Genomic DNA, 144,179 nt, shown 5'->3' on the forward strand with positions numbered 1-144,179 from the left:
TAACTAAGCTACTTTAAAGATCTAAAAGTGGTTTTGAAAGTGGTTTGGTGGTTTCTCTCAAGAACTTCAAGAAAACAAGAACTTTTGAACTAAGAACTCTTGGAATTTCTAGAGAGAAGTGAGAGCAATGGTTGAAGGTGTGAGTTCAAAGCTTGGAGTGAGCTTCTATATATAGGCAAGCTCTCCCTCCCTCTCTCTCTTGGCCGGCCCTCTCTCTCTCTCTCTAAGTCTCATTTTTTTATTCCAAAATCCAAGCTAGCTTCTAGGAAGATCAAAGGCTAAAATGCTAGGTTTGCATGGCTAGGGTTGTCCTTAGATTTGATTCCTGGAAGGTTTTCTGGTAGAAAAGAGGTTTGTACAAGATTCTTGTGTTAAACAATTTGATACTTGTACAAAAGAGGACAATGGTGGTTATACTTGGCTAGGAAGAGTAAACAACCAAGGATTTGGTAGTACATTGGAAGATCAAAGATCAAGGTACACATCAAATCCCCTCTCTCTCTCTCTCTCTCCCTCTCTCTCCTCTCTCAGCTCACTCTCTCCTCTCTCTCTCTCTCTCTCGGTCTCTCTCTCCTCCCTCTCTCTCTCTCTCTAGCATGGTACATACACACACACACACACACACATATATATATATATACTACTAGTGTAAGAACACAAAATAAAATAATGGGTACTTTTGGTACGAAAGATCAAAGTAGTCAATCTTTAAAGATTAAGATTTTCTCCATAAACTAATAAATTGGCACATGTGTACTAAGGCAGTATTTAAATCATCCAAGTACTTATATAATATATACATGGGTACTAATGTACTCTAGTTAGTTCAACTCCCCATTAAACTAATCCAATTGGGTACAAAATCTCAATATAAAATAATAAAATAGTACTTTAAGAATCTTAGGTCTATTAAGTCTAATAAGTACTTTTATAATAAAATATATGTACTACAACACATGGGAATTAAGAAAAAGACTAGATTATTCAATCCTTTGTACTAGATGAAAGACTAACCCTTTTACCCATTGGGTAATAAATCCCCTAACTTTTATTGTCCAATGGACAATAGTTACTAGGGAACTTTTATAGTAAAATAATCAAAAAGTAATTTAAAGCAATTATGAAAGTCTATTTTTTAAGTACTTTGCTCAAATCTTTCATTGTATCCTTTTAATATAAAGAATTGGGTTTCTATTATCCAATGGATAATAGTTTCCCTAACCTTTATCGTCCAACGGATAAAGAATAAAACCAAAATAATAAAAGAAAATAAATAAACAATTTTTTAGTCTAGGGTTGAAAAGGTTCATAAGGTTTAAGATGGGCAAAAAGGTCCATTTATGGTTAGGGAAATGTAACTAGGTGGCTTCCTAGTTCGGTTCCTCCAACAAGCCGGTTAGAAGCTAACTAGGCTTGCTAGGTAGGGCTTTAATGCTAAGAAACGAATCTTGAGGGGCTAAAGTGTAATTATGACAAACTACAAGAAAATAAAAGATAATTAAAGCAAACCAAGCAATTTAAATAATAACTTGAATAATAAATAAATTTTTTATTTATTAAAATTTCAGAGTTATTACAGGCCTACGGCAATGACAATCAAAGCAACAGGGCTGAGGGTAACAAAACCACCACCAAACTCATCAGAGCCCTAACAACCCCAGCGGCATCTCGATCTCCACCAGAGAAAGCAGCAACCTAGAAACATTGAGAAGCCAACCCCGCGCCCGAATGAGAACTCGAAATGGCCGCCGGCCAGACTTCGGCACACAAAGATGACTTGAGCAACCTATCCATGGGGGCCACATCCAACTCACCACCACTGGACTGAAACCAACTCCGATCTAAACCGAATCTTCACCGATCGTTTTTTAATAGACCTGCAAAAAGATGTTAGAAAATAAACTACAGTACACCACCCCCTCCATTAACCACCCATCCCACAGCCACACCAACAATCCAGATCACCGCCACCCACCAACACCGGCCCGCAACCACCGAACCGCCCAACACCGTTAGGCTCCCGGAGGAACCAAGGAAACCTCCAACCGAAGGCAGAGAAACGGAGCTCCACCGCCACACCCTCCCCTAAAGGGGAGGACGGCGATCCAACAGCGAACAGAGAAGGGGAGAAGATGCGATCAGGATTGCAAGGGAAAGGGAGGGAGAGGGAGGAAAAGAGGGGCCCGGGGGGAGGAAGGAAGGAGGAGAGCCTCCCCCCCCCAGGCGGCGCGGCAGATAAAGAGCCCTAGAAAGAAGATGCCCAAATCGCCAGAGAAGAGCTTTTGGTTTTCCTGTCAGTCCCTTAGGAAAGACAAATCAATGGCGCGTATTTTAGAGTTTGCTGGTTTTTGTTTGTTGGAGTGCCTCCACATCCTAATTGTCGTATGCTTCATATCTCATGCCTTAGCATGGTTGCCATATGTTTTGTGCCTTAGCACATCACCTCATGCCTTAACATGATTGTCATATGCTTTATACCTTAGCACATCATCTTATGCCTTAGCATGATGTTTATTTGCATTATCTGTCTTGGCTTATTTTGCTTTTGAGTGGCCTATTACTTTGAATGTCTTAGCATTATTTCTGGCCTGATGACTATTGGGGTGTGCTGAAGTGTACTTCCTGCATATCTATCTCCAGTACTTAGCTTATTTGCCTATTCTGCTTTGGTTTTTCTTCTATTCCTACTCCCCCAAGTGTCAAGTTGATTTGTCATCTTGACACTTGTGTTTGGGAGCTTGTCACTCGAGCTTGGTATCCCTTATGACTTAGCGAAGCTTTTTCCAGCTTGTTTATTTCTTAGCTTGTACCCCTTTAGGATTCTCAAATATTGGTCTCTTAGGACCTTTATGTTTTTGGGCCTTGTGCTGAGTTATGACCTCATTTGTTTTTAGCTTTTGTCCCCCAGGATCACTTGATGCTTTAGTATCCGAGCTAACTTGTGGCAGCCTAGGCTGACCTCTAGCCTTAACGCTTTTTCTTAACTTCCATTCCATGGGGTTGGATCACTAATCTTGAGAAAATTTCTTCATTCATCTAGAAAAATTTCTTGGACTTACTGAGCTCACAACTAAGCTCCAATTTTTGTGTCCGGCTGCCCTAGCTGGCCGATGGTCCTTAGTCTTGCCGAGTCAATAATTGAGCTTGGATTGACGTATTTGTTGCTTGTGTCTTGTGTCTTCTTGTATGTTGGGTTGTCGTATGTTTGGCTTATTGTGCTTAGCTGGCCCAGTGTCCTTTAGAATTACTGAGTCAATAATTGAGCTCGGGTTTTTGCGTGTTGGGCTACCTTAGCTTGGTCTTTGGTCCTTAGACGTACCGAGCCAGCAATTGAACTCGGGTTTGTTAGACTGCCTTAGCTAGCCTTTGGTCCTTAGACGTACCGAGGTTTCATCTTCACTTGGATTTGTTAATCCAGAGCTCTTTAGACTCCAATCCTTGGACTAGGCCAGGTGGGCTTGTAGGCCTCTTTCTTGAGCTTTTAGTCTAGGCTCCTTAAGCTCTGACTCTACAGTGCCCATTTTGGGACAGGACCAAGTAGGCTTGTAGGCCCGTACATGGAATTATATGTCAATCTGAGCTCCTTGAGCTTTGACTCTTTAGTGCTTCTTTCGTTCGTGACTAGTTTGTCTAAGTATGTTGCTTCGTTTGACTGAGCTCAGTTTATTTTTCTAAAGCTCGTATAAAAATAACTCCATGGAAGAATAAAATTGAAGTCAATACCTGTACTTATCATACTTTTTGGGAAGCTCTACACTCCAAGAATTTGACATCTCTTTTCCTCGTAAGGTGGCTAGCATGTAAGCCACATCTTTTGAATGCTGAAGTGCTTGGTCTTGCCCGTCTTAGTTTAGTCCAGGTTTTCCTCATTTGTCTCCCTGCAAGGTTAACTAGTTTGAGGAAGGGACCTTCTGTTGAGAGGGTTCATAGTTTGGCCAAGGCATCATGATGTTTGGCCGTTACTTTCCCCATCGGGCTTTAGGACTCTTAATCCTGTTAGGAGCATATCCCGAAGGATTTTTCTTGGAAGCCACTAGTTAAGTCCTTAAATACGTATACCAGGCTAGCTCTTTTGGGACCGAGCTGGTTTAATGTGCTGAGCTGCACCTTGGTGCTTGCCTTGCTTATCCTTTGGGATGAGTTGGGGGCTGGTTTAAACTTATCAACTTCCATTATTCCCATGCTTCCTTAGACCTGGTCAGGTCAGGAAAATTGGAACACTTTGAGAAAGCGATTACTTTTCTTGCTTTTACTTGGCGCATCAAATGCAAGTAATAGGGGTCATTTCTTGGGCATGTGGCCTCCTTGCAAACATTGGTTGTAACCTTGGGCAGCCATGTCCCTTAGGACTGTCTTTACTTGAGCTTTTGAAAAAAATAGAATTAACTACTTGGCGGAACCAAGCTGTGCTTAGGGCAATCTCGTCCCTTGGGACGTTTAGTTGAACTTTTCTGTCATGCGCTATGTGTTGGTTGAGCTAATCTCCTAAGATGAATTGGCCTTAACTTTTTATCCATTGGGATATTTTTGCCGAGTAGTTATTTATTGACTAGCAGGGCTTTGATGTTTGATTGGAGTACTTGTCTTCGAGGTACTCCCCTGGGTTATCCCTTAGGATAATCTGTGTTTATCTCATCCTATAGAAGGTGTTTCAGCCACCTTAGACCCCTTAGACAATTAAGGTACTTTTGGAATATCTTGGTTGCCCGTGTAACTGGGCTGATGATAACACCATGTCAATCCTTGATGGGGATGATCAGGTGATGTTATCTCTCATGCTCAACCTTCTAAATAAGCCTTAGATCATATCTGTGGGTTTTCTCTTAGAAATTTTCATGTTTCTGTAGAGGAAATCATGTGCCTTAGCAACTATGTTCTTTACTACGTTCTTCTGAGCAGACCTTGGTTGCTCAATCTGTCTTATTTGCTTGAGCTGTGATCGAGCAGGCTTGCTAGTCATGGTTAAAATTCATAACACTTATGTTACATTTGTTTCTAAGACTCAGCTTGGAATTTTAGGTCGATCCCTTGGGACTAAAATCTACCCATTGGTTGTCAAAGCTCTGTAAATTTTTGGCCGGGTAGGCTCAGGCTTATGACCACTTCCAAAGCACTTTCCCTTAGAAATTTTCATGTTTCTGTAGAGGAAAGCATGTGCCTTAGCAACTATGTTCTTTACTACGTTCTTCTGAGCAGACCTTGGTTGCTCAATCTGTCTTATTTGCTTGAGCTATGATCGAGCAGGCTTGCTAGTCATGCTTAAAATTCTTAACACTTATGTTACATTTGTTTCTAAGACTCAACTTGGAATTTTAGGTCCCTTGGGACTAAGATCTACCCCATTGGCTGTCAAAGCTCTGTAAATTTTTGGCCGAGTAGGCTGGTCGGTCGAGCTCAGGCTGATGACCACTTATAAAGCACTTTGAGCTTTGGCCGAGCAAACTTGTATGTTCATACTTCCCTACTTCCCCAAGTGCTAAGGTGTTGAGAAAACATCTTGACACTTATAGATTGTGTAATCGCTTTATGGGGGTCATTGGACCTATGACTCATTGCCTCTTGGGACATGATTGCTTTGCTCTCTTGATCAGTCTTGCAATATTTGACTTTGTAATACTTTTTGTTGGGGAACTGGGCCGGAGCCTTGCTAATAGCGTATTGTCCTATTGGAGACTTTCGTTGGAGGAGCAGAGTCAATAACCCGAGCAGTTTTGCTAGTCGGATTTCATAATTTTCTATAGGAGCTAGCCAATCTCGTTGGCATGTGTAGACGCTTTGAACCGCAAAAGTAGCGTAGGTGGCAATCTCTACTCTTCCTAATTCTTTGTCAAGAAGGATGCCCATTGGGCCCTTGAGTTTTGCAAATTGCAATTTGATCCGTACTCGGGCTAATGTTGATGGAGCATTTTTGCCCTGAAATGCTAATAACCTTGGGTCTCATTTTAATGGATTGGAAAACGTAGTTGCTAGTACTAAGAAATTTTAGTAAGACATTAACATATTAAAGCTTGGAAGTGAGGCATTTTTAATGCATATGGCCTTGCTTACAAGGCCCGAGTAGCCGCTCACCTTATGCTGCATATTTTTATGCTTATAGCTTGTAGTTTAATCTTATAGCTTGTAGTGTTGCATGATCAAGAAAAGTGCAATGTATAATGCAAAAGTCTAGAAAAAGACTTCCCTGCCACATTGTGGTCTTAACCTTTGGCAAAACTCATAGTTGGAGTATTGTGGAGCAAGTGTGCTTGCGGAGCCGTGGTAATACGTGTACCTAAAATTTAATCTGACCGAGGATGAGTAGTCGTACCCAACTCGTCTTGCGCCCCTTTGGGATTCTATGGCTCTTAGGCTACACGACTTTCATTAGCCGAGCGCGACAAGCCCATGCTTTATCGTTTCACATCCCCTTTAGGATTCTGCCTATCTTGAAGTAAGGAGCGTAATACAAAGGATCTAGAATGAGAAACCTTTGTATAGAATATTAATTTTATGTAATGTCATAGATGCATGACTTTGAAATAAAGAGGTGAACTGCAATCTGAGTGCTTGTGGCAACATAAATAAATAAAGTGGGAAGACTTATGTTATTGTTGAGTTTGTCATAGTATTTTAGGATTTCGTCTCCATAGTCAGTATCTTCATCCATTATCTTGTTGAAAATCCTTTGCCGCAAATCAGGTTGCAGGTGCGACCTCCAATCTCCATTCGGCTAATCGAACAAAGCAGCAACGGCGACATCCGTTAATCTGATCAATAATTGGAGGCATGCTCCTGGTGCTTTTCTAAACGTTGCTTCACAAAGCTGGAGGTCAAGAGATCAACAGATTCCTTAAAATATGGCAATTCGATGGAGATAAATAAATAAAGCATGGGAGGACTTGTCTTATGGTTGGTGTAAGGATCAAATTCTGGAGTCTTTGTGTATTGGCAATTCCGTATGACAAAACATATATTTTTTATCGAGTTGTAATTTTATTATTTTTAATAGGCTGGGGAGTCTGTATAGGATTAAAGTGGAAGGAATCTTTATTTGTAATTCCGAGTGAGCGTGTTGGATAAAAAAGGAGGTCGACTACAACAAAACGAATTTTGCCGAAGACGGATCAATCGGATTATCAATCTGCTCCTTCTGTCATTTAAATGAACATGAAAAAGATAAGGGTTGGACTTGTTATTTTCCTCCTAGGGTTTCACTACAACTATAAAAAGAAAAGGGGCAGTCATTGAAAGTCTATGCAGCCACATACACAAACGTGTATTGAGATTAAACAAAGAAGGCATATTGCTGCAGAAAGAGGAAAAAATAGTGGCGGCTATTTTTCTGAGAGCTATTCGTAAGGGATTTCTGTTAGGTCTATTGGAGGGCTTGTGGACTCAAGGCCGTTGGCGATCAAGATCACTAGGTGCAGTGTACGTGTAACTCGGCACGTAATACTTAGAACGTTGTGAGGATTTACACCGTTTGGATATGTATATCTGTAACTGCAAAATGGTTATAGTGATTTGATTCCTTCCCGTGGTTTTTACCCATTCTGGGGTTTTCCACGTATATCTCTGCGTTGTGCGATCGATTGCTTTGCGTAGTTTTTTCTGATAATTTTACTTAGTGATTCCATTTCATACTGTTAGGATTTTTTACGGATTATTAGGGAACCCTGATTTTTCAGTTGGATTACCAAATCCAACGCGAAAGACGATTTTCAATAAAGGGACGCCCATGTTCGGGCTCTGAATTGCCGTGGCAATATGTGCACCTTATTTGAATCGTTTCTGTATGAGCCCGTGGTGGTTGACGGCCAATGATAGCGCTCGCTAAGGTCCGATTAATTTCCTTTATATGTTGTAGCGGCGTTCTTCATTGATTCGTGGCTCATGAATAATCGTCTTTAATTCCTTTGCTGTTGTACTCACCTGCAGTTGGGGCGTTAATTTTTGCATTGAAACCTTGGTTCGGAAGGGGTCGGGTTCAATTTTTCCCTGCAATAACCATGACCCTTCATGTAGATCTATTTAGGGACAAAATCCAAATCCTTTTTCGGTTTGTATAAAAATATGAGATGCAAATTCATAAGTACTGGAGTAATAGAGGTCACTTATTAGTCATTTTTTGGGAAAGACTCTCTGCTGACTTGGGGACTTCCAATAACCAGATTGATGTAGTTGAATTTTATCTAACAAACTGTATATGAAACTTATCTCATGAGCAAGATTGATGTAGTTGAATTTTCCACGAAGCGAGATCACCCTCGATTGATGGATTTTCGCTAGAGTGAAGTTACACACGTCTCCCTTTATTACCAAATATGCACTAGAGAGTTCTTTGCAATTGAGGCGCTCGTAGCCATAGCCCCGTGAATCGTCGAGCGTCTTCATCATTCGTGAGATCTGTGTTCATCTCATCTTAAACTCTTTAATATTTTTGGAGAACTTACCGTTTCCATAGACGGTGCCAACTGATGAATCAGTTTGAGGTCCTCCGGAGATGGGGCTCCTCAATCGTCCATTTGATCTTTTTGATGGTTGCAAGCGAGATCGACCACCTGCAAAACAGTCGAAAACTATGGGCACCGGGGTGGCTGTTGCCAACACCCCTCCGATGCCTAAGTCAGTCGATTTGCCTTAGTTTAGAGAAAGAGATGAATGGAATTAATTGGGCATAAATTGCGTACCTTTGTGTTGTGGAGTTGGGATCTTTATATAGGCATCTCTTAGGAGTCCCTTTAGGGCTGGGACCCTTGGGTCTAATCCATTTGTAATGGGTTTGTATAAGTGTTGTTGTTTCCTCCTCATCTTAGGACTTCCTTGACCCTTATCAAGTTTAGGAGTCCTCTTTGTGCATGAGTCTTTCATAGCTATACCTTGAGATCCGCAGCCTCATCCCTTAGGATGAGATAAGGCCTTGGCCGTCACGCCCCGCTTTATAATAATTCGGCAACATGATTTTTACCTCAATAAATAAATAATTTTGTCCAATAATTAAAAACAACTTTCTTTTCACTCCATCATGCAATGAATTATAAGTCTTAACCAAATTAAAAGAAGCAAGACAAGCTATCCACTTCCAAACATTTCAATTTTTTTTGATTAGCCACCAAGGCACCCAAAACACCACTTAAACCATACAACTCCAATTACAAAAGGAGGTACAAGTTTTCCTTCTTCCTTGCCTAAAAGACATAACAAGCATTTCTAGAGCAGAAATTTAACATTTATCATTACATTCTCAACGTCAAAAACATATACATATAGTCCAAAGATAGCTTTTAAGACCCAACAAAAATCTTGCAGATCGACTCGCCAAAGCACAAAAGATATCTCCATCACCGTGTCCATCAAAGCGTATCCTTGCCTTTCGAACCTGTAAGGTAGGGGTGAGCATGACCGCCCACACATAATCTACTAGAAACTAAAAGATGCAAGTGACATGTTTGAAAATATGAATACTCATGATAGCTAGACACAACTCTTAATGAATATAATAAGCTCGAAAGGATGAAACCAAAATTCTTCAAACAAAAAAAAATAAGTCAACACATTAAACTAAGTACAAGAAAGTAAGAGCACATAAAATCAAGGTCCAAGTTATCACAGTTGTGTACCAATCCTAGGCGACTGACCTAGTCCCTAATCATCCAAATTTATGGGCTACTAACCCAACGGCCTATGGGGCACCTTATCCCGCGTGGGTTTACGGACTATACACCGACGGATAACTCATTATCCATATGCTTCCGGCTACACAACGAGCATAAAATGGCCAAGTCAATCGCCAATACATGGCTCACTAGCCCAAATGACAAGTATCAATCTCAAATCAATTCCAATAAGTAAATACAACTTGTATCAACACAAATCTTAATCTTTACTTTCAAATCCACGAAGCACTAAACATAGATATACAAATGTCTATACTTTTTCAACTCCACTCTCAAAAAATTCATCAATTATGTCAACAAGAGGTAATCCATATCAAATACAAAAAAATTAATGTGCTCTTCACCAAATGCAAACAATTAATCCAAGTACCCTAAACTAGCATATCCATTATCAATCCAAATAAACATAAGCCAATATTTAGACACCACAAATTTCCTAGGCATAATATTTTCTCCTCACCCAATCAAACACTAAATCCATCAATTTCAATATACAAATATACAACTAAAAATATGAAATTTACATAACCATTCAAATTAGGGCTTTTCTTCCATAAATCAATTACTACTTAAATACATGAAAATAATCAATCCTCAAACACAATACTTGCATTTTTAAGATATCTAGTAGAAAAACCCTACCTCAAATGATAGCACACAAGAGAGATGAGTGAGATGGTGATGGAGGAAAGCCTACAAGCTTAAATCCCTAGATCTCTCCAAGTTCTTGATGTAGATACAAAATGCCCAAGCAAAAGAAGGTGTAAGATGATATTGTTGTGTGTGGGTGTGTTTGAGAGAGAGAGAGAGCGAGCACGGCTCTGGGAATGAAAAAAGGAAAAAAGAAAACTGAGAACACGAGATGTTCTCTGGCCAAATGAACTTAAGGTGTAAAAATTACACCCTTCCCCCCTCAAGTCTCTAAAGTATCACATAATACTTGCATGCTATAACTTCTTGCACTAGAGCCCCTCAACTAACACTTAAACAAATAATTAGCTCTAAAAATTTCTAATATTAATTACACAACACATAGGAGTCTCCCAACACACTCAATCAAAGGACCAATGAATTCGAACACAGTCAAGAAAATGCCTACACATGCACCTGCACAAATATATTCAAAAATAATAATTTTTTTTTGGCTCATAAAATTCAAAATATTTAAAATACACACTTTTCACATTAAAGAAATATTAAATAACTAAACTTAGACACGGTTCTCTACATTGGCCATTACAAAAGTCTCTTAGATTGTATGAACTCTTTCCGTAGTGTATCTCGTAGTGGTTGGTTCCTGTCTATTAATTTATCACTTCATTTGCTTGCCCAACTCTTTTAGCTGAGCTGGGTGTCACATCTGCCAAGCTCACCTCATGGGCTGAGCTTGATGTTCTTATGAGCTGCGCTCATGAGCTGACCTCGCCCTTGGGCGGGTTAGTCCTTTTAGGTTTAGTTGGGTTTTATCCTTATGGGCTAGATTTCATGTTTATTGGGCCCTCCAACTTGAGCCCTTCGGGCTATGCCGAGCTCCTTGTGTTGAGCTGACCTTAGGAGGTCATTCTATTCCTATCAAGGACCTCTTGACATTGGAATTGGGAGGTAGATTCCAGTAATCCAAATTAATCAACCAATAAATGAAGGGATACACTAATTTCCCTGTTCAACTTTTAGTTTTGATTGGTTTTGTTATCTTAATCAGAGATTAGATTACAAGAATCAACTACACAATAAATGAGCCAATTAATCTCATGGTTTTGTTAAGTGGTCCTAACTCCTAAGGTACCATCAGTAAATAGCTTAATAACTTGCCTCATTTTGTAACAATGGGCTACTTTTTTTTAAGACGAAACAAATGCTCTGCGACAATGAGTATACGTTTGAAATGAAAAATGTGCTTTGCATTGTCGGTAAAATATAGAGTTGATAATACACGTACCTTAGTCCATTGATTGAAATCATGGAATGTTTAGAGTGCTTTTACGAATCTGAATTTCATTACGTCAATAGTGACGTGGTTGTAGTAGTGATCCGACTAGCTGAGTTTCAATAACAGAAGAGGAAACTTACGTACGAAAAGCCTGAGATATAACAACACACTTTCATTGTAGCAGATTCTATAGTTGATTGCAGCTAATTTGTTTCCACAAGAGACAACAGGGATTTGGAAACCCTCAAGACCCTAAACCTAACTTTGTGGAGTAGTCGTTACAAGATTAACACAAAAGGTCAACAACATTATTCTTTACGGTCATTTTGTTGACCCCACCAGCAAGGACAATACGCGTAGTCCTTATGCCTACAACAACGTAGCCTACATCGACAACAATGATTACGTGAATCCCAAAATCAATGCCAACTCAAACCCCAATGCAATACGGAGTATCAACTAGGATAAGCAACTCATACGAGCGATTATCGCCACGACAACACCTACACTCCAACCTCAAGTTCCGTACATCCCTCGTCCCTAAAGATGGATAGATCATAGTAGGAGTCTTAGGCCTACATTTGGCTTGTGTTTCTTAGGTCACAAAAACAATTGAAATCGACGTCAAGGGTCGGCTAATAGCCCATCGCACTATTATTGAAAGTGATAAGAGAAGTGAAGCAAGTGAGGTTTTACTCATTTAAGGGGGGGTAGGCAAGACCCTTCTGCACCTAATGCGCACAAAACGAGGTGGCATAATGAGCTCTTTGGATGGTTAGCGAGCCTCAAGTTAGAAGAAACAGATCGTATGGAGTTGGATCTTCCTCACAATGTCTGTGAGTACAAGGACGTGTTTCCTGAGGAATTGCTAGGATTACCACCACCAAGACAAAATCGATTTCACCATCAAGCTACAGCATTAGACATTTTCAACTAACAAATGCTCCCAAAAACAAAATGATCAATTTTGAAAATTGAATTCAAAGCATTGTTAACATCCGACATCCAACGAATCGAGAATTGGAGATACCGAAAATAAATAATTTACAGGTTTCGACATTTTGATATTGTCTTCAAGCAGAGACAAAAGGTCTTCCACCGCTTGTTAGGGTGCTATTTCGCTGCAATCAATAGTATAAGCTGCGGTCATGACCGCTACGTACCCTTTTACATATTTCCCCATGCCCTTTTGCCCTTCTAATTAGGGCAAGAATTGACAGTGAATGTTGATGTGGATGTTAGGAAACAATTTTCTTGTTGAATAGTAGTAACTAGGAACAAGTGCCCACACTAGAGTCTTCAATCTTTTGCATTTTTGTTTTCGAGAAACGTATCCTTATTAAGGTACACTTCTTAACAAGGATACGTTGAGAAAAAATGCTAAACCAAAACGTAACCTTGTTAGGTTGCACACATTAATCTGAAGCAGCATTCGTAAAGAAAAAATACTAAACCAAAACAGGGGTATGACCTATGTTTCTTGTGCCAGACATGAATCCTCGTCTTGAATTTGAATAAATTTTGATTTTGCTTTCTTGTTTGGCATTGTCCGATTTTGGTGCTGTTCATTTTTCGCTTAAAGAAGGGCACCAGCCACTACTTTCTGCAACTGTTATAACAGACATTCAAATCAAGATTTCTTATGTGATGCTTCCTCGGTTCCTCATTGATACAAAATGTGGGACTAATCGCGGGTCTATTTGACGATTCAAACAGTTCATTTTGTAAGTTACGGTGCATTTGAGGTCAATGCGAAAAAGTAATTTCATTGGACTTTGGTATCCGATGAACAAATCATATTTGTCACAAAGACAAATAGGACTAAGATTCTTCAGCATATATTTCTCTTCACACAAATATGATATGACCGAGCTTTTACCAAACTTTGGTGAACTTGTTTTTTACATAAATGTTACACATCAAAACCTATGAGATGAAGGGTTCAAATCATGAAATAAGACCGTGACTAGAGGTGTCAAACGGGCCGGGTTGGCACAGGCACAACACGAGCACGACAAGTTTGAAGACGGCACAACATGCCACAGGCACGATTTAATCCTGGCACGGCACGATTTAATCCTAGCACGGCACGGTCTTAGTGGGCACGCAGCATGGCACAGGCACAAAAGTGAGCGGGAACGACATAGGCATGGCACAGAAGTTGGCCTAGCACGACATGGCATGACACGGTCTTAGATGGGCACGGCACAGAAGTGAGATGGGGCACGAGTCATGAAACAGCACGACACGGTTCTAGCAAGGCACGGCACAGGCATGGGCACGAGCACGAGCATGGAAGTAGGGCGGGCATGACACGACACAATACGGTTCTAATCGGGCACGACATGGCATGGGCACGACATGGCATGGGCACGACACAACACGGTTTTCGTCGGGCACGGCACGGCACGGCACAAGGCAGGAAAAAACCAGAAAAAAATGTTATTAAATAAACAAGGAATTTCATATTATACTTTACTTTATTTCTATGTATTTTTTGATAATTCAATAATTTATTAATCTTTTCCTTTTATTTAACTAAAATAAGCTTTTAACATATTTTATATGATTAAGAAAATTTGAATCAAAATTCAAACATGATAATATACCAATTACCACACATATACATTGCGTTTTATCTAATAAAGATTTTTAAAAAAATTTCAAATTTTTTTGGTGTAAATGAATTATTTTTTGTTTGTGTTAGTGAATTATATCAAGTTAAAAAAATTATCAAAATAATGGGAGAAAAAGTTTCAAAATAAAATGATTATAAAAATATCAATTTTAAAAGATCAATTTAAAAATATATATATAAAGTCATGAACAAAAATAACGTTTGTGTGTGTGTGTGTGAGGGAGAGAAATACGAAGATTCCTGTAACATGCAAATTTCCTTGTTGGATTGTCAACCTTTGAATGAAAGTAAGAGTTATAGATGCCAGTTTAAGGTTTTGGCCGTAATCAGGATGGCCAAAAAAAATTGGGCCAATCATTTACATCGAAAGCTTAGATGATGAGAACCAGCTTAACATTGCAATTGGCCTTCTGTCCTAAAACAATTTCCCTTGGGTGTTGGATTTGAGATTAAAAGCTTACACTTCCTGCAGTTATCTAACAACTAGTGCCAAAGATCATTACATCTCAGCACCTCAATCAAACTTGATCACATCTTGAAAACCTACAATTTTACACTCCTTTAAATGACAGTACAGTAAGGGAACTGAACTATAAATTCGAATAGCCATAAATGTCGTAGTAAAACCACTAGAATCACGCCGATCAAAAAAAAAAAAAACCCACTAGAATCACAACCTGCCAACATTATAGGGGTGTCAAACGGGCCGGGTCGGCACGGGCATGGCACAACACACGATTAAGTAAATGGGCCGGTACGGCACAATTCAAAAAAGCACGACATGACATGACACGATAAAAAAGACATGGCACGACACGACACGACAAAAAAGTCACAGGACGACACGTCACGATTAATTAATCGGGCACGGCACTACACGACATGATTTAAAAAAGGCATGTGACATGATACAATAAAGTAAAATGGCCCAGCAAGGCATGCTTAAAGCATGGCACGCCATGGCACGATGGAGTAAACGGGCACAGCACAACACAATACGAAGCATGGTTGGCACGGAAGTTGAATAGCACGATAGGCATGTTTGACACCTCTAACAGTGACGAATCCCATTTCGCGTCATACGAGGAATTACCACATGAGGTGAAGTCGTAGTACTAAAACCATAGGAGGCAGCTTGTACGACTCTATTCAACACAAGAGTTATAAAAAAATGAAGAAAAAAAAAAACAACTTTGCCTCTTATTTTGTCCTTATTCAAATATTCTGCGCATTTGTTAGTTTTGCATCAAGTTTTTATAGATTATTAGTTCTTCTCGATGAGAGAAATCAAAAAATAAAAAATTATTATTTTTACCTAATTTTTGTTGCAAATATCCAAGAAAAAATATTTTCTTGGATTCTTACAAAAAAAAAAAAGTGGTAAAAGTATAACTTTTATTTGTCTGATTCATATTTCTTTGCTCGAGACGAATCAATAATTCACAAAAAAATTGACGTAAAATTAACAAACACAAACAAATTTTGGAAAATGACAACAAAAAGCCGAGTGGCTTTTTTTGGAAACTCACCCTCAAATTTAGTAACTATAGAACACTTTTTCGCAACCAAGAAGGTGATTTTGTCCCGGGATAAATTTGTGTTCATTGATTTAGCATATTGTTGAGTTTAAACTGCTGACTTAGAGCCAAACTGGAAGGTAAGACATAGATTTCAATACCAGCTGCTATGAAACGTATCGAAAGCGGTTCTTCGGCTTTTCGAAACCATTATACAGTCGCTTAGTATCCGCCTTTCTGTCATATCCAATTTTTCCAGCATCGTAGTAGCTATGGCCGATGCGAGACCACTGGGATGCTTCAAGTACTCTGGAAACATTTTTCCAGCATTGTAGCAGCTATGGCCTATGCGAGAGCACTAGGATGCTTCAAGTACTCTGGCAACAAAAATATTTCCGAAAAATCCACAGCCGCTACACCTAATTCTCGCTACATGTCATTCAATACTTCTTATGCGGTCTGGTACCGTTATGGTTGTGCAATCTGCCACTGGCATTTAGAACCTTGGGTAAGAGGCCAACTCTTGTGTGGGATGAGAACATAATGAAAATAATAACAAATTTGGGAGTTTGGTAGAGCAAAACTGACACTACTGAAGAACAATATAATTTCTGCAAAAGTTTCTTCACAAGGTTTTAGGACAACAATCCCATCTATCTACCATGAAGTGCTGACATTGTTACTTCATTTGAAGCGAGAAGATATATACCAGTTGACGAAGAATCCGTCTCGGGAGTAAACCTTTCTGTGTAAAACCCAGGTTGTTTAGGAGGTGGAAGGATTGCGTTTTCACTATCTAACATTAACAAAACAGCTGACATCGGCGGCCTGTCTTCAGGACGATTTTGCACACACAAAAGGGCCATTTGGATACATTTTACCACTTCTGGTGTGGGAATCGGACTCTCCATCAAAGAATCTGCTAGATTCATGGGTTTTCCTTCATTCCATAGTTTCCATGCCTAACGAAAATAGCAATTCATAAAATTATTCTCAAACATAATGAAAATTGCTCTCATAGGAAAAGAAGAATTGTACTCACATGTCCCAAAAGGTTGAGGTCATGATCGGGATGGTAAAATCCTCTGTTCTTCTTTCCACTCACAATCTCCAAAACCAGTACACCGAAGCTAAAAACATCAGATTTCACAGAGAAGAGCCCGTCTATGGCATATTCTGGAGACATATATCCACTTCATACAACAAAATAAAATGGAATTGCAATATCAAATGAAATGAGCTATGGATAAGAATAATGAAGGGAAGAGATGAACGTGAGATACTTACTAAGTTCCAAGAACCCTATTTGTATTTTCTTCAGACTGATCATCTCCAAACATTCTCGCCAATCCAAAGTCTGAAATTTTAGGATTCATGTCGTTGTCCAGCAAAATATTGCTAGCTTTCAGATCCCTGTGAATTATTCTCAATCTTGAATCCCGATGAAGATAGAGAAGTCCTCGAGCAATCCCCACTATAATGTCAAAGCGTTTTTGCCAATCCAGTGATCTACAACTTGTTTGATCTGAGGTAGTTTAGAGTAAGTTAGCAACTTCACCATACAAGGTCGACATTGAGTTTCTGAAGGCCTAAAGCGATAATAAAAAATGAGACCTTTTACGAATTTCTAAGAAAAGTATAAAATAAACAAATCACATTTCCCAAAACAAAAGATCTAGTACTGATCAATATGAAAAAATCCCAACCGCATTCGGGACAATTGATCTACACTTGGTGTATTGGCACCGTTCATGCACAAATTTTTAATGGCTTCCAACTTGAAAGCTCTTGTGCTACGACTAGGAGAAATAATATTTTTTTTGTTGAGCACTCCTACTACATGTGTGCGCCTAAAAAAAGAGAAGGGATTTAGATTCCAATGCAGTGAGATTAAGGTATTTGGTTGGGGTAACCACTGAAACAAATCCTCTTTCTTTAAAACCTTTTTCTATATATGTTAGTGAATGCATTCTTTCTGAACCATATTAATCAATCAAGTCAGTCAAGAAAGTGTGTCGCCAATCACTACGTGGGTGTGGTTGGTGTGTTGTTTTGAAAAACGTGGCACGGGCATGGCAAGAGCACGGAAAAGGCACGGGCACGGAAAAAGTACAGGCACGAAACGACATGAGTAAATATAATGGGACAAGCTGTTATATTTATTTTCTACTAATATTTTGTGTAAATTACTTTCAACAATCAATAATTCCGTTTTGCCAAGCAAACCAAAAACCTCCTTGTCAATGATCTATACTATGGAAAACTTAATTCCAATTAGTAAGATGAATTTTTCTAATAGAAGTGGACCCTTTAGTTCTCTAGTTTGCAAGTATGCCTCCGATTATTTTTGGGCCTTGCTTTGATTGGATGCATGTTGGACCTTTTTATTTTATCTTTGGACAGGTTTTTTTTTAAGGTATATACTACTTAGGACTACTACATCCCAGACTTTACCTCATCTCTATCCAAAAGGAAGCTCTGGTCTTAGAATGCTTCCCATCTTCTGCCTCTGATAAGTGGCCTCTTACATTTACAAGAAGGCTCCATCCTTGGGAGTAAAACCAACTTGATTCTTTTTCAATTAAAGTTGAACAGGTTTCCCTTTGATCCCTTTAGAGAAGGTTGCCCTCGTTGTAAATGTAGCTCTTTTGGCCTCAACTCTGTATGTTCAACTTACTTAACATGGGAGAATCAAGTTTTCCAAGTTAATGACTGCCTCAATTTTGTTTGGAAAAACCTTGGACCTGCTAGGATTGATGCTTTCGTTTGGCTAGCTATTCAGGAAAGGATTGCTACTAGATCTGTTTTGGTAAGAAGAAACATTATACCTTTGAATGCTAGTTCCTGCCTAATTTGTACTCTATCTCTTGAGACCCCTCTTCACCTCTTTCTCCAGTGTTCACTTGCCTTGCATATTTGGTCTACCATTCTCTCGCGGTGGCAGGTAACTTGGGTTTGCCTTTCTACACTTCCTGGTTTGATTGATTTTTGGTTCTCCAATTCTTTCCATAATCTTGAGAAAATCTGTTGGAACACCACCCTATATGTTGTACTTTGGACAATCTGGAATACTAGAAATGATCTAGTTTTTAAAGAGAAACAACCTAATGTCAATGAAGCTGTGGACTTAATCAAGCTCAGGGTGGCTTTTTGGGTTAAAGGAAAATACAACCTGAATTCTTATTCGATTGAAGACTTTAGAAGCCACTTGGATGGAATTAGGCGGCACAATATTTGACAACCTGGATTTATTGAAGTGAATAGTTTTATTTTGGTTCATTTTTCATTTCTTTTGTACCAACTCTTGGTTGGTCTTCTCTTCTCCCCCCAGGAATGTGGCTTGCACATGATTGTTCTATGATGATGTGGTGCAGCGCTTTCTTCAGTTGAATCCTCTTGAATGGTGGCTAGGTTGGTGTATCTTGAGCTTTGTTGAGACCTACACACTTAGCACCCGCGTTAATGCCAAACCCGGATCATGAGGAGTCCGGGATAGGCACTCCAACGGTCAATTAAGAAAGGGGGAAGATAAGCTTTTTAGGGTGTGTTTAAGGTTTCAGAGAGAGGATCAATTACCTTATTCTAAAGGTGGAATACTCCTTTTATAGGCAACAGTAACTTGGAGCCCAACCCACGCGTATACACCACGCGCTCAGTGATTGGTTCCCATTTGGTTCACTAAATCAGGCCCACTATCAAAGGACTGTCACAAGCTCCACACTCCGTTTGTTCAACAGGGGAAATGGTGTCACGCAACCTGCAACACCTACTCGACTCTACCTTACTTTTTCTCCAAGTCAGGGAGGGATGGCTCGGTGGTTAACGGTTCTGCCAATCGATATAGCCTGGCTGTGTTCGGTGTTCGGGCTTCTGTAGAGTTACCAATTGGTCAGGTGGGACGCCACCGAACAGAAAGATATAACCGACTAACCCTTACCTAGGTCCATGGTTCCTCCGCTGGTGAACGAACTTGGCCCGGCGAGACAAGTCTGGCAGAGGCATATTGAATACTATTCACCATCGGTCCATCCAACCTTTAAGTCCACGGGTCTGACTAATCATCAGCGTGACGCGGCCATCGTCCAGGTCGCTTCATCGATCCAAGCCCACCACAATAGCCCATCAACTTCTTCCACCCTTCGACAAAGATGGGAGGAGTTGACTAGTGGTCCCTCCCAGGCCATCTCGATAATGTCTTAGCCGAACCAATGCTTTCCTAAGGGTACACCCTGCGGTAGGTACACCGAGCGGTACCCGTCGGGCCTTCATGAGAAACGAATAGGCGTTTTGAATTCGAAGTAATGATGATATTCGCTGCAGAGAGGGCTGATGGGACTGCTTGGCTCAGAGATTGAATGGTTAGGCATGAATCTGAAGCAGCGTAGAGTGTCACGTGGCAGAAGGGGGGACGCCGTGAGTACAAATCAATACAGGCTTTCCACGTGGCCCTCTAAGAGTGGACATGGTCTCGTCGTTTCGGTTCTGATGCGCGACCCCTTGGTTTCCCTCCTCCCCCATTGTCCATTATATAAGGGAAGGGGGCAAGAGAGAAAACACTCTTTTTGCTCTCTCGCTCTCGCGCTTTGGAACTTCTACTCTCGCCTTCATTGTTCTCCAGAGTTCCCCGTCGCACCACAGCTCACCGTCGTTCGACTCTAGCACTTCCAGGTAACTCCGATCTCTTTGCTGCTTCATTTTCTGCTTGCCACAGAGCACACCATGCCTTATGGCTCATTTTTTGCACAAGACCCTAAACTTGAACAGTTCCACTTGAGTCCCTACGGTCGCTTTTGGCCTTGGTCCACCACTTGGACAATGGCGGTCCTCCTCCATAGCCCTACGGTGGATCTCACTGGATATCCCCTGGCAGAGTCCAGAGGTTCTCCTCCAGCGGAATCCAGAGGTTCTCCTCCGAAGGAACGCGCATAAGAGCGACCGTGCTGAAGTAGAATTTTGACTTTCTTCATTCTTCCCTTTTGTTTAGGTCTTCAGCATGGTGGACTCTCCCAGCTTCGGCTCGTCGAAGGTAAATGCCGACGCATACCCAGACCTCTAGGAAACTATCCGAAACCTCGACAGGGGTTACCGGATGGGCAACGTGAGCTTTAATGAAAGCTCAAGCAATTTCGCCTAGCAAACAGAGCTGCCTATCATCCATGGTGTCTACATTCCCCTTCAAGTGGGTGACAGGGCTTTCAGGGATATCCTCTACGGCCAGAGCAGTTCTTCAGATGAAGTCGCCAAGTCAAGCCCACACAGCTTCGAACAAGAAGAGGAGGAATAGACTGAGCGCACGGCAGCCGGAGACCAAGCCAACACATCTACAGCTGTGGGGCCACCGCCGAATGCGCCCGATGTAGGAGGGGTAGAGGCTCCTCCAAAACCACAAAAGAACATCAACCTCATTCTCCCATTGCCAACTAACCTTGGACCCATGCCGTACAACTACCTCTACGGTAATGGTCCAGGGGGCTTCAAAGACGAATTTCAGGTGAAGTACGAGATCCTGGATGACGTCCTTATGGAGAGGGTGACCAGTAGTAGAATCACCTTCGGAACTGACTTTATCATCCTCCCATTATACACCATTACCGAGGGGGTAAAGTTCCCAATGAGCCCCTTCCTGCGATACTTCCTAGAGTCGTACAACTTCGCACCGATCCAGGTCTCGGTGAACACTTGGCACATCCTCTGCTCAGCAATGAGGTTGGCCAAGCTAAACAACCAGCCCTTCACCCTGGGTGACTTGATGCTGGTGTACATGGTATCAAGGAACCCAACGTACGATAAGTACTATTGACAATGCGGTAGTGGTTGGACCATCTCATGGGTCGTCTCTACGACACGGAGAGGTAGAGGAATGTTCTAGTGAGGGTGTCCGGCAACTTCGAGTGAGGCCCAATAGACCCTCTACTGGACATTCCCTTTCCCATCAGGACTGGCACGACAGTAGAGAGGCCCTACAACATCTCCCGAAAGCGGGGGTTCCCCGGCCATGGGGAAGCCCCTGGTATTGCTTATTGTGTCTCTGTCTTTTCTTTACATTTGCTTCAATACATACAAATCTTGCATCATATTAACAGTTCTCTACGTGTAGATTGCTCCATGCCGAATAAGGGACTTCTCGTCACCAGTAGGTGGGCTACCTTGAATGCTCTCCTTCGGTGTGCCGACCGGGATACACCTATCTTGCTCGGCTATGAACTCACCTACCATAGCCTCGCTCATCGCAAAAACAAGAGCAAGATGGTAAGGAAACCAGTGGATCTTGCCAGTGTCGCCGGGGAGGCGCTTCGGGACCAGTTCATAGCCAAAGACCTCTCCACCTCTAATCTGCCCAACACTCAATAGTTGCAACCATCGAAGCAGCATCAGGAGTAGGTGGTTTAGCTCCCTGCCACTGTCACCACCCAGCCACCCCGCTCCAGCCACCGAAGACCGAGCAGCACGGCCGGTAAGGGGGCAGATCAAAGGGTTGAGAAGAGGGCCAGGACCGCCGAGGATGACGTGGAGATCATCGGGGCAAGCCATGCCACGAGTGATTTCACCGAGCCAAAAGGATCCTCAGCGCTCTTTGAGCTGGCCTTCGTATGCCTAGATGGGCACATGATAACCGTCATCAACAGCCTGACGAAGAATCCTCTTCTGCCATGACCCTACTAAAGGGGGTAACCCTCCCCAAAGATATGGAAAATCTGCTGAAAGGGAAGGCCCACAGCATGACTAAGCTATGCCTCCTCATAGCAAAGGTATATCTTCATCACTTCGTCACTCTATAATTTCTTTTTTCCAAATGCTGACCATTTCCTCTAATGCAGGCTAGGTAGTGCGCCAGCCGGGCCTACAGTGGCATGGACTCCCTCCTCGAGTCAAGGAGATCACTCAGGGGGGAGCTCAAAATCAAGAGGGAAAAGGCGAAGGCGGCTGCTGATGAAGTCATAAAGCTGGAAAGATCTGTCGCCGAAGCTGCGAAAGGGTTGGCGGAGAGGGATCAGCTGCTAACTAAGGTCCAAAACCTTAAGGAAAAGCGGGATCGGTTGCTGGAGGAGAAGAAATGCTTTGAGGAGGATCTGCCACAGATGTTTGAAGAGGCCGGTGACGCTGGATACAACGAGGCCAGGGAACATTACAAGAAGCAAGTGGAAGGCATGGTCAAAAAGCCTTTTAAGGAGGGGGAGATAAAAAGGGTTGAGGAGACTCACAACAACTCCTTCCTCCTTGGGTACCATGTTGGGCTCAATTACGCCGAGGTCCCCAAGGTCGATCACCAAAGGGAACATCCGGTGGTGCCCGTCGTGTAGCTGTCAAGCCACTTGCTTCACTCCGAGCAGCCGGATCCCAGTGCCAACAAAGACGGCACTAATGAAGCTTAGACCTTCTTCCATCTTTGTATTTTTTTCTTTGTTTCCTATTTTTTGTACTTAGGGCCGGCATAGAACAGTTTCCCATTGCCGAGCCCCGGTGATTATAAGTTTGTTTTGGATGGGGTGCTTTTAAAGGCCTCTTGGATGAAAAAAAGAAGTTTACTTTCGTTTCACTTGTTATATGTTTCTGCACTTTATGCACATGTTAGCCCATGTATTGCACTTCATGCACATGGTTGGTTCAATATTGTAATATCCCCAGCTTTTGCCATACCCAGCCCCTGCATCAGCAGATACCTACCAAAGCAGCGTACGATTCTGCCAAAGCAAAAGAATAAGCAAAAGTCGAGCATGCCCCCTTCAGGATATGGCATGACCCATTCCTCTGAACAGGCACTAAAAGAGCGTGCCCCGGTGCCCTTTAGGTCTTAACACGAGAACTTAAGTGAATGAGCACAAGAATCCCACCGACAGTAACAAACCAAAAATAAAAAATAAAAAATAGAAAATAGCCAAACAAGTAGAGAACTATATTGAAACGGAAGAGCAGCACAAGGCTTTACACAGGCAACTGAGAGCAGAAAAGAAAAAGTTCAAAAAAGTTAAGCATAAAACTTCCTAAGCCACTGCGCATTCTAGTGGTTAGGAACAGCTATGTCGTCCATCTCATAGAGTTCATAAGAACCATAGCCCATCTTCTTTACAACTCGAAATGAACTCTCCCACGTGGGCATAAATTTCTTCAAGTCTTTCTTCTGGACCACTTGCCGAAGGACAAGATCGTCCACGTTGAAAGGTTGGGTCCGCACAGTCTTGTTATAGCCCTGAGTAAACTGTTGCTGATAGGCAACGTACTTAACATGAGCATCGTCTCGGAGGTCATCAATGCGATTTGCCTCGGCAGCCAACATGGCATCATTCGTCGGGACGTCAAAAGTAGCATTTCGAGCTGTAGGGCGAGTAACCGCCACCGGGAGCATGGCCTCAACGTCGAACGCTATAGAATAAAGGATCCAGCCAGTGACATGCCATGGTGTGGTGTGATAGCCCGTAGCACATCGGGTAACTCAACTGCCCACTTGCCGTGTTTATTGGTAAGTTGGCTCTTCAGACTAGCAAAAATGGCCTCGTTGGCAGCTTCAGCATGCCCATTCCCTTGAGGATAAGAAATGAAGGCCGTCTTCATCTGAATATTGTGTTTCTTATAAAGGGCTTTGATGGCATCGGCCACAAATTGGGTGCCGTTGTCAGACGCGATGGCATACGGCATGCCGAACCGAGTGAAGATTTGATTCCAAAGAAAGTTCTCCACATCGATAGCCGTGATCGTAATGAGCGCCTTGGCATCCACCCACTTGGTATAGTAATCAATGGCGGTAAGGAGGTGTGTGAAACCACCGAGGGCTTTAGGTAACTTTCCAATGATGTCAACACCCCATTGGATAAAGGGCCAAGGACTGGAGATTGGCTGTAGGGGCAAGGTCAACTAGTGGAGAAGTGGAGAGTGTTTTTGGCACGACTCGCACCACTTGGCAAACTTGGTAGCAGAGTGCACCATCTTCTTACACCAGTAACCATGAGAAAGGGCACGGTCAGCCAAGGATCGGTCGCCGGTATGGCTGCCAGCACTCCCACCATGGAGTTCTTTAAGGATGCCTGGTACCTCCTGCTCATGAACCACACAAAGGTCGGGACTCGTGTAAGACCGGCGGTACGAGACGCCGGAAGGATTGAGGAAGTAGGAGGCAGGTTGGCAGCGAATCTTGTGACCTTCCTTGCGATCAGTAGGAAGGGTGGCATGCTTCAAGTAAGAGATAAGAGGATCCATCCAGCTCGGTGCCAAATGAATATCCATGACCTCCTATAGGCCTGGCTCAAAGCTCGGTGAAGGAACCTCGCCAAGGACAATCATTCAACTGCCATCATGCGTAGCATAGACGGCTCCAAGGCCAGTCAGAGCGTCAGCGTGCGAGTTAAGATCTCTGCAAATATGATTGAAAATCATGTTCTTAAAAGAACCGGTCAGAGCAATGACGTTGCTCATGTACTTGTTCATGCGCGCATCCTTGGCTTCATAATCGTCATTGAGTTGGTTCACTATAAGCTGAGAGTCGCTATAAACTTGGACCTCATCGACACCCATATGTTGGATGAGGCGAAGCCCGGCAATTAGGGCCTCGTACTTGGAAGCAGGAAAACCAATGCTAAGAGCATGTTCATACAAGGTCCCACTCGGTGAAACCAACACTATCCCAGCACCAGCCCCACGGATATTGGATGCACCGTCGACATGAACCCACCAAGCATGCCTAGTAAAAAGCTTCGCTCGGTGAGCGAGGATGGGATGCTTGGTAATAAACTCAGCATGCACTGAATGGCTCAACCAGGGTCCAGGAGCTAGCACGGCTGGTTCACTATGTGACGAGGGGTCACTGGAGTTCGTGCCCTCCACCTGGCTTAGTGTTAGCTCGAGGACGAAGTCAACCAGAACCTGTCCCTTGATGACCGTTCAAGGCTGGTATCGAATGTCAAAGTTAGCCAACTCTAAGGACCATTTGCATATTCAATTCGACAAATCTGCCTTGCGAAGGACGGCTTCCAATAGGTACTTGGTGATGACGATAATGGTATGGCTTTAAAAGTACGGTAAGAGCTTCCTCTTAGCCGTAACTAAAGCCAAGGCCAACTTCTCAATAGGCAAGTAACACGTCTCAACAGAGACCAGCATCTTGCTTATGTAGTAGATTGGCTGCTGCTCTGAGCCTTCCTACCGTACCAACACCAAACTCGTAGCATGCTCGGACATGGCTTGGTAGAGAAAATGGTCATCCCCGTCCTTTGGAACTACAAGTAAAGGGGCCTAAGATAGATAGACTTTTAGCTTGGTGAGAGAGCGATCACAGTCCGCCGTCCATTGAAAACTCCTCCGACTACCCTGAATTGATTGGAAAAATGGTCGGCAAACATTTGAGGATTTGCTATTGAACCGATTAAGAGCTGCAGCCATGCTAGTGAGCCGTTGAACTTCTTTCACCATGGACGGAGCACAGAGGTCTTGCATGGCCCTGATCTAGTTCGGATCGGCTTCGATCCCTTGGCGAGTGACAAGATGGCCGAGGAACTTGCCGGACTCAACACCAAAGGCGCACTTCTCTGCATTGAGCTTGAGGCTAAACTTCTTCAAGATCTTGAATATCTCACCGAGATGAAGTAGATTATCTGCCGCATCTTTACTCTTAGTGACCATATCATCTATGTAAGCCTCCATGATCCGAGCGATCTACCTCTTGAACAATATGGCCACCATATGCTGAAAAGTGGCCCCGACGTTCTTCAACCCAAATGGCATTACTCGATAACAGTAAGTCCCCCTGGAGGTGATGAAGGCCATCTTCTCCTGGTCCTTCTCATCCATGGCTATCTGGTGGTAGCCTCGGTAAGTGTCCGTGAAATTGAGCCGTGTATGCCTGGCTGTGGCGTCAACCAGCTGGTTGATCCAAGGACAGGGAAAGCAATCCTTGCCCATGCATCGTTCAAATCGGTGAAATCTATGCAAACCCACCACTTGCCATTCTTCTTCTTTACCACAACCGGATTGGCCAGCCTGGTTGGGTATTGAACTTCACATATTGCGCCGACCTCGATAAGGCACTCCACTTCATCATTCACGGCCTCGGCGTGGGTCGCTGAGGCGCGGCGAGGCTTCTGCACTATGGGTCGTCTTACCGTGTCCACGTGTAATGAATGCTTGATCACATCAGGGCTAATGCCCGGCATTTTGTATGGGGTCTAAGTAAACACCTCGATGTTGTCCTTGAGGAATTGGACCAACTGGTCACGCTCGGTGTCGCCAAGCTTTAAGCTGACTAGGAAGAACCAAGAACCAAGAACCGTCTTCGTTGGCTGGGACCTGGACTAAATCCTCGATAGATTTGTCAGTGGCGGGAATGCCAACCTCATTCAGTCCATGTATTGCTTCCTTCATGGCTTCACCGGGTACGCTGTCGTTCGGTAATTCAGGGACCTCAATCCATTGAACTTCTTTTGCCTTGCATTTTTCGTAGACGGAATTAACAAAGCACTCTTTGGAAGCCATTTGATCTCCCTTAATGGTTTCTACCTACCAGACTCGTCGATGAATTGAACACATTGGTGGAGTATGGATGCGACAGCCTTCATGCCATGCAACCAGTTACTGCCCAGGATGGCATTGTGGGGGCTTGGCAAATTTACCACAATAAACTCTATATCTAGCTGTACCAAACTGGAAAAAATCGGGAGTACTAGCTTGCCGACTGGGTAGACCAGAATCCCAGTAAAGCCAATTAGAAGGGCATCCACTGGAGAGAATTGATCCTTGGAAAAGCCAAAGGCCTTGAATGCTGAGTAGTACAGAATCTCCGCCGAGCTGCCTTGATCGACCAACACTCGCCAAATCACCTTCCACTGGATGGGTATTGAAAGGACTAAAGCGTCGTTGTAGGGAAAAAACACCCATTCCATGTCCTGCTTGGTGAACGTGACCTCCCACGTGTGACGAGCATCCATCTTGCGTTTCAGAGACAAATGTGTCACCATCACCTCGAAAAGAGAAGGCCGATATAGTTCACTATGGAGCTTATTGGCATGGTTTTGACCCATTGGACCATGTATACATTGTACAACGTCATCTAGGACCCGGGCCCACGCCAGACCTCTGCGTCCGATGACTTGGTCCTATCAATCCAACGGTTCATCCTCCTTTGTTGGACAAGCTCTTCGAGATAGAGTTTGTACAGCTAACATGTCATCGTATAATGGCCATGTTCATTATGGAATGAGCAGAACACTCACTGGTTCGACTCACACCTATCTGCGGTCCTTAATTTTTCCACTGCTCTTGTTGGCCACTAGAATCCAGGCAGCCGTCTACACTCACGGAGCATACGAAAAATGGGCTCTTTAAAATAGGTGGTAAAGGCAAGATGGTCCCGTCCATTGCTTGGTGGTCGGTCCCACGTCTTGTCACCTCCTCTATTGTCGCCACCGCCGATGCCTTCCTTTTTGGCAACGGTATTGACTTGCTTTTTTATTTCCTTCGCCGCCAGTTTAGTCAAGTCGGCTACCTCTGCAACACCGGAACCCCCATTATATTCCTCGAGCTCAATATAATGGGCAACGGTGTGCATTACGTCCGACATGTCGCCCGGCGGCCGGAGCATCAACTCCTTGAAGAGATCAAAAATTCGATCAAGACCGCACTTAAAAGATGTGGCGGCTGTCTTCTGGTCACAGCTTTCAACCAAGTTATAGACATTATAGAAGCGATTCGAGTAGTCCTTCAATGAATTGTCGACCTTCCACTTTAAGTCTGTCAAAACTTCAATAGTCTTCGGCCACTGATTGCTCCCGACAAACCAAGATGTGAACGAACGCTCCAACTCACCGAAGCTATTGATCGACCCGGATTTGAGCTGGGTGTACCACAGCATGCTGGCATCCGACAAGCTTAAGGAGAATGTTAGGCACATCATGGCCTCGCTAAGTCCACAGAGTGCAGACATCGACCTGTACAAGGGTCGAAGCATCTGACCTTGGATAGTAGGTATTGAACTTCAGGACCTTGAAGTTGGAAGGGGGGACCTCTTCCATTATGTCTATGGAGAAAGGTGACCCTGTCTTCTCGACTGTGGTTACAACCATGACCCGAGGGTTCGGCGCAATGATTGCCGAAGGTGCAACGTACATCTCAGGAATAGCATCCCTTGAACGCTTATCAGAGAGCGACATTCGGGGTCCTCGACCGCCGACACTCTGCTTAGGTGAGTGTTGTTTTTTGGACCCTGACTTTGCCTTTATATCTTTCTTCCTTGGTGGGGAGACCATGTGCTATTGTGCCACCCAGTAGGTGGTTCTCTCACCAATCCGCGTGTTCACCACAGTTAAGGCTCCACCGCCGCTACTGACTTCGCACCTTTCCTCAGGGAGCAGCTCTTGGCTATCCTCCTTGTGCGCCTGGGACAGTGCCGCAAAGTTCCTCGGCAAGTGTTGTCGGGAATGACGTGCGAAGTGCCCCAGTGAACGCTGTTGGGTATGAGTTCCCACTTCTTTCCTGCGGTTTCATTCTGTCGGTCCCTAGACCTAGCTGCGTAACGATCATCCTGGTGGTCATGAGACCTAGTGAGATGGTTGTCATGGGAATTTTCTACAACATTCCTCCTGTCGCCGATCCGACAAGCCACCTCGGTCGATGTTCGCCCATCCTCAGATCCCCTCGTCCAAGCGCTCAAGACCATGGTGCTTGTCTCAGGTAGTAGTGTTCGGCAAGTGCAGCCATCGCTGGATGGTTTGTTACGAGAAGCTGTTTAGTGTCTAGACTCCAGATGAATGCGTCCATTTGCGTCTAGGCGACAGTGGGCCGAGCCTTGTAAAGGCGGAGGCATTAGCAGTGTCGACCGTTTGGGACTGGTGGACCGCATTCCTCCTTTAGCGCCGCTCCCTAGACCTAGAGACAGGAAGGACCCTCTAGTGCACTCGGAGCTCTTGTACCTGCGTCCTTAATCACAGTAACTCCTCTGCCATACTCATCGGGAGCTCTAGCGGAGGAGGTGGAATAGGGTTAAAGCTGCCCACCATGCGGTTGATCCCATTAATGTGAAACAAAGACGCTCCTGCAATAAGGTTACTCGTCCCAGTGATAGTTGACCCTACCATAACGGAGCCATTGGGTCCCCCGGTAGGGGCGCCCATAAGCCCTAAATCCGCCCGTACTTGCTTGGTTGTTGGGGAGGCTTAGAGAGCTTGGGGGTTTAGAACGAAGTGCGCGAGATCGAAAAGTCGTCCATCCGCGCCAGTCATCTTTGAACAAGGAGATAAGGAGAAAGGGAGAAAGGGTGCGAGGAGAAAGGGTTCACCACAAGATCTGAGTTAGAAGTTTGTTCCCCAGCAGAGTCGCCAATTGTGGCCCAGTGCTTTCTCCAGTTCAACCCTCTTGAATGATAGCTAGGTTGGTGTATCTTGAGCATGGTTGAGACCTGCACACTTAGCACTCGCGTTAGTGCAAAACTCGGAACGTGGGGAGTTCGGGAAAGGCACTCCGACGGTCAAGTAAGAAAGAGGGAAGAGAAGCTTTTTAGGATGTGTTTAGGGTTTCAGAGAGAGGATCAATTACCTTATTCTGAAGGTGGAATACTTCTTTTATAGGCAAAGGTAAGTTGGAGCCCAACCCACGCGTATACACCTTGCGCTCGGTGATTGGTTCCCACTTGTTCCACTAAATCAGACCCGCAATCAAAGGTTTGTCACGAGCTTCAAACTTCGTTCGTTCAATAGGGAAAACGATGTCACGCCACCTGCCACACCTACCCGACTCTACCTGACTTCCTCTCCAAGTCAGGGAGTAGGGGTGGCTCGATGGTTAACGGTTCTGCCGATTGATATAGCCCGGCTGTAATCAACGTTTGGGCTTCTGTAGAGTTACCAATTGGTCTTGCAGGCAGAAAGATATAACCAACGAACCCGTACCCAGGTCCATGGTTCTTTCCTTGGAAAATGAATTGGCCCGACAAGACAGGTCCGGCAGAGGCATATTGAACACTGTGCACCGCCGGTCCATCCAACCCTTAAGTCCACAGGTTTAACTAGTCATCAACGTGACGCGGCCATCGCTCGGGTCGCTTCGCCGAGCCATGCCCACCACAGATGCTCTCCCTCTCCTTCTCGATGTACCCTTTATCGAGTCTCTAATAAAATTTTATATTGCCATTCAAAAAAACGATTAATAATTTCGTTTTGCTGAGCAAACCAAAAACCTCCTTGTCAATGATCTATACTATGGAAAACTTGATTCCAATTAGTAAGATGAATTTTTCTGATAAAAATGGACCCTTTAGTAGTTCTCTAGTTTACAAGTATGCCTCCGATTGTTTTTGGGCCTTGCTTTGATTGGTTGCATGTTGGGCCATTATTTTATCTTTGGACGGGTTTTTTTTTTAAGGTATATACTACTTAGAACTACTACATATTTTAGGGCCCTAAAAATCTGCCATTTTTGGGGGCCTAAAACCATGGCATCTTGATTGGGCTTTAGCCAAAGGCCGGCCCCAATAGCATAAATCAAGCAAACTATGAGAAAAGATTTCAAAGGTTGAGGGGCTAACTGAATATGTGTAACTCTAAACTTCTTTTTTGCATGTACTCATATATCAACATCCGTTCTTCTTCATGAATGCAACATCCCAACAGCCTGACCAGATTCCGATGTTGTAGCTTCGCAATGAAGATAAACTCATTCTTGAACTCTTTGACACCTTGCCTTGAAGTCTTGGCTAGTCTCTTCACCGCTACTTCTTGTCCACTTAAGAGTTGACCCTGTGCTTTATCATGAATTCTTACATTAGCCACAGAAGGATTCATACGAATATAGACACGACACGACACAACCTGGACATGCAAGAAGAACCTTTTTAAAACTAGGAAACAGACACGTTGCATACACGTGTTATAAATCCACGGAGAAAACAAAAAGAATGTTTCAACGAATAACATTACATCAACACTCACTAAATAAATGTTCAAAATGTACGTATGTAATTTTGACCCTACCCCAAATTAATATGAGCATTTTTAATGTCCTAACAAGTCCTTATTGTGTTCCTAGTTTGTTTGACTAGAGGAAATTATTTTACAAATCGGATAAGATTGTGTGAGGCCAGGCCGGGTTGACATTTTCGTACTTCTAAGCTAAAATGAATGACAACTGAGCATTCCCTTTATATGACTTTTGAAAACGTTTGCAATTACCTTATAAACGGGACCAAATCCACCTTCCCCGATCTTATTTTCATAGGAGAAATTATTAGTGGCTGTTGAAATGGTGGCCAAATCAAATAAAGGTAGTTCTAGGTCCTCCTCTGCAGTACTTCGGGTGTTTTCTTGGACCTGTTGGCTTGCAGTCTCCAGTCTCTGAGCTGAAATATTTCAAGCATATAAATAAGGGCAATAGCGACCCAAACAGGATATCCTCTGGTGAAGAACAAGATAAATAGATATATCAAAAGAGAATAGGAAAAGCTCCATCATTTAGGCTCTCTGTTTGTTTCAACTTACTTTCAAGGAAGTAAGAGTTATACTTGTAAAACTACTTCATGAATATTATTTTTCCATTGTTTGGCTGAACATCATATAGTAAAATCCGACAGATATTCAGAAAATTATGATGCAAAGATTGGCGTTATCACTATTGTAGTGATTTGGGACACCATATCAATCTTATTTGGTCAACCGAGTAAACTCCATTAATTTTCTCTAGTGATAAGGAAAATTCCTTGAAAAAAAACACTGAATTTTACTTATACAAATTGTTGAGCTATATGCTGTGCATGCCACTACTTCAGTGACTAGGAAAACACTTTTGGGATGGTTCATTTTTTAATAGAAAATAGATTAGAGTCTTAGAGAACACATAATATATCACCTCTCCTTTGAGCAGTAATTCGCCTCCGCTTCTTAATAATTACACACCAGCTGATTAAACCCAGTGCAAGAACCACTGAAATGACCGTTACTGATGGGATCAACGCCCTTGGTGTGGTCTTATTGGAGCCTTTTAAGTACCCAACACAACAAAAATGAAAAGCAAAGAGAAATATCAGCATCTACGGAAGTCACGAGGTTATAAAGTTATTTATTGAGAAAGATCAGAAGATATGCTGTGGATGCAGAGTGTTTTCTGTTTGGAATGCCTGTACATTTTCCCTTTGCTGATTTAGGCCCTTCCGTCGAAGGACAACTGATATGCCGAAGGGTGATCAAATACTTTGAATACTAACTTAGCAAAATCTATTTTGAGATGAAGTTGATTCTTAAATCAAGTTCCAAGCCTGTGGACTTCAATTCTGAAACAATGGCATTACTAGCTTTATTCAAAGGGATGATCAAATCTTTTGTAATGCTAAATTGTGAAGGAAAAATACTCAAAGACAACAGATGTATGTTCAAACACAATCAAGATGCATATGTGGCCTAAGTTTGGATACCAAGTGCATCGTGTGGGACCCACGTGCATCAAACAGATCTGGATAAATCTGTGTGTCGGAATTTGCGTTCAAACATCTGTGTCTGTAACACTGCTCATTGTGAAGAACTTACCGAGCTCAAAAGCAGCCAGCCGAACGTACAAATCCTGTCCGCCTTCATGATATTCTCTCATATCAAGCAACTCCCCAGACCAAACCACACACCCACTAATATCAGTTTGAGCAAAACCCAAACAAGAACAATTCTTCAAACAAGCCTCTTCGCAATCCACCCGACTTATCTCTGTCCTATTCCCCAAAAAGTAGGACGTGTCCGGCAATTTCAGCCTGGAAAACCTCCTAAACCCCGCGGCCACCGTACAATTCAACTCTGTCTTTGCCACACACCCACCTGACCAATCCAACCTATTCCACTCCACTGGAACTTTTGGTACAAACCCATCCATGCAATGACAAATTGGTATTTCGTTTATGTTGCAAATCGCATAAGGTCCACAAAGATCATACGTATCACATGAATCCGCTTGCAGTGTTGCTATATCTACCCACTCGCCGCTACCCTGGTTCCATGTGAGGTGCTCAATTAATCCTGTTTGGTTCACCACAAACCTTGAAATGATAGTATCATCAATGTTAACAAACGAGTAGTAGACAAAAGTTGTGTTGTATACGAAATTAGGACTGAAGACAGTGTTCTCTATCATTGGAGTTAGTGGAAGACTTCCACCGAAGCGAACCCCGTCCCATGGTCCACTTCGGTAAGCGATCGTTGATCCTTGGCGAAGTACTAGTTGGGGGAGACCCCGGGGGTCAACCCTGTACGTATAATCGCCCTTGGATGGATCTTGCAAACTATTCCACGACGTTAAGTACCACTCTTGGTTTTTGGAAATATCCCATCCCAGTTTCATGCCGGGTACTAACGTATCGCACGGGTGATCGAAGCTTTGCCATAAATAACTCCCTGTATTGCTATTGACCACAACAAGGTTTCCAATGTCTAGGAGTTGCAAAACAGGACTGGCTGATAACATTGTTGAGTTTGAGGACCAAATGAGATTTGTTTGGTTGGAAGTGATGATTATGTTGCCAGTGGGGCTTATTGTGAGGACACCAGACGTATCTGTTACTGGGTTGTCTTTGTTTGCTACCCAAATGGGCGTTTGTAGTGAGACTTGCTTGAACCATATTCCGACGTAACGGTTTCCAGAGTTGGGTGGAGAGAAGAAGCCTAACTCGAAGGATTCATCCGCGGAAACCAGCGCTCCGCCGGCAGCGTCCGCAAGTGTCTGGTGCGGAGATAGCACGTCGAGCGCGGCGGTGAATTCGGTGAAGAGGGAGAGAGAGGTGAAGAGGGAGAGTAGAATGAGGGGAAGGACCATGGTTCATATGATCTACTGATTAGCAGAAAATGTTTCATGTTTTTGCTTATTTAAATTAGTAAGACAAAAACGTGGTTTGGACTTTTAGACTTTGTACAGACTCTGGTTTGCAAAAATTTTGGACAAGTATTTTGAGTGCTATATATATGCCCCACCTCGCTTAAAAAAAGACTAATTATTTTGGACAAGTAGAGGAAGTTAATGTTTTCTATGCTCTGGTCTATTCAGTCAGACTAATTATTCAGTAGCTCGGGAGCACCTGATGCTCCGGATCACAATAGAATCAAACATTCGAAAGAAATCTATGACTAAGTGCATGGATTCCATGTTGCGGAACCCACGTCTAAATGTATGTATCGCATGTAGACATGTGTTTCTAGAGTGATCTCGAAGCAATACGTGGTTACTCAATAAGTCTAATTACTCTCATTAATCTAACATGACCTAATAGTGGGAAAAAGAGCATACACCAAGGAGAAAAATGAAATCTTCCCTTATTTTTTCATGCGGAAAAGCTATGGACACCGACCAAAGTGGGGCCGATTGTGCACGTACCGGCACACGGGGTCCATCGTGGGTTTCGCACGGATAATCCAAGTTGCTTAATAGTTTTCTATAAAAAATCCGAGGATCCTGTAAATCTAATGAAAAATTGGAAGATTGGTCAAGCACCTACACATATCAAATTGAGCTGATTTTTAACGGGCCCACTTAGATTTTCTTTACAAAATTATCGAATGACTTAAATTATCTGTGCAAAACCCGGAACAGGCCCTACGTGACGGTCAATGCACCATCGGTGCACCTTGGTCGGTGTCTGTGGCAAGATTGTTTTTCATGCGAACACAAAAATTAATCTCTATTATAAAACAGAAGGGTGTGGGGACAAGTTGTTAGAACGGCTTAGATTCATTTGATCCAAAGGCTGTAGTGCATCCTCCCACTTCCCGGTTAAGTGCCTAGGGTTTTCACCTAAATCACACAACTGCCATCCCCTTCCAACCGGGATGCGTAGTGCCGTAGGCACAGGCTAACACTAGTTTTCTATGTTTTGGAACGAAGGCAACCCGGGCTTTTCTACAACACATATATGTATGAACCAAGAAGTCTCACTTATGGGGCAATTGGATGTGCAAAGTTTTTTACCCTAGATTGCTTGGGAAGACTTGCTTTTAGGATTTGACGGCCAATATTTACTCATAGGAAGATCGAGTCCGTCTGGTCCAACCATTTGGTGTAAAAAAAAATTAGTTCAGTCGGATATATTAATGAAAATCTGATTCCTGCAATTTCAAAGATGAAAAATTCAACGAATTGATGAAACCCTTTACAATCTTCGAATAAGCTAATTTTTTTATAAAAAAAAAAAAAACCTTCAAAAAATATTTTGAAAGAAATTTGATAGCTTTGATTGTGGAACCTCGAGGTAGGTCTCACACAACCAAGTGTATATTTAGTATACATCGAATGATGTACCCATAGGTTCGATAATTGCAAGGGTTCTATGTAGGCTGTCAATAAGCTAAAGAAAATGACAAGAAAACACATCCTAATAAATTTTCACTTTCAACATATATTTTTACACACTTCTATACATTGTTTACACATTTCAATACAATTTATCAACCTGAACAATAACCCAATAGATGTTTTTACCATTTTCCTAATTGCAAATGGAGGAAAAAAAATTAGTAGTATAGATGAAGTAAACCAAACGAAAGCGACTCAAATAAAATCATGTCTGAACCAACTACGATATCGTGCAAGTAAAGAGGACCTCTTGACTTTGAAATTGGGAGGTAGCTAGATTCCAGTAATCCGAATTAATCAACCAATAAATGAAGGGACACACTAATATCCCGATTCAACTTTTGGTTTTGACTGGTTTTGTTATCTTAATCAGAGATTAGATTACAAGAATCAACTACACAATAATGAGCCAATTAATCTCATGGTTTTGTTAAGTGGTCCTAATGTACCATCAGTAAATAGCTTAATAACTTGCCTCATTTTGTCACAACGGGCTACTTCTTTAAAGACGAAACAAATACTCTGCGACAATGAGTATACGTTTGAAATGAAAAATGCGATATGCATTATCGGTAAAATGTAGAGTTGATAATACACGTACCTTAGCTCCTTGATTGAAATCATGGAATGTTTAGAGTGCTTTTACGGATCTGAATCTTTATACGTCAATGGTGAAGTGGTTTGTAGTAGTGATCCGACCAGCAGAGTTTCAATAACAATAGAGAAAACATATGTACAACAAAAAGATAGAAATATAACAACACACTTTCATTGTAGCAAATTCTATAGTTGATTGAAACTGATTTGTTTCCACAAGAAACAATAGGTATTTAGAAATCCTCAAGATCCTAAACCTAATTTTGTAGAGCAGTCGTTAAAAAATTGGCACAAAAGGTCAACGATGTCATTCTTTACGGTCATTTTGTTGACCCCACCAACAAGGACAATACGCGTAGCCCTGATGCCAACAACAACACAGCCTACGTCAACAACAATGATTATGTGAATCCCAAAATCAATGCCAACTCAAACCTTAACGCAATACGGAGTATCAACTAAGATGTGCAACTCATATGAGCGATTACCGCCACGACAACACCTACACTCCAACCTCAAGTTCCGTACACCCCTCGTCCCTAAAGATGGATAGATCATAGTAGAAGGAGTCTTAGGCCTACGTTTGACTTGTGATTCTTAGGTCTCAAAAACAATTGACCTTGACGTCAAAGGTCGGCTATTGGCCCATCGCACTATTATCGAAAGTGATCATTTTCTGCAAGTGAGATCTTACTCAATTAAGGGGGGTAGGCAAGACCCTTCTGCACCTAATGCGCTCAAAACGAGGAGGCATAATGAGCTCTTTGGATGGTTAGCGAGCCTCAAGTTGGAAGAAACAGATCGTATGGAGTTGGATCTTCCTCACATTGTCTACGAGGACGAGGACGTATTTCCTGAGGAATTGCTAGGATTACCGCCACCAAGAGAAATCGATTTCACCATCGAGCTACAGCATTAGACATTTTCAACCAACAAATGCTCCCAAAAACAAAATGATCAGTTTTGAAAATTGAATTCAAAGCATAATTAACATCCAAGATCCAACGAATAGAGAATTGGAGATACCGTAAATAAATAATTTACAGGTTTCGACATTTTGATATTGTCTTCAAGCAGAGACAAAAGGTCTTCCACCGCCTGTTAGGGTTCTATTTCGTAGTCAATAGTATAAGCTGCAGTCATGACTGCTACGTACCCTTTTACATATTTCCCCATGCCCTTTTGCCCTTCTAATTAGGGCAAGAATTGACGGTGAATGTTGATGTGGATGTTAGGAAACAATTTTCTTCTTGAATAGTAGTAACTAGGAACAAGTGCCCGCGCCAAAGTCTTCGATCTTTTGCATTTTTCGTTTTCGAGAAACGTATTCTTATTAAGGTACACTTCTTAACAAGGATATGCTGAGAAAAAATGCTAAACCAAAACGTATCCTTGTTAGGTTGCACACATTAATCCGGAGCAACATTCGTAAAGAAAAAATACTAAACCAAAACAGGGGTATGACCTGTGTTTCTTGTGCCAGACATGAGTCCTCGTCTTAAATTTGAATAAATTTTGATTTTGCTTTCTTGTTTGGCATTGTCCGATTTTGGTGCTGTTCATTTTTCGCATAAAGAAGGGCACCAGCCACTACTTTCTGCAAATGTTACAACGGACATTCAAATCAAGATTTCTTATGTGATGCTTCCTCGGTTCCTAATTTGATACAAAATGTGGGACTGATCGCGGGTCTATTTGATGATTCAAACGGTTCATTTTGTAAGTTTCGGTGCATTTAAGGTCGATGCGAAAAACTAATTTCATTGGACTCTGGTATTCGATGAACAAATTATATTTGTCACAAAGACAAATAGGACTAAGATTCTTCAGCGTTTATTTCTCTTCACACAAATATGATGTGACCGAGCTTTTACCAAACTTTGGTGAACTTGGTTTTTTACATAAATGTTAAACACATCAAAACCTATGAGATGAATGGTTCAAATCGTGAAATAAGACCGCGATGAATTCCATTTCGTGTCATACGAGGAATCACCACATGAGGTGAAGTCGTAGTACTACAATATTAAGACCATAGGAGGCAGCTTGTACAACTCTATTCAATGTAAGAGTTATATAAAAATAAATATATAAAAAAAACAACTTTGCCTCTTATTTTGTCCTTATTCAAGTATTCTGCACATTTGTTAGTTTTGCACCAAGTTTTTATGAATTATTAGTTCTTCTCGACGAGAGAAATCAAAAAATAAAAAATTATTACTTTTACCTAATTTTTTTTGCAAATATCCAAGAAAAAACATTTTCTTGGATTTTTACAAACAAAAAAAAAAAGTGGTAAGAGTCATAACTTTTATTTGTCTGATTCATATTCCTTTGCTCGAGAGGAATCACTAATTCACAAAAAAAATTGACGTAAAACTAGCAAAGAAAAACAAATTTTGGAAAAAGACAACAAAAAGAGCCCAAAAAGCCGAGTGGCTTTTTTTGGAAACTCACCCTCAAATTTTAGTAACTATAGAACACTTTTTCGCCCTCAAATAGATTTGTGTTCATTGATTTAGCATATCGTTGAGTTTAAGCTGCTGACTTAGAGCCAAACCGGAAGGTAAGACATAGATTTCAACACCAGCTGCTATGTAACGTATCGATAGTGGTTCTTTGGCTTTTCGATACCATTACACATTCGCCAACTGTTGTGTGGGATGAGAACATAATGAAAATAATAACAAATTTGGGAGTTTGGTAGAGCAAAACTGACACTACTGAAGAACAATATAATTTTTGTAAAAGTTTCTTTACAGGGTTTTAGGACAACAATCCCATCTATCTACCATGAAGTACTGACATTGTTACTTCATTTGAAGCGAGAGGACATATACCAGTTGACAAAAAATCCATCTCCAGAGTAAACCTTTCCGTGTAAAACCTAGGTTGTTTAGGAGGTGGAAGGATTGCATTTTCACTATCTAAGATTAGCAAAACAGCTGACATTGGCGGTCTGTCTTCAGGACGATCTTGCACACACAAAAGGGCCATTTGGATACATTTTACAACTTCTGGTGTGGGAATCGGACTCTCCATCAAAGCATCTACTAGATTCATGGGTTTTCCTTCGTTCCATAGTTTCCATGCCTAACGAAAATAGCAATTCATAAAATTATTCTCAAACATAATGAAAATTGTTCTCTCATAGGAAAAGAAGAATTGTACTCACATGTCCCAAAAGGTTGAGGTCATGATCGGGATGGTAAAATTCTCTGTTCTTCTTTCCACTCACAATCTCCAAAACCAATACACCGAAGCTAAAAACATCAGATTTCACAGAGAAGAGCCCGTTTATGGCATATTCTGGAGACATATATCCACTTCATACAACAAAATAAAAGCGATATCAAATGAAATGAACTATGGATAAGAATAATGAAGGGGAGAGATAAATGAGATATACTTACTAAGTTCCAAGAACCCTATTTGTATTTTCTTCAGACTGATCATCTCCAAACATTCTCGCCAATCCAAAGTCTGAAATTTTAGGATTCATGTCGTCGTCCAACAAAATGTTGCTAGCTTTCAGATCCCTATGAATTATTCTCAATCTTGAATCACGATGGAGATAGAGAAGTCCTCGAGCAATCCCAACTATAATGTCAAAGCGTTTTTGCCAATCCAGTGATCTACCTCTTGTTTGATCTGAGGTAGTTTAGAGTAAGTTAGCGACTTCACCATACAGGTCAACCCTGAGTTTTTGAAGGCCTAAAGCAATAATAAAAAATGATGGAGACCTTTTACGAATTTCTAAGACAAGTATAAAATAAACTAATCACTTTTCCCAAAACAAAAGATCTAGTACTGATCAATATGAAAAAACCCCAACCGCATTCGGGACAAATATTGATCTATCACTTGATGTATTGGCACCGTTCATGCACAAATTTTTAATGGCTTCCAACTTGAAAACTCTTGTGCTACGAAAGGGATAAATTATATTTTTTATGTTGAGCACTCCTACTACACGTGTACGCCTAAAAAAAGAGAGAAGGAAATTAGATTCCAATGAAGCGAGATTAAGGCATTTGGTTGGGGTAACTACTGAAACAAATCCTCTTTCTCTAAACCCTTTCTCTCTATATGTTGGTGAATGCATTCTTTCCAAACCATGTTAATCAATCAAGTCAGTCAAGAAAGTGTGTCGCCCATCAGTACGTGGGTGTGGGTTGTGTGTTGTTTTTAAACACATGGCACAAGCACAACAAGAGCACGGAAAAAGCGCAGGCACAAAAAAAGTACAGGCACAAAACGACATGAGTAAATATAATGGGACAAGCTGTTATACTTATTTTCTACTAATATTTTGTGTAAATTACTTTCAACGATTAATAATTTCGTTTTGCCGAGCAAACCAAAAACCTCCTTGTCAATGATCTATACTGTGGAAAACTTGATTCCAATTAGCAAGATGAATTTTTCTGATAAAAGTGGACACTTTAGTTCTCTAGTTTCCAAGTATGCCTCCGATTATTTTTGGGCCTTGCTTTGATTGGATGCATGTTGGACCTTTATTTTATCTTTGGAGGAGTTTTTTTTTTTTAAGTTATATACTACTTAGAACTACTACATCCCAGACTTTACCTCATCTCTATCCAAAAGGAAGCTTTGGTCTTAGAATGCTCCCCATCTTCTACCTCTAATAAATGGCCTCTTACATTTACAAGAAGGCTCCATCCTTGGGAGGAAAACCAACTTGATTCTTTGCAATCAAAATTGAATAGGTTTCCCATTGATCCCTCTAGAAAAGATTGCCCTCACTGGAAATGGAGCTCCTCTGGCCTCTACTCTGTATGTTCAGCTTACTCAACTTGGGAGAAACAAGTTTTCCAAGTTAATGACTGCCTCAATTCTGTTTGGAAAAACCTTGGACCTGCCAAGATTGATGCTTTTGTTTGGCTAGCTATTGAGGAAAGGATTGCTACTAGATCTGTTTTGGTAAGAAGAAACATTATACCTTTGAATGCTGGTTCCTGCTCAATTCGTACTCTATCTCTTGAGACCCCTCTTCACCTCTTTCTCCAATGTTCACTTGCCTTGCATATTTGGTCTGCCATTCTCTCTTGGTGGCAGGTAACTTGGGTTTGCCCTTCTATGCTTCCTGATTTGATTGATTTTGGTTCTCCAATTCTTTTCAAAATCTTGAGGAAATCTATTGGAACACCACCCTATATGTTGTACTTTAGACAATCTAGAATACTAGAAATGATCTAGTTTTCAAAGACAAACAACCTAATGTCAATGAAGTTGTGGACTTAATCAAGCTCAGGGTGGCTTTGTGGGTTAAAGGAAAATACAACCTGAATTCCTATTCAATTGAAGACTTTAGGAGCCACTTGGATGGAATTAGACGGCACAAGATTTGACAGCCTGGATTTATTGGAGTGAATAGTTTTATTTTGGTTCCTCTTTCTTTTGTTTTGTACCAACTCTTGGTTGGTCTTCTCTTCTCCCCCAGGATTGTGGCTTGCACATGATTGTTCTATGATGCTCTCCCTCTCCTTCTTGACGTACCATTTATCGAGTCTCTAATAAAATTTTATTTTGCCGATCAAAAAAATAATAATTAATAATTTTGTTTTTCCGAGCAAACCAAAAACCTCCTTGTCAATGATCTATACTATGGAAAACTTGATTCCAATTAGTAAGATGAATTTTTCTGATAAAAATGGACCCTTTAGTTCTCTGGTTTACAAGTATGCCTCCTATTATTTTGGGTCTTTCTCTAATTGGATGCATGTTGGGCCATTATTTTATCTTTGGACGGGTTTTTTTTAAGGTATATACTACTTAGGACTACTATATATTTTAGGGCCCTAAAAATCTACCATTTTTTGGGGCCTTAAACCATCACGCCTTGGGCGGGTGGCCCCATCAGCATACATCAAGCAAACTATGAGAAAAGATTTCAAAGGTTGAGGGGCTAACTGAATATGTGTAACTCTAAACTTCTTTTTTGCATGTACTCATATATCAACATCCGTTCTTCTTCATGAATGCAACATCCCAATAGCTTGACCAGATTCCGATGTTGTAGCTTCACAATGAAGATAACCTCATTCTTGAACTCTTTGATGCCTTGCCCCGAAGTCTTGGCGAGTCTCTTCACCGCTACTTGTTGTCCACTTGAGAGTTGACCCTGTGTTTTATCATGAACCCTTACATTAGCCTCAGAAGGATTCATACAAATATAGACACGACATGACCTCGACATGCAAGCAGAACCTTCTCAAAACTAGGAAACAGACACGTTGTGTACACGTGTTATAAATCCATGGAGAAAACAAAAATAATGTTTGAACGAATAACATTACATCAACACTCGATAAATAAATGTTCAAAATGTACGTATGTAATAATTTTGACCCTTCCCCAAATTAATAAGAGCATTTTTAATGTCTTAACATGTCCTTATTGTGTTCCTAGTTTGTTTTGACCAGAGGAAATCATTTACAAATCAGATAAGATTGTGTGAGGCCTGGCCGGGTTGACATTTTCGTACTTCTTAGCTAAACTGAATGACAACTGAGCATTCCCTTTATATGACTTTTAAAACATTTGCAATTACCTTATAAACGGGACCAAATCCACCTTCTCCAATCTTATTTTCATAGGAGAAATTATCAGTGGCTCTTGAAATGGTGGCCAAATCAAATAAAGGTAGTTCTAGGTCCTCCTCTGCAGTATTTCTGTTGTTTTCTTGGACCTGTTGGCTTCCAGTCTCCAGTCTCTGAGCTGAAATATTTCAAGCATATAAATAAGGGCAATAGCAACCCAAACAGGATATCCTCTGGTGAAGAACAAGATAAATAGATATATAAGAAGAGAATAAGAAAAGATCCATCATTTAGGCTCTCTGTTTGTTTCAACTTACTTTCAAGGAAGCAAGAGTTTTACTTGTAAAATTACTTCATGAATATTAGTTTTACTTGTAAAGTCCAACAGATATTCAGAGAATTTATGGTGCAAAGATTGGTGTTATCAGTAGCTAAGGTAGGCCAAAGACATCAATGACATACTACTTTCAAGGGCCTGAAAATCAATTTAACATAACTGAAGAATTTGTAGTGACTTGTGACTCCATATCAATCTTATTTGGTCAACTGAGTAAACTCCATTAATTTTCTCTATTGAAAAGGAAAATTACTTGAAAAAAAAACACCGAATTTTACTTATACAACTTGTTGAGCTATATGGTGTGCATCCCACTACTTTAGTGACTAGGAAAACACTTTTGGGATAGTTCATTTTTGAATAGAAAATAGATTAGAGTCTTAGAGAACACATAATATATCACCTCTCCTTTGAGCAGTAATTCGCCTCCGCTTCTTAATAATTACACACCAGCTGATTAAACCCAGTGCAAGAACCCCTGAAATGACCGTTACTGATGGGATCAACGCCCTTGGTGTGGTCTTATTGGAGCCTTTTAAGTACCCAACACAACAAAAATGAAAAGCAAGATCAGAAGATATGCCTGTACATAATATATGTGTCTTGAGTGTTTTCTGTTTGGAATGCCTGTACATTTTCCCTTTGCTGATTTAGGCCCTTCCATCGAAGGACAACTGATATGCCGAAGGGTGATCAAATACTTTGAATGCTAAGTTAGCAAATATATTCTGAGATAAAGTTGATTGTTAAATCATGTTCCATGCCTGTGGACTTCAATTCTGAAACAATGGCATTACTAGCTTTATTCAAAGAGATGATCAAATCTTTTGCAATGCTAAATTGTGAAGGAAAAATACTCAAGACACATATGTATGTTCAAACATAATCAAGATGCATATGTGGCCTAAGTTTGGTTACCAAGTGCATCGTGTGGGACCCACGTGCATCAAACAGATCTAGATAAATCTGTGTGTCGGAATTTGCGTTCAAACATCTGTGTCCGTAATACTGCTCATTGTGAAGAACTTACTGAGCTCAGAAGCAGCCAGCCGAACGTACAAATCCTGTCCGCCTTCATGATACTCTCTCATATCAAGCAACTCCCCAGACCAAACCACACACCCACTAATATCAGTTTGAGCAAATCCCAAACAAGAACAATTCTTCAAACAAGCCTCTTCGCAATCCACCCGACTTATCTCTGTCCTATTCACCAAAAAGTAGGACGTGTCCGGCAATTTCAGCCTGGAAAACCTCCTAAACCCCGCGGCCACCGTACAATTCAACTCTGTCTTTGCCACACACCCACCTGACCAATCCAACCTATTCCACTCCACTGGAACTTTTGGTACAAACCCATCCATGCAATGACAAATTCGTATTTCGTTTATGTTGCAAATCGCATAAGGTCCACAAAGATCATACGTATCACATGAATCCGCTTGCAGTGTTGCTATATCTACCCACTCGCCGCTCCCCTGTTTCCATGCGAGGTGCTCAAGTAATCCTGTTTGGTTCACCACAAACCTTGAAATGATAGTATCCTCAATGTTAACAAACGAGTAGTAGACAAAAGTTGTGTTGTATACGAAATTAGGACTGAAGACGGTGTTCTCTTTCATTGGAGTTAGTGGAGGACTTCCACCGAAGCGAACACCGTCCCATGGTCCACTTCGGTAAGAGATCGTTGATCCTCGGCGAAGTACTAGTTGGGGGAGGCCCCGAGGGTCCACCCTGTACGTATAATCGCCTGTGGATGGTTCTTGCAAACTATTCCCCGACGTTAAGTACCACTCTTGGTTTTTGGAAATATCCCATCCCAGTTTCATACCGGGTACTAACGTATCGCACGGGTGATCGAAGCTTTGCCATAAATAACTCCCTGTATTGCTATTGACCACAACAAGGTTTCCAATGTCTAGGAGTTGCAAAACAGGACTGGCTGATAACATTGTTGAGTTTGAGGACCAAATGAGATTTGTTTGGTTGGAAGTGATGATTATGTTGCCAGTGGGGCTTATTGTGAGGACACCAGACGTATCTGTTACTGGGTTGTCTTTGTTTGCTACCCAAATGGGCGTTTGTAGTGAGACTTGCTTGAACCATATTCCGACGTAACGGTTTCCAGAGTTGGGTGGAGAGAAGAAGCCTAACTCGAAGGATTCATCCGCGGAAACCAGCATTCCGCCGGCAGCGTCCGCAAGTGTCTGGTGCGGAGATAGCACGTCGAGCGCGGCGGTGAATTCGGTGAAGAGGGAGGGAGAGGTGAAGAAGGAGAGGAGAATGAGGGGAAGGACCATGGTTCATATGATCTACTGATTAGCAGAAAATGTTTCATGTTTTTGCTTATTTAAATTAGTAAGACAAAAACGTGGTTTGGCCTTTTAGACTTTGTACAGACTCTGGTTTGCCAAAATTTTGGACAAGTATTTTGAGTGCTATATATATGCCCCACCTCGCTTAAAAAAAAACTTGTGGTTGGTAGAGGAAGTTAATGTTTTCAATTCTCTGGTCTATTAAGTCAGACTAATTATTCAATAGCTCAGGAACATCTGATGCTCCGGATAACAAAAGAATCAAACATTCGAAAGGAATCCATGACTAAGTGCATGGATCCCATATTGCGGAACCCGCGTCTAGTGTATGTATCCCATTTAGACATGTGTTTCTGGAGTGATCACGAAGCAATACGTGGTTACTCAATAAGTCTAATTACTCTCACTATTCTAACATGGCCGTATCGCTCCATTTAGTAAGGGTGCCGCTATTCGCAGCCCTTTATTTTCTCCCGTAGCCCACTACATTTCGGTAAATGGTTGTTGAAAATCATAAATAACATTTTGGTAAATTGCTGTTGAAAACAAGATTATATTTCGGTAACTACATGTCGAAAATATGTTCAACTTTCGGTAAACAACTGCCGAACATGCATTTTCGGTAAACATCTGTTGAAAAAAATATTATATTTCGGTAATTGGATGCTGAAAATATATCTCAATTTCGGTAACTAACTGTCTAGTATAATTAGAAATTTTTAACGGGCTATAGGAGTAAATAGAGGGCTGCGAATTGCAGCGCCCTTTAGTAATGAACCCCACGTAATTCGCCAGTGAGATAGAATTGACGTATGTCTCCTAGATTTTTATTTTTGAGTAAACTTTAGTCTGTCCACTCAAAATTAAAACCTTTTCACTTTGGTCCTTTGGTTCAAAAAAGCAAATAAATAAATTTGGTCCTGAAACATAGTAAACAATTTTTTAATATCCCGCCACCTGAAAGACTGCTGTCAGTAAGTTGACGGTAATTGCCTAGTTAGAGCCACTTTGATCGCAAATGTTTCATTGTGCCCCCTTTTGCTATAATAATATTTATTAAAAATTCTTAAAATTGCACAACCTCGCAATATCCTAATTGTTCACAAAAGAAGTACTATATAATCAAATATTTACGGGTATTTAGAGCTAATCCATTGAATTTTCTAAGAACAAGTCTTGACCACATCATTTGAATGGTGCATGCCCTCTTGTGGCAAGTTCTATCCAGTGGCGAAATCAGGATTTTTATTCGATGGGGGTCGGAGTAATAGACATATTTTTTTTTATACTTATTATATCATAAAATTCTGAAGCTGGGTGACTAGTCTTAGAGTTGTCCCTCTTACTATTGCAGTGGTGGTGAAGCTCTTGGTGGTAGAATCGGTTTTCAAATACCCGAAGCTTAACATATTAAGGGGTCATTCGACCTAATAAGCCAAATGGTTTTCTTTTTTCTTATTCAAATTTTTTTCACATTTGTTAATTTTTCGTCAATTTTTTGTGGATTATTGCTTCATCATGACGAGATGTATCTAAAACATACAAAATTATGATTGAAACCTAAATTTTTTAAATAAAGACCAAAATAAGCCAACGCGGAAAAAAATTAAATTTTAATAAAAACAAAAAAATAAGACATTTGGCTTATTCCGAATGACTCCTAATTGTATTAGGGAATCGTAGGTCATCATTTGAAGAATCAATCCATTGACGTCTGGTTGGAGGCTTCTTTGTTGCTTGATATATTCCTTCTCGCTCTCCACCTTCGCCCTTTCCCCTCTTATCTCTTATATTTTTCATATTTTTCTATTTTCTTAATTTTCTCCCAAAAAAAAAGTATTGACAGTATACTTTTGGGTATCTGATGAGGTTCCTATGAAATATCGGTCGGGATTCAAGCGCGTCAACACGTGACGCCGACAATTGTCTTCAAATTAATGGCGGCCGTTGCCTGATGGTGGGGTATTGAAAACATTTACTAAGCTTTAGGGTCCAAGTGAAAATATTGTTAGTCCATGCATGGTGCAAAGTGGGAAAAAGAGCATACACCAAGGAGAAAAATGAAATCTCCCCTTATTTTCTCATGCGGAAAAGCTATGGACACCGACCAAAGTAGGACCGATTGTGCACGTACCGGCACACGGAGTCCATCGTGGGTTTCACACGATAATCCAAGTCGTTGAATAATTTTCTAAAAAAAATCCGAGGATCCTGTAAATCTAATGAAAAATTAGAAGAATGGTCAAGTACCTACACATATCAGAATGAGCTGATTTTTAACGGGACCACTTGGATTTTCTTTACAAAATTATCGAACGACTCAAATTATCCGTGCGAAACCCGGAACAGGCCCTGAATCACGGTCAATGCACCATCGGTGCACCTTGGTCGGAGTCTGTGGCAAGATTGTTTTTCATGCGAACACAAAAATTAATTTTCTATGTTTTGGAACGAAGACAACCCGGGCTTTTCTACAACACATATATGTATGAACCAAGAAGTCTCACTTATGGGGCAATTGGATGTGCAAAGTATTTTACCCTAGATTGCTTGGGAAGACTTGCTTTTAGGATTTGACTGCCAATATTTACTCACTTAAGGGGCAGTTGGATGTGCAAAGTATTTTACCCTAGATTGCTTGGGAAGACTTACTCATAGGAAGAGTCCGTCGGGTCCACCCATTTGGTGTAAAAAAAATTAGTTTAGTCGGATATATTAATGAAAATCTGATCCCTGCGATTTCAAAGATGAAAAATTCAACGAATTGATGAAACCCTTTACGATCTTCGAATAAGCTAATTTTTTTATAAAAAAAACCTTCAAAAAATATTTTGAAAGAAAGTTGATAGTTTTGATTGTGGAACCTCGAGGTAGGTCTCACACAACCAAGTGTATATTTAGTATACACCGAATGATGTACCCATAGTTTGTTTTTTTTAACGAACCAAATTACTGGGATGACATTGAGAAGATACAAGTTCGATAATTGCAAGGGTTCTATGTAGGCTGTCAATAAGCTAAAGAAAATGACAAGAAAACACATATCCTAATAAACTTTTTACACTTTCAACATACATTTTTACACACTTCTATACATTGTTCACACATTTCAAAACAATTTCTCAACCTTAACAATAACCCAGTAGATGTTTTTATCATTTTCCTAATTGCAAATGGGGGAAAAAAATTAGTAGTATAGATGAAGTAAACCAAACGAAAGCGAGTCAAATAAAATTACGTCTGAACCAACTACGATATCGTGCAAGAGGACCTCTTGACTTTGAAATTGGGAGGTAGCTAGATTCCAGTAATCCAAATTAATCAACCAATAAATGAAGGGACACACTAATTTCCCGATTCAACTTTTGGTTTTGATTGGTTTTGTTATCTTAATCAGAGATTAGATTACAAGAATCAACTACACAACAAATGAGCCAATTAATCTCATGGTTTTGTTAAGTGGTCTCCTAATGTACCATCAGTAAATAGCTTAATAACTTGCCTCATTTTGTCACAATGGGCTACTTTTTTAAAGACGAAACAAATGCTCTGCGACAATGAGTATACGTTTGAAATGAAAAATGCGCTTTGCATTGTCAGTAAAATGTAGAGTTGATAATACACGTACCTTAGCCCCTTGATTGAAATCATGGAATGTTTAGAGTACTTCTACAGATCTGAATCTCAGTACATCAATGGTGAAGTGGTTGTAGTAGTGATCCGACCAGCATAGTTTCAATAACAAAAGAGAAAACATATGTACGAGAAGCCAGAAATATAACAACACACTTTCATTGTAGCAAATTCTATAGTTGATTGCAGCTGATTTGTTTCCACAAGAGACAACAGGTATTTAGAAACCCTCAAGACCCTAAACCTAGCTTTGTGGAGCAGTCGTTAATTACAAGATTGGCACAAAAGGTCAATGATGTCATTCTCTACGGTCATTTTGTCGACCCCACCAACAAGGACAATACACGTAGCCCTGATGCCAATGACAACGTAGCCTACGTCGACAACAATGATTACGTGAATCCCAAAATCAATGCCAACTCAAACCCCAATGCAATACGGAGTATCAACTAGGATGTGCAACTCATATGAGCGATTACCGTCACGACAACACCTACACTCCAACCTCAAGTTCCGTACACCCCTCATCCCTAAAGATGGATAGATCATAGTAGAAGGAGTCTTAGGCCTTTGGCTTGAGATTCTTATGTCACAAAAACAATTGACCTTGACGTCAAGGGTCGGCTATTAGCCCATCGCACTATTATCGAAAGTGATAAGATCGAGAAGCGAAAAATCATTTCCGCAAGTGAGGTCTTACTCATTTAAGGGGGGTAGGCAAGACCCTTTTGCACCTAATCCGCACAAAACGAGCTGGCATAATGAGCTCTTTGGATGGTTAGCGAGCCTCAAGTTCGAAGAAACAGATTGTATGCTGTTGGGTCTTCCGCACATTGTCTGCGAGTACGAGGACGTGTTTCCTGAGGAATTTCTAGGATTACTGCCACCAAGAGAAATCGATTCCACTATTGAGCTACAGCATTAGACATTTTCAACCTACAAATGCTCCCAAAAACAAAAATGGTCAGTTTTGAAAATTGAATTCAAAGCATTGTTAAAATCGAAGAACCAACGAATCGAGAATTGGGGATACCGTAAATAAATAATTTACAGGTTTCGACATTTCGATATTGTCTTCAGGCAGAGACAGAAGGTCTTCCACCGCCTGTTAGGGTGCTATTTCGCTGCAGTCAATAGTATAAGCTGCGGTCATGACTGCTACGTACCCTTTTACATATTTCCCGATGCATGCCCTTTTGCCCTTCTAATTAGGGCAAGTGTAGAGACCCCAATCTGGGCTTCCAGATTAGTTTACTTACGGTTTTTGATTCCCCAATGATGAAATGGATCAAGAACACCCCGGGAATGATAGGGTGTTTGAGTTTTGAGTGTTTGCAAAGCCTTTGAACCTAACCTAGCCTAAGCCACTTCAAAAGAGCCAAAAACCCTTTTGGTACGCGTTGGTTGAGAGCCCGCGTGCGTAGATCAACTTGACAAGTGTTGGTCAATGGTCAATGCTTGATCGTTGACCAACGCGTGAGTAGGTGGTACACCCGCGCCAGGGCGCAACCATCTCGCACCAGGGCGCAACTATCCCGCGCCGGGGCGCACCATCGCGCGACGAACTGAAACCATCACGCGATGGTCAAACTGCCAGGTGGTGGTCAACAGTCAAAGCTTGACCGTTGACCATCGCGCGCCAAGGCGCACCATCGTGCACCAGACTGACTCCATCGCGCGATGGTCCAAGATATCCCCATCACCTTTATCAGCTGGTAAGCTTAACCACCAAGCAAACCTCAGCCAGTCTCGTGAACTGGCTGAGCTCCTCTCCTTGCACCAACCAGATTCACCTCCCTCTCTCCCTATAAATACCACATTTGTTCATCCATTTAAAGTGTTCAAGAATTTCAAAAGGTTACACCATCCCACCACCATTCTCACACCTCAACCAAGCAACAAGCTACCTTGTTCTTTGCATCAACCACTCAAATAAACACTTCAAATCCTATTTTCAACCTCCAAGCTCAAACATCATTCAAACTCAAAAATCAAAGGTATAGTTTACCTTTGTTCTGCTCTCTGTTCTGATCCCTGAGGGGGGCTGGCAGGGCCAAGGCTGGTAATCAATACCAGTCCTGGTCCTAAAGCTGGCAAGGTTTCAAAAACCGTAGAGGCAAGAACCAGCGCGCGACGGTCCCATATACGGGCGCGACACTCTCACTTTATCGCGCGATGGACCGCATGGGGATTGGTTTCTTGCTATTTTTGTGTATTTATTTATATATAGATCACTGTTAAGCATGTTAAAAACCAGTTTACCGCTTTCCTTTGTTAGAAACTGCTAGTTTGTTTGTAGTTAATTTGTGTTTCTGCTGTTTTGAAGTACCCCTTGGATCATTCTGGACATGTCCCAAACCCAGAAATATGTAAACCACACACTGGTTAAAAAGCTCAAACCATCGCGCGCTGGAGCGCACCATCGCGCGTCAGAGCGCATCCTCGCGCACCAGACTGTCTCCGACCAATGAGTGGCCTTGCACGGGTAGCTCGGCCTTAGGCCATTATTTTGTCCCCACACTGTTTATGGGGTGTTTTATTAATTTGTAGGTCTTTACAGCCTTTAAACTGTATATTATGTTGCTTATAACTGCGTGGTTTGTCCTGGGTGTACACTGGTCCTTCCAGAGCCCAGAGAGTTTGAGAATAAAAGCTGTGGGTTTGAGCTCACCGGCGTGCGCGTGTCTTGGAGTTGCACGCGCAGGAGTAAACAACATGCAGTGACTTGTTCAGTGCATGCTAGTTTCTTCATGCGCGCGTCATTTCAAAACAAGGGCCTCCCAGTTTGTTTAAACTCCCACAGGAGTCTGTTCTCATCCTATACAAACTGTCATCCATGCTATTCTATCACATCCTGCAAACATGTTACAGCTTTAAATCCCCTTTAATTGTTCCCCCGCCCTAATTGGCTAAAAAATTGATTAATCAAACAGAATCGCAAATATTTTTCGCAAATGCCTAAGTAAAGACCGATCTCCGGATTGGGCGAGAGGGGTGCCTTAAAACCCTTCCCCTCTCGTAACCTAGCTGCTCCCGAACCCAGATATGGTTATGACGGACTGGTGCCTTCACCTTTTTCAAATCAAACAACGTAGCGAGCGTTTCAAGTTTGGTTCCTTAGGTGTCGGACCTTCAAACCCAAGTGGCGACTCTGAATTGAGCGCTCGTTTGCCAAAAGAAAGCGCGCTCATCGATCCGCCCCTTTTTTTCTAGGCACGCTGCCCACAGTGGCAACTCTACTGGGGATCGAATCAATATTGGTCTATACTTAGATTTTAATACGCTTGAGAACAATCCCACAAAAGTTTTTCAAAATAGTGAGCTTCGCGCTGCTAAAGAAAGGATTGGTGATTTAACAGGACCTTGTGTTCGGCCATCCTGACTGGGGCTTTTTCGATTGTTCTCTTGTGTAGTTTCTTCTAAGTATTGGTTTATAAGGCACTCTTGGAACGCCTAACGGCTCAAGGCCACCTTGACTAGTACATCGATCGAGCCAAAACACCCATCCGTCAACCTACCAACAATCCAAACCCCAACGAGCCATGACCAACGATACATGTCATCCACGGCCCAGTGACCAAGGAGTCCGAAACCAACCTTCAAGCCGACCTCAATCGTGCCTCCACCTCAAAGCAGGTACTCACGGTAGTACCTGGTTCAAAGCAGCCACGCCTGCAGGATGTGCCAAAATGGACAATCACCTTTACCGAAAGTGACCTCGAAATGGTGCAAACCCCTCACTCTGACGCCCTTGTGGTTACCGTCCAAATTGGCATCCACGATGTCAAGTGCGTTCTCATCGATCAAGGAAGCTCGGCAGAGATCATGTACTATGACCTTTTCAAAAAGCTCGATCTACCAGAATCAACATTACAGCAAGCCGAAGTCCCCCTCATCAGATTTAATGGAGCTCCAGTCTGGCCGCTCTGCCAGATCTTCCTTCCAGACGTCGTTGGCTCGAAAATTTTGAGCATTGAGTTCATCGTTGTCAATGTGCCAAGCCCATATAACGCTATACTTGGCCGAACCTGGCTTCACGGCATACAGGCCGTCATTTCCATTTACCACCAGGTCGTCCACTTTATTGGGGCGAACGGAAGGCAAGAAGATTTACTTGGCAATCAAGTCGCTTCCAAAAAATGCTACGTCTCAGCTGTTCACAACTCCTCCAAAGCGAAGCAGGTACAATGGGTCGAAGTCCCAGACATGGCCGTCATAAAAGACATCGGTGAGAAGGCCGAAGATAAAGCAGTTGAAGACCTTATCTCAATGCCAATCAATGAGGATGGCTCTCGTTTCTTTTTACTTGGCTCTTCCCTCAATGACGCCGAGTGCAAAGAAATGTTCCAATTCCTCAAAGACAATATGGAAGTTTTTGCATGGACCCCTAATAAAATGCCAAGGGTCGATCCTTATTATCCTAATTTCATTTGTCATTCCTTCAACATCAAAAAGGATTCCAAACCAATCATCTAGAAGGCCCGACGCTCGACTCCCGGGCACGCCGAAGCCGTCGTAGATGAAGTCAACCGCCTGCTGGAGGCTAATGCAATACAAGAAGTATAATACCCAACGTGGTTGTCAAACATAGTTGTCGTCAAGAAGAAGAATAGCAAATGGTGAGTTTGCGTTGATTACACCAATCTTAACGATGCCTATCCGAAAGATTGGTTTCTGCTTCCCAAGATAGATCAACTGGTGGACGCGAAGGCAGGCCATGCTTGGCTAAGCCTCCTAGACGCTTACCGTGGCTGTCACCAGATAGCCATGGACCCAGAAGATATGGAAAAGATGGCCCTTATCACCCCATACGGCATCTTCTGTTATCGAGTGATGCCGTTCGGGCTCAAAAACTCAGGTGCCACTTTCAACCGTGCCATCTTCAAAATGCTCCACAAACAGATTGGCCACACCGTGGAAGCCTATATTGACAACCTCGTCGTCAAAAGCTAGAAAGAATACAACCACCTCCAAGAATTAGCGAAAGTTTTCAAAATTCTCAAACTCCACAAGCTCCGCATGAACCCAGAGAAGTGTGCATTCAGCGTTAGTGTTGGAAAATTTCTTGGGCATTTGGTCACAAGGCGCAGTATCGAAGCCGACCCCAACCAAATCAAGGCCGTTGCAGACTTGTGGCCACCAAGAACAATCAAAGAAGTACAAAGGCTTACAGGAATGGCAGCGCCTCTGAACCGCTTCATCAGCAAACCCTCAGACAAATGCCATGCCTTTTTCCATGCATTGAAGGGCAAAAGCCGTCGCAGCTTCAAATGGACCCCTGAGTGCGACACAGCGTTAGCTGAGCTAAAGGGCTACCTGAGCTCGGCTCCACTAATGGTGAAACCAAAGGAATTCAAAACTCTATACTTATACCTTGCAGTCTCGGCTCATGCCATTAGTTCAGGTCTTATTTGGCAAGAAGGCACCGACGACATGCCGATTTACTTTACCAGCAAGACGCTCCTACCCGAACAAACACGATACCTACCTCTCGAGAAGTTGGCACTTGCACTCGTCTCAGCTGCGAGGAAACTCTTGCCATATTTCTAGTCTCGTACAATCACTGTCTTAATGGAGCACCCTCTCAAGAGCCTTTTTCGGAAAGCGGACCTCTCCAATAGGGTCTCCAAATGGGTAGTTGAACTAGCAAATTTCAACATTCATTTTGAACCACGGACGGCAATTAAAGGGCAGATCCTCGCCGACTTCATCGCCGAGCTTACTCTAAAAGACACGGACATTCTCAACACTCCCATCCCACCCCAACCCATCGCCGAGCACAGAGTTTCACCGTAGCCTTGGCACCTTTTCCAAAGAGATATTTGGCGCCTACATGTTGATGGAACCACTAACAGCAATGGGGCAAGGGTCGTCCTGGTCTCCTCTTGCGAGACACTACATGAAAGTGCTATCAGCATCGACTTCCTTGCTACCAACAATGAAGCCGAATATGAGGCCCTTTTAGCTGGCTTGCGCTCAACGACCACACTGAAGGTGGAAGATCTAGCTATCTTCTGCGACTCCCAACTCATCATCAATCAGGTTCTAGGAGACTATGAAGCCCGAGATCCCAGAATGCTGAAATAGCAAGCAACAGCAGCCGAACTCATCCAACAGTTCAAGAATTTCAAGATTGAGCAGATCAACCGCGAGCACAACGCCCACGCAGATGCACTCGCTGGCCTAGCTTCGGCATCAAAGGCTTCAAAATTCAGGACCATCCACTTCGGAAACATTGACCACCCGTCCTCCGAAGCAACACCAGAAGTACTCAACGTTGAGCTCAGCCCAAGTTAGATGGACGAGATTGTTGCTTTCCTCCGCAACGACACTCTACCACCTGACAAGAAGGAAGCTTACCATATCAAAACCAAGGCCGCTTACTACTGGCTTTCCGAAAGTGCCCAACTCTACAGGAAATCCATCTTTGGACCGTACCTTCTCATAATCCACCAAACCCAACTTCCAGAAATTCTCGCCGAGCTTCACTCAGGTAGCTGCGGCTGCCACTCCGGCGGACGTTCCTTCGTCAACATGCGATAAGTCAAGGATATTTTTGGAAGAACATGAAAAAAGACTGTGAAGAAGTTGTTCGTAAATACCGATCGTGCCAGCTATTCTCCCCCATCCCCAAGCAACCCACCCAGAATCTCTCCCCAATCACCAACCTATGGCCATTTGCTCAGTGGGGGCTTGACATCGTTGGCAAGTTGCCAACTGCTCCAGGCGGCTTCAAATACCTCATCACAGCAACGAATTACTTCTCCAAATGGGTGGAGGCCGAACCCCTTGTCACAATCACTGAGGATGACATTCAGAGATTCGTCTGGAAGAACATTGTAACAAGGTTTGGCATTCCTTATGCCATCATCTCGGACAACGAGACCCAATTTGTCGACAAAGACCTCACCAGCCTTGCGCCAAATTTGGAATACGCTTCTTCAACTCCACCTCTGCATACCCTTAAGGAAATGGGCAAGCCAAAGTAATGAACAAGACAATCTGTGCTGGGATCAAGCATCGGCTAAATTCTAGGAGAAGCAAGTGGGTTGAAGAGCTACCACGCGTTCTATGGGCTTATCGTTCTACACCTCGACGATCCACAGGCCAGACACCCTTCTCAATGGCATTCAGCATGGAGGCCGTCATCCCACTAGAATCCCGATTCCCGACCCTGAGAACAGGAAACTTCGATCCAAAAACCAATGACGAAGCTATGGAACAAAAGCTTATTTTGGCAGAAGAAAAATGTGATGACGCTAGGCTAAAGCTCGCCGAATACCAACAGCAAGTGGCCAAAGGATATAACCGAAGTGTGAGGACCAAAACCTTCAAACCAGATGATTTGGTATGGAGAAAAGTTGTACAGGACAGCAAGAAGACGAAATTCAAGCCCAATTGGGAGGGGCCATTTCATGTAATCCAGATTGCTGGAGAAGGAGCTTACGTCTTGGAAGACACGAATGGGAAGGTGCTCACCAACCCGTGGAATGCTTAGAACCTAAAAAAGGCTTACATGTGATCTACCCTAACAGTATACCTTGTGTTCGGCCACTGCTTATCTTATTTTATATTTTTGCTTCTTTAGTTCAAATCGGCTTCGGCCATTATCCATGTTTTACTTCATGTTGTTAAATTGGCTTCGGCCCCAGTCCTCGTTTATTTCAAATTTGTGCTCGTTATTCCTAAAATACAAGTTCTTGCTCAACAATTGATGTCCCTCGCACTTTTTCATTTTCATTCATTTATGTTATACCCTTTAATTTAAACAGCCCTCGGCACTTGCTGCCAAACGTAAACGATGACTTTGGTCACACCCACAAACGGCGTCTCGCCATTGCTTCGACCACTATTGACGTCCAAAGAAGCAAAAATAGGACATATGGTCCACCGAGCCTAAGGCACACATCACGGCTAGAACTTATGCTACGGTTAAGCTTGGCAAGATATTAAGGCCAGCCACAGTTCGGTTACGCTCACGATTTGGTGAGCAAACCACCCACAAACATCAAACATCTAAGTCCTTCGTCCTTTGGCTAACGGATGAGCATTTTGGCCGAATCCCAATCAAAAGTAGGAAAACACCTATCAAACTTAAAGAACTATGGCTAGGAGCTGGGACTATGGCCGAACTCCAACCTGATAAAGAACCCATATTCAACTTCATAACAACAATTCTACTTTGGTCAAGGCTCGACAATTTTGCCGAACCAAAACCAAAGTGGGGGCTACGGACAATCATTACTCGAAACAAGCAAACTTTCCTAAGGAGTAAAGAAGAGTGAACAATGCAAACAAAAGCTTCAAACATCCATTCATCCAAAAACAAGAGTTGCAAATATCCTAAGTTGGGAGGTATGGCATGGTAAACCGTTTGATGCCGACCCCCCACAAACTATTACATCTAGTACAGCAAACTCCAACAATTGGAGCCGTCCAGTCCATCCACATAAATTTCAAAGTACTTTAAACAAAAACAAGTTTTAAGGAAATGAAAGGGTTGTCAACTACGGTGACTGACCACCCTAAAGTCGGCACCTACGGGGGTGTTATCATCAAACATTGTCAACATTTTCAGCCTCGGCGTTAGCTTCGGCGTCTTGATTTGAATTAACATCCTGTGCGACATCGCCAGCCTCTTTTCTGGCTCCGGGACCATCCTCGGCATCATCACCCAAAACTTCTTCAATTTCTTCATCACTTTCGGGATACTCCTCAGAAGGAAGGGGCGCGCACTCTTCTTCTTTGAAAGGCAAGTTGAATTCGGGTACAACAGGTGCTGGAATTTGTTTAGTTAGGTTCATGTCGGCTTCAAGCTGAAGCACTCCGGCTGCTGCAGCCACACCATCCTTGTACCCCTTCCTATAAGCAATAAGCACCCTTACCGCGACCTCCTCACTCACCATCTTCTTGGTCTCCCTCTGGTACTCGGCACCCGCTCGATCATATCCCACCTTGAAGGCCTTGCCGTCCACCTCCTTCATCTTTCTCTTCTCCCCTCTCTTCATCCTACCCAACTCGCACTCGGCATTCTTCGCCCTCGTAAGAACTACATCCCTCTCCTCCTCCACTTCCCCCTTCTTGGCCTCGGCCAGCTCCAGCTGCTGCTACAGAGACTTGACCTTATCGCATTCAGCTTTTAGGTCCTTACGATACCAAGACCTCTCAGCAACTGCAAGAATGGCTTTGTTCGAAGCCTAAATTAGAGCTTGCCCAGCCTATGCCAGAAAATATGATTAAGCTTGGGAAAACAAACAACACGAAATAAAAGTGGGTTTTGGGCTAACCTGGACCAAATAAGCACTTGCATGAACAAGACTCGGTTGCAGATCCTGAGGGACCTTCTCCATATCCTTCGGTAAAGCGAGCCCTTGGAGCATGGTGACTACCAAATCGGGATCGGCCTTAACGGTGTCCTTAATACTCACTAACCTTTCATCTATTGAAGCAAATGAGGGAGCAAATTCTTGAGGGACAACCTTCCCAGCCAAACCTACCGGTTTTTGGACCACCTTCGAGCCACCAGCAATTGACGCCTCGGTTCATTCTTTCTCCGAATGGGTACGGAGTCAGAGGCTTGGTCGGAAAGAAATCGTGAGTAACTTTTTGCCTCTTCTCTTGGGGCTCGGAAGGATCTGAACCACTCTGCCAAGCCAATGCATTGTCCCTCTGATTAACACGAACCACATTCCTTCTCGACATTCCCTCGGCGAATTCAAGCACAAGCGTCTGGAGAGGAACGTCAATACCTGGCAATACGATGCTCCGACTCTTTTGGAGCCAATAAGATGCCGGCTTGCTGAACATCAGGAATTTCACCCTCGGCTCATTGGCCTTCTTGCTTCCCCCCTTTTTCTGATCTCCCCTCTTCAACTGTTCTCCATTTTTCTTCTTCGAAGTCCCTGCTTTCTTACTTGGCCCACTCACTTCTTTTTCCTTCCGTTTGAGCTTACCCTTGTACGATGGGATATAATTTAGCAACGTCAGTGCATCTCGGCAAGCCTGAGACCTCAAAATTTCCACGTTCTTCTCGGTAGCTCAAGAATTCAGAGTTTTTGTGATGGCTCGGTGATCTGCAAAATAGGAAACAATCAACATAGGCAGGAACAACGAAACAAATGAGGGAAAAGCAAGCATGGCAAAAAGAAACCAACCACCTCTGAAATCCTTGATCTTCGGTACGTGGTGCCGACAATTGGTTTGGCCACCGAACTCGTATTTACCACTTACCTCCACGTAGAAATTCACCAATTTGTCAATATCAGCCAGCCCATCCACCAAAGGCTCTTTGCCTCTGCGGGTTGATAAATATATGCGCTCGGTACGACCGTGTCTAGACATGATATATGTTTCAAAAAGGTCGGCAACAAAAAACTCAAAGTCATGAAGCTCCTTCAGTGCAATCACGGTAATCACTATTCTAAAACTATTGATGGCAAAGCAAGGTGGGACGAGGCTAAACTGAGCCAAGAGTTCCCTCAGGAATGGGTGAAGAGGGAACCGAAGCCCGGCTTCACATATCGCCATAAGAGGGATTGTAATGTGCTCGGGCCTATGCTCTAGTCTATCCCTAATCTAGTCACTAGCAACATGGGCAATGACAACGTCCTTAGGCATATGGTACTCTCAGCAAAAGTTCTCGTATTCTTCCCGGTCCCCGCTGAAGAAGTGGGCATGGGGGCAGACTTGGCCACTTTCGTAAAGGTCGGCCACCTCTGCATCCACGTTCGGAACTTCGTGCCTTGACTACGCGGACGTCGACGCTTCGGCTCCAGAATTGAACCTCGAGTCAGCCTCAGGCCCTCTCTGGGTGTAACAACTCCGATTTTTCGTTCAATAAAAATCTCGTTGTTATTTGAAATTTCTTAATTTCTCTAAATTGCTCGTTGATTCTCTTATTTGATTTCCTTGTGGTTTGTATTTAAACAATCGATCGCCTTATCATCGTATTTCTCGACTAAAAACCCTAATTTCACTTTGGACCCTCAAGGATCGTTTCTTGACTTATATGCCCTACTTAGCAAGCCTAGTTAGCTTCTAATCGGCTCGATGGAGTAACCAAACTAGGAAGTCACCTAGTTACGTTTCCCTAACCGAAGATGGACCATTTTGCCCATCTTGAACCTTTTGAACCGTTTGAACCTTAGACTAGTAATTGTTTAATTATTTTCTTTTATTATTTTGGTTTTATTCTTTATCCATTGGACGATAAATGTTAGGGGAACTATTATCCATTGGATAAAAGAAACCCATTTCTTTATATTAAAAGGATTTTGAAAGATTTGAACAAGTACTTTGATCTTTTAAAGAAATGACATTTGAAAAGTACTTTTGTTTATTTTTCTTAATAAAAGTACCCAAGTAACTATGGACCATTGGATAATAACCATTAGGGTAATCTTTACCCATTGGACAAAAGCCTTTTCTTATTTTATTTGGTAAGTACATATATATGTATCACATGTGTATTTTCAAAAAAAGGACATGTAGTCTTTTCCAAAAACTTAGTTTAGTATTTAAAGTACCCGTACCTTATTATCCCTTGGGTAATAACCGTTAGGGATTCTATTAACCATTGGGTAATAGGCTCATCTTTCAAACAAAGTACTTAACCCATTAAACTAATGTTTGTTAAGATTCCCGGGAGTACAAAAGTACATTATTATATTAATTAAAGTACGGTACTTTTTGTATTGGTTTAAAGAGTGAATCTTGACCCTTAAAGACTAAATTGCCCTTTTGTACAAAAGTACCTATTATTTATTTGTATTCTTTCATGTTAGTACATACATATATATACATATATAGTTAGTACATGAGAGAGAGAGAGGGAGAGAGAGGAGAGAGAGGCCGAGAGAGAGGAGAGGAGAGAGAGGCCGAGAGAGAGAAAGAGGGAGAGGGAGAGAGAGAGAAGGAAAGAAGAAGGAAGGAGAAGAAGATGGATTTGATGTGTACCTTGACATTAGTCTTTCAAAGTACTTCAAATCTTTGGTGATTCCTTTCCTAGCCAAATCTTAACCCCATTAACCTCCATTGTACAAACTTTCAATTGTTTAAGCCATGAATCTTGTACCAATGTCTCCTCCATTGCAACATATCTTCCAAGAATCCCATCCAAGGACTAACCTAGCCATGCAAGCCTACCAATTTAGCTTCCAACCTTTCAATCAAACCTTGACATGTGAAATAAAGTGTGACATAGAGAGAGAGAGAGAGGGGCCGGCCAAGAGGGAGAGAGGGAGAGCCCTTGCCTATAAATAGAAGCTCATACCAAAGCTTAAACTCACACCTTCCACCATTGCTCTCACTTCTCTCTAGAAATTCCAAAAGTTCTTACTTTCAAAGTTCTAGTTTTCTAGTGTTCTTGAGTGTTCTTGAGAGAAACCACCAAACCACCTCCCAAAACCACCGTTAGATCTTTTAAAGTAGCTTAGTTAGTTAGAAAGTTGTTTCTAGGAAAAGAAAAGATCAACTCTCTTCCTTTCGAAGCAAACCGACGCCGTTACGCCGCCGAAATCCAAAACCGACGACCGAATCTTCTTAGCCGACTACTACCGCCAAGAAGCAAGGTAGAATATTCTTATCGTCCACCCCAAATATAGTGTAGGAACTTCTTATCTCTATTCCTAAGTATAAGTAGTTTTGTATCATAACTCAAAAATAAGTTCATTTGAAAGTAACTTTGTTCATTAAAGCTTATGTAGATAAGGTTATCTTTGTTTAAAAATGTATGGGATGCATGATGTTGTTGTTGTGATTCAAGCATGTTATGTGGTCAAGAGTTGGATAATATTGTTGTATTCGTTTTAATTTTATAAATGCTCGTTATGTGGAAAGTCCTACACCACGGAGTCTATGTATGTAACGTGACACGAAAACCAAGAGAATAGAGACATGGCACCTAGGGTGTGTTAACGAAGATAAAAATGTGTATCCTAAGGAGGAAGTATTTTTGGAAACTACATAATGACCGGTTTTGGGTGCATTATGTGAGTTGTGTGTGTGTATGCCAATGGGAACCCGGCGCGGCGGAACCATTGTGAGGATACTCGGGAGACCGGCGCGGCGGAACCGAGGTTGGGTGTGTACTTGGTTATCCGCGGTACGGAGCCAATGCGGTTGTGTGCCAATGGGAACCCGGCGCGGCGGAACCATTGTGAGGATACTCAGGAAACCGGCGCGGCGGAACCGAGGTTGGGTGAGTTAAAAAGGAGTTTTTGGGTAAAAAGAAGAGTGAAGTAAAAACATGGTCTACGATGAGTCTAAGTAATGAACACAACGTTAGTCAAGTAAGAAGGTGGATTTGAATACTTGTTGTACTAAATGCATGATCTAAGTGGAATTGTTGTTATTATGTTCTTACGTTCATAAGTTAAGGGTTAAAGGGTTTGGATAGTTCTATTGAGCTTTTTGGCTCACGGTGTTGCCTTTTTGGTGACACTGGCATATTATACCGGTGGCGACGCGGGTATAACATGTCAGATCTCATAGATGAGCAGGGCGAGCTTTACACCTTGGAAGCCTTCGGAGCCGAGGAGCTAGCTGTGATGGAAGAACAAGCGGAGCTGTAGTTAGGAGTCTTAGTTTCCTTCCGTTTGTAATAAAAGTACTCCTTTTCATGTTTTTGTTGTAATAAAAGAGCCAGACTCAGTTTTTATTTCAATAAAATGTTTTATTTAACGTACCCAAAATTCGGGGCGTTACACTGGGGCTTGGCATCATAATGAGTGGATTAAGTGAATGAGATCTCAAGCTCGGTAAGAAACTCGTCCCCACCATACTCGTAATCACGTTTGGCATTTGAATCTTGTGAATCGACTGACATGTTTGAAGCAATGGAAGAACTCTGCCTTCGGCTCCTAATTCTATTCAACAACTCTCAAATTAGCGAGTCTCGGGAATCGTCTCCCAAGCTTTCAGAGTCGGAAGAGATGACTATCACCGGGTGAGCCAGACCTAAACAAAACAACATGATATAATGAGAAACCTCATCGTCGACCAAAATACAAGGATCTCACTAAGCTCGGCTACCCTATTGGCTCACCCAGCTCACTACAGACACAGGCTCGGGAAATATTATAAGTCGAATCTTAAGGCTCAGCATCATCGAGTGTCTACCAAGGCCCACCAGCATTAGGGTTGGGGCTCGGAAGAATAAATCGAAGATAGAGATGAACACACTGTTCATCTCTTTTTTCATACTATTCATCTATTTCTTTGTATTGTTCATACAGAGCAAAAAACTCCAGAAAACCCAGAAAAAATGGTACGAAATGACACAAAAGCTGTAAAAGGGTGAAGAGCGACGAAGATCAAACATATACCTGAAGTTTTTTGGGAAATCTGACAATGGATCGACAAGAAATCGCGGCTGGAAGGCAAGGAAATGGAGAGAAGAGCTCTGAGAGATGGAGTTCTAGAGAGAGAATAAGATCGTAACCCTTCTCTCTCCTCCTACTGTCCTTTATATAGAGGAAGGGTTAGGGTTTTGAATTTCATGCCCATCATCACACCACCGAACCGACGGCCAACCAGCGTCTGACACGTGGCACATATGGGACAACCATGCAGAACCCTAAGCATGCCAACCTTCCCCTTATCTGTCGTACCCATACAGAAGATGGCACCTGGCATTTGTTCATTGGACTTGACTCTGGTGGTAACCCTTCCTTCGAAGTTGTAGGGAGGTATTCCCGAACAGGTGCAAAATGAGCCCGAGCACGGTCAACAAAGGGTCAACGCACTGTGGACCACTGATATAAGAAGTCAATGGTCCAGAGAGGTTGTACGATTCTCGGTACAATAACATGAGACGTTATTGGACCAGATACAAGGAAAATGACATGAGATGCCACTATTCATAGAAACTTGTTCGGCAAGAGAGAGCCGAACAAGTGGAGAGTTCCTTACAAAGGATATGGTTCAAATTGTTTCCTTAGGACCAGTAACACGTGAGGTAATTGGTCCAGGCCATCTGTTCGTCCATGAGATGGCCGAACAGAGAGAGAAGTACTATTTGAGGGAACATTCCGGAAGAGTCCAGAAACAGTGGTATTCCGTTAAGGAATAAGATCCCGAGAATATAGGGTCTGAGAAAGATACCCAATAAGAATGGGATGTTCGGTCAGTAATGGAAAAGAATCCTAAAAGGACTCTTTTCCATAAATTGATAAAGGAAACGAGAATCCTTGATATCCTGGGTTTCCTATACGAGTTGGGAATCCTATGGCAATAGGGATGCTTGGGCACCAAGCATCCGAATGTCTATATAAACAGAGCAAGCCTAGAGGTAAAAGGTACGCAATACACTGCAATCTTATTGCTTTCCTACTGATAATTAGGGTTTGATCATTAGTACGAAATACTAACAAAGGCATCGGAGGGCCTTTGCCACGAGAGGCAAAGGTGCGCTCACTCCTTGTCTGTTTTGCAGGATAAGGGTTTCTCTGACGAATTAGGGTTACGTTCAAGAGGCACGAGGAGCCGCTGCATTCCAGTGCTGTTCAAAGCACTACTTGAATTTATCCACCTACAATTGGCGCCATCTGTGGGAAACGAAAGAGTTCCCTTTGAAATACGACCATGGTGGAAGTAGAGCCAGTAACGCCACACGACCCGAAGGATGTGCTAATTGGAGGAGGGGATAAGTCTCCACCCGGGGCTCCGAGAAAGCCCGAAGGAGGACACAGAAGGACCACGAGTAAGGGCCACCCCCTTACTATCCATGGCAACTCCAGAAATAGTGATGGAGAGACGGCATCGAAGTCCACGAGAAGGACTAAATCCCATCGAGGGGATGAATCGATTGCACACTCCAGGAGTATATACCGTAGCGAAGACGTTCTTGATAAAAAGAGACAAGAAATCGAGGAGTATGCTCGTTTGATCAAAAAACGAGAACATGAGATCAGAGAATTAGAGAAAATCAGAGAACATCCGGAGGACTCTGGACTATCTCGAAGAAATTCTAGAGGTAGTGAATACGCTCTGGTGCAGTATCAAAAGGCTCCTTCGCGAGGAAGGAGGAGCAGAAGCAGAAGTCTGACCCCGAGGCGACATAAGACTTCTCCACGAAAAGGGAGGAGCAGGATCCGAACACCCGAGCGAAGGAGGATATCTCCAAGAAAGAGGAGAAGCAGAGGTCGGAGTTCTACCCCCGAAGAAGAAAGGAGTAGAAAACATCATAGGGACAGGTACGAGAGACCTGATTCCGATTGGGAACGAATTAGGTCCAAGAAAGGACTAGAGGATGAAGCCATGACTGCACGGGAAGCAGCACGGAAAGCACTGCAGAATATAGCATCTTCCCCTTTTGCAAGAAAGTTACAGGAGGCTAGATTGCCGACCAGGGTAAAGCACGGGACATTCATCCTCTACGAGACAGATGCTGATCCCGTGGCCCATATACAGCATTACCAGCAAGCGATGTTTATGCATGAAGGGGATGATGCAATCATGTGCAAGATGTTCCCGTCGAGTTTGGGGAAGGTTGCTCTGTCCTGGTTCCACAAACTGGGCTCGCGCTCCATCCGAACATGGGTGCAATTGGCCGAGGAATTCACTGCACGGTTCTTGACGAGCAGGAAAGCTCCCAAAACCTTTGAGAGTCTTTCTTTTATGAAACAAGGAGAGGACGAGCCGATCAGGACTTATGCAAAGAAGTACTGGGAAACCTTCAACGAAATTGAAGGATGTAGTGAAGAGTACGCAATAGCCACGTTGAAAACGGGTTTACCTGTTCGGGGGGAACTGCGTAAGTCTCTAAACATGAGTCCCGTGCAGACATTGGCAAAATTAATGGAGAGGATTGAGCAGCACGCCAGGAACGAGGATGACATCCTACGAGAGGATGGAAAGTTGGCCGCCGAGCAAGTAAAGGGGCCTATAAAGAAAGTTGACAAGCCAGAGCCCAAAACTTATCGTGAAAGGAAAGATTATGGGCAGGCGAAGAAAGAGCAGTACAAGGATAAACAAGCCCCGGATCCCAAGTCATTCTTTTCAATAAACACGGTTTGGAAAGAGCCCATTTACAGGATTCTTTATCGAATAAAGAATCAACCATACTTCAAATGGCCCCCAACTCTTGGTGGGAATAAAGATGCAAAACGTGCTACGAATCAGCACTGCAGTTACCATAAGGACTGGGGTCACATGACAGAGGACTGTGAGATGTTTAAACGACATCTTGATGATTTGGTCTCACGAGGTTACCTTAAAGAATTTATCCAAGAAGATTCCAAGGATAAAGACAAGGCAATGGAATTGGATTACGAACAGATTCCAAAAGGGGTAATCCATATGACACATGGATTAGCCGAACCTTATACGAGAAATGAGGTGAGATTGCTTCAGAGGCAAGTAAAACATGACCAACATGTAATGCAGTTGGGGAAGAAAAGAGGGCGCGACGAAAGGGCAAGTAACGAGGGCATAGTTTTTACAGATAAAGATCTGGGAGGAGTCCAGGTACCTCACAATGATGCTTTGGTCATAACCCTACGAGTTGGGGAATATGATATGGAAAGAATCCTGGTGGATTCAGGGAGTTGCACCGAAGTGCTGTACTATGATGCATTTAAGAAACTGGGGCTCACACAAGAAGATTTGGTACAATCAGTAACTCCATTGGTCGGATTTGCAGCAGGAGCAGTTTGGCCGTTAGGCAAGGTAACTCTGCCTGTTCGGGCTGGGACAGTGGTGCTACGAACCGACTTCTTAGTGGTGGATGTACCGTCTTCCTATAACGTGATTATAGGAAGGACATGGTTGCACAAGATGAGGGCAGTCTCTTCAACTTTCCATCAGATGGTAAAGTTCCCAGGGTTTAATGGGATTGAGCACATCAAAGGTAACCAAAAGATAGCTCAACAATGTTTGGTATCCATCATTAAAAGAGTCCATAATGCCCACCATATTAATACTGTGGAAACTCCGGATCTGCCGACCATTGAGGATATCAGAAAAGACCCAACCGAGAGGGTGGTTGAGGATTTGAAGAAAACACAGATCAACAAGACTGATCCAGATAGGTATTTTCTAATTGGGGAATCACTGCCAAAAGAGGAAGAAAATGAACTGATTAGTTTTTTGAAAACTTATGTCGATGTATTTGCTTGGACACCAGAGGAGATGCCTGGGGTAAATGCAGATGTTATTTGCCATCACTTGAATATAGATCCACAGCATAAACCGGTCATTCAAAAGAAACGAAGGGCAGCCGTACAGCACGTTGACGCTGTAATCGAAGAAGTGGATCACTTGTTGGAAGCCAAGGCAATAAGGGAAGTTTATTATCCAGAGTGGCTATCAAATACTGTTGTCGTCAAGAAAAAGGACGGAAAATGGCGCGTATGTGTTGACTTCACAGATTTAAACAAGGCGTGTCCTAAAGACAGTTTTCCTCTTCCAAGGATTGACCAGTTGGTTGATGCAACAGCGGGATATGGACGGATGAGTTTTCTCGATGCATATCGAGGATACCATCAAATTGCAATGTTTGGGCCAGATCAGGAGAAGACGTCTTTTATTACACCACGAGGGTTGTACTGTTATAATGTCATGCCTTTTGGATTGAAGAATGCAGGGGCAACGTATCAGAGACTGGCGACCATCATGTTTAGAAAATTGCTCGGCAAAACTATGGAGGTCTACATAGATGACATGGTGGTAAAGAGTAAATCTGGGCAAGGCCATATTGCAGATTTGAGAGAAGCTTTCGAGATTTTGAGGAAATACAAGTTGAAACTCAACGCCTCGAAGTGTGCGTTTGGAGTCGGCTCTAGAAAGTTTTTGGGCCATCTTGTAACTCTAAGGGGAATAGAGGCAAATCCCGACCAGATAAAAGCCTTACAGAATCTGGAAAGTCCTCGGACAACGAAAGAAGTCCAACGATTAACTGGGATGGCAGCAGCTCTTAATCGATTTATTAGCCGATCAAGTGACAAGTGCAGACCTTTCTTTCAGTTATTGAAGAAAAGGGAAGGGTTCGAATGGGGAGCAGAATGTGAACAAGCCTTTCAGGATCTAAAGGGATATTTGGCCTCTCCTCCCCTTCTTTCGACTCCAGAAACAGGTGAGTCTCTGATTTTATACTTAGCTGTTTCTGAGCATGCTGTAAGTGCAGTACTTTTAAGAGATAAGGGATCCGAGCAAATTCCAGTTTATTATGTGAGCAAAACTTTGTTAGATGCCGAAACAAGGTATTTGCCCCTCGAGAAATTGGTCCTAGCACTAAGGACAACAACTAGAAAATTGCCACATTATTTTCAGAGCCATAAAGTTGTGGTCTACACCGAGTTCCCATTAAAATCACTGCTCCGAAAGGCAGATTTCTCGGGAAGGATCTCAACTTGGTCCGTTGAGTTGAGCCAATATGACATCGACTATCAGCCGCGCACAGCAATCAAAGGCCAGGTGTTGGCAGATTTTGTGGCAGAGTTCTCACCTACGGTTGCACCTCTGCCTCCTACGAGAAAGGAGTGTGAAGCAAAGTCTCCTGTAACGAAGAAACAGGCGTTAGCCGAACAAGATCCCCTAGAATGGAAGCTGTTTGTTGATGGGTCAGCTTGCAACACCGGTTCGGGTATTGGAGTTGTGCTTTTACCCCCTGAAGGGTCAATGTTAGAATTATCTGTTCGGCTAGGGTTCAATGCATCAAATAATGTGGCAGAGTATGAGGCACTCTTAGCTGGTTTGAGAAGTGCAAAAACCCTAAAAGCTGAACAAGTTAGGGTGTATTCTGATTCACAGCTCGTGGTCCATCAACTGTCCGGGCAATATGAAACCCGGAGCGAGAAGATGGCGGCATATGTACAGGTGACCAGAGATCTACTTGATACCTTCGAAAGGGTGTATATTGAACAGATAAGTTCTGGGAAGAATGCTCATGCAGATTCATTGGCAAGGTTAGCCGCAGCTGTGCCATCTGAGTTTAAAAGAAAAATAGCCGTAGAGTATTTGGCTGAGCCGAGCATTGGCAGAAGTGTAGAGATGGTCTTGGACGTGAACCAAGGACCAAGTTGGATGGACCCAATAGTGGAGTTTTTACGAGATGAAGTACTCCCTTTGGACAAAAAGGAGGCACATAAAATCAGGACCAAATCTGCTCGGTTCTGGTTATCCCCAGAGGGAAAACTATATAGGAAGTCTTTTACAGGACCCTACTTGCTTTGTGTGCATCCTGAGATGGTGCAAAAGTTCCTCCACGAAATTCACGAGGGGACTTGTGGAAGCCATGCTGGTGGTCGGTCCATAGCCCACCGAGCAATCACCCAAGGGTATTGGTGGCCGTACATGCAAGAAGATGCTAAGGTGTACGTAAAAATTTGTGAGAAGTGTCAGAAATTTTCACCAATGATTCGAACACCAGCCGAGGACCTGGTGCCACTGACAAGTCCCTGGCCGTTTGCTCAATGGGGAATGGACATAGTGGGTCCACTACACAAAGCAACTGGGAATCGAAAATTCCTATTAGTTGCAACAGATTACTTCACTAAATGGATTGAGGCTGAGCCGTTGGCCAAGATTACTGAACCTATGATAGAAAGGTTTGTGTGGAAAAGCATCATAACTCGCTTTGGGGTACCCTATTCGTTGATTACAGACAATGGGTCGCAATTTCAGAAGAAATTCAAAACTTTCTGTGCCCAGTATGGGATAAGAAATTATTACTCGACTCCAGCCTACCCTCAAAGCAACGGACAAGCAGAGGCTTCGAATAAAACAATCCTTGATGGGATTAAGAAACGTTTGGATAAAGCAAAGGGGAAATGGCCCGATGAATTGCCATTGGTCCTATGTGCATACCGAACAACGCCTAGGAGGTCTACGGGAGAGACCCCCTATTCATTGGCATATGGAACGGAGGCTGTTATTCCATTGGAAATAGGTCTGCCGACCAACAGGACCACTTTGGTTGAAAGTGGAGGAAATGACAGAGCCTTGGAGATTGAGTTAGACTTTGCCGAGGAACGACGAGAACGGGCCTTGGTGCACTTGGCCTCATACCAAGAGCAGCTCATCAAAAGTTATAACAAGAATGTACACCCACGAGAGTTTGGTGTTGGAGACCTTGTGCTACGAAAAGTGCTCGGCAATACTAAAGTGGCTAATGAGGGAAAGCTAGGGGCAAATTGGGAAGGCCCATATCGAGTTACAGAAATCGCGGGCATTGGGGCTTATCGATTGGCGGACTTGGACGGGAACCCAGTGCCAAGACCTTGGAATGTCCATAATCTGAGAAAGTTTTTTATATGAATAAATTTTTATTTTTGCACATCGTGATTGTGTGAGAGTTACGAATAAAACTCTCTTATGTTCTATTTTTGTTATTTTAGCTACAAGGGGTACGAGTAACGCCCTCTTGAGTTTTACAGTTTATGAATGATCGTTACTTTCTTAGTATAAACTGCAGTTCTCGTGGTATTTGTTTTAAATACGAATTACGAAATTGGTTTCCCTCATTCGTATTGGGGAGCAGGGTATAGGATATCCATTTAAAGTACGTGACACTTGAACACAAGTTCGAAACACTTGTGTAAATTTCAAACATTTAAGTACGTGAAACTTAAAACAAAAGTTTAAGTACGTGAAACTTAAACTCAAGTTTAAGTACGTGAAACATTAATCACTGCTTATCAACTTTTAAGTACGAGACACTTGAACGCAAACGCAAGTACGAAACACTTGTGTGATGTTCTAAGTACGTGACACTTAGAGTGTGAGAACACTTGTTTGGAATTTAAGCCATGAAATATCCAAGTACGAGAAACTTAACATTGCATACGAATACATGCATACAAACATACGAATATATGCACAAACAGTCCACAGCATACGAAAATATGCACAAACTTGGAAAGCATACGAATATATGCATAAAATACGTGACACTTTAGCCGATTTAAAGTACGAAACAACTTACATAAGTACGAAATACTTAAACTTTTCACAAAACATCCATGATAGAAATATGTGGAACAAGTATCTTGACAGGAATCATTCAAAACACAGATATAAAGAAAGGCAGAGCTCATTCATCTTCTGTGAGATCTTGGACAGCAGCAGGAGTAATTATAGGAGCTATTGGAGCAGCCAGCTCTTCTGTGGGATTTTCATCTCCAAGTTGACCATCACTGACTTCCTTTTGGCCAGGATTGGTCATATCAACTTGAGGCTCCACTTCAGACACAGGTTGCTCAGCAGACACGTTCACCTCCTGCTCATCATTCATCTCTTCTGCAATATCCTCCTCTTGACTGGCAGCACTGGGTAGTTCAATATTGGTCCAGAGAGGAGATGATTCTGGAATCTCAGCTTTGGCAAGGCAAGCTGTCCAAGAAGCCACCCAGACTTGGTCTTGTATCCCAGGCATTTGGCTTGTGTAACTTTCCGTGGCCACCTTGATCCCTTCGTTGTATCCCTTCTCAAATGCAGCTTTGGTCTCATTCTGACTCGCCTCGAGTTCCTTCAGCGTCTGATTTAGGTTGTCCTCAGTCCCCTTCAGTTGTCCCTTTAAACCATCAGCCACTCCCAAGGCTTGGTTTCTTTCTCTCTCAAGCCTGATGATGGTGCGTTGAAGCTTGTTGTTCTCACCGACCAGTTTGGCACGTTGGGGCTCAGATTGGCTGAGTTTTTGAGCCATGGCCACCATTTTTTGCATCACCTGGAAACGTTCAAAACAGTTAAACAAACGCTATGGTATACTATGGTTTACAAAAGTAAAATTTTACCTTGGCATTGTGAGACATGAATGAGCTTAGAAGGTTGTCAGGCGAGCTCGCCACCTCCTTCTGCATATCTCCTGGCAGCAGAAAAGCTTGAGACAATGCAAGGGCAGTGCCTTCTGACTCAACACTGTCCCGAGCAGTGATAGCTCGGTTCCCGTGTGAGAATGGAGGAGCCCAGAGGGGAGCAGGTGATGAGGAGGATGTAGGGGGTCTTTCTTGAGTTTCCTCCACTCGTTGACGTTTCTCACGGTGAAGGGCTTCAATCTCTTCAAGGGAAAATCCTGGGGGAGCATCTGTTTGAGTTTGAGGGCGACGACCACGACCTTGAACACTTTGGCCCCGACCACGACCTCGACCAGGAATGGTGAGGAGGCTGCCCAAGTCAATCGGCCGGTTCATCTCTGAAGTTGAGAAGGTACGGCCGCTGGAAGACGAGTTGGATGTCGAACTGGAAGCTTCCTCAGCAAGAGGGATTGGTTCGTCAGAGATCGGAGGTGTCCGAGAACGCCTTTCTTCTTGTTCGGGAACTGGTCTTGAAGGGCCAGCTATTGCAGGGGTATCAGCTGCTCGGGTTCGCCGATCAATAAACCCACCGTATGAAGCTTTGTAGCTGAGAAGCACTTGAGCTGCTCTTGCTCGGCCTGCAAGGTATGTCCCTTCGCCGTTGAATGCAAGTACTCGTCTGATATCAGCTACGTGAACTTGTGGGGTTATGATGTTATAACCACGGTTGATATTTGATGCTGAAACAAAGCACAAGTAATTAGAAGCACGAAAAAGCTCTCCCTATGAAAAAGGACAACACATATGAAATTAGGGAAAAGCACTAACGTGGGCTCCCGAATATGTGAGGGGCATGAAAACCAATCACTTGGTCGTCCTCATCTCTGGGTTCGAAGTTGCCCGTAACGATCAGAAAGTCATCATCATCCCCTCGAGCAGAGTCAGGGAGTTCAAGGACTAGCTTTTTTCTAGAATCCCTACTTTTTAGATAATAAGTAAGGGCATCCCCAGTTCTGGAAATACTGTATAGATGGTGAATATCATACAGGCCTAGCGAAGTCCCTAACATTTGGTTTAAGGTATTTATGCCCATAACTACCCTGAAGAAATTAGCAGAAACCTGCATTGGCGAAAGCCTGTAATACGCTAAGACTTGGCGGAGCAGAGGGGCTAGGGGAAACCTAACTCCGCCTTCAACGACGGCTACTACTGGAATATGAAGGGTGTCAAAATCGAAGCTTTCACGAATGGCATCCTCAGGAGCCAAAACAGTAGCTACGTTGTCAGGAATCCCATATCGAGATCTAAAACTAGCCATGGTTTGAGGAGTATTACAATGTCTACGAAATCTCCCCATTACCAGAAAACCTTTTGGGGTTCTTTGAAGTATAAAGAAAAGGGACGATGAAACCCTAACGAAAGATTGTGAACAATCTACCAAGAGAAAAAGAGCAGTAAGGAGAGGAATGATGACTTACGAAAAATAGTCGATTGAATCCCTAAAAGCAGAAAGGAGGAGGTCTTGAAATGATGAACAGAGCTTCAATGGCGGGTAAACCTTGAAATCGCCTCTTTCTGCTGAGGAAGTCTAAGAGAGAGATTGAGATTTTTGAAAATGGGACGAAAACTCAAAAATACCCCAAAAGTGGGTGGCGTACGTGAAACGTCATCCCAGACGCCGTTTGAGCGTTCCGTTTTCCCATAAACACGTCTGTTTGTATTTAATGAAACGCAATACGATGATCGACGCGTGTAAAGGTTAGGGCTAAAAGCCTGTGACGGCCACAAGAAAAGATGATTTTTTCTTAAGCAAAGTGATGAAACATTGCACCAATATGTGAAATAGGGTGCAGAAACAAAGTGAATTTGTTCGGTTAAAAGCTTTACTCGTCATCTGAGTAAAATATAAACGAGCAAAGCTGGGGAGCAATTGTAGGGAGGTATTCCCGAACAGGTGCAAAATGAGCCCGAGCACGGTCAACAAAGGGTCAACGCACTATGGACCACTGATATAAGAAGTCAATGGTCCAGAGAGGTTGTACGATTCTCGGTACAATAACATGAGACGTTATTGGACCAGATACAAGGAAAATGACATGAGATGCCACTATTCATAGAAACTTGTTCGGCAAGAGAGAGCCAAACAAGTGGAGAGTTCCTTACAAAGGATATGGTTCAAATTGTTTCCTTAGGACCAGTAACACGTGAGGTAATTGGTCCAGGCCATCTGTTCGTCCATGGGATGGCCGAACAGAGAGAGAAGTACTATTTGAGGGAACATTCCGGAAGAGTCCAGAAACAGTGGTATTCCGTTAAGGAATAAGATCCCGAGAATATAGGGTCTGAGAAAGATACCCAATAAGAATGGGATGTTCGGTCAGTAATGGAAAAGAATCCTAAAAGGACTCTTTTCCATAAATTGATAAAGGAAACGAGAATCCTTGATATCCTGGGTTTCCTATACGAGTTGGGAATCCTATGGCAATAGGGATGCTTGGGCACCAAGCATCCGAATGTCTATATAAACAGAGCAAGCCTAGAGGTAAAAGGTACGCAATACACTGCAATCTTATTGCTTTCCTACTGATAATTAGGGTTTGATCATTAGTACGAAATACTAACAAAGGCATCGGAGGGCCTTTGCCACGAGAGGCAAAGGTGCGCTCACTCCTTGTCTGTTTTGCAGGATAAGGGTTTCTCTGACGAATTAGGGTTACGTTCAAGAGGCACGAGGAGCCGCTGCATTCCAGTGCTGTTCAAAGCACTACTTGAATTTATCCACCTACAGAAGTGATCGAAGATGACTGAAGCTCGGCCTCAACTACTATCGTTCAAGTTCGGCAATTTATGAAGTTCAGCCAGGTCCATTATCAATCTCCACCATGCAATCAGCATCGGCAGAGATTGAGGGGCTATTGTAGTAGGCCAAATCTAATGGCTCGAACCCCGTGTCTAAGCATGGACCGAGGATAGAGACGAGAGAGGTGACCATGCTCGTTTAATGGTTCGGCTACAAATGAGGCACGGCGACTAACGATGATGCGCCCACCCGATAACCAATACAAAGAGGAAGTCGCCAGGTTCGGCTACCTTCAGGATTGGCGACTCCATCGGTTGTTTTTCCTAACAAACTCGTCTACCCTTAGGCTCGGCCACCTTTACGACTAGGCAGCACAACTATCTCCACGAGCCACTAATCCTTAAGTTCGGCTAAGAGTAAGGCTCGGATAACCGCGATGTTATGCGATGCCCCACGCGTTCAAGCAGTTACTCCAAAGGATAACGATGAGCGCACATGGGGGTGCCAACTTGCACCTAAAATGGTTACCAGATCTTATTAATGACATCACGATGATGTCGATCGATCCGTGTAAGGCACATGCCTATACTTGGAGAGCAAGTCAAGCAGACTATATAAATACAAAAGGATAGCAACCCTAAAGAGGTACGCATATACATACACCTTAAATCCTAGTCACTTGCTTTGCTCTCTGCACATTCTCATCCTCTCTCCAGAGGGCGCCCGGCAAGGTCTTAGTCATGCGTTCACTGTGCAGGTTAAAGCGAGAAGGCTGGGAAACCCACGAACCAACGGAGGAGGAACTCAGATCAAGGATCACGGGCCACGCAGAACACCACCCTATATATTGTACTTTGGACAATCTAGAATACTAGAAAGGATCTAGTTTTCAAAGACAAACAACCTAATGTCGATGAAGCTGCGGACTTAATCAAGCTCAGGGTGGCTTTTTAGGTTAAAGGAAAATACAACCTAAATTCCTATTCGATTGAAGACTTTAGGAGCCACTTGGATGGAATTAGACGGCACAAGATTTGACAACCTGGATTTATTGAAGTGAATAGTTTTATTTTGGTTCCTTTTTCTTTTCTTTTGTACCAACTCGTGGTTGGTCTTCTCTTCTCCCCCCAGGATTGTGGCTTGTACATGATTGTTCTATGATGCTCTCCCTCTCCTTCTCAATGTACCCTTTATCGAGTCTCTCACAAAATTTTATTTTGCCAATAAAAAAATGATTAATAATTTCGTTTTTCCGAGCAAACCAAAACCTCCTCGTTAATGATATATATTATGGAAAACTTGATTCCAATTAGTAAGATGAATTTTTCTGATAAAAATTGACCCTTTAGTTCTCTAGTTTACAAGTATGCCTCTAATTATTTTTGGGCCTTGCTTTGATTAGATGCATATTGGGTCTTTATTTTATCTTTGGACAGGTTTTTTTTAAGGTATATACTACTTAGGACTACTACATATTTTAGGGCCCCAAAAATCTGCCATTTTTGGGGGCCTAAAACCATGACACCTTGGGCTTTAGCCCAAGGCCGGCCCCATCAGCATACATTAAGCTAACTATGAGAAAAGATTTCAAAGGTTTAGGGGCTAACTAAATATGTGTAACTCTAAACTTCTTTTTTGCATGTACTCATATATCAACATCCGTTCTTCTTCATGAATGCAACATCCCAACAGCCTGACCAGATTCCGATGTTGTAGCTTCGCAATGAAGATAACCTCATTCTTGAATTCTTTGACGCCTTGCCCAGAAGTCTTGGCGAGTCTCTTCACTGCTACTTCTTGTCCGCTTGAGAGTTGACCCTGTGTTTTATCATGAACCCTTACATTAGCCTCAGAAGGATTCATACGAATATAGACACGACACGACCTAAACATGCAAGCAGAACCTTCTCAAAACTAGGAAACAGACACGTTGTGTACACGTGTTATAAATCCATGGAGAAAACAAAAACAATGTTTGAACGAATAACATTACATCAACACTCGATAAATAAATGTTCAAAATGTACGTATGTAATAATTTTGACCCTACCCCAAATTAATAAGAGCATTTTTAATGTCCTAACATGTCCTTATTGTGTTCCTAGTTTGTTTGACTAGAGGAAATTATTTACAAATCAGATAAGATTGTGTGAGGCCAGGCCGGATTGACATTTTCGTACTTCATAGCTAAACTGAATGACAACTGAGCATTCCCTTTATATGACTTTTGAAACATTTGCAATTACCTTATAAACGGGACCAAATCTACCTTCTCCGATCTTATTTTCATAGGAGAAATTATTAGTGGCTGTTGAAATGGTGGCCAAATCAAATAAAGGTAGTTCTAGGTCCTCCTCTGCAGTACTTCGGTTGTTCTCTTGGACCTGTTGGCTTGCAGTCTCCAGTCTCTGAGCTAAAATATTTCAAGCATATAAATAAGGGCAATAGCGACCCAAATAGGATATCCTCTGGTGAAAGAACAAGATAAATAGATATATCAAAACAGAATAGGAAAAGCTCCATCATTTAGGGCTCTCTGTTTGTTTCAACTTACTTTCAAGGAAGTAAGAGTTTTACTTGTAAAATTACTTCATGAATATTATTTTTCCATTGTTTGGCTGAACATATATCATCTAGTAAAGTCCGAAAGATATTCAGAGAATTTATGGTGCAAAGATTGGTGTTATCAGTAGCTATGGTAGGCCAAAGACATCAATGACATGCTGCTTTCAAGGGCCTGAAAATTAATTTAACATAACTGAAAAAATTGTAGTGATTTGTGACACCATATCAATCTTATTTGGTCAACTGCGTAAACTCCATTAATTTTCTCTATTGAAAAGGAAAATTAGTCTTAGAGAACACATAATACATCACCTCTCCTTTGAGCAGTAATTCGCCTCCGCTTCCTAATAACACACCAGCTGATTAAACCCAGTGCAAGAACCCCTGAAATGACCGTTACTGATGCGATCAACGCCCTTCGTTTGGTCTTATTGGAGCCTTTTAGGTACCCAACACAACAAAAATGAAAAGCAAACAGAAATATCAGCATCTACGGAAGTCACGAGGTTTCAAAGTTATTCATTAAGCAAGATCAGAAGATATGCAATGGATGCAGAGTGTTTTCCGTTTGGAATGCCTGTACATTTTCCCTTTGCTGATTTAGGCCCTTCCGTCGAAGGACGTACTGATATGCCGAAGGGTGTTCAAATACTTTGAATGCTAAGTTAGCAAATATATTTTGAGATAAAGTTGAATGTTAAATCATGTTCCATGCCTGTAGACTTCAATTCTGAAACAATGGCATTACTAGCTTTATTCAAAGGGGTGATCAAATCTTTTGCAATGCTAAATTGTGAAGGAAAAATACTCAAGACACACACACACCCACTAATATCAGTTTGGATACCAAGTGCAACGTGCGGGACCCTCGCGCATCGAACAGTTCTGGATAAATCTGTGTGTCGGAATTAGCGTTCAAACATCTGTATCCGTAACACTGCTCATTGTGAAGAACTAACCGAGCTCAGAAGCAGCCAACCGAACGTACAAATCCTGTCCGCCTTCATGATACTCTCTCATATCAAGCAACTCCTCAGACCAAACCACACACCCACTAATATCAGTTTGAGCAAAACCCAAACGAGAACAATTCTTCAAACAAGCCTCTTCGCAATCCACCCGACTTATCTCTGTCCTATTCACCAAAAAGTAGGACGTGTCCGGCAATTTCAGCCTGGAAAACCTCCTAAACCCCGCGGCCACCGTACAATTCAACTCTGTCTTTGCCACACACCCACCTGACCAATCCAACTTATTCCACTCCACTGGAACTTTGGGCACAAACCCATCCATGCAATGACAAATTGCAATTGGTATTTCGTTTATGTTGCAAATCGCAAAAGGTATACGTATCACATGAATCCGCTGGCAGTGTTACTATATCTACCCACTCGCCGCTCCCCTGGTTCCATGTGAGGTGCTCAAGTAATCCTGTTTGGTTCACCACAAACCTTGAAATGATAGTATCATCAATGTTAACAAACGAGTAGTAGACAAAAGTTGTGTTGTATACGAAAGTAGGACGAAAGATGGGGTTCTCTTTTAGTGGAGTTAGTGGAGGACCTCCACCGAAGCGAACACCATCCCATGGTCCACTTCGGTAAGAGATCGTTGATCCTCGGCGAAGTACTAGATGGGGGAGGCCCCGGGGGTGCACCCTGTACGTATAATCGCCCGTGGATGGATCTTGCAAACTATTCCACGACGTTAAGTACCACTCTTGGTTTTTGGAAATATCCCATCCCAGTTTCATCCCGAGTACTAACGTATCGCACGGGTGATCGAAGCTTTGCCATAAATTATAGGGGGATGAAAACAATTGATGCTTCGGATCAACTGGATTCTTTTCCATTACGGGCCGAACATCCCATTCTCATTGGGTATCTTAACCAGATCTTGTATTCCCGGGATCTTATTCTTTTACGGGACATGACTATTCTGGAATCTTCCAGAGTATTCCCTCTGCTCCTACTCTTGATTGGAGCTCTTTCTTTGTTCGGTCGTCTCATGGCCGAACAGATGGCTTGGACCAGTTACTTCACATGTAACTGGTTCAAGAGCCCGTACAACCTTCCTGGACCATTGACTTCTCATATCAGTGGTCCATATTGCCGAACATTGTCTAGCACGATGACTGTCCTGTCTATATTTAAACTATGGTCCTACGTACCATTTGTTCAGATATCAATTGCATTGCTTTCAACCCGTGATCCCTCGTATCACATGCTTGGTTCTTACTTCATCTGTTCGGCTGCATCATAACCGAACAGTCTGCTTGGACTAGCTACTTCACATGTAACTTGGTCCAATGTAATCTGAATGTCTCTATCTGCCGAACAGTCAGTTTATACCCATGACTTCTCATGTCATTGGCCCTTATCGCTGTTCAATGCACTGACCGGCGATCAGTCATGTTCAATGTCTTACGTATTCTTATACACCACGTGTTCGGCAACTAGATGTACCTGTTCGGAAATACCTCCCTACAAATAACTCCCTGTAGGGTTGGCAATGGGGCGGGTAGGGGGTGGATACCACTATCCCCGTCCTCGATCCCCGAATCCAAATCCATCCCCATCCCCTCCCCGATCCCCACCGGGAAATTATTTTTACCCTCCATCCCCTCCCCAAACGGGGAACGGGGATCCCCGTGGGGAATCGGGGATCCAACTGGAACTACAGGCAAAATCGATATTCTTAATCCGGTATCCCTCCTGCAACAAGACGCCAAGAACAAACAACACAGGCAAAGCTCTTTAAAGCTTCGTTTCTTAGTCTCTCAACACGACGCTATTTCATGAGTTTCCGACGTGAACAATATTTATCTGACTAGAACTATCGATTTGAGCTCTTTTTTCTACTAATCTTCTATCCGTGGTAAGTGAATTCAATTACTTCTATGTTAATTGACAGTGAGATTTAGTTTCTTTCTTTCTTTCTCACTTATGTATATATAGTACTCCTATATAATTTTCATTTATGTATATAACTTATTTATTATATATATATACACACACACACACACACACACACACACACAAACGGGGCGGGGCGGGGCGGGGCTCATACCCATCCCCTACCCGTTCCCCATTTTTTTTTAAAAATTATCCCCATCCCCTACCCGATCCCCGAAAAATCCCCGAATCCCCAATCCATTTGGGGCGGGGAATGGGGCAGGGCGGGATGGGGCGGCCGGGATTGCCATCCCTAACTCCCTGTATTGCTATTGACCATAACAAGGTTTCCAGTGTCTACGAGTTGCAAAACAGGACTGGCTGATAACATTGTTGAGTTTGAGGACCAAATGAGATTTGTTTGGTTGGAAGTGATGATTATGTTGCCAGTGGGGCTTATTGCGAGGACACCAGATGCATCTGTTACTGGGTTGTCTTTGTTTGCCACCCAAATGGGCGTTTGTAGTGAGACTTGCTTGAACCATATTCCGACGTAACGGTTTCCAGAGTTCGGTGGAGAGAAGATGCCTAACTCGAAAGATTCATCGGCGGAAACTAGTGTTCCGCGGGCAGCGTCCGCGAGTGTCTGGTTAATTCGGGGATAGCACGTCGAGCGCGGCGGTGAATTCGGTGGAGAGGGAGAGAGAGGTGAAGAGGGAGAGGAGAATGAGGGGAAGGACCATGGTTCATATGATCTACTGATTAGCAGAAAATGTTTCATGTTTTGCTTATTTGAATTAGTAAGACAAAAATATGGTTTTCTTTGTTTAGATGAATTTTTGAGAAATTTTGTCAGATTATGAGTGAAGAGAGAAATGAAAATAATAATTAAAATATAATTAAAAGTAAGAATAATAAGTGTTTTTTAAGTAACAAAAGACCATTTTTCTTCGGAATTGAAGGCGGTCTGCTTGTACAGACTCGAGTTTGTCAAAATTTTGATTTTGAGTGCTATGCCCCACCGAGCTAAAAAAAACTTGTGGTTGGTCGAGGAAGACCGCCACGTAATGTTTTCAATGCTCTGGTCTATTAAGTAAGACTAATTATTGAGTAGCTCGGGAGCACTTAATGCTTGGGATCACTCCAGAATCAAACATTCGAAAAGAATTCATGACTAAAGTATATGGACCCCATGTTGCGGAACCCACGGCGCCTGAGTGTATGTATCCCATGTAGACATGTGGTTTGAGAGTGATCTCAAAGCAACACGTGGCAATACTCTCGAACTATTCAATAATTACTCAATAAGTCTATAATTACTCTCATTATTCGAACATGGCCTTATCGCTCCATTTATTAATGAACTCCACGTAATACCAATATTCACTCATAGGAAGAGTCCGATGGGTCCACCATTTGGTGTACAAAAAATTAACTCAATCAGTCAATCGGATATCAAAGACGAAAAATTCAATGAATTGATGTAGCTCTTAACGATATTCAAATAAGCTAATTTTTTACCAAGATCCTTAAAAAAAAATTAAACAAATTTGACGGCTTTGATTATGAAACCTCGAGGTACGTCCCGCAAAATCAGGTGTATATTTAGTATACACCGAATGATGTACCCATAGTTTTTTTTTTTTAACAAACTAAATTACTGGGATATTCCTTCATATACATGACATTGAGAAGATATAATTTTGATAATTGCAAGGGTTCTCCTAAAGAAAATGGCAAGCAAACACATATTTTAATAAACTTTTTACACACTTCTATACACTGTTCACACATTTCAATACAATTTCTCAACCTTAACAATGACCCAGTAGATGTTTTTTCCATTTTCTTAATTGCAATTGGGAAAAAAATAATAATAATAGTACTCCATAGATGAAGTAAACCAAACCAAAGCGAGTCAAATAAAATCACGTGTGAACCAACTACGATTGACTACTTAATTTGAAATTTATTGTTTCGTGTATCCCTTAATGGCATAAAAGTATTTGAAAATATTTTGCGTCTGATTATGGCATTGAACGTAACAAAAAAAAAAAACAACAAATTGATACCATATCCTGTACGTAAAAAGGACCTCTTGACTTTGAAATTCGGACATAGATTCCAGTAATCCAAATCAACTTTTGGTTTTGATTGGTTTTGTTATCCTAATCAGAGATTAGATTACAAGAATCAACTACGCAATAAATGAGCCAATTAATCCCATGGTTTTGTTAAGTGATCCTAATGTAACATCAGTAAATAGCTTAACTTGCCTCATTTTGTCACGAAGGGCTGCTGCTTCTTTTTTTATGACGAGAAACAAATGCTCTGCGACGATAAGTATACGTTTGAAATGAAAATTGTGCTTTGAATTAGCGGGAAAATGTAGGGTTGATTATACACGTACCTTAGCCCCGTGATTGAAATCATAGAACGTTCAGAGTGCTTCTACGGATCTGAATCTCAATATGTTAACGGTGAAGTGGTTGTAGTAGTGATCCGACCAGCAAATTTTCAATAACAAAAGAGAAACATATTGTACGAAAAGCCAGAAACATAACACGCTTTCATTGTAGCAAATTCTATAGTTGATTGCAGCTAATTTGTTTCCACAAGACAGCAGTGTTTGGCACTTGTGCACAACGTGCGTGTTGTGCACACAATATGGGCCATCCGTTCGGCTATCCGACGGTCCAGATCTCATATCGGCAACCAATGGCTCTCGGTCGTTCATTGCCAAGATGAGATCCACACCGTAGGATGGCCGAACGGATGCCGAGATGGGATTTGGACCGTTGGATGGCCGAACGGACGATTGAGGTGGTGCACAACACGCATGATGTGGCTTGTGCACTTGTGCACACAGCAGGCTCCCCCATTTCGGAAGATAAGATGTCCAACATTTTCCTGGGGGTGAAGCAAAATTAAAGTCCAGAATTCAGAGCACTTTTACGCCCTACGTTAGAAGCTTAGTAACCATTTTAGGAGGCAAAACAAAAAAATACAGTTCGGATCACTTTTTTGGGCCCGGGATGAGTTCCATGTTGGGTCACAACAGGGCTTCTTGCGCCCCAATCTCAGCAGGCCCCCAAATCCGTGTGAGTGTGGGTGTGTGTCTGTGTGTGCAACCATTAGCTCAATCTACCAGACCATTAAGCTGATACAAAATTCCATAATCATGACAGCCGAAAAACAATGTACCAAATTAAACCTTACAGATCCTTCATGCAAATATCTATTACAATATCACCCCAAACATGTCCATGTATCTGTAGTAAGTAATAAGGTTCAAAGATGGGAAGGCTCATAGTTATGGAGGACCAACTCCCGGACGTCGTATAGGTTGCCAGGAATGTCTACCTTCCTCTATAGTTTGGAAATGATATACTAGTATTTCCTTTTCTATACGTACTGCTTCAAAGCTGTATGGTTTGTATGAGTTATATTTCTGTTTGGTAGTTGTTGTATTCCTGTTTGGTGGTTGTTTGCACAATCGGTTTTGCAAAGTAATTCACAAACTTTTATTTCTCGGGATTATGTTTTTTTGAACAGACCAATTTTTTGAGGGAAAGAAATCATTGACAATGTGTTTTCCAGATTCTCAAAAGCTATCTGAGGAAAAGCTATCAAATGACGAGTTTTTTTGTTTTGGGGAAGAAAAAAAAAGAACGAAAAAACAAGTTAGTTTTAGATGTGCAAAACTGATTCTGGAAACAACCACCAAGGAGGCTTGTTCATCTATCTCGCGCTTAAGGTTGTGCAAGTTAGCTCATTGACACTAACCGGACCAATCCCAGCTGAAGCACTTCCCGGATAGAAACCTGGTTCCTTTGGTTCAAGCAGAACTATGCTTTCGTTCTGGAGCATACAAATCACTGTTGACATTGCTGGCCTGAACTCTGAATCATTCTGCGCGCACAAGAGTCCCACATTGATACACCTCAGCACCTGAGTCTCAGAAAGTGAGTCTTCAAATTCCAGTGCTGAATCCAGAATTTCCAATTCCTTTCCTTCCCTCCACAGGTTCCACACCTGAATCAATCCTAATTCAGCTTACCAAAATGATCAAAGGAATGTCTAGCATATTAAAAATGTAAGGTTAAAGATTATGTTACGGTCGTTTGGTAACTCACATGTCCCAGAAGGTTCAAATCGTGGTCAGGGTGATGAAATCCCCAATTTTTCTGTCCACTTAATATTTCCAACACCAAAACACCGAAGCTAAACACATCGGACTTTGTTGAAAATTGCCCGTGCATTGTATACTCTGGAGACATGTAACCACTGCATTCCAAGACAAGAACAATTTAAGTTGCATAAAGAAATGCCTGTTGGTCTCACTTGCAGATGGCTTAAAAATAAGCCATAAGCAAATTAGTTTGTGTAACCACTGCATTCCAAGACAAGAAAACTCTAACTTGTACACTAAAGAAATGCCTGTTTGAGGGCCTGAGTGGCATGTGGTTAAAAATAAACCATAAGTAAATAATTTTGTTTAAAAACTGCCTCCAAGATGAGCAAATAAGAAATAACAAATAACAAATAATCAGCAATTAGCAGCTAAACTATTTTGCTTATTCTGGAACTCCCTAGTTGCTTATTTGTTCAAAATAAGCCAATAGCAATGTGAATGAAACAAGCCCTGGTATCTGGAATGAGTACTTACTGTGTTCCATGTACTCTCATGGTCTCTTCCTGCGGCTGGTTTTCCTCTCCCAAAATCTTTGCTAGACCGAAATCTGATATTTTGGGATTCATCTCACCATCCAATAAGATGTTGCCTGCTTTGAGATCGCGGTGGACTATTCTCAACCCCGAGTCATCGTGGAGATAAACCAGTCCCTTGGCTACCCCGAGAATAATGTCTAAGCGCTTAGCCCAAGATAACAGTCGTTTCCTTGATTCGTCTGAATGCAAAGAATCCAAAGTCCAATCAAAATGTCTATTATCTAGATAAATGAATGAAGGCATGAGGAACAAAATCGATTTTGGTACCGGAGAAATGGCCATAAAAATTCTGTTTTCTATGAAAATGAAACGAAACGAAACAATAGTGGAATCCCTCGATTCCTGTAGCCCCACTGAAACATAACCAAAATGCTCCAAAACATGTAGAAACACTAACAAAAGTAACGAAATATTGACTTGTTTCAACACCTAATAGAGATATACAATACAATGTTTTCTTGCATCCCGAATTCTTTTAATATTGCCATTACGGTTTCGCAATGTTTGGAAAATGTTACCAAAACATTCCTGTTTCCTAGCTAACCAAAAAAAAATACCGAAAGGAAATTAGGATCCTTGGAAGGCATGTAAAGAACAATATTAAGGATAGATCCCACACCAAATATGAATTTGTCCAGGCTTTTATTAAGCAAGTACTCATAGATGAGCATTCTTTCATCCTCGTGAACACAGCATCCGAACAACTTAACAAGGTTCCGGTGCTGAAGTCTTGCGATCAAACTGGATTCGTTTTCAAACTGTTCATGTCCTTGTCTCGAATTCCTAGATAGCCTCTTTACTGCAATCTCTTTTCCAGCGGGCAACTCACCCTGCCAATTCATCAGACAAAATCAGCAATAACTGATGACTGTTCCGAAGTCTCAAAATGTTAAAGTAAAACAAGGAATTTGTTACCTTATAGACAGGACCAAAACCACCTTGTCCAATCTTATTAGCATTAGAGAAGTTGTTAGTTGCAGCAGAAATGACGCGTATATTATATAGTCTGAATTCCTGATTTTCCTCTTGGCTCCCATTGGAACGTCCAGATGAATTTAATTCACAGTTCTCTGGACCTATGACAAAGGCAATCCATAAGAAACTAAAAGAGGAAAATACAGTTACTTGTAGTAGTGGTAGTAGTAGTAGTACACTGTGACGCTATGTTACATACACTCTTATCAATGTGTAAGGTATCCATATCAGAACTCGGATAAGGGTATGTGATCCGTGTCTGACATGATTAGTTAGGCATTCACCCAAAAGATATTTTTTGCTATTTCAATTTACGATGACCTACGCACGAAACTCTTCCTCTACATATTAACTACCCTATCACATCTTGTAAACATCTTTTTTTTTATTGAAAATAAAACAATATACCAAAGAATTTTTTTATAGGCGTGTCTTGGTGTCCCAGAGATGAAAATGAATTAAATTCAACACAAGCACATATCCGAATTGCAACACCAGTAACTAAATCCATGTATCATAGTGGGGAACACTTACTGTTCGTGAAAAATGAATTAGGCTTTTTAAAACTTTCAGAATAAGGCCGCCGAAGGTAGTCTTATGAAGTAGTAACACATAATGCATCTTATTCATCAGTTTGTCACTACCTCAATACCTAGGCAACCCATTGTTGCGAAGACTTGCACTTTAAGGATGAAAATGAGTGTGAACAGTTTAAACAGACAAAATAAATGCGAATAAATTTTTCATCCATCCAAATGCAATGAAAAGTGGACAAACATTCCCTTCCTATGGCAGCGGGCAACCTACTTAATTAAGAAAAGAAGTATTCATTTGAATTCACCTAATTTTTAAGGCTCTATCTATGGCCAAGAGGGGTTCCACAAGCTTTATGAGAACACCCAAATGGTATAACTGAATATTCTAGCCTTATATCCACGAACTTAAATAATCTTGACATATCAGCGTTTTCCGGTCGATAGCTCATAAATGGAACTTGATATACATATATGATATAACAGAAACTTGGTAGAAGACAGCGACAATATATTCTCACTAAGCGAAGGCAGTCACCGCAGCAAACTTAAGCCGGATAAAAACAATAAAAGGAGGGGAGGAGGAGGCGGTTCGGGGCGGGGGAAGGGAATTGAAAACAGTTATGGTGCACATAAGAACAATTTACCTTGCCTCACTGTAAACACACACCGTGCGATAAGGAAACCCAGCAAAGCCATCCCGGCAGCAGCTGATGAAATTATGATGCTGACCAGATTCTGGTCTTTTTCCAGCTCGGCGGAAGCAATCGACTCTGCAAACCAAACAAGTTTTTTTTAAAAACACTGTTTATGGGTATTGTGTTATACTAGAGTAAGATCCAGATAACCATGATTCAATTGAATACAGATTGCATAATAACAAATGTTATGCATATTGAAATTGCCTCTTGGCGCGTGATATACACTTCGGGCAATAGAAGAAAGTCCATAAAAAGAAATTAATACTTGGTACTGCCACAACACATGAATTAATTCAGCTCAAAAGGCACATCCGAGTCCATTGTTTCAAGCCTAGAAATGTTTCCACCAGAAACATACTAATCTTGGGAAACATAAATCTCTAGCCGAACCCCTGTAAAAAAAAAAAAAAAGACTAAATGGAAAAAAAAACTACTAGCTAGGGTGTTGGATGCCTTTGCTCATAGTGGCCAAGCTATTGCCAGGTGTGACTCTGACAACCGTCAGCATAGACAAAATGATCAGATGAATTTTACTTCAAGATGATTTTTTATATCCTAATGTCCATCCAATGGCAAAAAAGTTACATGGAGATTACTAGTCAGACCGTTATGCGGTATAAACACTTGGTTTATATCAATACGACAAAAACAAAACGACAACCTTGTGAATTAAGTCAAACCTCTCCGATTCAAACATTTGAAGGGTAGATGGATCTAATACCTACACGCGTGTCCATATTAGGTACACGAATTCAAGTTCATCGGAGATTCTTTCTATTGAATCAATTATTATGGTTGAGTTCGTTAGAAACGGTTTTCAAATGCTTTCTGTTACACCCAAGAATTTGGTTAAATTCGTTAAAACTTACAACGGTTTGTTACTATAGTTAAGTTCATCATAACGGTTTCTAAGCTTGGCCTTTTCAGATGTAAAGTCATCTGTTCCCCCCAAATCTCTTTCCATGTGCCACCATCGGATGATTTTCTTGGATCATTTCATGTGGATTCAGGAATATTTTTGCTCCTTCGGGGATACACAGTCCAGCTATATCAAATGGCATTTGTTAGGATTTAGCATACAATCAAATTCATAAAGCAGTAAATTCGAGAGAAAATTAATCAACGATACATACCTAGTTCAGGTCGCGCCATACGTATATTGAGATCATCGCCACCATGAGGAAAACTCTGCATATCAAACAGTTCATTCAACCAGACAACACAGGTACTGGTACCATTTGCATAAACATCTAAATAGGTATAAGCCATACAACTGCATTCTTGTAAGCAGTTCTTCTCACATTCACTGTACCCCAGATTTTCCCACACAGTTCCATTATCTGGCAACTTCAATCCCTTGAACTCTACAAACCCATCCCTATCACATTCCAGCTCAAAATTTCGCTTACATCCAGCAGTCCAATCCATCCAACCTCCAGATAAATTAACCGTGAACCCTTTCAAGCACTGACAATTTAGTTCGCCAATATAGCAAATTCCATAAGGTCCACAGGATCCATACGCATCACAACTGTCCTTATTAAGGGTAACAATTGGAACCCATTCTTCAGAATAGTTCTTCCATGTCAAGAACTGGACCTTACCAAATTGGGTTACCACAAGCCTGACAAGAACTGACTTGTTTAGAGCATTATATGTGAAGTGAACACCATCAGAATTTGTCAAAAACACCGGCTGGAAAACTGGATTAATCCACAGGGCATTAGTACCACTGAACCGTGCCCCATCCCATGGACCCCACCTAGATTCCCTGACTGAACTCCTTTCTAAAACAAGTTGGGGCAATCTAGGTGTGTCCAATCCAAACGAGAAATCACCAGATTTTGGGTCGTCAAAATTTTTCCAAGATGTCATCACCCGATTTCGACCAGTTTTATAGTCCCAACCAATCTTCATTCCAGGCAACAACGTATCACTTGGATAATCAAAACTTTCCCATAAATATCCATTACAATCATCTCTAACCACAAGATTACCTGAATTCAAGATTTGCAGTACTGGTTCGCATGCATTTTTTGAAGGCATGGAGAGCAACACCAGGTTATGCGTACGATCTTGAATTGCAAGACCTCCATTGAAGTCTAACATAAGTGTTGCATCCAAATTCTTTACTGGCTTTGTTCTGTTGGCCACCCAGACCACCGTAAGGGGTGTTATGTCTTTATACCAAATCCCCAAGTACCTGATGTTTGTTTGGTCAGGGGGGCCAAAGAATCCAACTTCAAATCCCTGGTTGCCAGAGACTAATGTTTGGCCATCTTTGAGTCTCTGGAATGGTGTCAAGGTGTCTGTTGAAGCAACAGCGGTGAAAGAGGCCACTGGTATGTTGATACAATAGAATGTAAATAAAAGAGACAGAAAACCCATTTTGATTGCCAATAAAGATTCTGTCTTGATGTTGATGGATGTGTGTTTTCTCAGGTGTTGATGTCAGTGAAGGAGAGAGAAGCAGAGTTTTTAAAAAGGCCAATTAGAGAAGCAGGGTTTACCTTTCTAGCGTGGCCAGTGTATAAGTAGGTGATGAGTGACACTTTTGATTTGTTACTCACCAATTTGGACCATGTGGAAGATTTGGAGTGAATATAGGCTTTGAGTAGAGGCCTTGTTTGGTTTTATGATAAAAATGAAGAGATAAGGAACCGGAGAGCATGTGGACCCCACATGCTCCCCTGCACCAGTTAGTCAGCCATTTGTTACGCAGGATTAGTTGAGGGTGTAGCCATTGGCCATCACTACTATCTCGCTCAGTCCTCCATGTGGGGATTAGCAAATGCTATATGGAAGGTGATATTAGCCGGTCCCCCTCTGGATTATCTTCCCTCTTCATGCCACAACAAAACAGGCAGCCATTATCCCTTCATACCACTCTAGCAAACGTAGAATAACTAATCTCATCATACATACAATCTTAATTCTTATCCCTGGACCCCGCAAGTCTCCTCGGTTCCCATCCATAATCCCATATTTCCAAATCCTCTCCAAAATTACTACGGAAATCAACTATGAGGATTCCCATTCTAATTCCAATTATAGCATCCTGAAACAACCATTACTTTTTGCCTGATATAGATTAATTAATTTGGTAATTACAGTAAACCATGTCGCAAGTGTGCGACAGATTTTCAATTCTTCTAAAACATTGCTAGCAAGTGTTAAAATTGTCCAAGTAAAGTAACATTAGGATGCAATAGGTAAAAAGATAAAGCTTTCAGTTACTCTTCATATGCATCTCTTTATATTCAGGGAAAAGGATGTATGGCAGCTAAACACAAAGCATCATGGTTTATGCAACTTTAATACTTGAGTTTTATTCTTGGGAAAAAGTTATAGGCATGTAAGTTTAAATTTGAAAAGTGTAACTTTTTTTAGCAATCCAAGCGCCTACTTTTACAATTTCTTTCGTAGGGCAATATTGATCAGGGAGTACAACATGCATATGCCTTGGTTATATTCCGAGAGTATTGATTAATTTTGCAGTCCATGGTAATACGAAAGGAGCAGGTGTTATCCAGATTGTGTCAGACCTAAAGCATCGGTAGGTGGCTTTTTAAGTCCACCGTCAAATTCATGGGTTGATGAATATCTTGCCTACATTGCGCAGGATATGCACTTATAATGGTATATCAGCTACAAAGCTCTAATAGGTTGAAATTTCAAACCAACCTGAATCGAATCAATGGTTTGTGTTTCTGCACTTGTGTAGTTTGCATTATGCCCAGAGCATTAGAGTCTTGTAATAGTTTATCTAGTAAGTAGTAATTTCATTAATGAGCAGATTATGGAAATCTCTTGCATGCATTTTCGCAATCTCATTAATTATTACAAAGAGACATAACTAAATAGAGTCTTAATAGCTATTTAATTAGTGACTCGCCTAAAAGGGTAGATTTTTATCTAATAAAATGGCAATAACATTAAGGGATATGAATTGTTATCTTCTTGTTACTGAAGATGTATCAATGGCCACCCCACCAACAACAGCCACTATGTAAACGCCACTACTATCTGTTATCTTCTATAGCTTTATTCGTTTTGCTGGTGTGAACACAACCTCTGAATTTTGAAACTTAAGTACTTCAGTGAGTTTGTCCATAGTTAACAGGGATGTATTTATATCTTACAAGATTACGAATATAACTGAGGCAGTTGATGTAATAAATGGCTTCGTATTTTTATTTGACTTTTTTAGCCATCAAAAGAACCTTTCACCCTTATCTTTCACTTTAATGTTAAAGCCCTTTACTAATGCATGCCGTAACTTGGCAAAATGCAGAGCTAGCAAACTCTCTCTCTCTCTCTCTCTCTCTCTCTCTATATATATATATATATATATATATATATATATATATATATATATATATATATAATTGATGTGAAAGTTTATGTACGTGTGTTAGTGAGGGTCATTTGACCCCCTTCCGTTGGAAAATACCCCTATAGTATGTATAATTTTAATAGCTACCATGAATGTTTACCTTTTTAGTTTGATAGCAATATTTTGATCATCAAAGTTGAAAAAACAAACCATATCTGGCCCTAGGTAGTTGAATCCACTGACAGTAAATGTAAATCCTGACACTGCCTCTGCACGAGCTTGTGCTTTCGTGGTGCGTAAAAGCTTGAAATTTATTTTTCTTGCTTTTGCCCTTCTTTGCGTGTGTGGCGAAAGTTGCTCTTTCAAACACAACCAAAAAATAGACATTTCCACGTACTTTAGTCCTAACAATAGAAAAATTAACCTCAAATAATTTTCTACAGAAATCATAAGTTCTATTTATTCCCGACATCTCATTAAGAAACATTAGAATTGTGTGTCTTGAAAAAGAGAATCCAGGATAATTAGAAGAAGCAAGTAGCAGAAAGTAGGAAGCACAAAATGATAAGGAATTATATATAGAACCACTCCAAAAGGAGTTGAATGAACTCAACAATGTACTTCCAAGGCTCCAACAGACCTAAAATGCCTAACATGAGCTAAGCTAACCTATAGTTACAGCATTCTAGTATTCTGACACACTGAATCTATACAAGGGAAAGACGCGGCCATTATCTACTATTTCATAGAGTTGCTCAAAAATCCTATGGGTTGTACAACACTCGTACAATAGGAAATCGTAAACTCACAGAATGTGGAAGTTCTTGAATGCATTAATCCTTCTATCGTCCGGTCAATGCTGTGATCGTAATGTCATTAGCAGAAGCTGCAGTACTAGAAGTTTGTCCACTTGATGCCGATTCAACCTTCAAGGAAAAGCTTTGCACTGAAAAACCAGGTTCTTTCGGTTGGGGTAGAGCTGCACTTTCATTACTCAGCATAAAAACGACAGACGACATTGTTGGCCTGTCTTCTGTACGTTGTTGTACACATAAAAGGCCCACTTGCATACATCTTACCACTTCATTTTCTGAAAATGACTCCTTCAATACTACATCCATTAGTTCCAGAGGACTCTCTTCATTCCATAGTTTCCATGCCTAGACCAATTCAAATTCAGTGTCTCAGTAATAGCATGGCAAGTTTTAAACATAGAAACTTGTGCTATAAAAGGAGATTACTAACATTCGAAACGAGTCGTACACTTACATGCCCGATAAGGTTGAGGTCATGATCAGGGTGATAAAAACCCCAATTTTTCTTGCCACTTATTATCTCTAAGACTAAAACACCGAAGCTGAACACATCTGACTTCACAGAAAAGTGACCACTCATTGCATATTCAGGAGACATATAACCACTGCAAGCCAAAAATACATTCTTAGAATCAGCAAAACTAAGAAACTTTATACCGAAAGCATAAGCATTTGGAAACATCAAGTCTCGCGAAACTGATCACTGGTTTACATACTCTTCCAAAGACAAATTACAATCAATTGGAGATCAAGAGCTATTTCATCCATGAAATCACAATTTTTGGTATGGACATAACTTTCGAAGAACTCTCGGGATAAGAGATCTACAGACCACCTTCGATCGAGATGAAATATGGCACCAAGAGAAAGTTGAACTTTTTTCCTTACAAATGCAGATCATTGCTTTCGGTATATATGCTAAGATCACTTACTATGTCCCCATTACTCTCTTGGTCTTTCCCTCTGTTTGCTCTCCTCCGAAAATTCTTGCTATGCCAAAGTCGGAAATTTTGGGGGTCATCTCATTGTCTAGTAAAACATTACTTGCTTTAAGATCCCTATGAATAATTCTCAATCTCGAGTCTTCATGCAGATAAAGTAGTCCTCGTGCAATTCCAGCAATGATGTTGAAGCGCTGTTTCCAAAGCAGCAGTTCTCTTCTTGTTCGATCTGGGCATGAAAATACCAAAGTCCAGTTAAAACATTTTTTCTTAATCAATACCTCCTTCACGCATAAAATCTGGCTGTTGTTAAATAATGTGAGGTGATAAAAGAACTAAAGAAGAAAAGGATAAGCTAATGAAAAGGTAAACAATTTATTTTAATATATTCCCTCCAACTTGAAGTATAGGCAAAACTCAAAAAATTTGTGATAACTATTCAGGGTTAAGGAGAAAACCAAGGAGTAAACAAGGAAAATTCAGATTTTAATGTAGTTTATTGTCTTCTAAAACGATGGGTTCAGATAGTGGGCATACCGAATATGAAGTTGTCCAAGCTTTTGTTGGGCAGAAATTCATAAATAAGCATCCTTTCTTCTCCTTGAATGCAGCACCCCAGGAGCCTAACAAGGTTGCGGTGTTGGAGTTTTGCAATCAAAATAACTTCATTCTTAAACTCCAGGACGCCTTGTCCAGAACTCTGTGAGAGCCTCTTCACAGCTATTACTTGACCATTGGGCAATACACCCTACGAAATCATAGGTGAAGCCTTAGGAGTAATAAAGGATGATGGAGAAAAGGATGGGTAGAAATGGCCTAGGATACTAAACGAGAAGGAAAAATAGATGACAAAAAATCTATAAATATAGGAAAAACCATCTGGTTCCATCTCATCTACATTATTCTTCAGCTAGAAATGTACTATGAAAGGAACTTACCTCATAAACAGGGCCAAAACCACCTTGTCCTATCTTTTTTCCGGAAGAGAACTTTTCAGTCGCAGAGGAAATGGTACTCAGATCAAAAATAGGTAATTCAAAAGCATTATCTTGACTTTCTTCATTAGAAACTTTGAAGAAACTCTTTTCCTGTTCAGCTGCGAAGGAAATTTGTTAGACAAAGAAAAGAAAATAAGAGAAGCTTTATGTCCCAATAAACAAGGAGCTATTGAGATAGTGCCAATGCACATCCAAGTGCAGTTCACTTCAAAAAATAAATTTATCAATTCATCAAAAAAACGTAGGAAAAGATTCTTATAAACAAATGAAACCAAATGAAGCTCGACTAGCCGTTCCTAGGTTAAGTACCATGTACCCAGTGATTAGGATCAGGGAAGCAAATCGTAAGAAAGGTACTCAAAAGCACTTTCTTTTTTCTTTTTCTTTTTTTTATTGAGAAAAGGCCATAACCAAATAGGGGTTGGGTGCAAGAGTTGAACTGCTAGATCAAGCAACTAAAAATAATGGAAACGGTAGAGTTGTTTTACCTTTAATTTTTGCCTTCCTTAACTGACAAATATAATAGCCAATTGTAGCTGAGATAATCATCCCCAAAACTGTACATACCACAACAACGACAATCACCACCATTTTCTTTTTCCTCTTTGCATCAGCAATCGATTCTGGCCACTCAAACACAGTTGAGAGATAAGTTAATTATGTCCCATTGTTTCTTGGAATGCCTTTCAATGCAAAAATTAAAGAATCAGCCTATATATTTCCATTATATGACATTTAACAGGACGCATGCACACTAAACATCTTGTATTAGGGAGACAAACCCCATTGGGTGTGACACCATGATACACTTCAAGCGGCCACATTAAAGATATACAGATGATTTTCTTTGATGCAACGGCCAAAGCTCAAATGCATTGTCGACATGATAGCAATCAGTGTAAGCTAGTGCAGGATTTAGCTTATCCAGACTCAAGCAGATGATTAAGGGAACGCATAAATACTATAGCAGAAACAAGAACCTATTAAACAAGAAAACCATCCCATGTGTGAGTATAGCTTATAGGATTACTCAAACTGGTTCAAACTTAACGGAAAAACTTCCTGAAAGTGTCACATTGAAGAGTTCATAACATCCCCACCGAAGACAAGGGAAAGGCTCGACCCTCAAGCTAACTCCAAACTTACATTACTCGCGAAGTTTATAATATTTCTAGTGAAGCCTACCAAAAACAAAATGCAACTTATGAACCAAGATGAGTGTCATGTTTGATGAAATCTATCATCTTTTCAACAACCCAAACTGTAACAGCATGAACGGAACGATAAAGTCATACCAATTAGAATAGGAAGTGAGCTAGGAATTGGGGCAAAAGTGCCGCAAAACTTCTACCATGCCATTGGCACAAAGTTGCTCTGATGGAATCCACATCTGACCAAAGTGTGGGCATAACAAGGTATCCTAAAAAGTTATACGATCATGATTAAGGTCTAAAATTCCAGCTACAGCCCCAGCTGACCATTGATGAATTCAACAGACCAACATCTACTCTACTCAACGTTTCAATAGGTAACAAGAAAAAGTGTGCATGCGGCAGTCATGGTAGGTCTTTTAATTTCCAAAATCATCAATTTGCCTTCCAAGTCATTTCAAATTGATTGAATGTAGGCAAGCTATTCTCTCACCTTCATCACTTGCATATAACCAACCGAATCAAACAAAATTGTGAATACATAAACTGATTGAAGTTAGATATATTGACCCTGTTTCCCATTCCCCTCTATCAAGGGACATAACGTGAAATTATTGACAATTTACATAGCTCGGCTTTTAAAACCCTCCCGTTAGTAAGATGTCTGATTATAAGTTACCTAATGCACTTCTTCTCCATTATCCCGAGCTTTGAACAGGCTGTGTCAAGGCAAATCAAAAAGCACATACAGCCCAAGTTAGTATATATGGATTTGTTCAGGTATCCGACAACGGAAGTTACTAGAAACGACCTATTTTGCTTCTATTAAACATATAATAGCCTCAAAACAAACCTACCCTCATCAACCAAGATTCGATCGTTAAACTTACATCAATCAAACTGTCAAGCAACTATAGACTAAGCTGTTAACGCTATAAACACAAACAAGTTAAACTAGGGTATAAAAATCTCATCCATAGAATAAAGGGTACAAAAGGATTGCAATGTGAGGTAGTGGCCTTTAGTAAAAACCCTCTAGCTTCAACTTCTAAAGGGTTTCAAGGGTTATAGTCCGTCAATCAATGGTCCAGTGAGGACCAAATCTTGCACCGATGAAGTAAAATACAAGAACAAACCAAGTACGAGAGAGAAGAAACAAGTATGAGACCTGAATGTTGGATACCCACTTAGAAAAAAGAGTTCTTGCTTGGTTAGTGGGTGGTGGGTGGTGGGTGGTTGGTGGGTAGTCCTGTCGCCGGAAGTGGTGGCGGAAAGTGGAAACGATGGAGGCGATGGAGATGGTAAGAAAGAGTTACTAGAGTATGATTAGTGAGGGTGAAAGATGATCATAGTTGGATTTAAGGGAGTAATAACGAGAGAGAATAGTCTAATGGAGTATGGTGGAAAAAGACGCTCAATTTGTGATTGCCTGGTGTGGCGACAAAAACGTTAAAGTTAAAGGGCCAGAACAGAGGCAGGATTCCCTTCGCCGAGAACTCTGAAATTTTTCGATCGTTGAATTTAAAATATTTTTAAAAATCATACAATTTATCGGCCAAGACACAATGGTTTTCGGAACGCAGGAGATCGAACACCCAATGCGTTTGCAACTTTCATGTAGTAAATGCAAGTCACCGGGGGAAATGATTTTCACACAAGTAATTCTTGAAAAATTTATAGAAATGGTCCTCTTAGTTTCATACGAGTCTCATTTTCGTTCTCCAAATATCAATTGCAATTCTTTTGACCTTTAAGTTTGGTTTTCGTACCAAATTAGTCCAATTAATAACATTTATCAGCCAAACTGAATAAAAAAAATCAGATTGAGGACAGATGTCATCAATTGAACCAACTTGGTACAAACTACAACGTCCAAACTGTCATCAATTTGATTTTTTCCGTCCAATTTGGCTGTCAGAAGTTAACAATTGAAGGTCAAAAGAATTGCAGTTGATACTTGAAAGACGAAAATGAGACTTGGATAAAACAAGGTGGACCATTTATATAAATTTTCCGCAATTATTCACTAGTTTCAGATCAAGGCTGCATGCAACGGATATTCCAATACTGCACACTTATGTAGAGCTCATAGACTTTACTCATCCATTGGGGGATAATGTTGTGCAGTAGTGCGCGCAGACTGTGCTACGCACTTTCGAGCCGTCGGATTGTACATCCGACAACTCGGATCTCATCTTGGCAATGAACGGCTCTCGATCATTGGTTATCGAGATGAGATCCGAACCGTCGGATGCACAATTCGACTGCTCAGAGGTGTGCAACACAGTCTTAAACCCGAAATCCCTTTATTCATGGACCATATGAAAATGTGTGGTGTAGAGTGTTCTAGAGCACCACGTGCCTTTGCTCTGGGAACACGGAATAATTAGACTTTTTGCACCCTCGCTCTGAAAGTACATCTCAAAAACAATCTCTTGCTTTTTAAGAATTGAACAGAGTGCAATCTTAAAAAATAAAATTGTTAAAATCTAGAATGTATATCTAAATATAAGTGGAGTGCAATTAACCATTCAACTTTATTTAAATTTTTAAGTGAATAATCAAAAAAATTATAATTTAATAATCTAATTTATAAGTGATAACAAAAAACAGAGTCATTATTAATCGAGATTTTACAAAAATTCTAGGACTTGAACCATTAATGTTTGGATTACTTTTAAAATTTAACACGGTCACACTTGATTTCTATTTTGTTCTTTTTCTTTTAACAGGAGTCCTAATTTATTTACCCACCTATGCAGGTAAATATTGCTCACCTCGGTATGAAATCCACAACTAGGTATGGCAAATTGAACCCAAATTCATCTCATAATTAATGGATTCTAAATGGGTCAATGGCTCATTAAAGACCTAACCCACTAACAATTTACCCAATGTAGTTCAAACTCATCCATTTGACACCCCTGTCCATAACGGTTCCACTTCAATATATCTCATGGTTTGCTTCCCTTCTGCTTACGGGTGGAACCTTGTGCTAGTTTACCTTAGGCTTTAGTTTTGCAAAAAAAATGCTTAACGGACTAGTTTTCCTTTGTATTTTGTAAAGAAAAATAAGTCATTTTAGCCCCTTGAGAATTTAGCACTTTAGGTACTTTTAGGAACTAAGGCTTATTTGATAACTTAAATTCAGCACTTAAAATTGAATCAATTAAGTAATAAGTGCTTCGGTAGGTTTGATAACGATATTTTACCTTGCTTAACAAATTAAGTACTACTTAAAATGTAGACTAAAAGGTTGAAAAAAATTAAGTAGCTTTGAGCTACTTAATTATAGCTGAATTCTTATGTACTTGCATTACCACACTGCCACCACCACAACTACACCGTCACCACCGCCGCCACCACAATGACACCATTACACAACTATCACTCCACCGACACCACTCACTGTCACCATTACACCATCACTCTATCGCCACCACCACCATACACTACCACCACTCATTGCCACCGTTACATCACCATCACTTAAAATGTAGACTAAAAGGTTGAAAAAAATTAAGTAGCTTTGAGCTACTTAATTATAGCTGAATTCTTGTGTACTTGCATTACCACACTGCCGCCACCACTACTACACCGTCACCACCGCCGCCACCACAATGACACCATTACACAACTATCACTCCACCGACACCACTCACTGTCACCATTACACCATCACTCTATCGCCACCACCACCATACACTACCACCACTCACTGCCACCGTTACATCACCATCACTACACCACCACCATTGCACCACTATCGCCACCACTCCATCGCCACTAACACGCCACCACCACAATCATCATTCCACCATTATTATAAGTACATTATAACCATTAGTAAATTAAAAGAGAATCGAAACTAAAATTAATTTATCTTTTTTTTTAATTCAGTACTTAATATGTTTACCAAACAACTTTTCAGCTTAAAAAATTCAACATTCAGCTTTCAGTACTTAATTTTTTAGCATTTAATTTCAATTTTCAATTTTATCAAACAGGCCCTAAGCCTATTCTCATCTGCCGCTCGTGTGCGGGCTTTGCCAATAGAAATGTTCTATCTTGGATTTTGGTCTATTGATCCGCCAGAATAAAAGTCGGTAAGCTCTGATTTGGAAATTGAACAATGGAAACCAATGACAATAAAGTCATCAAAGTGAAATTGGAGGTGAATGACGTCAATAGATACGTTCAGCGTAAATCAGTTTCCTCCATGTGATTTGGAGAAGAGAGTCTTGAATGATCAGGCTGGTGTACCCAAGTTCCTATTATCTCTGTACTTCGTGTTATGAGTTAATGATTTTTTTTTGCTGATAAAAAAAAAATAGATACCGTTCGAGTGCAATAGGTTTTATATTGTTTTTTGTAATAGGTTTTATATTCTAATCTTCCTTTTGTGATTAGAATTTCCATTTAGATTATGCTTGGGTGAACCAACTGAGGCTAGCTTAGCTGGCCCAGACTCTTGCATCTTATTAGGAGGTCAGGAGTTCGTGTCTTCCCACCTGCGTATGGGTGTTCTTCCCTTAGAGGATTTTTCCATCCTTTCTTTGTTTCTACCCTATAATAGGCTTATTTCTTGTATTGGTTGAGTTGTTGAGCTTAGTTATTTTGTGAACTCTTAATATTGACGTGTGTCATGAGTTTGTACTTTGTACTTCATATCTAATGTAAAATAATTTTTTCTATCGATTGACAAAAAAAAAATATTTATGCTTGGGTGGCATTAAATGTGGCATGCAAATGACTAAAATACCCTTAGTTCATCACACGTGCACACTACCGGCTCTGGGCTAAGGCCCAAGAGGCGTGGGCCTTAAGCCCCCAAAAACTGTCAAAAAAACAGGGCCCCCACTTATTTGTACGACCTAGTATATATGAGTTAATTTAGAGCCCAATTTTAAACCCAAGAAAACATTCTACACCTAAGGCCCAATGGCCCAGAAAAATGAAACACGGAACGCAAGAAAAAAACAAAAAGGATCGAGGAATAACCAAAGGTCACGGGATCACCAAAATCTCTGGGGCCCTTCAAAATTATTCAATGTCGTGGATGCATAGATGCATCTTTTTTTTCCCTTAAATGCTACTACTCTGAATACTTCCAATTACAAACAAATACAATGAAGAAAGAATAACAACAAATAGGACTAGTGTGTTGTATTGTATTGTATTTTTTGTGGTGTTTTCCGCCTTGAATGCATGTATTTGGTTTTGAAATTAAAGTTCATTTATCGACTTTTTATTTAATTTTCGTTTACAATTATTAAGGGCCTCACTTTCGAAGATCGTCTTAGGCCTCCAAAATTTCAGAGTCGGCCCTGCACGTGCACGGGCACAAATACACATGCACATGATAAAATACTCAATATCTTAAACCGGAGGATTTGCTGCCTTTAAGGTCTTAGGTATGAAATTAGGAGGTGCTTTCAACCCTTACAGAGTCGGTGCGTACAGGGATTAATTATTTATTAGACTCCTAGCTAGTGAACGGTGGTGGTCCCTTAAATGTTATTGAGGTACGCCAGTATACATGAGCACATCAAATTCTCCCCAGTTATTATAAAAAAAAAAAAAAAGGGTTATTCTTACTCTAAAGAAGCGTATGAACTAAGAAGCATATTCTTACATCTTTAACCTAATTTTTTATTTTTTATTTTTTGTTGTTGAACTCATCTTCCTATTTCCTAACAGTATGAAAATGGGGTTTTGCGAACTTAGCTGTCTCAATAATGCACTTGAGTCACGTTTTTTGATTGAAAGTATAAATAATAATAGTTGGAGATATGGCTGTCCTTGTTGTTCTTTTTAACTTTTTACAAAATGGAGGAATGTTTTGGAGTGGGATTGGCGGAAAGGTAAAGGTTAGTCTCAGTAAGTCAAGAGTAGGTCACCTACTAAAGCTTATCTTAATATTGCCTTTTTCCAATTCCTTACTTGTCTAATCAAGAAATTAACATTGGTTGATAATAGTGATAAAAAAGCCTCAAAATGATGAGTAATTATATTCAGTTGTGTTGGTGGCAGTGTCTCAACGTATCCTTATTCGCTACACATTTTCGTATATGCATGTGTAGTGCACCGGTGATAAGTGGAAGGTTAGTGACGATACCCAAAACTACAAAATAAGTGTGTATGTCATTCAGTCATATTGGTTGCGATGCCTTAACGTATCCTTATCCATTACATATTTTCGTTATGTGTAGTGAATAAGTACATTGGGACTCCACGTGATGGTGCATGCCCATAGACCAACAAACAATTTTTTCATAACGATAGGGAAATGGAGGTTCCAAGAAGGACAATATTGTGGACATCTTGTGCGACAATGATTTTTTGCACCCGCTAATTTTATGTAACATTTTTTTCTTCATTGAGATGTTAAATGTACATATATTTTTCAGCATCAGTTTATTTTTTCAAGCATTTAAGAGATTAATATTGTAAATTGGTTTTCGTTATCTTTCTTTGCTTTTCTTAATTTCAAATGTATGTCATCATTATTTAATGTTGATCTTAATTTATTTTGTCATCTCAAAATTTAACTTTACCTTTTGACAAATATAAAATCTTCTTAGATTTTAAAAGGGGAAAAAAATCTTTGGAAACATAAAAAAGGAGATCTTTAGGCCCCGTTCCAGAAACCTTCTTAAAAAATAAGCAGCTTATTTCACATTTTCAAACTAAAAAATAATGTAAATGAAAAATAATTTTTTAATTTTTTTTGCATCGTTTAAAAGATCTCAATGAGATCTTTCAAACAAGATCCATAGTGCATATTTTTAGATTTCAATAAGTCCCTCATTTTTAAACTTGAAATTGCCTTCTTAAAAAATAAAAACTTTTTTTGAGTACCGGAACGGGGCTTACTCTATCAAATCGATTTGACTACTCTCCGTAAAAATTTTAGTAATTTATTTAAAGCAAAAAGGAAAAAGGACATCTCCATTTTGCGGGATAAAGATGCTTATTTTATCAACTTTGGCTACTCCCCATGTTTTTTAGATGAAAAATGAAAAACCTACTGTATAATTTATGAGAAATGATACGTGCAAAGAAAATGGATAAAGAATTGACCTTTAAAGTGTACATGAACGGCTCAGATTCACTAGCCGTTCATGTACACTTTAAGGGTCAATTCTTTGTCCATTTTCTTTGTCCCTAGCACTCCTCATAATTTATTGAAGTAGGTGATCAAAAATCTACTAGACAAAAACCTAGATCCACGGTCTTTTCGGTTGTTTTCCTTTAATTTTTATTAGATTTCGGCAAAAAAAATCCCTTTGTTTCGTTCATCTTGACGAAAAGAATTTATGAAGTAAAAAATAATAACCAAAAGTCAAATAAAAGGTCACTTGAGACGAAAAAAGTTCAAAAAATACAATTTTCTCTATCTTTTAGTGTATTTAGCATAGTCTTACATAAACTATTTTCAACTTTGGTTTATAGTTTTTTATACTTCTCTAAAATCTCACACTAGTTCAAGACAAAAGGTGTGATTTAAAAATATGACGAAAAGCTATAAAGAAAAGTTAACTAAATAATACCAATTATCTTTAAAAAAATTAATTTACTCCGGACTCAACTGTAGTGAATCCTGTTCATAGAATCATATTTACCATGTGAGTTGATGGCTTCATGCGTTGATACAATGGACCTCAATTCACAACTCATGATATAATATCAGATATGGTTAACGTAGCATAAGAAAGGAAACGAAAGGTATTCAACATATCATAATACAGTACTTATTAAGGGTGTTTCCGGTTGGCAATGACTTAAATTATGCATTGAAGTAGAGATTTGTCAAACTTTAACAGCAGACAAATCCTACTTTCCTCGTCTAAAATCTTATTTTAACCCCGCGTTACATCATCATCTCATCATAATGCACCCAATGCTGAATTGACGAATGGCGACCTATGCAATATGCTATAAATAGTTCTGCAGTATTCATGTGAAAACGTACCTTTGTGGCAAATTTATGGCCAGTGCGCTATACTTTTGATTGATTGATTGATTTAGGAGTGCTTTTTCTTTGTTGCTTTTATCCCATAAATTATCTATATTTTATCTACTTCGGCTATAAATTTGATAAATTTACCCCCTCAAGTTTTCGATTGCTTTCTATTTCGTCCAATCGTCAACGGCGGTTAACATTTTGGACGGAAAATTTGTCACGTGCCTATCAAGTGCAATTAGAACCCAAATGAAATGGGCAAGAATGTCATGCCGCCCTAAAGTCTCCTAATCTCACTTTGTGTGGTGCTAATGAGAAGTCCCATGATCACGTTAGTATTTTTTTAGCTGCCCTTTCTCCGCTGCTGTGTGGTCTCAGTTTGTTGCTGAAATGTTGAATTTCTTGGTCTCCTCTTCCTTAATTTGCAGGAAGAAATGCTTTGGGGTTCTAATCACTGTAGTGGTAAGTCTGTGGGGTGTCCCATCTTTAAGCTGGTGTTAATTTCCTGCTGCCATTTACCACATCTGATTTCCAAGCTCAAAGGTGTGGAGTGGAGAGTGATTTTTGGTAAAATTGTAGATAGTGTTCGTGCCTGTTTGTGTGGTTGGCAAGATGTGGTTCACACCTGGGTAATGTTAGGCTTTTGGAGTCTTGGGAAGTGCCCAACTCTGTGTTCAAGCCTGGGTAGATTTTGGGGCAGTGATGTTATTCCCTCTTCGGCTCTTCCTCTGTATTTCTTGTTTCTTCTTCTCTTTGTTTCGTTGTTCCTAGTTTAAGGGCAGGGTTTGTTTGATGTTGTTCTAGGTTCAAGGGTATGCTCTTGCCTATGCTATCCTCTTTGGTTGTTTATAATACCTACCTTTCCTAAAGAGGTATGCAGATACAAATACAGATACATGACACAATAATTCCAAAATTAAATAGACACAACAAGACACTCGACAACAATCGAATAGATACTATATTTTTGTGCGCATGTATTTTAACTGTTATTAATATGAATGTTGTATCCACCAACGACCACAGCTCATAGAAACCAGCATTGACTTAACAAAAATAAACTAGCTAACATTAATTGTTCTACATAATCAGGAGATGTTCCATAAAAAAGATATCTCATAATTTTAAGGTAAAATCGTAAAATTACGTGAAGACCCCCTCATCTATACATTTTGAACACAAATACAGTACCTCCTAACCTTTAAAAATACTCAAAAGCTAGCCGCCACACCGCCCCCTCCCCCCCAAATCTATAACCATTAGCCCATCAATACCCTTCTGTCAAAAGACCGTTAAGATGAAGGGATCAGTCAACGTGGACATTTTTTCATAAATGAGGGGGTTAGTGTGGGCGAGTTTTAAGGGGTCGAATCTTTATTTCCCCTCATTCTGTTAACATAGTTTGCCAACTTTTTATAGATGAGGGGGTCTGAATGAGCGATTTTAAACATTAGGAGGTCTCCGTGTCCAAAACGTATACATGAGGGGGGTGTCCATGTGATTTCACCTAATTTTAATCCTTTGGAATAAGATCTAGTATTATGAAGTGACTCAGTCACGTCCCTAAACATGCCTTACTAGAGAGACGCGTGTGCCTAACATATCCCAGATGTGTTCCCTGCTAAAGTTCTATTATGATATAACACAATCACTTGGCGTGTCCCATACGCATATTGGCCGCCAGCATTTTGATGACCCCAATATGTCATGTAAGAACATAGTGACTTTATAGGCATGTCCTCGTGTTCATAACTAAACACTGATTAACATGATGTAAAAAACGAATACAATAAAATCGACAAGAGGTACATACCTAGTTCTGCGCGTGCCATTCGTATATAAAGCTCCTCCCCACCATCTGGAAAATGCCGAATATCGATCAGCTCATCCAACCATACCACGCATTGACGCCCATTTCCACTCACATTGATATTAGTAAACCCCATACAATTGCACGTCTTCAAGCACTCGGTTCTACATTCCTCAAGGTCATAATTTTCCCACAAAACAGAATGATCAGGCAATTTCAATCCACTGTACTTGACAAACCCATCTCCAATATTATTGCTACAATTTAGCTCATGTTTCCGCCTACACCCGCCCGACGAATCTAACATATTCCAATCTTGTGGTGATTTCGGCGTGAAGCCCTTCAAACACCGGCAAGGGACGTCATCATCGTAGCAATTTCCATAGGCGCCACACATGGCATAACGGTCGCAATAGTCTCGGTTAAGGGTCACCATCATGACCCATTCCTCATTCCGCCATGTGTAGTACTGGACCAAGCCCAATTGCGTGACCACGAACCTGGACAATATGTTGCGGTTAGCTAGAAAATAGAAAAAGTTTTTAGAAATATTACAAAACAATATCGTAAAATAAGAACAAAATTGTTGCTGAGGAACAATCTTCTTGTCAAGTGGGTAAAAGGTAGATTTCAAACACATGCTAATCAGAAGGCATTGTGTTTCAGTCCTACACAGTTTCTGTGAAGGGCTGGAAAAACCACAGCCCGTCTCGTTACCAAGCTGGATCGTATTGAAAGAAGCCTGTTAAGCTTTGAGTGGGTTGGGAAGTGTTAAGACTTATTAGACCAATCTCCCAAGAGTTTAACTTGTGGCAGAGCGAGGGTAGGAGATGACCCACGGACTTGGGCTGAACAGCAAGGCGCAAGACCCATTTGGGTTATTCTCATGGGCTCAGCACCACAGCCAATTATTTGGTACTCCCGAAGTATAATGTGGCATTGCCATGTAACACTCATTGTCTCTCAAACACTCAACAAAAGTGAATAAGTATATCTCTATCGAATAATTTGTGTAAAGACCCGATTTTAATTATTATTATTCTAATTGGTTGTCAATTGACACGTGTGCATGTGTCGGAGTGACGTGGGACCCAGGTGTGTATCCTAAGACTTTTTTTTTTTGGTATAATTAGATGTACGTTTGAGGCAAAATTTGAGTTTTGGGGATCGAACCATTAATTCACGAACCTAGGAGATTAATTAGAGTAGCTATGTAACTAAAAGGACCTATAGTGTAATTTTAAAAAAAAAATGAGATACTTTACCTGGAGAGATCGGCACCCAGATTTCCCAACTTTGGGTTTTCTTTTTTATTCATCTCCTTCTTCTATCTCTTGATCCCTTCACTCTCCCTCATTCCATACACAATCAAACTCATAAATCAAGTAGATTTTGGAGGATCTAAATTGGGGAAAGCCTAATTTCTTACCTAGAAATCAAGGAGTTTTGGAGCTAGGAGTGGGTTTGTTGAAGATTGAAAGCTAGGGCTTGGTATTTGCGTTATTGAGGTAGGATACATGACTAATCTTCTTAATATGTTTATTTTTAGTGTAAATATTGTGGATTGTTTGTAGAGCATGAGTAATTTTTTTTTAGATTATGTGAAATTTGTGTTAGGGTTTTAATGTCTCACATGGAAAATATGAGTTTTTGTTGATGTTTGTTAAATTCTTGAGATTCATGTGTTATTGAGGTGTAAAGATGCTGAATGTGTAGGAGTTACATGTGATATTGAAGTGGGTCATGTGTGTTTGAAGTCTAGTGAATACTTGGGGCTAGGATGCTTGATGGGAATTATGCGAATGAGATTTGTGTATGAATTATCTCGTTCGATGAGAAGGTTGAAATGATTGAGCTCGGATTATGTTAGTTTAGACATAGGTGGTGCACCTAGGAAAAATAAGCTAGGCTTGGCGAGCTCCTCGGTGAAAGACCGAAAATTGATGGGGTGGTACATCGTACTCGATTACCCCAGTGCAAGGGTGGTGCTTGTACCCGATTACCCCGGCTCATGGGGTGGTACTTGTACCCGACTACCCTTGGTTTTGTGAGGGTGGTACTTGTACCTGATTACCCCGGTTCAAGGGGTGGTGCTTGTACCCGGTTACCCTCGGTTAGATTTTAGAGCTAGCGCTTGGTTATGGCTTTGGGCAAGGGTGATCGGATGGAGAAACCATACGAGGTTATTATTAAGTGATACTTATTGACGCATGATAATTATATGTGGACTTTTAACTTGTATGTGTTTCACGTCATTTACGTTAAATTTGAACACATTATTTGGTATTGTCTTGTTTCCTACAGGCTTCGGCTCATGTTGTTTAACCATTTCAGGTGACAATGAGGTGCCGCGGACTAAGTGAAGTGTAGCAACATGGAGTCTCTTTTGCACTATTGTTTGTTTAACTTATGGAATAGAACATGTACGGCCATAAGGCCAGATTTGCTATAACATCTTTTGTAGCACGATCATGGAACCAAAAAAAAAACTTATGTTATTATTTTGGAACTGTAAAACTAGAGGTTATGTAATTATCTTTTGGGAAGCCCATGATATAGTTTGTGGAACTTAATTTGGCACTATAGAATATGTTCTTGTGACTTATAAGAATGAAGCTATATGGTTTAATAATATGGAGTTATGATCGATGAAATATCTTTACGACATAAGCAACTTTTTATTTTATTTTATTTTACTTGGTCAACTCTTTCAATGTTTGACGAAAACTTGACTTTTCAATGCGATATTTGTGCATTGGTGATACGTGTTAGGATTAAACCTTGGGGCGTTACAATTTGTCACTAAGTAAACGGTTGGGATCGTACTTCGAGAGCGCTGAACAATTACCATTGCCAATTATTGGGTATTCTCGAAGTACCATGTGACATTGATATGTGGTACTTCCCACGTGTATGTCAGAGTGGCTTAGGTGGGTCACAAGCCAGGTATAGGTGCTTGGAGGACAAATATCTCTTTCTATACAAGTACACCACGGAACCCGAAAGAGGTACGCCATTGTTAAGACGTCTAACATTGACTACTTCCAAAATAGAGGTGTTTTGCTTGGTCATAAATAGAGGCACCCTTCGTCTTTGTTTTTCTTTTTTTTTTACTGATTGGTGCATTGTTGTCCGTTTTGCTTGCTAGCCGGCTCACGGGAAGGCCTAGATCACAAGGCAATTTTCTACACGTAGGGTGGACGTGGACACAAGAATCAACTCCATGATCATAATTTCATTTACCATGCCTGTTGTGTTAATCATTCAAAATATGTTTTTTGCTCGTGCAAGGCTCGTTTTCTAAATAAGCTTCTCTGATCAAGTTTTGATATAGAGAAAAAAGGGAAAGGAAAAGAAGAAAACCTGAACAAAACAGAGTCGTTCAGCACTTGATACGTGTAATAAACTTCATCGGAATTGGAGGTGAAAATCGGCGTAAAAACCGGGTTTGTTTTCAACTCGTTGCTGCCGCTGAACCTAGCTCCGTCCCACGGCCCCCACCTGTACTGGTTCTCCGAGTTCTTCCTCAGAATCAGCTGCGGCGACTCGGGCGGGTCGAGGCTGAAACTGAACTCACCGTCCGAGGGGTCCTCGTTACTCTTCCAGGATCTCATGACCCTGTTGAGTCTCGTCTTCACATTCCACCCCAGCTTCATGCCCGGCAACAACGTGTCCGATAAGTAATCGAAACTCTCCCAAATAAAATCGCCGCTTTCGTTCTCTCTCACGACTAGATTGCCCGAATCCAACAGCTGCACAATGGGACTATTTCCCGCCTCCGTCCCGTTGGTGTCCCACACTATACCGTCAGACCCGTTTTTTATCACGAGGGCCCCATTTTCGGTTACCGTTAGCTGGCCGGAGGCGTCGGTGATGGGGTGGTTTTTGTTAGCCACCCAAACCACCGTGAGGGGGAGGTTGTGGTAGCGTACACCCAGGTAACGGTTTTTCGAATTTCCTGGACTGAAAAAGCTGAGCTCGAACCGTTGGTTGGGGGAAACCAAGGCTTGGCCGTCGGTGAGGTTTTGGGCTGGGGTTAAGGTACTGTTTGTTGCAATGGCAGTGTGGGAAAACAAAGAGATGAAAATGGTGTAGGATACGAGTAACAGGGGAGTTCCCATTTTTGCGAGGTACGAACGAACTACAAAAGGTTTGTTTTTCCTGTTTATCAAACAATGGTGATGCGGTTTGAGTTTTTCTAGTTAGCAGTCTTGGCATGGCGTGTAAAGGTCCGCGTTGGACTGATCTGGTTTGACAAATGGGGTTCTCCATTTTGGACTAAAGTTAATGATTCTTTAGTCAACTGTATCAATGGTTGGACATGGATTAACTCCACGTCGGTTTCATGGCTGGAAGGCGAATTGGGAAGACATAGGCTATGCCGCCTTCAACTCAAACCTAGGCCACGCAATTTTGGATATGTTCCTTCGGCAGTCACTCCTGAATTTTCCCTCCAAATTTTTTTCGTTTTTTATTCAGTTATCCCGATTTACGCGTACCTTGAGTACTAATCATGGGAGACCAAACGTTAGTATAGAGAAACTCTATATGGACCAGTCCTAAAAGAGTTGATAACATATGAAAGATTTTGAATCTGAGTCTCAAATCTTAATCACCAGACAAATCCCTTGGGGTTCTGGATTTCGCCCCATATTCAAACCTTAACCACTAGACAGATCCCTTGGGATTCTGGATTTCGCCCCATATTTCTGTTTACAATTCTCACACGCTCTTGCAAGTCGCATTTGTTTTCGTTCAGACTCATGCAGGCGCATTATGTGATTTATATGGTCGTCGGTCAAACCATTCGACCTAGACTTTTTGGTTTAGCGGTGATTGTGGCGTTGTCGTATAAAAAATATAACTAATAAAACGAAACAATTACTACTACTCAAATGAATAGTTGCAAATATTTTGAGTATCACTCCACAGGAATTATAAGGCTAAGTTACAGAAATTTCAATTAATTCCTAAATTAATTCATGAAAAATATTGATTGTTGGTTTCCTAAAATAATTGAACTGTAATGGAATGAAATAGAAAAGTAGAAAAGAGTTGATGGGGAAAAACTTGGGAATCCTCTCTTCCCCTCCCTCGTAAATTGAACATGTATTAATTGTAGGTAAACTATTTGAATCACCTCAGATACTGTAGGATTGCAAGCCCTAGCGATATCTTCTAATGATAATTTGTGAATCATCAACAACATGGACTATCTCTAGACTCTGCCTAGTACGAGTCATCTCAAATCGGCACAAATCATCTTATTAGCACGATGCGTCTTACAATATAATCCATCTAAATGGTTATTAGAAAACAATTAAAACCGTTGCATGAATGTGCATAAAATCTAAGAAATTATACACAAGATTTGATGAAAATAATTAATATTATAAAATATTATAAATAAAAGCGTAAAGTTCGCACAACCATGATTCGAATAACACAACTATATCAAAACTTAGTATTGGATACCTTATTCTTAAAGCTAATTCGTCCCCCACAGTGGTCCTCACGGGATTCTCGAACGATTACTTCCCCGAATATAACGATTATCGCACGCATAAGCAACACTCCAATCTGCCCACCAGGCGAACTAGAAAACTGTGGGAAAACTCTCCGAAATTATGTTTATAATAATGAGTGCAAATATGCATGCAAATACATGCATGAAAAATTCGTGAATGAAAAATCGGAAGAAAACAGGTATTTATAGAAAAAAATAGGCACCCAATCGGAAAGTTACAGTGGCTGTTCGGAACCAAACAATCACCGAACACGTCAGTTCGGAAAGAAATTGTTCATGAACAGACAACGGAAAATAAAAATATTACCGTTGTGGGAGAAGAAATGGGGCGACTATTCGCAGCCCCGTATTTTCTCCCTTAGCCCGTTAAAAATTTTCAATTATACTCGACAATTAGTTACCAAAATTGAGATACATTTTCAGCATACAATTACCGAAATATAATATTTTTTTCAACAGTTATTTACCGAAAATGTATGTTCGGCAGTTGTTTACCGAAGGTTGAACATATTTTCGACATGTAATTACCGAAATATAATCTTGTTTTCAACAGCTATTTACCGAAATATTATGTATGATTTTCAACAACTATTTACCAAAATGTAATGGGCTAAAGGAGAAAATACAGGATTGCGAATAGTCGCCTCGAAGAAATAAACTTGGAGAAGTCCAAAAAATCAATTAGGCCTACCCACCAATTATTTATAAATATATATCTACTTTGGCCCAAGCCCATTTTAAATTTTAACCGAAACCAACCCGGCAGCCGGTAGGGTAAATGAGCCGAAGCCCACTTTGTTCATGCCCTCTCCTCCTACAAAACATGGAGTGTGTCAATGGGACAGCCCTTTTATGTGCAAAATGTGACATAACTGAAAACTGAAAAATGAGTACTGAAATCTGAATACTGAATTTTTTAAATTAAGAAGTTGTTTGATATGTACTGAATTTTAAGCATTGAATTAAATAAGCTATTTGATCTGTCCAGTAAGCTGAAGTCTGAAAGTCGTTAATTTTCCAACTTTACCCTTCATACATTCAGGACTAGTAAATCACAATCATACCGCTATCAAAATTATAACATTATACACAAAATATTAGAAAGACACTCAACAATATAACTTGAGGTTAACCTTTTGAGTCATGTGGTTAGACGAATGGTTAGCAGGTCAGCTGAAGCTGGTCGTTACAATTGGTATTAGAGCACAACCTTGGTCTACATGGTGGGACCACCACTAGAATATGGTATGAGTACACTAATTGTGTTGTACATAGCTAAGTGTCACACCATAGCCACTAGGGGAAGGTTGTTGGACCATGTGGTGCAACGGGGACGTCGCAGCCAAGATGGGGAGATTCTAAGATCCCACATCGGGAAAGCATTGAAAGAGAATTCAATATATAAGTAAAGGCCGACCAGCTACTAGTAACCTTAGGTTAACCTTTTTGAGCCACATGGCTAGGCTAAGGGTAAACAGGTCACCTAAGATGAATCGTTACAGTTGGTATCAGAGCACAACTCTGATCTACATGGTGGGGGCCACCTCTAGAATCAGGTACGAGCACACTGATTGTATTGTATAGAACTAAGTGTCACACCATAACCATCAGGGGAAGGTTGCTGGGCCAATGCAACGAGGGCGTTGCATCATAAGGTGTGGAGATTATGAATCCCCATATTGTTGTCCCACATCGGCAACAAAAGAAATATGAAAATGGTATAGAAGTGATTCCGACCAACTACTATATAACTTGAGGTTAATCTTTTGACCCACGTGATTAGGTGAATAGTTAGTAGGTCAACTGTGGCGTGTCATTACAGACATGCACTAAGAACTTTTTTACATAATTTTTTCCAGAGTAGCTTTTAGTCTACCCTAACTTTTTTAGATGGTTGTAGTCTTAACATCTCTAATAACCTATAATCATGCATGAAACTCCAATTCTCTATCATATCCTCAAAATATTTACTTGCAAAAGTCTAAATTTGAAAATAGGAAATTACCCAACTTGTATGAGCATCTCCAGGGATTGGTATGCTATAAGGATAGCTATTGCTATAATATAGCAATAAATTGTGCCAAATTAATATATCATAGACTGTCTTAGTGTTGTTCCAATGGTTCCCGAGCTATTTTTATTTTTTACCATCAACACTTTTCCCTTTTTTTTTTTTTGTGTAAATCAGTTTGAAAGAGAACGCTAACCGAAACTTTCCCCTCATTTTTGAACAAGTTCATCCAACAACTCTCATTATCTAAACTTTAAATTCACTGAGCATGTAAACAAATCAAAAATTGTACTATAGGCAGTGCCTCGTATGACTTGTGGATATCGCATGCATTTTTTGGCATGCCTGGATCCCAAAATGATAACAATATTCTTGATAGGTCTCCTTTGTTTTCTGTAATTTTCTGAGCTAACTCGAGGACATACCCTTCCTACCAACTATACTATTGGCGGCTGCCCATTATACCATGTGATATTATCTTGCCTATGACATTTATCCTCAATGGCAATGCTCGTTCAAATGATTTCTCAACATCAAGAGCAGAGAGGTAACTATTTGCAAGGATGTAAGAGGCGTATCAAAAGGATGTAGGATGCAAAAAGGGCATTTGGAGTGCTGCACGCATGCTTTGCCATTGTACAAGGCTCGTCTCGTTTATGGTTTTGGGATGTTTTGTACAAGGGCAAACCCTGGAATTTAGAACAGCGGAGTCTATAAGTTGGCTTAGGTTGGATTAATAACGGGCCTAACTTAGCATACGAAATTCAAAGTGTTAAATTAGAAGTAACCAAAGCATGTAGTAAACAATTTGAAAAACATACTCAACAACTGTATATATTTACGATTAAACTTTGCGAGAAAAAACTTTCCTAAGAATTAATTTTAACTTGCAAATACATGAACCACTCAAGTTCTCAAATCTACAATTTTATAATCACAGAAGGAAAATAAAAGCTACCAATTGAAAAAAGGGATAGAACTGCCATAAGACCGGCGATGCTTTAAGAGACAGAATATTGGCCTATTAAGAAATAACATGTGTGCAAGATGAGCGCAGCGGAAATGAAAATATTAAGATGGATGTGTGGTAAGACTAGATGAGACAGGATTAGAAATGAAACGATTCGTGAGATGGTAGGTGTAGCACCGATAGAGGAGAAGTTGAGAAAAAATAGGCTAAGGTGGTTTGGGTATGTCTACCGTAAACCTGAAGATGCAATAGTTAAGAGAGCAAATAGGATAGCTTTGGATAGTAACGCTATGGGGACGGGAAGACCTAAATTGACATTAGAGACTGTTATACGCAAAGATATGAGTCTAATAAGTTTGAGTGAACAAGGGACCCTTGACAAAGCTCAATAGAGAAAAAAGATTCTTGTAGCCGGTCCCAATTGATTGGAACATAAGGCTTGGTTTGGTTAGGTTTACTCCAAAAATTGTCTGTTAGTGTAAAAATTATACATAACAAGGCACACTAAAAGACAAATTTTAAAATGCCATCATAAAAAGGTTAAGTGCCAAAATAATTTTCCTTGAAAAAATAATCAATTTTGCCTCAAGTTTATGTTTAAATCACTTTCAAATTAGAGCCTAGAGTTTAGTTTTACCTAATATAATATTATAGTCCTCAATTTCTCATGCGCCATGGTATTTGAATTTGTTTACTAAAGAAGATGGAGGCTATAGAGTAAGAGATAGACCTTGCATCTAAGAGGAAGCAAAAGCTCATTCCATGACCCATAGAGCTGCGTTGTTTTTCAAGATGAGTGAGAGAGAGAGACATTTAAATGGTTGGAAATGGTGTAATTTCCATTACATACATGGGGCAACCATAAAATCTGTGGGTCAAGAACCATAAGATTTAGCATCATGTACAAAATTTACACAGCAAGAAAACCGCAAGATTTGAAATCTTTGGGGCAAAATTATCTAAAATACAAAAAACTGTAGACATATCCTTGAGAGATTTTACCACTCATTGGGTCAGCTGACCACCCCACTTGCCACATTATAGGTCCGCCCATGGATATGTAACACCCCGTCCTCGATTAGAAGTCTACATAGATTATGGGCATATAACAAATCTTGTGGGCTTCTACTCGTACCTTGTGCTTAAGCATTTTGGGCCATGTAGTGTGGCTTGTAGATCAAAATCACAGTACTGGGTCAATGGTCTACTTAGGGCATTACGAATGATATCAGAGCAATCCGTGTACACAACCATGTGAGCCTTACTTTGTTTGTTTGTTGGTTTGGTTTGGTGATTTTATTGCTCAACCCCTCGCGAGGGCGTGAGCAGGGCCGGCCCAAGGGCAAGGCCCAAAAGGCCGCCGCCTTGGGCCTTCACATTTTGGGCAAAAAATGGAGCACCCCTTCCTAGATAAGTATATATATTTTATGTGCGCAACTATAATACAAACTCTTTTGGTAGTTAAATGGTAAAGTGTTTGTTTTTTCACGTAAGATGCATGGATTCAAATCCTGGTAGGATACTTTTTGGTATTGTCTTTTTGCCAAAAAAAATTTATCTTGTCACCCAAATTGGGGTTGTTATGGCCAAAATATTTATCATGTTTAATAGTATGAACGAAAATGATGTATAGATAAGTATTTCTGTTAATTGTTTTTAAATTAGGAAATTTATGGAGGGCACTATTTCACCATTTGGCCTAGGGCATGGATAAAGATGGGGAGATTGTAACATCTCATCCCATATCGGAAGTCAACATGGATAATCTTGGGCATATAACAAATCTTGTGAGCTCTTACTAGTACCTTAGGCTTAAGCATTTTGGTCCATGTGGTGTGGCTTGTAGATCAAAATCAAGGAACTGGATCATTGGTCTACTTGGGGCATTACAAGATCTTTCATGAAGACTTGCATTATTTTGCACAACATGATCATTGAAGACCGGCGTGAGGACTTTCTAGATCCACCAGAGGCGTTCTTTGATTTCTATCAACCTGTGGAAAAAAGTTAAACCCTTTATTTTAGAAGCTCGTTTTGTGTAAAGGATAATCATCAATGTGTTCGGAGAAAAAATGACAAGGCAAATTTACCTTGGTAAAACTTGTGCCAAATATAGCACCAAGAATACATATAGCTATGTATAGAACTTAATATACCTCACCATAGAAGCATTGATTTTGAACATGACTGCTATATTATAGCAATAGCACATGAAATAGCACATGGTGGTGATCGTTGAGAGGTAGCGGTGGTGGTGGAGTGGTGATGGTGGTGTAGTAGTGGTAGCGACGAAGTGGTAGTGGTGTAGTGGTGGAGATGGAGATGGTGGTGGTAGAGTGGTGGTGGTGGTGACGACAAGATAGAGGCGGTGGTGTGGAGGGCAGTGGTGGAGGAGAAAAGAGTTGAATGCAAGTTTTCATGAATTCAGCCAAAAGTAAGAGGCACTTAATCTTTTAAGTATTGTTAAATGTGATTATCAAACTTACTTAATCACTTATTACTAAGATTCATTCAGTATTAAGTGTTGAATTTGGGTTATTAAACAACCCCCAAGTAAAAAAGATTTATGAATACAAGGCGACTTGAGTAGTTGGCTCATGTAATAGTATTTTGTGGTGTGAAATTTTAGATTCAAGAGTATGGAATAGCCTCAATATCTCCATACTAGAATTTAACTTACTAATCTACTAACATCCGACCTATAATTAAAGAAAAATGAAAAAAAAAAGAAGAGAAAATGTAAGAATGATGAAGTCAATTCCAATTTATTTGAAGCATTTTATTGAGAAAATCATTCAATTGAGGCGTCACGTGTAAACTAATCCTTCCATAAATGTTGAACATCATGATAATAACCAGCATCATCATAGAGATATCATCGTCTTTCGAATATATAGAATCGCATCCAAGGTAAAGAGAAGTGAAAAAGTCTTCTACACCAATCTTGATTTCTTTTTATGGTATCAAAGCAGTAAAGCTCTTGGTGACCAAATCTTGCCTATTCTAGCAAAACCTGGTGCTTCCATTGATTTTTTTTTGGTCTATTCTCGTAACCGAAATCATGGCAGACAGAGAGAAGATCTCACCAACTCTGAAGATTCCAGCCACCTTTACTTCCAAATCGCTCCGACCATCCAGGTCAGGAGAGGTTTTCACCTCCCATACTCTTCCTGAAGATAATTACACTATATATGGAGTCAAGCCATGATAATGGCGCTGAGAGCGAAGGCGAAATCAATCCTTACCAAAGTCAAGCAGTTTGTCCACGGGTGATATGCAGCACTGGAATCGCCTAATGATATGGGCTAAACAGACACACTTACTGATTGCCAATTAATGACAATAAAGCACAAGACAAAACACCGTTGGAGATGCACATGGATAGAATGGTGACCGTCTTGTCTGTAACTTGGAAGTTGACGTCAAAAACTCAATGTATTTATTTACCAGACAACTTTTGGAGAAGCCCTACAATGAAAAAATCTTGCCTAAATGTAACAACTGAGACTCTTATGAAGCAGGTATTCGTGGAGTTAGATAGTAGAAGTCAAACAACACTAGTTAGGTCGTGCAATACCATTAACAACATGGTTATGTGCACAAACACATCTTCAACCTCTCGTAAAAAATGAGCCCTATTGTGCAATTGGACATGAGATGTGGAAACCATCAATTGTGAGAAACTTGCATCCGAATGTGTGTTTGGTATTGGAGCACGGACACAGATGACACATTCCAACACAAACCTCTCACAAGGAAAGGACCTGTGGGATCCAAGACTGTGACACCCGCCAATTACAATACAGTTGTCTCTGGGACCCTGATAGTGCTTGCAGGACTTAAAAACACTATTCGCAAATCAAGCCGATAATTCTGCGTCACAATATTAAACGGGGCAGGAATGAGTAGAGCAAGAACCGAGCAGGATAATTTGAGCAAGATGACCAAATGACTTTAATTTTTTAAACCCCGATGCTTCCTCCCAACTTTGAATGGAACTAGAGAAAACAAATCCATGCAACATACTCCAACTGATTTGAACAATCACTTGTTGAGTTGTAAAAAATAGAACTCGGCTCTCTCTCTCTAAAAACTTTTCCCCTCCCCTCTCTCAAAAAAACTTTTAATCACCGTCTCCGTCGGGGGTGGGGTGGGGGTGGGCGCCGCCTGCATCCCCCCCGCCCCGCGCCCCCCCCCCCCCCCCCCCCCCCCCCCCCTCTTCTCTTCTCCTTTCTCTCTCTCTCTCTCCCTCTTCTCCTTTTTTCTCCCCTTTCCCCCTCCTCCCCCCCCCCCCCCCCCCCCCTCTTCTCTTCTTTCTCTCTCTCTCTCTCCCTCTTCTCCTTTTTTATCCCCTTTCCCCCTCTCCCTAACCGTCTGCTTCTCTTGTTCCCCTTTTCCATTGCCCTTTTATCCTGTCCGTCTTAGGCTATCATCTGTATCGTTGTTCTCTCCTATCGATTTCTTTCTCTTGGGTAGAACCGGTCTTAGGGCCTAATGGCAAGGTGGAGTGGCAGTGGTAGATGGTGTCTTAGTTAGGAGTTTTGGATACCCGCCGGTTTGTTTTCCTAGGGACAACTGGTTCTTTGCCTAACGATTTTGGGTATCCCTTGCAGCTTTGATGGTGTGATCCACTCTCCGGTTGTCTTTTGTTCTGGATTTATACCAGTGGGTCTGTCCGTTTAACCGGTATCGGTTCGGTGGATGGAGCGTGCATGCATTGCAGTTTTGGACTTTGTCCCAGCTGGTGGCTTGTGGTTGGTTTGGGCGTTGGACGATAGTGCAACCAGGGCTTTGTTTTGATGATAGTGCAACCAGGGCGTTGTTTTGATGATAGTGCAACCAGGGCGTTGTTTGGGCATTGGACGATAGTGCAACCAGGGCTTTGTTTGGGCGTTGGACGATAGTGCAACCAGGAAGCAATTTATATAACCCAGGTTTTACCCAAGCATCAGAAATTTAACCAAGCAAAGAACAGAACAGAACAATTAGATGGTAATCTGTAACCAGTTGTCTGACCAGATAAAAGAAAAGCAGCACTAGAAGTAAAACAATGGCAATCGAGTTAAAAGGGATTATTGGCACAGTAGGCTACATATTTGACACAGTTATCGCCTGTTTTCAGAAAAGAAAAGCCAATGAAATGGGAATTTATACAAACAGATAAAGCTAGAATGTAACCTCGATCGATCATGATTTCGAGGAAGTTTCCAACTCTTTAATTATCACCTCAAATTCTTCCATTGGACTTGTGGAAAAAGCCATTGCTGTGAGTAGCTACAGACTTGAGATCATCGAGACCCCATATTCGAATAGTATGATCGTCACTAGCTGAAGCCAACATATGGGGGTTTATTGGATTCCAGCTGACACAGTTGACAGCTCCAGAATGCCCAGGCAATGCTGATAGAAGCTCCCCGGTTCCCCTATGCCATATATATACCTGCACAAGGTTTTTGACAGAAAAAGTTAGAGGTGATCAAGAACTAGAAGTGTATTGCAATGCTCCATCAAATAAACCCAACAGGTTGTCATTCTCGAGAACTTTCATAGCTCAGTAAAAGTCCACATGAATGAACAACTGAGATTTCTAAAGTATAGAGACAAAATCACGAACACCATTTCCACATTGGCGTCCAAAATAATCTTTTAAGATTCTGAATCACTTAAAAACTAACGGAATTGACGGGCTGGAGTTTGTCAATTGTCACCCGAACATCAAGAAAAGACATTGTTATAATTTCATCTTGCCGTCTACCTTGAAATTTACGGGGAGGGAAGGGATCAACAAGAATGCATAAAGGCTGGAAAGCAAGGTCTTAAATTGACAAGCATCAAGTTGGTTGAGGACACAATGTAAGGCACCTGCCATCGAGCATCATTTAAATTCGAGCTCCCAGTCAGAGTGCTCATCCCAAACCCTAACTTGAGGAATCCTATTGGTGCATATCCTTAACATATGCTCTATCTGCAATTCCAATAGCATTACAACAGGTAAAGTCGAACCAAGTTGAGCAAATTCTTTTGAGAATCCTAGGTTACCCTGTTTAAAAAACTTACTCAACAGCCTTGGATAAACAAGAGATACGAAGCATGCCACTTACAAACAAACCTTTACGGAGCTAAAATTGAACTGAAAACATAAATACTAATTAAAATTTAAAGTACATAAATGGGCCGGGCCTTCATCTAAATTTTAGTGCACTAAACACCAGACAAGAAACATTTATAAGAGACATGAAGAATGTATCGGCACACCTGCCTCACCCACCTCTTTTATCAAATATAAGTGCACAGAGGGCAATACCTGTGAATCCTCACTCCCGCTGGCAATAAATGCTTGCTCAAATCCACCAAAACAAGATCTGATGACGAATCGAGTACGCTTGTGACCTTTATATTTGGAAACAAGCTTTACCTCTTCCTCTATGCTCCAAAGATGGATTTCTTGGTTTATAAGAGTAACCAATAAGAACTTGTTGTCCTTTGACAATGAAAATGAAGTAATTACTTGCTCCTCTTCAATAAGCCTCTCAAATTTTGCTTCCCTGTCAAGTAATAAGATGGCAGTTTCCTTACAAATGCTAATGATCCTCTTCCCATCATCAGTTATCGCCATGTCAGATATATTCACCGTTCGCTGCCCTTTCCAACATTCCAGCTCTCTTCCATCCAGATCCCACAAGCAAATGCTCTTGTCTGTCATGCCTGAGACAATCCCCTTACCATCTGGAAACCATCCACAGGATACAAGACCAACACCTGGTCTTTCATAAACATAAAGACATTCACCAGAACTAACATCCCAGCGTCTGATAACCTCCTCCAGTCCACAAGTCAGAAGCTGACAATCATCAGAGCTCCATGAAACAGTCAACACTGGCTTCTGGTGACCAGTTAATGAGTGCTTCAATACCACTTGACCATTATCTTTGACCTGAAAAAGTGGAAGTTGTCATCTATCATTAGAAAGAGAATTGAGAAACACAAAACCAGCAGATCCTAAGAGTTGAACATAAGGCGTCCAACTCCTAAGATGTGGACATGTTCATGTAATTCGATATCTTGGATTTGTTTGATGAAATTGGATTGCCACTCTACGTTTTCAGGATTTATGACTTTCCGTACAGAACTATCGACAGTTGATGTTGACATCCCGTTCTCAAGTTTCAGCACTTACATCCTCCACTACTCACAGGCTGTACTAAAATCAATTGAGTATAGACTTCTAACTCTCTGCAATCAATCACATGCAATGTAACTATGAACAGTTTGCAACTAAAACTCCGGTGCAACCCACAAATAGTTTTCCTACCAAATAATTATTATCCTCAGCCTATCCTTAGCAGTCATATTCAACGTTACAAAAGATTGCCAACATGGAGTTGCTCAGCAAAATATTAGGCTTACTTTTACCTAATTTTACATGTACTTCTCATTATTTGGAGACTTTCTGAAGTAGTACTTTCATGTGATATGTGCACCATTTCTTCCCAATAGGATCTGACATTGGCTAAGTAAATGCAGTTGACCAACAAATGTTTCAATGGTCAACTAATCATGTGCAAATTGCTGTATCAAACATATGGCTGAACATAGGTTATGCCAAATCTTTGTTTTATATCTCTATTGCTTTTTTTGGCAGGTGATGCCAAATATTAAATGGCTGAACAAATATTCGGCATTGGCAGCCTCAAACAAAGGTTACAGGGCCGATGGCTGTTAATGGCGGGGGATCCTTAGTCCATGAATTGGAGTCCAACGGACTATTGCTTTGGATGTCCATCGTCCTATGACTCCTATTAGTCCAAGATTATCACCTAATTCCATGCACGTTTTCATCCTGGAAAAAAAAACACCCCTCCTTGGGATTGCCTAATTGCCTATATTGACCACTACTTCGTTTGGACAATATCAAGAGCAGGCCTCCTCAAGCTTTCAAACTCGCCTTGAAGTTGATGAATGATTGCAAAGGCTAGCAACAACCAGGCTCCCTTATGATCTGCTGAAATAGTACATCAGGTTTTATTGATTACCACCTAATTCCATGTGCGTTTTCGTCCTGGAAAAAAAAACACCCCTCCTTGGGATTGCCTAATTGCACACATTGCCCAATACTTCATTTGGACAATATCAAGAGCAGGCCTCCTCAAGCTTTCAAACTCTCCTTGAAGTTGATGAATGATTGCAAAGGCTAGCAACAACCAGGCTCCCTTATGATCTGCTGAAATAGTACATCAGGTTTTATTGATTAATCCCTCACATTCCTGAAGCAGATTGTCGAAAAGGGCTTTCTGCAAGCAAGATTGCAAACATACAAGGGACTAAGTCGGACCCATTGGCCTTTGTCCGATCAAATTGGATATAGTATGGAATCAAACTTCAAGCACTGTTTAACGTCTTGGTTAACGAATGTGTTTGGGCATATGGAAGTGGAATGGTAGATTATCCAACAAAGGCGCTGGGTACGTTATAGAAACGACAGAGTGAAAAGAAGAAGGATAAAGAAACAGATGCCCTCACATAGGTTGAGAAAGACGCATCAAACCCGCGTAACTCAAACTAATCTGAGCAGAGAAAATACAAAAGTATTGGTAAGCTAGTAAGCTCTCCTAGTTCTCCAAGGACTACAAGTACCAAAACACAACAGAGTCAACCTTATGAAATACTAGGATGTTCTGGTACTAATAAAAAACTCTAGCAATCCAATGACATGAATATAATGCCACCCTTGTAACCTACACCACTGCAAATCTAACAGAGCATGAATATTTAAAAAAAGCGGAGGGACAAAGAGTTTGAATAAAATAAAGCACAAAGGAATGTGAAAGCCAGTGCTACCCAACTATAACATATTAAAAAGAAAAAGAATTTTCTTCAAAAGAGTTGAAAATGAAACCCAAAAGGAAGACAACGAAATAACACACGCACACACAACATAATCACAAAAATCACTGATCAGACAAGACAAGTCTAACAAGACTTGGCTCCTGTTTCACATAGCTTTTGGGGGGATTTTTTGGTTTCTGTCCTCAATCAAAGAAATTCGCAATTGTTAGTTTTGCATCAAAATTTTGTGAATTATTGGTTCGTCTCGATGAGTAAAAAATAAAAAATTATGACTTTTACCCAAATATTTTGGGAATTATCCAAGATAAATCCCAAAAATCCCATAAAAAAATGAATTTTTTTTTTTTGAAGATGAAAACCAAAAATCCCATAAAAAAAAAGGTTATGTGAAACAGGAGCTTAGTCTTCTAATTGACCAAAGGCCAAAAAATCAGTCAGTAGACATAATTTTTGGAACGTAAAGAGTTAAATCTACACTTTCAAATCTAATCCCAAAAGCCAAAATTGTGGATTGTTTGTTTTGTAGGCTCCTATTTACGGTTTGGAAATCCCAGTCATTAATTTTTTTGTTGAACGGCAAAAAAAATTTATTAATCTTAGAAATTGTTACAAAGACTAAAAGGACAAGGAATGATGGCATCAAATCCTAAGCAAAGCTAAGACCAATCCTATGCCCATCCGAGACCCAATTCCGAGGTTAGTAAGAAACCAACCAACGAAACACCCATTGGGACAAAGCCTATAACACCCATTGGGATAAGCCCACAAACCTGTTGGGCCAAGCCCAAAATCAAAACACCTAAAAAACCAAAAAAAAAAATAGAAAACCTAGCCGCCTAACTCACCGACCACCGCACTGACCGGATCAGCCCGCCGACAGCCCAGCCTCCACTGAAACCAAACAACACCCATTGGGACAAAGCCCATAAACACCCATTGGGATAAGCCCACAAACCTGTTGGGCCAAGCCCAAAATCAAAACACCTAAAAAACCAAAAAAAAGAAAGAAAACCTAGCCGCCTAACTCACCGACCACCGCACTGACCAGATCAGCCAGCCGACAGCCCAGCCTGCGCTGAAACCAAACAGCACCACCTGGAAGCTCTCCCCCAGGTCCAAACAACGGCAGCAAGAAGGCGGCCCGCCGAGGACAAACCCAGCAAATGGTAGCGGAAAACACACCATACGATCTCCAAACCCGACGCCATAGCAGCCCCTCGCCGTTAAGCCAAATACCAGGGTTATCCAGCAATAACACCCGTCGGCAGCCAAGGCAAACCGAAGCTGGAGAAAACGCACAGTAGTAGATCAGAGAGGAGGAAAGAGAGAGAGGGAAGAGGAGGAGCTGTTCCCCGAACACCTCAAGCCACCAGACCAGCCAAATGCCGTTAAGCCCAAGACCGGGGTTATCCAACAATAACGCCGGCAACTGATCGAGGTGAGCCGGAGAGGAAACAGAAGAGCGACACTGATGGACGAAGAAAGGGGCAGGAGAAAGGGAAAGGGGAAGAAAGAAGGAGAGAAGAAAGGGAGAAAGAGAGAAGAGGAGGGAGGGGGGGTGCTCCTCCGGTGGAAACCCTATAAGTTGGAGTAAAATCTCAAATTAGTGAAAAACAGGAAAGAAATTAATCATATCACAAGAGAAAAGGAGAACAAATTTCTTTCATTGATATTTGGGTTTAAAGCCCCATTTTAAATTTAAAAAAGAAAAAGAAAAAGACAATACATTTAGAGGGATTGGAACCCTTTACCTATTGCTCGTCATGCTTAAAACAGCTGGTCCTTGAAATTTGTTGAAGATTGCAAGTTGGAGTGAGTGAACATACTTGCTCTGTGCATCTCTAACTTATCTCTCTTGTCTCGTTAGTCTCTCTCTCTATAATTTCTTAGTCCCCTTGGCCCTTAGTTATAGAGGGCTTGATTATTGATCACAACCAGTTTGAGTTCAAATGGTTGTTTCCAATCCTGATAAGGTGGTTGTTATCAGAACACAATCTTATCCCATCATTCAGTTCAGGTTCAAATATGGTTGACCTGATTGCATCAATCTTTAAATGGAATATTTCTCCAATAATGCTATGAGTATATCAAACACACACGGATCTTGCACACACACACAGTTGGCAATCCACGTGGAAAAAAACTGGGCTCCTCCCCTCCTCTCTCCCCCCAACTTCTCTCTTCTCTGCCAAATTTTTTCCCTCCCAGTTCTTCTGCCCATATTTTTCCCCAAAATAAAAAAACAGGGGGGAGAGAAAACAAATAGCTCACCAGTTACCCCAAATCTGCACCCCCAATCTGAACAACCAACTAAACCCCTCTTCTCCGGCGACTCTTCCGACCTCTATAGATCTTCTCCGGCAACGTCGCTCGCCTCTTCTTTGCCGTCGTCAGCGGCATGTTCTCCGGCATATCCCAGCATCAAAACAACAAAACTACTTCCAATTTCATGAACCCTTTTTTTTTTTTTTTTTTTGGGGGGGGGGGGGGGTTTATAGTGAAATTAAAAGCCGAATAAACTGAAATTGTAGGGGTCAATGACAACCCACTGAGAGAGAGAGAGAGAGAGAGAGAGAGAGAGAGAGAGAGAGAGAGAGAGAGAGACCTTGGCAGTGGAATTTGGTGTCTGTGCTGGTAGTGTCGCGATTTTTGCAAAGGGTTGGTCGCCGGTGGGGGTGGGTGTCTTCATTCGTTTTCCAGATCTGAGTTGGGGATTTCGTTCACTTTTTCCTTCTTTTTTCTTTTTGAAAAAAACTGGTGGGGCCCAAATGGCAGAGAAGAGAGAAGTCGGGGGGAGAGAGAGAGAGAGAGGGGCCCAGTTTTTTCCCATGTGGATTGCCAACTGTGTGTGTGCAAGATCCGTGTGTGTTTGATGTACTCATAGCATTATTGATATTTCTCCGTGCAGCCTACAGATATCAGTATATCACCCATTGGTGGACTTCGTATCTTATGGGCTCTACATTTCAACGTATCCTTTCTATTGACTTTTACTTGGACTGTATTACTATGTGAGTCCTATCTTTTCTGTAGGCAATGCATCTGTGGCTTTATTTGTAGGCCTATATGACATGCATAAGGCTCAACACACCTGTTCTGCGGGCTCTACATGTGCTACTTAATCTTTGGGCCCATTATGGCATTTGTGTCTCAACCATGTATGTCAAAAACTCGTTGAAATTTATGTGCCAACAGTCATAACAAAATGCACACAAGAAGATGGAATCACCCAATACACCTCCACGAACCGTAAAAAATATCACCATAGTCCCGAAGTCCTGACACAATGGACAAATAAGTGATTGATGATCCTCTCAACTCAAAATACTCATGGCAAAACCTTGTCGAAGGAAATGACATTGTGCCTCTCACCTGAAAGTCTGAATTCTGTCCTTACCATCAAGTTTCTTATGATACACAGAAGAATTTCAACAATAATACCACAAAGGGACTTGCAAGAGATCTAGATAAATGGCAAGACCCTCTAACAAACATCATATTGTCTCAAAATAATATATCAAGATTGGATACGACAAAGCTAATTCGTCTGCCCCGTGATCGCCAATATTTTGAACAAACAAATCCAAGGCCAATAAGAATAAATCACAGGATCGATATAGAAATCTTGGAAAGAGTATAGACGACATATGCATCTATCGAATGCACAAAAGCACCATCACCGATTCACCGTCAAAGCATCTTCTCCACATGCAAATTCCCCTTCATTACCCACAATGATGAAAGCAAAGAGAATGTTGAGAAATGCACTTCCAAGGACAACGCACTTCCAAGGACAGAGACTTTGCCCAATTAAGCTCAACAATGGACATAACCCTAGGGATGAATTTTTTGGGCCCTAGTCACTGAGGAGATAAATATAAGTAAAAATATGATGGCCCATGTTGTCTATTAGTAACATGCAATCTTCAGCTTTAGAAGGATGCCAATCTTTGATGCGCAAAGAAAGCAAATCCATCACAACTAAAGGTGGCAATCCCAACCCACATTTTTTAACCTGCCCAAATCTGCCCACTTATAACCCAACCCGCCCATGTTGTATAATGGGTTTATATGGGTTGAACCCATATAACCCATATTTACATGGGTTGAGAATGGGTTCAATATGGGCTAGAATTAAAAGACCCATTCTGGTGGATCAAATGGGCTTACACGTGCAATAAGTAAATATTGACGAAGAAGGAAATGACGGACAAGGAATCCGAAACTGACAATGGTCTGTTGGCTTTTCAGATAATTACTTCAAGTGGGTTTGGATAAAAATTGAGAGTGACTTTTTTTTTCCTTTATTTAATTTTTTTTTTGCATTTGTTGGTTTTGCATCAAATTTTTGTAACTTGTTGATTGGTTGCGATTAGAGGGACCGAAATGGTATAAATTTTTTATCGAAACTCGTAATTTTTTTGAAAAAGACAAAATAAGTCAAAAAGCTATCTTTTTAACTTATTTTTATCCTTTCAAAAAAATTATGAGTTTCGATCAAATTTTTTTACTTTTTCGGTTCCTCTCGTCAAGACGAATCAATAAGTCACAAATACTCCCTCCGTCCCAAAATGTTTGTCCGGTCCGCAAAACGAGGTGTTAAAAATAATACAATTTTTGCAAGAAAAAATCAAAAGTTTTTTAATAACTTACTAGATATCAATGAGTATTTTTAATTTGTGAAAAAAGTTTGAAAAAATTGCATTATTTTTATCACTCCGTTTTGCGGACCGGACAATCATTTTGGGACGGAGGGAGTATTTGACGCAAAATTAACAAATACTAAAAAATTGGAATAAAGATTAATATATATATATATTATTGGCTACTTTTTAATTCAAACCCACCCAAAGACTTTTCTTCGTTTTTTATTTTGATCAAATTGCGGATATATATTATTGCTAGTTTGGATTAAAAACTCAAATTTACTTTTTCATATGTTTTTATTCAAATGTTTTTTGCATTTGTTAGTTTTGCGTCAAACTTTTTGTTACTTATTGATTTGTCTCGACGAGAGGAATCGAAAAAGTAAAAAATTCTAATCAAAACTCATAATTTTTTTCAAAAAGACAAAAATAAGTCAAAAAAATAAGTCAAAAGACTGTATTTTAAACTTATTTTTGTTTTTATTCAAAAAATTGAGTTTCAATCATAATTTTTTACTTTTTCGATTTCTCTCGTCGAGACGAATCAATAAGTCACAAAAATTTGACACAAAATTAACAAATGCGAAAAAATTTGAATAAAAACACCAAAAAAAGGTAAACTTTACTTTTTAATCCAAAACTAGCATACTATTGCGTTTGGGTTGACGTGGATGATTAGGAGGCAATTCCAAGTGATTGCCGCCGACGTGTCCTGAGGATTGGGGAAAAGAACAGAAAATAGCACATGAAATTCCATCATGCAACAGTTGAAACGGAAGAAAATGAGGAAAACGGGTCGGGCCAGGCCGGGTTTGGGTATGACGTAACCCATATTTGACCCGACCCGTTTCAACCCGTCTACTATTGACCCATATTCGACCCACTCATATTCAACCCACAACCTGTCTCAACCCACCTAAACCTGCCCATTTGCCACCTCTAAGATTCACAACCATAAAGGAGCTGTAACAAATGGATCACTGTACAGGTATGTTAAATGAAATTTCAGCCAAATGAACAATATGATCCCATTCAAAATATGGTCACCAACAAAACACCCAAGAAGTCCACCGAAACTTAGGTAAATCCTCTTCATAACCATCAATTTATGGGTAAAAGGAAGAAGAAATATCACCAAATATAATTTTTTGAGATTCAGAAGAAATTGACCTCCCATATGACTGCTGATCGATCTTTGGACGATGAAGCCAAATATCTCCCATCGTGAGAAAATTGCAGGAACCATACTTCATCCTCATGCACATGCAATACCTACTCCAGTAAGATAACAAGAATAGTAAACTCGCATTTTCAAATGATAAAAGAAAGAAGTTTAAAGTAGGGAATTGATTTTCACACTCCTTTTTTTTGTTTTTTGGTGTCGAAAGTGTGTATTTTTTTTGCTAAAAGACAAAAAAGGGAGTGTGGATATAAAGAAGGGGAGTGTGAAAAATCGATTCCCTTAAAGTAAATATGCACTCCAATTAATGTATGCATTATGCAAGGCATTATCACCTGTATTGTGGCAGCAAACTCAATGTTCTAAATGGCGCTTGGCGCTAGTAGGGCGGAGACCCACCTCCAAGCGCCAAGCCGCCTAGGCGGCCGCCTAGGCCCCGCCAAGCAATTCGGCGTTTTTTTTTTTTTTTTAACAAACCATTATCCAATCAAACTATATTCTATGTATCCATAATACAAGTTCAAAGTTCTACATAACCATAATGCAAAGTTTAATGTACAAACCCAAATGAAATTAAGTAGTAGCAACTAGCAAATAAGTTGAATAAGACAATAAGTAGAAATAAACGAGATCGAAGATCCCTAATGCCAAGTTAAAAGTTCATCTCCTTTCTTTAACTCTTCTCCTCCATACCCTTCCAAAACTTGATCTACATTAGTTTAATACTATACATTTTAGGCCGCCAAAGGCCTCCAAAGACGTCGATGATGCCGCCAAACACCGCCAAACCTCCCTGGGCACCAAATCGCCGAGACCGCCATGGCCGCCAACGCCGCCTAGGCAGCCGCCAAACACCGCCAAACCTCCCTGGGCGCCAATCAAACGCCAAGGGGTATTGGCGTGGCGGCAGGGTACCTCCAAGCGCCTCGGCGGCCGCCATTTAGAACACTGAGCAAACTTAACAAATTACAGCAAGATGAGATTTCGTCAAAGGTTGCACAAAAGGTCAAATTAGCAACTTAAGTATATCATCATCTTAAGTTCTCAACAATAAGTCATCTCTCATCGAATATCAAATGCATGGCTTAATTTTACCATTGGTCCCCAAAGTATTGGTGAAGTGTCACTTTGATCCCCAATAAAAAAGTTGAGTCTATTGAGTCCCCAATGTTGAAAATCTAGTTCTATATGATCCTCATGACCAACTCCGTCTAGATTGACTGTCAAATGCAGCCATGTAGGGGTATATTTGGAACTTTGATAAAACTAATTCCAGCTAGCACCAACACCCAGCCATCCCCTTTCCCAAGGCCCCCCGCCATTGCAAAGCCCCCGGTAACAAACCCCGTCGTCGCAGGTCTCCACAACGCCTCTGCAACCACCACCATCACCGCTTCTTGCCACAAGCCCCCCTCTCCCTCTCCCTCTAAGCCAACTCCCAAGCTTTTTAGCGGCACCATCATACCCAAATATGTGAACACCACCGCCATTTTCCTCCATGTTGTTCATCCCAAGGAAAAAATCCTTGTTCGACCTAAAAGTACAATCGATTCAATCGAATGATCGATGCTGTCCGTCAACTTGCAATTGAACAAATTCATTTGCATTTATACAATTGAACAAATTTTGTTTTTGATATCTTTTTATTTAATGCAACTGTTTCCATGATTGAGTGTACTTGGGCTTGGAGGTGGTGGTGACCGTGTCGTAGAGGACGTGGGTGGATACTGAGGGGGAGGAACTGATTTACCGAAATTGGGAGATGGGTTGGAAGCTGATGGCAGGGGTGAATAAATGGTTGCGGTGGTTGCGAGTAATTAATGGCTTTTGTAGGGGAAATTTCGGTAGGGAGTGGGAGTATTAGTTCTTTCGCAGGATTATGATTTTGTGGGGGATAGTTATGGTGGAGGGGTGGAGAAATGGTGGCTGGTAAGGAGAGATGGCCAAGAATAAGAGAGAATAATTTATTTTTATTTTCAATTTGCAATGTGTGCACAGAAGAAAGAGTGCATGCACTAGGAAAAAGTAAAAACCGTATACATTTTAGGAAATCCAATTTTGTTGACAAAGTTCCACAAATAACCCAACATTTGACAGTCAATCTGGACAGAGTTGGTATGAGGACCATTATAGAACTAGATTTTAAACATTGGGGACTCAATATACACAATTATTTTATTGGGGACCAAAGTGACACTTTGCTAGTACTTTGGGGACCAATGGTAAAATTAAGCCTTAAATGCATCTTTGTTTGAGAATTCAGTAACAAATCATTATATCAACCAGAAATTAACAGCTTTAGTAGATATATAAGAGAAAGCATCACCGAACCAATCCATGGAGCCCAGAAATGTGCAGACGTAAGAATCAAATATTGTAAAATCAGTTCCATGACAAAGAGGGACCGCATGAGATCTCTTAAATCCCTTAGCTGTTTTCATTGGAATTTGAGTTTAACGTAATTTTCATGTTGATGAGTCCGCAAAAAATGTTACATTCTATTTATCCAAATTGCGCTTAATAGCTTAATACCAATCACTTTTATATTTTTGTAGTAGGCAAAGTTAAATTACTTAGCTTCAATGCATGACCTATGAAAGGTTTGACCAATAATATTTCAGGAAGAAAAAAAAACCCTGATCTTTTTTTTATTTGTTTCTATATGTTGATAAAAACTAGCAACTAGGCTCTAATCTTAGAGAATTTAATACCTTGTCCTGCAAACCAAGAATTCTATCCCTCCAACATGTGTCAAGATTACTGGTTAGCGCAATGTAATCATAAATTTCCTAAACTTGTTAGAGAGCATGACAAACGAGTTGGATTTACTTTCATGTATAGTGCTACTTGATGGTTCTTGGACATGCAACTTTCTATTTTTTCCAATTCTGAACTTGAACAGAAAAAGAAGCAGCTGTGGAAATCAAAAATCTAAGGGTCTGTTTAGTGTTTAGGATTGTTTCAAATGTTTGATTTATTTTTTCCATCTTTTTAATCTTTCAGAAATAAAAACAATAAATAACTGGAAATATCAGCATTCTTTTTTCTTTTCCCATTCGGTGGAAAGACAGAATAATTTACGAAAAACATCTTTAGGCATTTTTGGAAAAGAAATTCCAGAAACAGTTAGCCAAACAAGCCGTCCATGAGATTTCTGTTTCCTGTTTTCTAGAACATAAAACAGTTCTTCAAAACAATACCTGACATGCAAGTATCTTGAACAAAGAGACTTATCTAACCTGTGATGTTTGGGAAGGAATCTGGTTTCTCCCGCACTGATGATCTGACAACAAGGACAGTTCACTGTCCAAAGTGTTGTGGAACACACAGTTTAATCGCTGCATGTCAAGAGCCTGCTCAACTAGATGTTCCAATCTTCTCTCAGGAATCATAACTGCTGCAGGAAGCAACTTCTGCAAGTTCTCAAGAAATCTTGACCTTGAGTTTTCACCAGCATCTTGACTAGAAAGCCCAAGTACAACAGTCTGACAAGGTGAGATAATAGAAGCAGCAAGTTCATGAACTCGTCCCTTATTGATGGAAAGGGGCACAATCTCATTCCTTAGAGTACCTAGAGCATCCATGAGTTTTCCGTCTTTTAAAAGCTCCAAAAACTTCTGTTCCAATATCAAGAAAGATGCAGATTTTGCAACGGATTCATCAGCAAGACCCATAGTGTGCAATGTGGCCAAACTTTCATCCCATTTTCCATCCAGTACTTGCTGCATAAACAAACTTACAGCAGATGGGTGCAACTGTATCCCAGATTCTTCCTGTAAAAGATCTCCAGTCCTATCATATCCGAGAGAGTATAACGCCCTAGTTAAAATTCTGACAAACTCATGCTTCTTGATCAGTCCTTTTGAACCAATCCTTTCTCCATCTCCTTGGGAGTATAACGGCCTGGCCATCGAGTCTCCCAAAGAGCCAGATATGGAATTTGTATAAGATGAGTTGTATGGCGAATTCTCCAAATCTTCGGAAGGAACTTTGGCACGTTTTGAAGGTGGTTCAGCGTCCTCTCTACCTCCCATGAAATGCCACACTTAGCCCATGAAGGTTCTGGATACAAGCAGAAAAGGTGTAAAGAATCACACGAGAAGCACTAGACCACCAAATGTGCCCCAGCAAAATACATAATAAAATAAACAAGTCCATGAATAATGTGACAAATGTTGAGGAAAGCATGTCCACGCAATTCACAGACAGAAAAAAATACAAAAACTAAGGAGCGCAGAAAAAAGGTAATCTAGCTTCTGGGAGATGACAGTAAGCCATACAATGAGCAAGCAAAAGCCCAACATAGCCAAGCACCATATCAAAAATATAGCTTTACTGGTTGATCACACACACACACACACAAAGGCTATGTTTGGTAACACTGCCACTTTTCTGCTTCCTATTTTCTATTTGCTGAAATCAGTTTCTACTTTTCCTAAAAAAAGTGAAAGCAGAAAACATGTTTGTGTCAACTTGTTTTCAAAAATAAAATAAAATTCAATTTCTGAAACCAGTTTTTACTTTTTCTAAAATGGTCTCTCTTGCAATTTCTCCACTAGTTCCGAAACAATACCGGGGGGGGGGGGGGGGGGGGGGGGGGGGGGGGGAGAGAGAGAGATCCTAGCCTTTGCAATCATGTTAGAAAAAAATTCCATACTCTGCCATGTCAAATTGAATCAAACCAATCTAATAGCTTGGACTAACTGCTACTTCAAATTGCAATGATACATATCCAGTAGAAACTCCAATCACTCCCATAGTCTCATAAAAGCAAGTAAGGAAAATACATAGTGCAGTGTTCAAGTTTGGAGCGACTTTTTAGCAACTATAATTAATAATGCATTCCAGCTTTTGATCTATTGATGTAAAAAGTTGATTTCGAGCAAACTACAAACAGAAATCTATCAATAGAAAAAGAAACTAAAAACAGATGGGAAGAATTCTAAAAATACGGAGAAAAGATTTTCAAACCACCTATGAACCGAAAATTCACAGAAGCCAAATCCCTCTTACATAGTTCAAAACCCTAGAAACACAAACACAGTTTTCTTTATCTTATCCATGCACAAATCGAGACCTACACATACACATACACGTACACGTACATATATATATATATATATATAGAGAGAGAGAGAGAGAGAGAGAGAGAGAGACAGAGACAGAGACAGAGAGTGCAGGAGAGGGAGGAGAGAGAAATAAACCAGAGCGTAGTTGCAAATGGTATCAAGATCGATCGAGAGAGAGAAAGAGAGAACCTTCGATCTTCGATGACCGCTTGAACGTCTCAATCTGAAGTCTGATGAACTGTGGAGGGTTTGGGAAAAGATAAGGAGAAGGAAACAAGAGGAAAAAAAGAAAGCGCCGAAGGTTTTGATTCTTTGGCAGCCGGTTTTCCGATTGTAAAGGTTTTCGTCGCCGGGGATTTGTTAGATTTAAGATTTAACTTTTTTTGAGGGGTGGAGTTTTGATTCTGATGATCGATTGATAACTTAGGGCTGAAAGATATACGAAAACACTAGAATGGCGTAGATGCCGTGCAAGGCACAGTTGGCTACAAATCTTAAATCGAAAATGTGCTTTTCTGTAGAAGAGGTTTTAATTAAATAAATATTAGAATCGACAAAAATGAAAGTAGTACACCAAATATATTTTCATTCTTATTTTTTAAAAATTATTAAAATAAAAACAGAAAATATAAGTGCTACCAAACATAGCCATAGCTTTACTTAAATTTCAAGAAAAAAATACAAGATGAAGATGCCAATACCGCGCAATGACAACAAAAATAAAAAAATTATTACTCAGTTCACATCACCAGCTGAAGTTTGGTAGTAGAAAAATTAAGCAAAATGGTTACAGCTTAAAGCGGAATCGCAAGGAAAGGGAAAAACAAATGCAAGGCATAATCGGAATCAGAAACAACAATAATAACATGCATCCTATACGTAACCAACTTATAACCCCAAAAAGATGCTACAAACAAAAGCCCCAAATCAGATGCAGAAACAAATGAAGAACAAGAACAAGAACCCGTAGTAAGAATAATTAAAAGTTACTAGAAAGTCACCGCTTGAATGGATTGACTCCTGCATCTACGTTGAATGGATTGACTCCTGATTTGTGGATTGGAGACATAGCCTTACTCTGAAGGTTTGTTCATTTACTAGACCCGTAAAATACTATGTTTAATCATATATAAATTACCTGTCAAAGAAACAAGAAAAAAGAAACAGAGAGATAGGCAAAGTCATATACATATATATATATAGAGAGAGAGAGAGAAAAGTGGGTACCTGTTCTTATCGTTGCCGGAGATTTGTTAGATTTAAGATTTAACTTTTTTGAGGGGTGGGGTTTTGATTCTGATCGATTGATAACTTTGGGCCGAATGATCTACAGAAACACTAGAATTGACTAATTGAGTAGATGTCGTGTAAGGCACATGGTAATTGGCATAAATTATAGTAATTAAAATTGTTACGGTGGCTACAAATCTTAAATCGAAAATGTGTTTTTTCTGTAGAAGAGGTTAAATTCAATAAATATTAGAATCGACAAAAATAAAAATAATAAGCTAGTGGAGTATGAAATAGTAGGAATGGTAATGGGAGTATTTTACTTCTCTCGTAGTTGAATTTCGTTACGCATTTGAAGATGTTCCGATCTTGTTCAGTAATGTTTTGGAGTAAAAATCAGAAACACCCCTCATCTATCATTCTTCATCAGTTACACCTCCTCATTTATAAAACTCATCACTTACATCCCTCCATCTATCAAAAAATGAGTTAGGGGCTTACACCATTAACATCTCTCTCTCTCTCTCTCTCTCTCTCTCTCTCTCTCTCTCTCTCTCTCTCTCTCTCTCTCTCTCTCTCTCTCTCTCTCTCTCTATATATATATATATATATATATATATAGGTTTTCGATCAGCCACACCACAAGCGATGAGTTTCACAATTGCATCCAAAGGAGGTAGAACCAAGCCCAAGGCCTCCAAATCGGTCGCTAGATCTCCCAAGGCTGCCCTCCAATTTCCTGTCAGTAAAACTGCTCATTCCATCAAGGCCGACAAATACTCCGAGCGTGTCGACGCCACCCCTGTCTACCTCTCTGTCGTCCTTGAATACTTTGCTGCCGAGGTAACCCTAGACATTAAGGCATTGTATTGTGGAAAGATTCGATCTTATTTGGTTTTCGATTTTTTTTTACCTTTTCTAGATTGTATTTGAGTGTTGTGTTAATCTAATGGTTGACAGATGCTTGAACTAGTTGGGAAAGCCACAAGGAACAACAAGAAGAATTAGATAGTTCTGAGGCATATATAGCTAACGGTGAGAAATGACGAGGATTTGAGTAAGGTATTGGGGACGGTCACAATTGCAAACAGTGGCAATTTTGCCAAACATTCATCAGAACCTGTTGCTGAAAAGGTTGGGAAAGGGAAGGGTAAGATTGGATCCGCGTCACAGGATAATCGACTTTGTAGAATCATGGAAGACATGGAACTTTTTGTCACGCCCTCGATTTTCAACATAAATATAAATGATTTTCATAATAAAATCCTCACAATAATCCATATGATACCCCAAAAGAGTTTAACATTTCCCTTTTCATAATTGTACCTCCATATCCAATATTCCATAGTTAAAAGAATTGTAAATGAAGTTACAAATACATCTTCCAAAAGAGATTTACAAAGATGACTAGGTAACTCCTCCGGTTAGCTTTCAAAAGTATTTTTGTTCACATCCAAGCATTTCAAGCATACAAGCTATTGTCTTGCATTCACACCTAAAAATGATGAAGAGTTGAGCTACACCAACCTAGTAGGAAATTCTAAACTAATATTATATGCTCATGAGATGATCGGATGAACAAGCAATAGTGGAAGCAAAATAGAATGAACATGACATGTGAAACGATCATAACCACATGAATCCCAATCCCAAAGTCATTCGTTTCAATCATACTTTCTCATCAATAACCTTTTAATCCACATCGTATATCACAACTATCTTATCGTTATGTGTCGTGAGCCAAAGCTCCTGTCGGGCCAATTTAGGGATCCCGATACACCCTGTCAGGCACCTCACCCGTTGGTAGATCCTGAATATTTCATAAACATTAGCTTCGGTCAGGTCAGTTAAAGGATCCCAATACCCCCTGTCAGACTTCCACTCGTCGATGGATCCTAAATGTTTCATTTCGTTTAGATGTCCACGTGTCCCGTTCTTACACAATTCATATTCCATAATTTGCATCTCAAGGTTCGGTACAATTGCATAAGTCCAACAAACAAAAAACCAAGTGTTAAAGCATGAAAAATTACTGTATTAAACGCAAGAATAAACATATAATAAACCCATAGGAACTTAAGAGTCTTATCTTAATGATTTAAGTGGCTTTTTTGGGGGTTGAATAGTCGCTTCTTTTGTTGGTACGTATGCCCAAAAAATAAAAGCGTTATATGATATTTTTTAGATTCAACAATGCTATTTACATAACAATTCAAACACAACAATTTACACAACTTCTCACATACATGTGAGCTCCACATGTTACACAACTTCCCACATATATGTCACGCTACACAACTTCCCACATATATGTGGGCTCACACGAGCCCACATGTAATCATTTGTTTAGAACTCCGAAATGAGTCCCGCACAATGCGGTGTATATTTAGCGGTGTACACAAAATAGCGTACCCATTGTCGAACTCAATTGTTATAGTCCGGAAATTGTCGGTTGAGGATTGGAAAGTTGGACGCCACGATATGCAAGTGATCCAACTCCAACTTAGTATATTTTAATTATTTTCAATCAACTTCAAATCAAATTAGGTCACTTACCTGTCAATTTGTGAATAATAATTCATTTACCTTTACAAGTGTGAATTTGGATCGGTCTGATATGGATCCCTTCTTTTGGTTGGCGCAATTTATGTTTGAAAAATGAATATCTGTTTCTTTCTTTTGGGGTGACTATTCACAGTCCTATATTTTCTCCCTTAACTCACTATATTTCAGTAAATAGTTGTTGAAAATCATACATAACATTTCGGTAAATAGCTGTTGAAAACAATATTATATTTCGGTAACTACATGTCAAAAATATGTTCAACCTTCAGTAAACATTTGCCGAACATACATTTTCAGTAAATAGTTGTTAAAAAAAATATTATATTTTGATAATTGTATGCTGAAAATGTATCTCAATTTCGGTAACTAACAGTCGAGTATAATTGAAAATTTTTAATGGGCTAAGGGAGAAAATACGGGGCTGCGAATAGTCGCCCCCTTTCTTTTTTAAGATGCAACAACCTATAAAATAAATTTGACATAGTGTATGCATGGTATGTAGACAATTTTACGTCAAACATGTCGCACCCATACGTATAAGGTACTCAATTAACTGATGTTGAAACATACATATTCATATTTTTTGGAATTAAGTCGAGTACGTGTAAATAGCCTTCAACATCATATTCATATTTTTTTGGAATTAAGTCGAGTACGCGTAAATAGCCTTGAACGTATAAGTTTACATATATGATTCATTTTATTTTTTATTTTTTCATTTGATCACTTCCATTAAGAAAATTTTTTCGATGATCTCCATAATTGGAAGACTCGGACTGTGTTTGGATTGGCTATTTAAGCTGGAAATTCTTTTTGTTAAGAATAGCACAAAGCAAATATTGCAGAATCAGAGTGTGCTAAATACCACTATTCCAATTTTAAATCACTGTGTGCCAAATACCACCATCCAAATGTCACAAAAGTGTAATTCAAGTGATTTGGTGGAGAATCAATTAATGTCTTTGGGAATAAAAGACAAACGATAATAAGAGTATGTGCAGAGGTATCTAGATAAAATGGCTAGTCAAAATTACATTTAAATAATAATGATTAGGGTGAGTTTGGACTTACCTTTTTCTTCTTCTTTTTTTTTTTTTTTTTTTTTTTGGGGGGGGGGGGGGGGGGGCTTCGTTGTTTTAGCACGATTTTTTGGTTTTTTCAGTTAATCTTTAGAAGATATAAGTTAAATTTTTACATCTATTTTTCGTAAACGAGAGGAATCCAAAAAATATAAAATCATAGAGCAAAGTTGAAACATATTCATATAAGACGACAAAAAAGACCCAAGCCAATTACATTAATTTTGATTCTTATAATTGTGGGGAGGCAATTACATTAATTTTGTGAGGAATAGCATATTTATATGGGGGTGTAGTGTGATTCTTCAAAACTTGGGGGAGGCCCAGGCCACCCCACCCCAAGCCTTCCCTTTGTCCCGGGTTAGAGCTGAGTATGTTTTTGATCGGTTTGGATTCTTAAGAATTCGAGGACCGAATTGCAAGACACGGTTCTAAGAAATTGCAATTCGTGTCCGGGCCAAAGCTCTATGGTCCAATTCCGAACCAATCTGTGAGTCATGGTTCGGTTTTCAATTTTTATCTACAGATTACATATAAATAATTCCACATTCCTAATAGTGCAACAAACTCATTCCTCAGTCCTAACAGTGCAGCAACCTTTAGCCCTCCTCCCTCCTTCCCCTACGCCTGACCGAAGCACTTGAAACTACAACTGTTAAGGGCTTCTTACTGGCCGGCCCCTTTTTGACTCTACATACCCGTCCAGCCCCACCCCATGTCAAACCCTTTCCCCACAAACCCTGTGTTAAGTGATGTACCTAAAATATCCCTCACCCGTCTGTTCCATCTAGGGTTTTTAAAAAATGGAGAAAAAATAGGTCTTCTTCTCCGCTCTAAAAGACGAGGTGGTCCAAGGCTTGTCCCATCCCAGGCGAGGTCGCGTGCCAAGAGCCTCGCTCGGAGCAAGTCGCCGATGTTGTGGCGGAGCAGCAAGCAGCGGCAGAGTCATGTGGCGAGCGTCGATTCGTCGTCGATTGGGAGGTGAGGGATCATCAGCGAGAAACTGACGCAACCGATGGAGGGTCCGGATCCCGACAGCGCTAAGGTCAGGGACTCGAAGCGGCACGAGTTGGGGCAGTAGATCGTTGTGACCGATTACAGGTGAAGCAACAAAAGAAGAGCAGCAACTAGTGGATCTGCGTGGTTTGCAACAAGAAGCAGTCCATGCAGAAGGTGTTTGCCCAAGGTTTCATGGCCAAAGTCATTCCCAAATTTGTTCAGACCTTTAACATGTCCCGCTGCCAATTCGAACAACAACGCACAAACAAAACCCTTGTCACGACCCAACCCAGAGGGTACATGACCGGCCAGTGAAATGAAATCACCCAAGGCCTTTTAAACCCCCAATTACAAAAAAAAATAAAATCTTTATAATATATTTAAAATTTTATAAGTAGAAGTGTGAATTTATTAAAATACATTCAAAGCTAGCTATCGTGCATATCGAATACGAACTTCGCCAATGGCGTTTAACTGTTTAAGTGACTACAATTATGGATCCAAATCTTGGCACTATTAAATCTCTCATAGTGCGAGATCCAAATTGCCAAAACCATCACTATAGAACAATTTGAATCCTATTGTCTAATGTCTGATAGCCACGTCAATAAAAATCACCATCATTGAAAGAGCTACCTTAACTCGCTGTGATCTGAAATGGGTGGCCACAAAACCATTTCAGTGAGAATTACGATATACAAAGGTTACATAATCGCATGAGAATAATCAAATAAAACATGGTACAATCATGAACGTTTCAACGAGCAATATGAGTTTCCAAACTCAATAATTATATACTTTCAACAACGCATGTTTCAAATATGCATATCATAAAATTCAGAATCCAACGACAGTTTTCAAGCTTAAAACTGTTAAACCGAAAGAGATCCATCATGGGCAGTATATCGGTTAGCCCGGGGAGCGACCCCAGCATGCGCAAAACAAAGGAAATAATCAAATCCAACGGATATCCGGATGTATCTTTATCCATAATCGATAGGCGCGAAGTTACACATAGCTCATCAGAGCTCTTTGCCCAGATATCACATCAATAGGTTTAATTCACTTTTCCTTTTTAGATTAATCTCATGCTTGTTTTTAAATCTGTTTTGCAAAATTTATATATAACATAACATTTTAAAAACAACGACAATATTCACAATACAATTTTGAAAGAATATTATGTAACCAGAGTATATTCGTAACTCACCTTTTTGCATTCGTAATTTACCGTATCGTACTAGGTCTTTTATTTTATTTTTTCCTTCTCCTCCTCTCCTGATTTCCTCGTTTCCCTTTCTTTCCTTCTTTCTCTCTTTTCTTTCCTCCTTTTCCTTAGCTGAGTGCTATGTATGTGTGCAAGTGTAGTGTGTGTTGGTGAAGTAATATGGGAGCCTATTTATACTTGTGGGCTAGAACATCTAAAATGTCCTAACATATCTAATAATATCTTATTATTATCTAACAAAATCTAGAGCAAATCTTATCTTATCTAATAACTAGTGCATGCCCGTGCCTAAAGGCACGAGTCGAACGATCGACATATGCAAATAAGCGCTAAACTCACGTACAATATATCATCCACTACCCAACGAATTCAACTATGGAAAAAACAATAACCCAAACATATTCGAGTGACCTTAGTTATGTGTGAACAAACTGGTCGTGCCCAAAGGCACATAACAACATAATTTTATCACCACAAAGAACAAATCAATTACTTGTGCCGACAACACTACCTATAAATTTAGAGTGTATTTACTATTTAAGGTAGTAATGTATTACAATCAACTGAATTTCTAAACCAAAGCAAAGCAATACAACACACAACACATGAGAAATGTGGAAAACGTTTCGGTCATCCGCTTGGCGATAGGGGAGAGAATGAGGGAAAGGGATGTGCTAATCCTGTAATGATTTGATCACATTGTTACCTAGGGAAAGGGATGCACTGGTCCTATATGAAAGAGAAACAAAGTCCACAACAAAAAAAACTCCCAAAAACGCCTTCGAATTAAGTTCAATGACGACAGTCAACTGAAAATAAGAACAAAAACCAGAATACACAAATTATGCAAGAAATACCTCTTCGTTGGCTGACATACACCGACTGTTCCTACACCTCACGTACACCGACTGTTCCTACCATAGAACAACCAGTTTTTTTAGATTATCCAAATAAAGGTCATCCTGTACGTTTTACCAAAACAGAAAAATAAGTATTGGGGGTTGGGTGATGTATACATACATAGATAGCGTGTTTAAAAAATCACTGAAAGTGCTCTAGTGTTTGTATGCTAGAGCTTTGAAATATAGAAACAAAAAATCAGGATTCACAGATCAAGGAACATGGAAAACTCCGAACAAGAAGAAGACGAACAGTTTCCGCGCATATGGCCATGGGATGAAGATTATTAAGAAGAATTTGACATACTTGAATAACATAATTGGGAGATTGGATTGTGGGCATTAGAAAGGAAAAGGAGACAGAAGAATCTCTCTCCAAGGAAGACTTCTGATTTACGGTTACGGGTTTCGGGTTTGAGAAAGAGATACCTAGAGAGGTGGTGCGATGCTGCTGGTGTTGTGGTGTTGGGTCGACGGAGGGAGGAGGAAGACAGAGAGATGAGTCGAGAGAGAGGTCGGACACCGAGGACGAAGCTGATGGCATTTTTGGGAGCCCTGATGTCGCCTCTCCCAATTGTGAGAGAGAGATATATCGTTGTTGAAAGAGGGAGAAGGGAAAGTAAGAGAGAAGGAGTGACGTGGGTTTCAAATTTTGAACGAAGAATACCATTTATATTTTTCTCAGAACAATGCGAGGTATTTACCAAACTGCCATGTTGTAGAAGGAGGGGTGGAGAGAAATCTGGACCGTTGGTTGTGTTTGTATGAGTAGATAAATTTTGTTGTAGGAATAAATCTAAACCGTTGAGAAGGAATATTCTTAAAGATACCCGTCCTGTTTTATAATATAGAATATAGATATCTTAGTAAAATCCACAACAAATCCTAATGAATCTAATCAAATCAAGCATATCTATTTGATATTATCCCCCAAGATCTAGGATTATCTAATGAGATCTATCCATATCTTTTAATATCTAGAATAATCTTATATTATCTAACATAATCTAATAAAATCTAGAGAATATCCAAGTATATCTAAGAATATCTAGAATAATCTTCCAAAATCTAGGTATATTAAGATGAAATCTAGCATTATCTTTCACAAAATCTAACCATATCTAACATTATCTTTCACAAAATCTAACTATATCTTCTAGAATAATCTAATATAATCTAATAATATCTAACAAAATCTATATAATATCTAATAAAATCTAATATTATCTCACAAAATCTAGGAGTACTATCTTTCGATTCTTTTCGAATAATACATTGAACCTTACCGCCTCGTAGGGACTCATGCCTCACTCCCGTGTCATGATGCTATTAACAGGGTTGGGGCGATATTTGTAGAGTTTAAAATTGACGAATTGACAGAAAAATACTCTAATTTTCTTATAAACCTTGAGTTACGAATCAATATACTCTCTAAATCCTAACGGAAAGTGGTCCGCTAAATATTAGCTCCTTACTCTTATTGTTATTTTCTTATAATTCTTCCTAGTGTCTTATTTCTAAAAGTCGAAGTGTTACAACCCTAGATCAGGTTCCGAAACATACAGACGATCAACCACGGAGCAACAATGACAAGAAAAGAAATTCATGTTATAAGTAATTTGCTTTGCGTATATGGATTTCCGCTGTCTATCTGCGTAATTTTGGAGTAAAGTTTTGATCGTTGAATATTTCTTATGAATTTAATTTGAGGTGCAGAAGAGGGTGTGAATTCACCCCTCCATGATAACGTTTTTTTATTTTATTTTAATTCGGATTAAATGCTTGTTTGTTTGTGAATTATTTTAGAGGGGTGTGAATTTTAGATTTAAGGTTGTGAATTGTGTAAATTTGAGTAAGTGTGAATTCTGCAAAATGAGGTAAATTCTGTAGGTGTGAATTTTGAAAAGGAGTGTGAATTCTACAAAGGGGAGTGAATTTTGTAGGTGAGTGTGAATTTTGAAAAAGGGTGCACGGAAAAGGGTGTGAATTCTTAATTTGGAGATGTGAATTATGCAGACAGAGTGTGAATTGTGTAATTAGGTGGGTGTGAATTATGCAGATGAGTTGCGAATTCTGCGTTTAGGGGTGAATTCTGAAAAATGAGTGTGAATTCTGGAAAGAGATGTGAATTCTGAGGGTATGAATAGTGCAGATGGGGCGTGAATTCTGCAAAAAAATATGTGAATTTTAAGGGTGTGAATTCTGTAAAGGTGTGAATTTTACAAAGGGGTGTGAATTCTTGGGGATGTGAATTCTAGGAGGTGTGAATTCTCGGGGGTGTGAATTTTGAGAGGTGTGAATTCTTGGGGGTGTGAATTCTGGGAGGTGTGAATTCTTAAATGTGTGAATTCTTAGGGTATAAAAAGTGACAGGGGCAAAATAGTAAGAGCATCTTTAAAAAGGGTTTAGATGGGATAGCACTTTAAAAAATGGTTTGCATGGAACTCCATGTAAAATTTGGGACCGGCCAGGAATTTCACGAACTGTTAACAATTTTTCATGGGC

The 144,179-nt window shown here is 40.7% G+C and overlaps 8 protein-coding genes across 19 annotated transcripts; 1 reads left to right on the forward strand and 7 right to left on the reverse strand.

Annotated features, from left to right (window-relative positions):
• Nucleotides 1-16,317: 16,317 nt before the first annotated feature.
• LOC131313104 (receptor-like serine/threonine-protein kinase SD1-7) lies at nt 16,318-78,874 on the reverse strand. 3 transcript variants are annotated; one of them, XM_058341220.1, is made up of 7 exons: nt 78,533-78,874; nt 77,886-78,011; nt 31,887-32,053; nt 31,244-31,454; nt 17,029-17,266; nt 16,784-16,934; nt 16,318-16,703 (listed from the first exon to the last, which is right to left on the reverse strand). In XM_058341220.1, the coding sequence occupies exons 1-7, from the start codon at nt 78,864-78,866 to the stop codon at nt 16,395-16,397; spliced, it is 1,536 nt and encodes a 511-aa protein (XP_058197203.1). In that variant the 5' UTR covers nt 78,867-78,874; the 3' UTR covers nt 16,318-16,394. The 3 variants fall into 3 exon arrangements, with proteins under 3 accessions (XP_058197203.1, XP_058197201.1, XP_058197202.1); XM_058341218.1 differs by lacking the exons at nt 77,886-78,011; nt 78,533-78,874 and adding exons at nt 32,560-32,688; nt 33,234-34,591; XM_058341219.1 differs by lacking the exons at nt 77,886-78,011; nt 78,533-78,874 and adding an exon at nt 33,234-34,591.
• LOC131313110 (receptor-like serine/threonine-protein kinase SD1-6) lies at nt 39,340-43,556 on the reverse strand. The gene is made up of 5 exons (XM_058341239.1): nt 43,205-43,556; nt 42,565-42,775; nt 40,044-40,281; nt 39,806-39,956; nt 39,340-39,723 (listed from the first exon to the last, which is right to left on the reverse strand). The coding sequence occupies exons 2-5, from the start codon at nt 42,614-42,616 to the stop codon at nt 39,415-39,417; spliced, it is 750 nt and encodes a 249-aa protein (XP_058197222.1). The 5' UTR covers nt 42,617-42,775; nt 43,205-43,556; the 3' UTR covers nt 39,340-39,414.
• On the reverse strand, nt 44,472-45,903 carry LOC131313109 (G-type lectin S-receptor-like serine/threonine-protein kinase At4g27290). Its single transcript, XM_058341238.1, has one exon. The coding sequence runs from the start codon at nt 45,828-45,830 to the stop codon at nt 44,517-44,519; it is 1,314 nt and encodes a 437-aa protein (XP_058197221.1). The 5' UTR covers nt 45,831-45,903; the 3' UTR covers nt 44,472-44,516.
• Nucleotides 78,875-83,649: 4,775 nt separating the features above from the next.
• On the reverse strand, nt 83,650-92,692 carry LOC131313107 (G-type lectin S-receptor-like serine/threonine-protein kinase At4g27290). 2 transcript variants are annotated; one of them, XM_058341235.1, is made up of 9 exons: nt 92,553-92,692; nt 88,541-89,716; nt 87,354-87,479; nt 86,114-86,274; nt 85,818-86,028; nt 85,137-85,377; nt 84,604-84,754; nt 84,173-84,502; nt 83,650-84,078 (listed from the first exon to the last, which is right to left on the reverse strand). In XM_058341235.1, exons 1-8 carry the CDS (start codon nt 92,575-92,577, stop codon nt 84,209-84,211), a joined length of 2,385 nt encoding a protein of 794 aa, XP_058197218.1. In that variant the 5' UTR covers nt 92,578-92,692; the 3' UTR covers nt 83,650-84,078; nt 84,173-84,208. The 2 variants fall into 2 exon arrangements, with proteins under 2 accessions (XP_058197218.1, XP_058197217.1); XM_058341234.1 differs by having other exon boundaries at nt 83,650-84,502.
• On the reverse strand, nt 92,306-109,590 carry LOC131313106 (G-type lectin S-receptor-like serine/threonine-protein kinase SD1-1). 7 transcript variants are annotated; one of them, XM_058341226.1, is made up of 8 exons: nt 108,788-109,590; nt 105,428-105,924; nt 94,986-95,120; nt 94,438-94,595; nt 94,037-94,247; nt 93,491-93,728; nt 93,013-93,163; nt 92,306-92,903 (listed from the first exon to the last, which is right to left on the reverse strand). In XM_058341226.1, the coding sequence occupies exons 1-8, from the start codon at nt 109,543-109,545 to the stop codon at nt 92,586-92,588; spliced, it is 2,466 nt and encodes an 821-aa protein (XP_058197209.1). In that variant the 5' UTR covers nt 109,546-109,590; the 3' UTR covers nt 92,306-92,585. The 7 variants fall into 7 exon arrangements, with proteins under 7 accessions (XP_058197209.1, XP_058197211.1, XP_058197214.1 ...); XM_058341228.1 differs by lacking the exon at nt 108,788-109,590 and having other exon boundaries at nt 94,986-95,180; nt 105,428-105,567; XM_058341231.1 differs by lacking the exons at nt 105,428-105,924; nt 108,788-109,590 and adding an exon at nt 96,836-97,078.
• Nucleotides 109,591-118,901: 9,311 nt separating this feature from the next.
• LOC131313108 (WD repeat-containing protein 26 homolog) lies at nt 118,902-134,186 on the reverse strand. Of its 2 annotated transcripts, none has more exons than XM_058341236.1 (5): nt 133,864-134,186; nt 131,845-132,667; nt 128,596-128,697; nt 120,237-120,866; nt 118,902-119,372 (listed from the first exon to the last, which is right to left on the reverse strand). In XM_058341236.1, exons 2-5 carry the CDS (start codon nt 132,637-132,639, stop codon nt 119,160-119,162), a joined length of 1,740 nt encoding a protein of 579 aa, XP_058197219.1. In that variant the 5' UTR covers nt 132,640-132,667; nt 133,864-134,186; the 3' UTR covers nt 118,902-119,159. The 2 variants fall into 2 exon arrangements, with proteins under 2 accessions (XP_058197219.1, XP_058197220.1); XM_058341237.1 differs by having other exon boundaries at nt 133,810-134,176.
• A 1,366-nt stretch (nt 134,187-135,552) lies between these two features.
• On the forward strand, nt 135,553-137,395 carry LOC131314037 (histone H2AX-like). Its single transcript, XM_058342533.1, is given in 4 exon segments — nt 135,553-135,747; nt 135,865-136,119; nt 136,651-136,746; nt 137,342-137,395. Coding segments are annotated over 4 exon segments (600 nt in total).
• Nucleotides 137,396-141,547: 4,152 nt separating this feature from the next.
• On the reverse strand, nt 141,548-142,435 carry LOC131313114 (uncharacterized). 2 transcript variants are annotated; one of them, XR_009196069.1, is made up of 2 exons: nt 141,982-142,435; nt 141,548-141,683 (listed from the first exon to the last, which is right to left on the reverse strand). XR_009196069.1 is itself a non-coding variant. In XM_058341242.1 (2 exons), exons 1-2 carry the CDS (start codon nt 142,342-142,344, stop codon nt 141,618-141,620), a joined length of 435 nt encoding a protein of 144 aa, XP_058197225.1. In that variant the 5' UTR covers nt 142,345-142,435; the 3' UTR covers nt 141,548-141,617. The 2 variants fall into 2 exon arrangements, 1 of the variants encoding a protein (XP_058197225.1); XM_058341242.1 differs by having other exon boundaries at nt 141,548-141,689.
• Between the last annotated feature and the right edge of the window lie 1,744 nt (nt 142,436-144,179).

This window comes from Rhododendron vialii, chromosome 13a (genome assembly GCF_030253575.1).
Source record: "Rhododendron vialii isolate Sample 1 chromosome 13a, ASM3025357v1".
NCBI classification, from domain to species: domain Eukaryota; kingdom Viridiplantae; phylum Streptophyta; class Magnoliopsida; order Ericales; family Ericaceae; genus Rhododendron; species Rhododendron vialii.

What these genes read in the sequence shown, in the direction of transcription:
- LOC131313104 (XM_058341218.1), bottom strand. Translation starts at nt 34,503, where the DNA reads ATGGTCCTTCCCCTCATTCTACTCTCCCTCTTCACCTCTCTCTCCCTC. An exon ending in AATTACTGCTCAAAGGAGAG is followed by an intron (nt 32,054 to 32,559) that starts GTGATATATTAT and finishes GAAATATTTCAG; the next exon opens with CTCAGAGACTGGAGACTGCA. An exon ending in AATAGGGTTCTTGGAACTTA is followed by an intron (nt 16,935 to 17,028) that starts GTAAGTATCTCA and finishes TGTTGTATGAAG; the next exon opens with TGGATATATGTCTCCAGAAT.
- LOC131313110 (XM_058341239.1), bottom strand. Translation starts at nt 42,616, where the DNA reads ATGTTGATATATGAGTACATGCAAAAAAGAAGTTTAGAGTTACACATA. An exon ending in TTTAGAGTTACACATATTCA is followed by an intron (nt 40,282 to 42,564) that starts GTTAGCCCCTCA and finishes AAACTACCTCAG; the next exon opens with ATCAAACAAGAGGTAGATCA. An exon ending in ACCTCAACCTTTTGGGACAT is followed by an intron (nt 39,724 to 39,805) that starts GTGAGTACAATT and finishes TATTTTCGTTAG; the next exon opens with GCATGGAAACTATGGAACGA.
- LOC131313109 (XM_058341238.1), bottom strand. Translation starts at nt 45,830, where the DNA reads ATGGTCCTTCCCCTCATTCTCCTCTCCTTCTTCACCTCTCCCTCCCTC.
- LOC131313107 (XM_058341235.1), bottom strand. Translation starts at nt 92,577, where the DNA reads ATGCATTCAAGAACTTCCACATTCT. An exon ending in TATGGCGCGACCTGAACTAG is followed by an intron (nt 87,480 to 88,540) that starts GTATGTATCGTT and finishes TTTGGTTTGCAG; the next exon opens with AGTCGATTGCTTCCGCCGAG. An exon ending in ATGAGAGTACATGGAACACA is followed by an intron (nt 84,755 to 85,136) that starts GTAAGTACTCAT and finishes CTTGGAATGCAG; the next exon opens with TGGTTACATGTCTCCAGAGT.
- LOC131313106 (XM_058341226.1), bottom strand. Translation starts at nt 109,545, where the DNA reads ATGGGAACTCCCCTGTTACTCGTATCCTACACCATTTTCATCTCTTTG. An exon ending in CTTGGACAACTTCATATTCG is followed by an intron (nt 93,729 to 94,036) that starts GTATGCCCACTA and finishes TTTCATGCCCAG; the next exon opens with ATCGAACAAGAAGAGAACTG. An exon ending in AAGAGAGTAATGGGGACATA is followed by an intron (nt 93,164 to 93,490) that starts GTAAGTGATCTT and finishes TTTGGCTTGCAG; the next exon opens with TGGTTATATGTCTCCTGAAT.
- LOC131313108 (XM_058341236.1), bottom strand. Translation starts at nt 132,639, where the DNA reads ATGGGAGGTAGAGAGGACGCTGAACCACCTTCAAAACGTGCCAAAGTT. An exon ending in TTCCTTCCCAAACATCACAG is followed by an intron (nt 128,698 to 131,844) that starts GTTAGATAAGTC and finishes TTACTGGAGTAG; the next exon opens with GTATTGCATGTGCATGAGGA. An exon ending in GCGGGAGTGAGGATTCACAG is followed by an intron (nt 119,373 to 120,236) that starts GTATTGCCCTCT and finishes AACCTTGTGCAG; the next exon opens with GTATATATATGGCATAGGGG.
- LOC131313114 (XM_058341242.1), bottom strand. Translation starts at nt 142,344, where the DNA reads ATGGTATTCTTCGTTCAAAATTTGAAACCCACGTCACTCCTTCTCTCT. An exon ending in CTCCCAATTATGTTATTCAA is followed by an intron (nt 141,690 to 141,981) that starts GTATGTCAAATT and finishes GTTCTATGGTAG; the next exon opens with GAACAGTCGGTGTACGTGAG.